Here is a 104,927-nt window from a genome sequence, read left to right on the forward strand (position 1 = left end):
CGTGGCGTCCGATCCCACGCAAAACTCAAACTTGTCACTCATATTTAAGTTATACTTTGGAATATAACTCACAGTCAAAAAGTACACTAAGGTCGCTTTTTACGCGGTATTTTTTTTGCGCGGATTTCGGTTCCTATTCACTCGGATTGCAGAATAAACGCAGGTTTTTTTACGCGGATTCCGGAATTTACGCGGATTTCCAGAATTTACGCGGTTTTTTTTACGCGACATGTATCCCTCGCGTAAAAAGCGACTTTAGTGTATAGAAAAGCTCAAACAGAGAACGTACACAACGAGAACGGACTAAACAAAGGAATATTGAGAGTAAACACGAGCTGTAGAGACGCTACAACGGTCGAAACTTGATGTAGCGACCTCTATAATTCAAATTTGAAACACGATATCGATCAAAGGTAACTTCTGCTAGTTTTGGCCTCGAAATTAACGAAAAATGTGATTTTGGAGCATAAAAGTTGTTCGGTAAATTGATTTAAACGAACTTTGAGTTTAGATCAGTACTTGGGTGATGTAGATTTTAATTCTAGGATAGTTCTAGCATGATTTAAGCCAATAAAAAATAGGTAAATTTTTTTTTGTGGATATTACCCCTTAACGCTGCGCTGGAAGGTGACGAGCAAAAAAAAGTCTCCACTCTGTCTACACGTCTGGTCCAGGACTAGGGGGCCGTGTCAGAAGGCCCGGGGAATTTGCCCCCTCTCAAATCCGGGCCTGGCGTTTTGATTTCATTAACAAACAGCAATCAAAATCCAAAAGCGTACATTTTCCCGTATCGTTCTGAATTATGTTTTCCTGATTGCAATTCAAGGAATCGCCGATTCCGTTGAGTGATTTCAACTATGGACTTCGGTTCATATCATCACAAATCAAATATTTCCCAGGAATAAAAAAGAATGAAAACAGTAGAGCAGATATTCAGTAATTTTTGGTGCTGCAGTGCTGAAATCGGATCCCACGAGAAATGCAAAAAGTAAAAAAACTTGCTACACCGTTTTTGCATAAAAATTAGCCAGTGCCCCCCCCCCCCCCCCCTGGGATACTTTCTTAGTTACGTCTAAATTTTGAAGACTCATCCCATTTTCGTGAAATCATTTCACCATTCAAAATAATCGTGAAATAATTCCACGCGAAATGTCGCTTTTTTCGTTTCCATTCCAGTGATATGACAATAATAATAAACCAGAATTCACGGCAGATGTCACTTTACGACGTTTTTGTCCATAGGTGAGTCCCGTAGTAGAGCTCTATACACTTCACTCTGATATCACCGTGAAGTGACTCCCGTAATAAGCACCTTATACCTCCGATTGAATTGTTCATTTTTGAGGCGTCTGTGTAGAAGACGACAGAACCTTGCCAAATCTTCGGGCCTCCTCGTTTCCAAATATCCCGTTCGACCTCTCGTGTTTCAAAGTTTGGTTTAGTTTCCATCTCATCTTTTTTGAGGACTGCTTGCTAGCCCCTCTGATCTTCTTCAGATACGCTTTTGTGGAGTGGCAATAGTTGCAGAATTGCATCTAAGACTTTCGACGAAGCACTCCATTGCATTACAAATAAGCCTTGCAACCTGCCAAGCTTGTTCTGCGTTAACCTTTCTTTGGTTTTAGGCTACCACACTAGCGAGGCATAGATTATTCTTGGTCTTATTATTGCCTGCTACAACCAATAGATCAAACATGTCTTTAAACCCCATTTCCTGCCTAAGGCTTTGCTACAGGCCCAAATGGTACTTGTAGCTTCACCGATGACATATTCGACATGTGCGTTCCAGCTGAGTTTCTGATCTAAAATCACTCCAAGGTGTTTGGTTTCAGGGGAAAATATAAGTGTAGTTTCACCCAATTTCAGGCTCTCTATGAGTGAAGGAAATATTGTTAGTTTTTTGGTCAGCCCTCCTTGCATGTACCATTTTAAAGTGCAATTCAGAGCTGGTAATAATTTATCCAGTCCCGGGGACTTATAGGGCTCAAAGGAGGTAATGCGCATTTGTGCTAGCGATAGTCGAACCAGTGCATAACGCATTTGTATCCTGAATTTCCTTTTTTGAATAGATCGTGATCCTGAGAAGTGTTTTTCCATCATATCAATGTCAGCAATGCAAGTACCGTAATCCTTCTTAAGCTGTTTGTGTGATCTTTGGACAGGGTTTAATGTACTCTTGCAACGGTAGTGGTGCTTTCAATTTGTTCTTTTTTATTATATTTTGTAAGGGACTCTATAAGCATCCCAATTTGAGGTTAACTTGGCTCTATTGATATTAACTAATAACCATTTCAACTTCGTGAATGGGGCCACCAACCACAAGACCACAAAATCTATGAGTCACCTTGAACCAGCTTAAACTAATACAGACTCATGCTACATGTTGTATATTGCTCAAATGAAAGCACTTCTTAGAATAAGCACAAGAAAACTGTAAATCAATCATTAAACAGTAACTTCCTATGTTGGATTCTCGAGATAAATTTTGTTCATAACCTTAAGGCCCATGACTTTCTGAACAAGTTTTCTGAAGACCGCAGCTTGCGGTGGTTGGATTCACGAGATACATTTAGTTCATGAAAGCGGCTTTATTACAAAACAAACTTTACTCCAAATAAAATCCTTCGACCTCTTGAACAGCTTTGCTGAAGACGGCAACTTTTTACATTGTCGGATTAACGAGATAAATTAGGTTCAAAATACTCGAAACTATATTCACAATTGCCGAATTCCAAGCCGATCTCAAGCCCTTGCCTTTCTCAACAACTTTGCTGAAGTCCACAACTCTTTAGGTTGTCGAAATCACGAGATAGAGTTACACAAATCTGCCCATTTTGGATGATTTTAGGTAAGAAACTGAGTTCTGCAAAACTTAGTAAAACGATTCCAAACTAATGAATTGTACATACGACTTATTCATAAAGAAACAGTAGGATAGATGTTGGAGTTTTTATTTTTTTACAGTCGAGAATTTCCATGGAACGTTAAAAGATTTAAATGATTTTCGACTGTTAATACCTTCATAATGCTTCTTTGATTAGTAATAACAGTACAGTAAATCTTTTTAGTACTGCCGCTCTACGCATAGTTGTCTCTTGTTAATAGGAAACTCCATAGAAACTGGGACAACTCCATAAAGAACGACAGTGTACCTCCCAGACATAGGGTCCTATTCCATAAGACGAGACGAGTCACGATAATTCCCTAACCAATTTTGCTGTAACAGTAGTCGAGTCGAGTGAAGTTCATAACTGAGTTGTCACCAGTCAAGCTCCAGTCGACTTTTCTAACTCATTCAACTCAAGCAGTTACAGTTGCTTGTTGAGCAGTAGAAAAGAATATTTTGGTTTTAATTGTTGTGTAATCATCATTTTTGGAAAAGATTTCGTCGTATAACGGATGCTGCCTGTTTCGGACTTCTTCGTTCGATGCCGCCTTTTTCGCAACATCACGTACCTACTGATAGTGAACTTTTACAATTAATCGATTCGATGATCGTTGATCAAACTCCGGGCATGTTGGACCACGTTTACGGTCACATTATTTTTCCCAAATTTGTGGAATGCAATACGAACATTTTTGACATTTACTAACTTTTCTTTTGCCAATTTTCTCAGTGACGGTCCTCGCACAGTACACCAGTTGTGCACATATTTTCGCGGAGTACCAGTGAACGTAATCGCTTTTTGAAAAGAAACTATGACGAAAGCAGCCATTTCTATGCACAGAAAGTGATTCACGGTTAAAAGGCAGTGTCTTTTCAGTGTGCCCATATTTTCTGATGCAGTCTTTACTAGATAAGCGTGTAAAGTTATTGCTTAACGCTCATGACTAAAGACGATATGAGATTTTGGGGTCCGATGTAATACGTTTATTACTGCAAATAGTTTTAGTTTGAATAAAATAAATTACAGGGCTCTTTGGGATGCTTTACTGTTTTGAAAACGACAAATTATTCAGATAGTTTCTGTCTAGGAACTTTTCTCCATTTGCTGGCAGATGGCGCATATACAGTGGGCTGATTTTGGGATGGGAAATTTGATGAAAACTGTTCTCTGATATTAATTCACTGGTTATAAAAAATCGAAGTAGAAGATACTCGAAAAATTCTAAGCAAATTTGCTCTTCAAGTCCCTAATTTTTTAAAAGGAAAATGTTCACAACGAGTAAAAGAGAGCATTGCTACCGTTTTATGTTTCAGTGTTTCGGTTCAGTTGGGTTTATTTCCGCATTTTTCATTTAGTTTTACAGCAATATGAGTTCAAAACAAAGTACAGAGAATACGGGGGTTGGCTTGCCTTGGCTGGGAACGCCCAAGCTGAGAGTACGGTTAAGTGTTACGGTCTATTGATTGGTTGTTTGTTTTTTTTTCTTCTACTCCCGATTCGATTCGTTTTGGTTGTTAGTTTCGAGTGTTGATACAATGAATTAATAATGGTGGGTGAGACAAGTCAGGGATTGAATTTTATCGTATTTTTTTGCTTAGGAATTAGTGACATCCCATTGTTAGTTTAGTTTCCTACTAGCCGATTCTATTTTTTGTTAATTATCTTTTTTCACAATTTTTGGTTTCATTATCTAAGCATTCTAGCAGCATTTGATGGGTTGTCTAGTGTTATAGTCCACCAATGCGGTAATAATTGATAGCTATATAATACAGATCCGTTTTTGTTTGCTAGCCTGGCGGAATCTAAATGTGTCCATCAAAAAATACTTTCATCACTTTTTGTCCCCCCGTTGCCCTGTCCAGCTGGGGACCTGCGTTGGATGATTCCGGCAAGCATCAGGGGGGAAGAAAATATCATCTCTCGTTTCGTTTCAATTGATCCTCACATTCGATTTTTATTTTCAGTTTTCGTTTTAAGTCCTCTCGTGGCGTGTTCTTTTGTCCAACGTGTAAATAATTTTTTGTATGTTGCTTTTTTTAATGTCTTGCAAGTGTTTCTGCTGTGATGATGATGCGTTATTGTTCATGATGATTTCTTCTTCCTTTTTTAGGAATGATGACAATGATGAACGGAACTAAACCGGCAGTGTTTTTTTTTGTAGTTTTTTACTCGAAATGTGTATGAAAAGCTATTGAATTTCGTTAGGTAAGTATTGTGAAAAACATCGTTGCTCGTGGCAAATTTTTGACTGTCTAGACATCCAAAACGAGTGGTCTTGGTAATTGAATTAGTTTAGTTGTGTGCGGCCAATATTTCTTACAAAAAGCACTTTATATACTAGACGTGATTTGTTTTTTTTTTCTGTTTCAACTATATGGCTGCTAAGTTCCAATTACTTTATTATACAGATACCTATAGGTAGAGTTTCTCTTTTCATAAAAACATGTAACATTAATTTTAGAGTGTACGTGTGACCTTAACTTTAAACTTTTAGTTTGCTTTTTGTTCTTTTGCTGCGACAATCTTTTGCTTATACTCACAAGACACAAGCGAACAGATAAAGAAACCTATACAAGTACACAAACGTGAAAGCTTAGGGTTAGAAACGAGTTTAAATAGGGCAAACGAGAAGATGGGGAAGGAGGCGACCTGTGGTTAAGACAGCCGCTCCAGCCATTTTAAAAGCACTTGTTTGTATCAAAACAATAGGGTTTTTAAAAAATTTTGTTTTTCTAGTTTTTGGTTTCTTCGCAAAATATAACAAAAAAAGCCGTCCACATAATTACGGACAGCACAGTTGTTACATTCTTCCCTCATTCGAAGCATGCCTTTCGCCGTTCCAGTTTTTCGCTCTATCTGTATGTGTGTATAAAAAGCACCCATTGTTTTTTTTTCTTATTACGCCTTTCATTCTGTTTTCTATTTCTAAGCCTACAGCAAGCATTCCTTACTTTCTTATCATCCCATTACTAAATGCATCAGCTTACCCTCCCCAGTACAGTGTTAAGTCAACGTTAGAAGCGAAAGCACGATTAGGTTACAAGTTTATATTTAGTTAAAATATTTGAATTTATACAAAAATTGCATTGATTAGTTGTAACCCAGTGGCAGCGGTGTGCACTTCCAAGACAACAAAAACAAGCGTCCTTGCTGCTGCTGCTAGCGGGTGTAACTTCCCTTCGTTCAGTAAATTTTAACAGGAGGCAAGCAAAATATAATAGATTTATCATTAGATAGAGATTTTAAAGATAATATTTTCACTAAGACCCTGTGTGGTTTTGTCGTGTTCGTTCGATTCTTGGTGTGCAATTCAGAAAAGGATCTGAAGCTTACGGAATTATAAAAATTAACATGAATGGATTATCGAAAACTCATGGGGTAATCGTATAAGAAATGAAAAACAAAATTAAAAAACGAAACTTAGAATTTAATATTATATAAAACACAAAAAAAATAGACAAATGATTTCATAAAGAAATTCTTTATTACAAATAAAAGTAAACATTTAGCTTTCTCTTACTAAACAGTTAAAACTAATACAAGGAAATTTCTATTAAAAGAAAGGATTGAATTACAACATATTCGTTTCATTTTCCTCGTCCTTCTTTCTTGTTCAGCGGTGTTCTTCATTACCGTGACCAGAAAAAAATGTAATTCTGCATTCGAAATGCGTTTCGGAAAATAACTGCAGTACTTTTGCATTATATACAGAATATCTCTCTTTCTCACTCTCTCTCTTTCTGAATATAACTTTTTTCTCTTCAAATGTGATAATAAGTTGTGTGATGCTTATTTATCTTTTTGTTTGATTTTCTCGCGCACAATAGCATAAGTTCTACGCTTACTAGCTCGGAATATTTTTAGTTTTGTGCTCCAAACCAGCTCCCTAGTTATGCCAATCGGTTTGTTCAATAGTTTTATAAACGAGTATAAAACTATCAACAACCCATGAAGAACTTAGCCACTTTTAGATCTGCGAGCGGAGATGAGAGGGGAAAAAACTAGTCGAGAGTGGGGGGTCAAAGTGTGGCTGACGGGTTCTTATTTTCGCGTTTTTTCTTCTTCTGTTTCTTAAGCACTTATAACTAGTACGAAATAAGAGATTCTTGCTTACTGGACGAAATTGACTTATAACTTCGCGTACCGCGTAACTGTTTCGCGTCGTTCATTCCCATCGAATGTTCCGCTAACAGAAAGTTACAAATAATGAACTATCGAAAAAATAAGTCAACTGAAAAAAAAAAACAATGTTGTGTAATGAAAAAAAAAAAACATTGATCTCTCAAATGGGCCGGACTAAGACGAAGAAGGCATTTAACAACTACGACGAAGACGACGACGGTTGATGGTTCTCTCGGTTTCGTTAAATAAAATTAAGCAGATAAAGATTTTTTTTGTCACGTTTCATTTTAGGTCCCACTCTTTGAGGGGATCATTCGCCGCTTTTTTTCTCTCGTACGATCGCGATCTCTATTATAGGTAATAGTAGGTCATAATAATTAAAGCACAATAACGGATAATAAAGTGGAATCCAAGCTCAGCTCTGGATGAGCGCATTCTTCGGAGATAAGAGCTGCTGCTGCTGTTGATAAAATGGAATCAGTTGCAACAATTGCCGCTAGGTGCGCACGGCGCACTAAGCAGAACACTGCACTGCAGCTACCGTAGCTGATGTTGGCTTGACTAAAACTAAGCGACTGAATTTTTCACTGTTTCTAGAAGGTAAACCGAAAATCTAATTGTTATTCAATGCTACCTACGATGCAGTATGAATTGCGCCCTGGACTGGATTTTCTTACTAGTAAATCTGCGTCTGAACACATTCGTTTGAGTTGCCAAGAGTGTCATTTGGATTCTACCCACTTAGAGGTTTCGTAATCGCTAAAAACTGAATGTATTTTCCGTAACGGAAAGAGTTACACGATAGTTCACAAAGTAAAAAAAAAACAAAGGCGCTGGTTGACGTGTGTCCGCTCCATAATCTGGTAGTAGATCATCAGCTTCACCTAGCTCGGCTACCGGTAAACAACAAGCAGTAAAGTCCCGCCGTTGACCAGCGGTGCAATGCGGTATGGTACTTTGCCGCACTTCTTCTTAGACGTACGTAGCCATGTTGGCGTTGGCTCCCTGTAGCGAAGGGTTTTGCGGTGTCGACTGGGCACTGACCGGTGGCTTACCGGGTACGTACTGGCCGATGAAGGAACCATCTTCGGTGAATTGTCCTCCTAAAATGAGTGAGACGGGTTTAGTGATTTGATAAATTGAAGTGAAAGGAAAATGGAAAGTTTGTTCGAAAAGAGGTACGAAGTTTTTCCTCAAAAAACTAGCCACGGTCTAGCCTATGCTCTTGTTTAAAAATTGGGCATACGACATGAAAATTAAAATATATATGAAACCTAGCTTCAAAACTTGATCACTATTTAATAAATGAAAGAAACCGGTATTACTAGTTATTTCGATAAGAATTTTCAATTATGGTGGAACCTTTGGGCTCTATGATTGTTTTGTTTGTTCTCTAGTTCGAATACTATATTTGATTTTTTTTTTAGGTTTTTATTTTAATTGACCTCTCAACATTTTTTTTTTCGTTCTGACCTTTTTTGTTGTTTTCAACGATTGTCAAACAGCTTTATCCAATGATCTTTTTCCAGTTTCATTACTTGGTATTTTTTATTTGTTTTAATTCATTTTCATGAAACGTTCATTTTTATGTTTTTTTTTCAATATTTATTTGCAATTTATTAATGATTTGTCTCTTTTTGTACTTATTCAAAATTTTAATTTTTGGTTAGCTTCGGAGCTGCTTGATTTTTGAATCGGAAGATTTTTTCAAATATATGTGTCTTTCGTTTTTATATGAAAAGATTTTTGAAAAAAATGGACTTTTTTAGATAATTAATTGTTAATTTTTCTTTTTACTTGGGAAAAATTTTTTTTTAGAGCGTATATTCAATTTCCGAAAGACCAAATTATTATCCACAACATTGCCGAAGACGTCACACCGATTAAACAAACTGTTTTAACCGTAAAAATATTTGTAATCATCAATACCTTCCCAAAATAGCATTTTTCAGTAGCCTTTCAAAAATGAGTCGTGTTCCAAAAAATTAATCTAACAGCACAAAATGGCATCTTCTGTCTAAAGAAACGTCTATGCAAAGATTCAGCAAAAACAAAAATGGTCGATTAAATTGGTTGCCCGTTTTTTTGTGAAATTGCTCTAAACTTTAATTATTCTCTGAGTGTTCTTCGCATACTATCATTTTATTTTTTTTTATTATTTTCTTTACTTGTTTATTTTTTAATACATTCCCAATTTTGCCCCGTTTTATATGGTGAACTGTTTTGAGTCACCGAAAAATTGAACTTATTTTTTTTAATTCCCTTAAAAACTTTTTTTCTATATTTTGTAAAGTTTTTGTTCAGTTTTAAAAAATATGCAATTGAATTATTAATAATTTTTCATTATATAGTATTATAATAATAATAATAGTCATGTAAATCTAATAGTTTTAGTTTATAGGATATTTTTATTATTCCGTTAATTTTATGTTGTTTTCTTCAACTTTTTATTATTATTGTTTTGAGAACGATAACTGTCACAAATTTTTTAAATGTGTGTGTGACGCCAAAACAGAAAATGATCCCAAATTGAGCTCAGAATCGCCAAAAACGCCTTCTAAAGGCCAGAAAACGCCAAAAAAGGAAAATAATCCCAAATTGAGCTCAGAATCGTCAAAAACGCCTTCTAAAGGCCAGAAAACGCCGGAAAAGGATATGATCTCATATTGAGCTCAGAATCGCCAAAAACGTCTTCTAAAGGCCAGAAAACGCCGGAAAAGAAAATGATCCCAAATTAAGCTCAGAATCGCCAAAAACGTCTTCTAAATACCAGAAAACGCCAAAACAGAAAATGATCCCAAATTGAGCTCAGAATCGCCAAAAACGTCTTCTAAAGGCCAGAAAACGCCGAAAAAGACAATGATCCCAAATTGAGCTCAGAATCGCCAAAAACGTCTTCTAAATACCAGAAAACGCCAAAGAGAAAATGATCCCAAATTGAGCTCAGAATCGCCAAAAACGCCTTCTAAAGACCAGAAAACGCCAAAACAGAACATGATCCAAAATTGAGCACAGAATCGTCAAAAACGTCTTCTAAAAGCCAGAAAACGCTGAAAAAGAAAATGATCCCAAATTGAGCTCAGAATCGCCAAAAACTCCTTCTAAAGGCCAGAAAACGCCGGAAAAGAAAATGATCCCAAATTGAGCTCAGAATCGCCAAAAACGTCTTCTAAAGGCCAGAAAACGCCAAGAAAATAAAATGATCCCAAATTGAGCTCAGAATCGGCAAAAACGCCTTCTAAAGGCCAGAAAACGCCGAAAAAAGAAATGATCCCAAATTGAGCTCAGAATCGCCAAAAACGCCTTCTAAAGGTCAGAAAACGCCAAAAAAGAAAATCATCCCAAATTGAGCTCAGAATCGCCAAAAACGTCTTCTAAAGGCCAGAAAACGCCAAAAAAACAAATGAACTCAAATTGAGCTCGGAATCGCCAAAAACGCCTTCTAAAGGCCAGAAAACGCCGAAAAAGGAAATGATCCCAAATTGAACTCAGAATCGCCAAAAATGAAAATGATCCCAAATTGAGCTTAGAATCGCCAAAAACGTCTTCTAAAGGCCAGAAAACGCCAAAAAAGAAAATGATCCAAAATTGAGCTCAGAATCGCCAAAATCCCCTTACATTTCTTCAATTTTATTTTCACAATTCCGTGATTTATTCTTGTTTATTGGTTGATCGATTTTCACGAATATTTTTTTCATTTTTTTTTTGTATATTGTTCCACAGTTGACAATGACGAACAACATTGTTATCCAGTTTTTAACTTTAAGTTTTAAACAGTTTTTCAATGCTTTAAATTTTTTCAAATTTAAATTCATAATATGATACCAAATGTTGTCGGATTTAAATCATTGAAAAAAGCAAGAATAAAGTAAATTTCAGCCCCTTATCGGAGACTTTTTTAACATACTTCTTCCGTAAACCATATCTCTAAGTAAAATGTGAAGTTTTTTAAATATTACCTAGCACAATCAGCTAGGTTTTTTCGACTGTCATTATTTTACATATTTTTTCAACTTGTAAGCATTTCCTGAGCTTGTGCTTTCTTTCTGCTTTTTTTAGGTTTTTGGTTTACCCTTGGTTAATAGTTTTATATGGATATTTTAACACTAATTAAAAAAAATTAGAACATAAAAAAAAATTACAAATAACGGTTTATTCAACCCTCAAGATATAAGTAAAACTTCGTACCTATTCCCGCAAAGGTGAAGGGTAAATCAAGTGAAAATAGGGCTTGTAGGAGAATAAAAAATAAAACTCATAAATACCTGAATAAACTTAAAAATAAAGCTGCTTGTCACGTTTCGAAACTGGACGGCTCTCTAAACACTGCTTCTATGTCATCTCACTGCCAGACAGCAAGCTCACATCACGTCAAACTCTTTTTTTTTGTGTTCACCAAAAAATAAATAACAGACACGAAATCGCCACTTGTTGAAAGGAAACCAATGATGAAAACAAATATTCATCTCTTGCTTTAGTTGAATTGTTTTTTGTTTGTTTGATTATCGCTCCTATGAAGTAGATGTAAAAATACTCAAAAAAATTTATCCTAAATACATTTCTGGCTAGTGTTTTGATTCCATTTCAACGATACACTTCATCTAGCAACGGTGCTTTTAAACTTCCCTAACTTATATAATCTGTTTTGTGTTTTTTTCGAGCACGGTATATTCCAACTCTCAAATACCGTTGTTTGATTGTCCAAAAATTAAAAAAAAAAAACCATAACATTCATTCGAGTCCGCATGGCTCTCCTAGCTACGAGAATGTTGCTGTTGTTTGTTTGTTTGTTAGAAACCTATCCGACTAATTCCTATATACTACAACCTACTAAACCAGTGTCGCGAACGCTTGTGAGCTGCTGTCCGCGTTCTTGCCCTTACGGCCGTATTGTCCGATGAAGGAACCATCCTCATTCATACCTTCTACAAAAGCAAACGAGACAAAAAAGAGAACAGAACACAAACGAAAAGAAAAAAAAAAACAATAGAGAAACATAATTTAGAAACAAGCCTGCTGAATAAGGCGCGATAACGTTCACTAATTGCTGGTTGTTAAAATTTTTCCACAAATCCGTCCGTTCTTTTTTTATATCAGCAATCGACGCACGTTACAGCGAAAATAAAGCACTTAAAGCTAGCTTAGAACTAAAAGTGTAACTGAAGTTTAGTCATTCGACAAAAAAGGGGGTGGAAAAGAACAACAAAAGAAGAGCGCTGAAGTTTAATTTTCGTGTGTTTAAACATTAGGAAAAGCAGGAAAAATACGCAAAAAACGGACGCCAAAACACTCTTCAATCATTGCTGCTATTCTAAAGAAAGAGAGATAAACAAAACACAAGAAAAAGGAGCAGTTGGGTTTCGGGGATAAAAGCTGGCTGCGCTGGATAACCAAACATTTGCCTATAAACTAATGTAAATAAAGAAGGAAAACAAATCTCATAACGAGGATTTCACTTGTACAGTTATATACTAGAGACGTATCCTGACACGGAAAAATTCCGTTGGATGACTGTGTGGAAGGAATACGGGATAAGGAGGACGTTGGTTGTTTTGATTGACGAGTTGTTGGACGGGGGTCATTTACCTGTATCACCTTCACCATATTCCGCCATGGAATCAGTATCACTTTCCGGTGCGACTTTTTGCGAGCTCAGTGACTGTCGACCCTGGCTTTTATTGTCCAAGCTGTAATCACGTAAAACACTAAACTCTTTTTTGTATCCTTTGTCCGGACGGAGCCGCTCGTGGCTATTGCTTTCGAGGCCGAAATCAAAATTAAAGATAAAACCAAAAATAAAACGAAACCCCTCGTCGGGTGTTCCCCGTCACCGTTTGCTAATATTTGATTTTTTTTTGTTCTAGTGGCTCGTCCGGATTTAAGTTATAATATTTGTTTAGTATTTGTAAAATAACAGGGGGATGACTTGTTTCGAAAATGAGACGCGACGCGGGAGAATTTGGGCCTTTGTGTAAAAGTCCGACAGGGGGAAAGTAATGTGTTTGTGGAGCGGTGCCTTTTCAACTTCTAGAGAAACATCGAAGGTATGGGGTGGTGATTGTAATTATTTACAGTTGACTAAATGTGTGGGCAAAAACTGGTGATTTGATTTTACTTGATTGAAGAAGGAGGTTGTAAAAACAACTAACGAGAGACACGTATTATTTACACTATGACTTCAACATTGTCGACCCTTTCTTTGATGAGGCACAACATTAACTACTTATAACTTGTTATTATTATTATTATTTGTTACGAATGCGAACCAAATTAATTGCTTGTGTGCTTCAAAAGAATATGTTTGCTTCTCTAGTAAAACGTCTGTCCAACCGAAAGTGATAATATATGCCATAACGGAAGTTTGTTTGCATAATAATCATTACACAATTAAGTAACCCCGCAACCAATAGATAAAGGTTTGTTACTGCCCTCCTGGAAGTTACGTGACTGTTAAAATTGATTCCATGCAATGAAAATATTATTCACCCTTGACAAACACAACATACTAGGGGTTCCGGGAAACTGAAAGATGAGTGCTAATTGTTCATAAATGGTTATGGGCGAATCGAAACCTGACACTTAAAATTTAGATCCAAATTCTAATCCGATCCTGAATTCTGCATCGAGTCTTATTTGATTTCACATAAAATTCAATTCTATATTATAAATCTGCAATTCAGTCCCTCATAATTCAATCCCTACTCTAATCTTAGATTTTAATACAATTTCATAACAAATTTGCACATCTAAACTTGGAGTTGAGTTCTAAACAATTTCATATCAAATTTCGAATAAGTTACAACCGTCACCGCAAAAAAAAAAATTCTTTCGAAATGTCTCCAGCGATTGACCATGAACAATAAACACTACATCACAAAAAAAAACTACGTTCCCAGAGAAAAGAAAGTGCCAGTACACCAGAGAAAGGGTCACCATGTGGAAGGCTTGTTGTCTCAGGTAGGGAGCTCCACAAATACCCGCATATAAATTAGGCCTGCAGTTGAGGGGGGTAATTAGAGATAAGAGAAAGCTTATGAGCGAGAGAGAGAGAGGGAGATGATATAATCTATACATATCTATTATGCAGCGATACAGAGAGACAGGAGATGAACGGTAGAACGATAGACGGGGGAACACACTAAGAGGGTGGCATGGAAAACAATAGCATGGACCGGAATGAATGTAAGTGTGAATATATGTAATGCAAGTTTTTTGGTGTTATCCAATGATATTCGGGTGTTTAAATATGTATGAATCTACCTCTTACCCGACCAGAGCTAGCTGACTGGTCTACGATACCTACGGTATGATAATGGAATTAGCTAAGAAATTTGGACTTCATTAACAGATGGGACACAAAATGAGGTTTGGGACCGAAACAGCCTATATAATTAATGGCTAATAATTGATTATGGTTATGATCATACTCAACGGGACGGGACGTGGGACGGTACACAATCAACAGTCCAATTAAGGCTACAAATGGAACGGAAGTGGTAATTTAGAGCTGGGAGGTGGGTAAGGTAAGGCTCGATTGTTTGGATAGTGGCAAAACCGAAACGAAACTAACCATACTTAGCCTTCGTAGGGAAATGAATGCTGGCGTGCAATATTTACTCGTGCTGACTGTTGAATTGACCTTTACCGGAAAGCTTACCCATTTCCTGTGGCAGTGCTTAGATTTTAACAAGAGAGGGTTATGGCAGTGGCGAGTTAATCTACGCTAACGCAAACGCAAGTGGAAAAAGGGTAGCTCATTTTCACTGCTGATGGTTAAAGGTTTAAATGGGAATTGAAAGGACAGGTGCACTGCAGTTGCTAGAAGGACAAGGTTAGGACAACGCACTCACACTGTCACACGTTTTATACAATCGAACAAAAATGCGGGGTGGGTGTATTATGCTGTATAAAATGTTAGTGAAATGTTACTTAGACTTGAACATCTGAAGGTCGAACTGGAATTAACGTGCAACTCTAGCATGATATTATCAGTTCAACCTTCCTGAAGTTCATTCCAACTTTCAAGCGATTAGTAATAGAAACAGTCAAGGCACTGCTTTTGAACACTTGTACAGGGCGAAAAAGGGAGAGCGGGATAATATTGCGCGCGTTGTTTGTTTTTTATCCAAAGGGGTGAAAAGGTGAGCATGCGGCAACAATTTCGCTACTTACGGCTGGGAGTACTCGGGGAACCCGCCCTCTTCTGTGTAATCGTTCCGTCCGTTCGCAAGTTCCCGGTCGTGCACATCGTATTTACCACCTCGGTTTCGTTTGATAATGCAAATGATTATGAGCAGAAGAATTAGGAAGGCAATCGCAAGCATCATTCCAATGAACCAACCAGCCGTGGCCACATTCTCGTTGGGAACTTTGATAGGCCCCTCTACAAAAAAAAAAAAAAAACAATCAATGGTACACGAAAACCAGAAGAATTTCTTTTTTACCAATTCCGTAAGTGTCAACCTCCTGTGAGAGAGACTCCGTCTGGTATTCGCCGTCGACGGACACCACGCGGAACTCGTAATTGCTGTCCGGATCCAATCCGTGAACAGTGTGGTGATTCTCGTACAGCACGGGTTCCGTCATGAGCCACTGGCTTTCGCCCTTGATTCGGTACTTGATGAAGAAATGCGAACCAGGTTTGCCTTCCAGATTAGGTTGCCAGATGACCTTGATGTCGGCACGGCCATTATCGTTTGGCTGTCGCTCCCACGCGAAGTAAGGCTGATCGGGCGGTATCGCGATTCCACTGGCAGTCTTCTGTTCGATATAGTAGCTAGAAAAAAGTGGACATTTCTCAGTAAAAATTCATACCAAACAAAAAATTCAACTCACTCTTGTCCCTCTCCTGCTTTGGTGGTTCCAACCACGTGCACTCGATACTTTGTGTTCTGTTTCAGTTTGCCCAGTTTTGCTTCCGTCACCCGTGGGTCTTGTATGTGCGGTTCACGTTCCATTCTGGGTCCAAACGAGGTTCCCTTGACCTCTTCGTAGTAGATTTTGTAGCCGGTTAGTTTACCGTTCGGCTGCAGAGGTTTCTTCCATTTCAACAGGAAAGCGGATGACCCTAGTGGTATGGCATCTAACGATTGGATCGTGTTTGGTACACCTTCCGGTGTATCGAAGGAGAGTGTTGTGCTCGAGGGACCATTGAAGCGTCCGTTGTACGCCAGAATGCGGGCGTAGTTCGTGGAATCGGGGACAAAGTCTGTGACTAGAGCTTGCTTCGAGTCGGACGTTACGAGAACCTCACGGAGGTTTTCTTCACCATCGGAATCGGTCCACGTTTGAATTTTGTAACCTTTGAAGTGTCCTCGGACGCTCTCTTCGGTCACTGGATTCCAGCTCAGGATGGCAGATGTGGGAGCAGTTACTTGGATGAGAGTAAAATTGGTTGGTGCTTCGAGCGGTCTATCCTCTCCGGAATAACCAATAACTTCTCGAGCGGCAACGTTTGCTTCGCCGAGTTCGTTAATCGCCAGTACCTTGATTCGATAACGCTGGAACGTTGGCTGATCGCGCACGAATAACTCCGCTTGTCGCCAGTCGAAGATGTCTTCCGTGTTCCAATTGTCTACCCCAGTGTCGAGCTGCCAGTAGACTCGATACTGGAATCTGGGCGCGTTATGTTCGATTTCGGACATCGGAGTCCATTTGATGAGCAGATTGTTGGGTTCTGTACCTTGACCTTCAACGTTGTCTGGGTTTTTATAGGGAACACTAGGTTGGGTTGTGCACACATCGCTATGTCCTGAAGGCAACGATGGTCCTACCTTGTTGATAGCTATCACGCGGAATGTGTAGTTCGCCCATGGACTCATGTCAACGCTGTAGGTGAAATCGGTAGCCGGCACATCTTTAGTAGAGATTTCCCAACTGTCCGGTGCAAATGAGGTGTTGTATTCGATAGTGTAATGCAAAATCGGAGAACGGTTATCACCATTCGGTTTCCACGTGATCGTGGCGACTGCCTGGTGGCAATCGATTCCCATCAGGGAAGGACTATTCGGTCGATCGTATACGGTCAGAGTAGCATTAGCCATTACTTCGTCCAGATCCGTTCGCGCTAAACAAGTGTACACTCCCGTGTCCAGTTCGATGGTTTTGGAAATCGTCAACGAGTAATCATTGGTCATTACAAAACGTGGTTGCGTTTCGAAATCGATAGTAACACCGTCCGTCAACCATTCGATCGTCAAAGCTAGCGAAGAATCAGCTACTGCGTTACATCGGAAGGTAGCTTGAGTACCGGCAACCACCTCGTAGTCCTGTGGTTCATCGATGATCTTCGTGTGTTCCTTCACGATCAGTTCTCCGCTGGCAGACTTGGAGCCAAGTTTGTTCACCGCATTACAGGTATATTCGCCGGCGTCGGAAAACTCCACCCCTTTGATGAACAGATCCCCGGTGTCAAGAATTTGGTAGCGTCCACCAGTTAGCTCACGTCCATTTCGAATCCACTTAACCTGTGGTTTGGGAGCGCCAAACACACGACACGTCATTGTCACATTTCGCCGATCGACGGAGTATTCCAGTTTGGGTGGTTCCGTGATTTCCGGTGCCAGGGCCAGCACGTTCAGATAAACATCCTTGTAGACGTAACCCAGCGAGTTGGTGGCGTTACAACCGTAGTTACCTGGTGGAAAGAGAAGAAGGAAGGAGTTAGTTGTGTATAGAGAATCGATTTGTAACTTCTACTACAAAAAACTGCAGAAAATAAAACAGGAAAAAAGTCCTTATTGAAATAACAAATTATAGGTTCTAAAATAAAAAATGGGGAGGTGTAACAGAAATGAATATTGGAAAGAGATCGAATAACACGAATAAAAAACTAATAAAATAAATAAAGGGTAATGCTGCTGAACATTGGCAATAATAGCAAAAAAAATAATTGGAAAAGAGAACAAAAAACATTGGAAAATATATTGAAATGGAAAAACGAAATGAAATTAACGACAAAAAATAAAGAATTTAAACTAGGAATGTGCGAATACGAGGAAGACTGACTAAGAAACAGAAAATATGCGAAATATGGGCGGAAACACTAATCACTAATCATTTAGAAAAATGCAAACTGAATGTAAATTAAAGAAATTCAAAGCAATAGATAACAATAGAAACGAATATTAGGAAAATTTAGGACAGTGTAAATTAATAAAAACATTAAAACAAGCAATTCGATTTTCCAATGTTAAAAAAATACGAAGGAGGAAAAATTAAAAATGCACATTGGAAAGGAAAAATGAAGAACCACCAGAAGCAGAATTGGGAAATGAAAACCGGGAAAGTCTAGGGACAAGAATGTGAAAAGAAAAGAATGAACAACATGCAAAAAAAACATCGAAATTAATAGATTTAAAAATGTAAGATTTAGAAATATGATAAAACAAGATCTGAAAACCTGAAGTAATCGAAATACTTAGCAAAAAAAAAACAACTTTCTTAACATAAAATGGACAATTGAAAACAGGAATAATTGCTTAAAAAGTATCATAGAAAAGAATAATTATTTGAAAAAAAAATATTAGCGGTAGACAACTATCGAAGAATATTAAGAAAGAACGATAAAAGAATTGGCCGCTCTGTTTCAAAATTGAGCAAACAAAAGGAGTTAGCGAGTCAAAAAAACTGAAAACAGCAAATTATAACGAAAATGAATTGAGAGAAGGCGAAAAGCAGTATCAGTTAACAAGAATAGAAATCCAAATTGAACCAAAAAACAATAGCGTGGAGATTATAATAAAACAAAAATAAGGCTGATAAATTGAACGGTCAGAAGAAAAAAAATTAAAAAAAAATCAACAGAAAGAAACATGAGAGAACATACAGACGAAAACGAACATTGTTGAAGAACTAAGAAAACGTTATTGTAGAAGAGTAGAAAAATAATAAGTAACAAGGTTCAAAGGATTTTTCAATACAAAAAATAGAAAAATATAAGATGACGAGTGAAGAAGAATCAGATATATACTCGGAAAGGAAAAAAAACAACACAAGTGAAATAAAAAAAAAAAATCAATCATACAAAAAATTATCATAAACGAAGAAGAATAAAAAAATAAAAATGGATTGCGAAAAAGGTGAGAAATACTATGCAAAAAAAATTAAAACCAATGGAAACACAAGGAAGAAATACAAACAGTATAAATATCAAATGATGATTCGGCAATTAAATAAGTATAACTCCAAAAAGTGAAAGACACAATGAATACGGAATGGAAAAATAATCACATGAAAACTATTAAAAACAAAAATGAGATAGAGTGATGTAAACATTGAGGGGTAGAGAAAGACTAGTTAACCGGTTTCTGAATTAAAAAAAAATATAATGGAATAAAACGACTGTAAGGAAAAATGAAAGATTTTGAAAGGATGTATTATATGTATTTGAAAATGAAAAAGGAGTAATTGGGAACAGAGCGATGAAAAATAAAAAATATGAACTAAAAAAAAAATAGAAGACATTGAAAATAAAAAACTCACAAAGATACGCTGAAAAAGGGATGTGAATGATAAATAGAAAATGTAAAAAACAGCGTAAAATAAAATTTGGAACTGAGATAAAATGGAAAAGGAGAAGAAAATAAAAAGGAGAAGAAATAAACAAAATCGTGAACAACATATAGACAATGAAAAAGATATAAAACGACTCCGTGTTATGTAGAAAAAGAAACTAGGAAAGGGAAATGGAAAATAAAACCATAAAAATCGCAGAAAATTAGATTTCAAAAGAAAAGTGAAAAAATCGGGACTTTAAAATGAGGAATGCAAACGAAAACCAGACTTGTGAACGCCCACAAGAAACAAGTACACGAAATGAAAATAGACCAAGAAATGAAAAAAAGTTGGGAAAAATATATAGACAGACCTTTGAAAACAATGAAAATGAAAAAGAGAATCAATGAAAAAATCAAGACAGAAAATTAACAAATAAACAAAAAGAAAAATCATATGAGAAATTTCAGAGGATTTAAAATAAAAATTAAAAGTATGAGATAACAAGAGAAAAATACTTAGATATCTACAAACTAAAATAATACGAAAAACTATCACAAAGTGAAAAGAGAACAAACAATGAATCAATCATCAATCAATAAAACAAATGAAAATAAAACACGGAAGAGATACAGAGAATAAACATGACTCGGCAATGAAAAAGAGAAATTATAACATCAAAAAAGTGAAAGAAAAAATGAATGGTACGGAGAAATAATCGAAAGAAATTTATTGAAGACAAATAAGACACAGGGACATGAAAAATTAGCCAATCGATTTCTATATAAAAGGAACATATCTGAAAATAGAGATTGTAAGGGAAAATGAGAAATTTGAAAAAGGATGATAAATTGGAGAATGAGGAAGGAGCACAGGAAAGGAACGAAAACATGCGCATGAACATGAAAAAGCATCAAAGGAAAAACGAACAAATGAAAAAATAAGAAAAATTAATAATAGAAATGGACGATTTAAATTCGTTCAAGTTTGGTAATAGAAAAAAAAAACATTCAGAACAGAGATACAACAAAGAAATAGAAAAATAAAATCACAGAAGAAAACTGGAACTAAAAATGTCTTTTATATTGAAATCAGACATGAAAAACTCAAAGAGGTATACAAAACAAAACTAGATATGTGAGAACACGAGGGCAAAAAAGCAATTTAAATGACAAAATCTTTAAGAGCAGTGAAAAACAAACTTTGAATAATAAATACAGAGAAAAATTCGCGAACAGAAAAACAAACCTCAGAAGGTTGGTGCAAGTAACATAAAATATAGACAAAAGAAAAATGAAAAAATCGGAACATTAAAATGAAAAAATAACAGGAGGGTTGTGTGCAAAGCCACGACCGCAAGGTTGAAGTAGAATACTTTTACAGGAAAGATAACCCGGCTGCTTGCGTGTCAGTCATTTTTCCTAGTAAATAAACGTTGACTAATCAGATCAATCGAATTTTGCGCTTCAACAAGGATTGACCATTTTCAATAATATAGTAAGTTGCTTGTCATGATTGGGGCTTGACAATTTTAAAATTTTGAGATGAAATTTTTTCGGATGTCGTGCTCATGACTGAAGGAAAAGATAATTCAGTACGTTTTGAGATACGGAGATGAAGTAAAATTTATAACTTTTACAAATTTAAAAACGTGAATTAACTTATTAGAAAATATTACCTCTTCAATCAAGTTTTATTTCATCCTGAAAAGGACAATTAGTTGTTCATTTTAATATCGGATAAGATGCCGATCACATCTTTGCGTTATCAATGACAGTGCGAATAAAGTATTCCTTGTGATAAAATAAACAGTGAAAAGCTTACTCAAAACTAGATGGCTCACGTGTTGTCAAAATGAGTTGACTTTTCATTGAATGCATTTACTAGTACCCGCTATCGTACAGAGACTGTATTTCACTAAAATGCCTCACTGCATCAGCTGCTATCGATGCTGATACCCGCTGCAACTGCTACGCTATCCGTAGCCATGCTACAGTTGTGGCCGGTATACGCTGCCATTGGTATCCACTATCCCTACTTCAGCTGCTATCGTTGCTGGAATGCACTGCAACTAGTGCACTATCCTTTGCTACGCTACAGCTGTGGCCTCTTTCCGCCATCGCTGGTATCCATTGCACTGCTAGTGCTGCTGCTAAGGGAGGACGACTGCTGTTGTCGCTGTCTAGAACTATAATGAGTCGCTTCGTCTGAAACAGGCTCTTATATAGCCTAAATAGCATGTTTTAAATGGCAAGGTACATGATTCTGTCGACCGTGCTTGGGAAGCAAGCATATAACGACCAATCAGAGGTCGAATTTTTCGTTTTGACAAGGCTTGACTATTTTCAATAGTACAATAGTGTGAATAATAAAATTACAATTATCTTATTTTGGGAAGAATCTTAGAAGATTTTCCAATCTATTGCTGCAAGAACGAAGGAAATCCATCGAATACTAACCGATTTATTAGCATTTGAAATTGGACATATTTTTCACTTTTTTCGGTTTTAGATTTTCATTTCACATCCCTATGTAGCCGAACTTCCTGAGAGAAGTATTCTACTTCAAAATGCAAATGGGCAACAGACTTATGAAAACCCACAGGAAATAGGTGCGTGAAAGGCAAAAGACCACAACATTTGAAATAATATGACCTACGAGTACATGCCATAAATTTAAAATATGAGATAAAAAACAAAAAAACTTGACGGGAAAAATGAAAGAGGGCGAAAGTTGAAAAAGAAAATCAATAAAAAAAGGGAAAAGGAGATGAAGTACAAGTAAAAACAAATAAAAATCTTTTTCTTGAGGAACTATTTAGTACAGTGAAAAATTAATGTAGACAAAGATAGAGATTAAATAAAAAAATCTTTCAGATATACAATGAAACATAAATAATGAAATCATTAAAGCTAAAAGGAACAAAAAAAGTTGAAAAACATTGCCAAAAAAGCTTACCGAGTGATGATGGCCAACAAAAAAGAAACAAATATCGAAAAATAATTGTACGGAACAAAAAAAAATATTGAACAGAATTAACAACGCAAACCTGAAGGAGCATAAAAACTGCCCGACCGATATAAAGTTAATAAAATGTAATACAATATAAGCAAAATGAGATATGTTGAAGAGATGATAAGAGATATGATAAGAAAACAAATCTTCACTCACCGGTATCAGCCTTCTCCAGCTTGCTAAAGAAGATTCGATTGGTGCTAACCACCCGCCTCGGGTTGTTCGCCGACTGACCGATCGGTTTTCCGTTGTGCACCCAGATGATCTCCGGTTTCGGTTCACCGGTAGCCTCGCACCGGAACTCGGCCGTCTCGTCTTCAGCAGCGTTTACAATCTCCGGCTCAACGGTAAAGTACGGTACGGCTTGCACCCGTAGATGAATCGAGTAGGATTCCGCACTGCCCACACCGTTGGACGATTCGCACTGGTACGTACCTTGGTCATCGTTCGAAACGTGCCGTATCACCAACGATTTGCCGTAATTGCTTTGCTGAATTTTATCGTTCCACTGGATCGGCTTTCCGTCTTTGGTCCAAACCACCTGCGGCAGCGGTGTTCCACCGTAGATACAGAACATTTCAATTTTCTTTCCCCTTAGGGCAACTTCGTTCTTTCGTGATACGTACTGACGTTGCGGTCGATGTTTGTTCTGTGCCGCCGAGATTCCGGTTTGCTTGACCTGCAGCAGTACGCGGTTGCCAATTTTGTACTCATTTCGGAACAGCGAGGAAGCCGCACAAGCGTAGTAAAAATCGTCCGACTGATCCGCGCGGGTTACGTTCGAGAACCACAGATTACCCTCGGGATCCAGCGTCATCCGGGAGTTGTTGATCGAGCTAATTCCGCCGTCCATGTTCTGAATCAGCCAGTACACGTTTGGTCGTGGCCAACCATCTGGAGGTTGGCACTGCATCTTGAAAGGACTACCTTCGTCCACCTCAACCGTCTTTGCCGTTTCGTCCTTGAACGAGTTCAGTTCGGCTTTGCGAACAAACACCGAATTGGAGGTGGCCGTACCGTGTTCGTTTTCCGCAAAGCACTGGTACTGACCGAGATCTTCGTCCCGTGGCGATTTTATTACCAGCGTTCCGCGGCCTGGCTGCTGCGACATTCGGTCGTCGTATGTCTGCCATTCGAATTTCTTGCCGTTTTTGATCCATCGGTATCTGCAAAGAGATTAGGGAAAAGAGAAGCAGCTTTATTAGAGTGTTTGTTCTTATGTTGCAAAAAAAAAAACCATCAAAGTTGGGGAGATTTACTCTGAACGTATGCAAAAATCGTAGGGAAACAGAAGCGAAAAGCTTAGCTGAACAACATCAAACGGTATTTGTCTGCTGTATGCAGCTTCTGCCACCGCCCGGCTGGAACCAAAACCAGCATATTGCAGTCGTTTTCCGCTTGGAGTAATCGAATCAAAGCTCGCACGGGACAGACTTCTGCTTTCTCACTCTCGTTGCTTTTTTTTCTCTCTCAACCTCCATTCGACAAAGACGCTGTTTTGATAGGATACTTGAGACGTTCCTGTTGGACGCTGAAGTGGAATGGAATTGAATTGACGACGAGCAAGTCTTCGGTAGCAATAAATATAGCAAGCCAACGATGCAAAAATGCCCTATTTGGAACACAATGACCAGACTTATGTCGAGGGATGAAATTTGCGACACAGACTTGCAATCGTCGTTATCGGGCAAACTACGTGATAAATACGTCATTATTATCATATGAATAAATAAAACCCTCGCTCTTTCATTTCATGCACCCAGATTTCCCCAAATTGGAGCACAAGCATATCATCATATCATTTCAAACTGTCCACACGATACGAAGGAGGTCGAAGGGGGACTCTCATTTGCATATTCATAGCAAACTGTATCAGCTTCCAGTGACGGGACAGGCGAACGGGTGAAATTAAACAACAACACCGTTTGCAGCAGTTTCGGATACTGGCGCCCTTCCCATCGATTTCGGATTGGGTCAGCAAACCGTGTTCGGTCGAAAAATCTGCTGGGAATAGGGAAATGATGTTAGATCTCATCTTCTGACCGTTGACGCAACGGGATCACCGCCATGGTTCGGTGTGGGGCAGGTAATTTGCATAGCATTAGAAGGAGGAGACGGGACTCGCCACAGCGAACGTCGGAAAATGGGTTTTTGATTGATGAAAAAATTAATTTTTCACCAGGGAGGCCGAGCCACTGACTGGTAGCGAATTACATGGTAGGCTAAGCGTCTCATCAGATAATTTAAATTCATTTGTGTGTTTTCTGCCATATGACAGCTGTCCTTTGGACCTATTGAATTTGAAATTGCTGATGTCCTGAGAGTGGAAGTGAACTACTATTCGATGAAATATCAATATAATTTACATCGGAATTTTGTCGAATGATACATCCGATTTAAATCCTGGACTAAGTTTTAGAAAAAGCACTTTAAGAACTTATGACACGCAACCTGTCATGGCAGGTAGCATATCAGCAAAGTTATATACAAATTAGAGACAGTCGCGTCTAAACGGCATTCAGGTTGGGGAGGAAATGTTTCATTATTACAACACAGGTTAAAATTGCTTATCGCTTAATCATAATTTGAATATCGAAAATACCCATATGTATTGAATTTAGCGGTTTTAAACTGTTTCCCAGAAACTGAAAACCACCATTTTGGATATCAAAATAGCATCCAAGGTTCCAGTCTTCGGCATTACCTTGGTTCCGGAGAGAAACCGCTACGGGAATATTCTGAGAAAATAAACTACGAAACAACAGAAAGACAAATAATCACTGCAAATGAGAAGAACAGCTTAGAGAAGACATAGTTTGAAAAGAAGTAAAAAAGGGAATGGAAAGGTTGAAACTAGGAAAAGTAAATTAGTCAGACAGCTAACAAAGAAAATGGAAAAACGGAGAGCCTCATAGAGAAGAAGCATAAACAAAAACGAGAAAAAGTATTAAAATGAGAGGAGCTGAACAAAAAGGGCAATGAAAACCTCAGTTAGGGTAATGAAGAAAGGTTGGTGATGAAAATACGAAAAATAATAATAAGGAAAAATCAATAAAGCAAATTTGGATAACGAAACACAATTATGGAAAAGGCAAAAATGTAATCCTGGAAATATCAAAAGAAAGCAAAAAAATTTCGCAAACATAATGAAAACCAATATAAAAATATCGCAAATAAAAATAAAGAAAATGGGAAAAATGTACTACGAAACTTCGCTCCTCCTGCCAAATATCGCCACTCATGATTCCCTGGAGAAGTTTATTGGTTTGTCGTCCTTCTAACCAGCTTTATATATAAGAGGGACTTATTTTTTGTTAAGAGGAAGTCACACCAAGGTGTTATAGCATACAGCGTCGGAAAAATTGTTTGTGGAGTCAAACGGATAAAAGATTCAGAAATAGAGAAAAGATGAGCCATAAGAGGAAAAATACGAAAAATAATAGATAAACAATGAAGACGGGAAATAAAAAGGCGACTTGAAAAAAAATGTTCCAAAAAAATATGTCAGGAATGCAAAAGAAACGAGAGGTGCAGTATTTATTTTGAGAAAATAGGACCAAAATATGTCGAAAATTTATGGGATTCAGAAAATAGGAACATAAAGTGAAAAATGTGGGTGAAAATCACATCCGAAGAGAACATGATAAAGAAAAAAAGAAGATAATAAAGAAAAAAAGGAGATAATAAAGAAAATAAAGAAAAAAAAGGAAATAATAAACAAAAAAGAAAATAGGCAGGAAAACATAAAAAAATAAAACACCGCATGAAAAGAATAATATTGGGAGTAATGATTAGGAAATAAACAAAAGTTGAAGAAAAATAAGATAAAACCCGACTACATGTTTTGGGATTTAGACATGGATATTATAAACGAAAGATAAGGGAAATTACAAAAAAAATACTTAGGAAAATAAAAGCGACTGAAAAATGGCAAAAAAAATGATTAATAGAATTGGAATAAACATTGAATGAAGTGGTTAAATATCAAAATTAAAATGAGAAAAATAAGTTGTGAAAGCAAGACGAATAAAAGAAGCAAGATAGAGAAAAGGCAAATCAATAAACAGAATAAACGAGAAGAAACATGAGACATAAGAGATAAAAATTAGGGCCGCTAAATGGAAACGTAAATGAAAAGGAAAATTACAACTGAAAAAAAAATATAAAGGTGAAAAATACGCAGGGCTATGAAAAATGCTCTGAAAAGTGCCAGAAATCAGTGAAAAGGGACAATAAAAGTTTGAAAAAAAAACAATAAATTTGAGATCGGTAACGAAGAATTAAAAAATATTTGGGTAACAAATAATAATCCAATGAAAATACGTAAAAAATGATACTCCAATGCAAATACGAATACAATGAAGGAAAGATAAAGAATATAACATTTAAAAAATACATAGGAGCTATCCACATTCCACCTGGACAGATTTTTAACGATTTTGACCTCCACCTGCCCCTCCGTGGACAACTGCCCATATAAATTCGAGAAAAATTGTATGGACCGTGGACATTACCCAACCCTCCACCCTTCCCCCCCAAAGCTGTCCAGGTGGAATGTGGATGGCCTCTTAAGAAATGAAATCCGCTGAAAAATGGCCAACAGAGGATTTGGAGAATTTATTCATATTTTATGAAGAAAGTGGATGAAAATTACAATTGAAATGATAAGAAAGAAAAATCAATTGTGGAAGCAAAACGAATAAAAGATAGAGAGAAATAGAGAGAAATAGAGAAACAATAAAACAATAAAATGGGGCAAACATGAGAAAACAAGTGAATCAAGAATGCAAATGATAAAAAAGATTATGCGGTGAAACATTTTGTTATAAAAAATAGGACAAAAAAATGACAAAAATTTGTGAGATTCAGAAAATAGGTATATAAGGTAGGGAACATATTCTAAGTAGCTTTAGGAACCGCCTGTGTATTCAGACGAAATACTCGATATGTGTTGGGTGAAATTCAAATAGTAGTATATCAATATGTTCTCTATCGTTTTGTCCGTCAGAATTTGTTTTCAGATTGTAAAACTAAGTTAGCAAACTTTAACAATAATCAATTGAAGTCACCAATCGAGAGACACTATTCCAATCACCCCGAACCTATTTTAAACAGTTTCCATCTGTTTTGCAGGCGTTTTTTTTTTCAGCACCCGAAGTGGCTCCTGAATGGCTGCAATTTAGGTCGATTTGTTTCTAATGTTCTTTGTTCACAGATTTTTTTGTGATTAACGGTATTTCTTATATTCGTAAGACGGCTAGACAATCAAAGTTTTCGTTTCCATCACTAAAATTGTCGATATTCATCGAAATGCAGGAGTTTTAGGCTGTTTTCTTCGACTGATTAAAATAGGCGCTACTGCTCAAGCCGTTCCTTACCCTAATAAAACAAAAAAATGTGGATACAAATCAAAACTGAAAGAAATATAGAGCGGAAGAGTAGCAAAAAATACAAAATGACATCATGAGAAATAAAAGAAATAAAATAAGGCTGGAAAAAAAAAACCAAATTAAAAAGGAAAAATATTGAAAATAATTACATGATAATGAAAAATGACTAAAAATTTATGGGATTCGGAAATTTGGAATTCAAACTGGAAAATGTGAATAAAAATCACAACTGAAAAAAATAATAAAGAGAAAAAAAAAGAAAACAATTAAATGGATGCAATGGCACGTGTCCCCCGCGTAAAAAGCGACTTTAGTGTATTTAAAAAAAAGAAATCAACGGAAACAAGATATAAACCGACCACAATTCCTGGGCATTAAAATTGAAGAAGCTGGGTAAAATTACAAATAAAAGAAAATACGTAAAGTAACGAAACTCGCTGAAAAATCATAAACAACGGGTTTTAGAGAATGGGAATGAACATTTAATAATGTGGATAAAAATCATAATTTAATCACGAAAAATGAGAGAAGAGAAAACAAAATACGTAAAAAAATGTAAAACTCTGACAAGAAATTGAAAGGAGAAAAAGTAAGTGAAAGAATTAATACGAGCTCGAAAAAGAGCATTAGATTGAAAAGGGTAAATTTATGAAGAAAACAAAACTAAATCAATTGAAGAATAAAAACGAAAAAAAAACTAGAAAGGAGCTCAGGAAATGTAGGGAATACCGAATTAACAAAGAATATAATGAAGGGAAAACGTATAATAAAATAATATAACTAATTGAACGAATAATATGAATATTTCATAACAAAATTTAAAAAAAATGAGAAAACAAAAACAAATAAGACTAGATGGAAAAGAACACTATATGGAAAAGAACAAGCTAGCATGTTACCATCCAACATAGCGCAACATACGTGATTTCAACTGTCACGAACAAAAAACGTACATTCGGAAAAATTAACAAACGACAACAAACCATATTTGACAACGAACGACAAACGCTGCAAATTCCAGCACACTTTTTATTCTTTTGGCCACACCGATTTCCGTCTGCAACCGACAAGTAGCATGTCGTTTCAATTGAATTCTAAAGAAGAAAAAAACGGAGGTGGGAGGTTTCTCCATTTATTGTTCAAGTGTCATAGAAAAGCGGCCGTAAAAACTTTCGACAGCAAGGTTCCAACCAATCAGAATTCATTTATTTGTTTGTGGATCAGCAACAACATACAAACATATTTTGTCGAGTTCGAATGCTCTCGGAACCCTTCGTTTTAAATTATTCAGTACGGATACCGTAAGACCCGCAGCCGGAAGCAGTTGCAAAAAAATATAGCTAGGAAATTGGAAGACGAGGAATTAAACATTCAATAGGTTCGTATCCTTTTTACGAATGGTGCGGGTGATAAACCAGCCAATTGACCCATATTTGTCTAAAGTGCCACTCGCGGACCGGAAGGTAAACTGCGGAAGTTTATAGTCTGTTTGAGAGTTGAGCAGCAAGGAATATTTATAACAGCTATTCTTTCAGTATCCTGTAGCAGCTAGAAATTGCGCATAGCGACCGTGACATAGAGTAACTTTTTTCATCGCCATGACATCATGGAACATTCCTCATTATGTTTGCATGAAAAAAAAAAAAAAAAGAACAAGGAAGGTGGCAGGAAGATGATGTCGTCACCGGTATATTACGGACTGCAAGGTTCAAATATAATACTGACGTAATTCAAAAGCGATGCAGGTTTATGGGTCACTCAAGAAATCATCCCACCATCAGCAGCAGCAGCCATATGTTGTATGACATCATTTTGCGCTTGTGTGGTGACATTGACTCAGTTGTATGTAGTTGACTTTGCATTTTCATCGTGTTGATTGAATCATTCTTAAATCGATGGATGACTGAGTTCCTCGTTTGGGGACAGGTGAGCGTTTCATTCGGTATGCGCCTACAGTAGCACCGTAGCCGAAAAAGGAACAATAAGGTAATCTCTTTTTAGGATGATTAATACGTATGCATTACGTGTTTGGCTTTAGAATAAAACAACAGCTATTTTTCTATTCCACAACTGCAGAAATTTTGACAAAGCGGGGATTCTAGCCAAATCTGAGATCATTTAATTTGTCATTTTATACCGCAAATGTTTCAGTATCAAATAACAACGTCGAAGTCGACTGCGTGTCATATTTTACAAGCAACCAATTACACGTTCGCATTACAAGCCCAATTTCGAAACCCAACCCGACCGCGTACTTGTGTCTGTCTTGCCAGGCCAATCAGAAAAATTCCCACATTCCAGCGCTGGAATCGCAAACAAAACAACGGGGTTCGCAGTAGTACTGGCTGTTTTAACCGCACGGTATCGATTTTCCGTTCGGTGCCCATTAGTATTAGTTAACCGAGTTCCCACCGCATAATAATGTAGTCAACCGAAATACGATAAGGGTCGCTGGCCTGCTCACAGCTAGAAAGAGCTTACCGCTATCGCTTTTCTCCCCGGAGAGGGGTTCCAAAAAGGCTTAGCCTCACCAGCCGCCTACAACTGAAGGTAGAAACAAAGCATTTACCGATTTATGGCGCTGACTCTGTTGCTCCATTCGGTGGCACGTGCTATAATCATGACCACAAATAGCTCATAATTGGCCGATAATTGTAATACATCCAATCTTCCACCTTATAATTAGGAAAAGAGATTCAGACAAAGCCTTTCGGCAATTTTCCACTTCCAAGTGAATTTGTTTTGTCACCAAGAAACACGAAGAAAGCTTTCCGCCACTGATGATAATAATGACAATATGTAATTGTCGATGGAAGCGCACATAACACAAAAAACGCCGGGTAAACGTTAGATAATGATGCAGTTGGAATGGCTCCGCGCTTCGCCGACCACCGGCCGGGCGGCGAAAGTCTCCGTCCACCGAAATGCGTGGGCGCAGTAGAAAACACACAATAAATGACAACCGTATTATAAAGCACTAGCGACGGCCTGCAGAGGAAGAGAAAGAAATTACAGAAACAAAAAAAAAAAAAACAATTTGATAATCTCTTTTATCATTTCTTGCACGCGGTGGCGAATGGGAAGCGGCTCAGTTTTTCGCGGTACAATTTACCGAATCAACGTCGTAACAACGACTGAGATGAGTGTAATTTTGCATGGTCTGTTTTCTACGGCTTCCTTGCCTTGTTTCGAGGCTTGTGGAAGCGGCGACGACGGTGAAATAGCGAGGGTGGGGAACCGGGATAAATCTTTTAAGTTAAGCGGATTCAAGATTTATGCAGGGATAAACGGCGGCAGGCTGTTTGGCTTCCGGTGTAGACGGAGTAGTAGGTAGGAGTGAATTTATGGCACGTGACTGCGCAGGGCAGGCAGTAATTTAGCAATATTTTCTTGCTCTTCCTGCAAACTGCGGAATTCTGAATAATTAAAAAGTTTTTAAACCGACCTCTGACGCGTTATTACGAGTGAGATTATTTACACGGTGTGAATTATTCCTAGCAAACCTGCTGGGAACTTCGTTAGGTTCTCCCTCACAGCATTATTATGTTGTCTCTAATTAATTTCAATTTCAACAAATTTTATTGCTATGGAAGTTCTGTTTCCTAAAAAGAATAAATTTTTTTTGAGAGATTGTTAGTTTCCTTTTCTAAACTGAGAGAAGCTGTAGAGTTCTCTGAATATATTTTATTCATTTCAAAAAAATTTCCATTTAAATTAGAAAATTTTTTTCATCCAAAATGCACTCCTCTGCGAGATGACGGATGGGTTCATGCAGGCCCCAAATAGTACGTTGCGGAGGTAGCTGTGGGAGTCGCTGAGGGCGAGAGGGGCAGCATAGATGCTAGTTAAATTTATTTGTGCAGTTCTTACAATGATGTCCTTCCATCGCCGTTCTAATGGTGCTATACCAACCAGCGAACAGGGATCCTCATAGGACGGCAGCATTTCGGGGTTTCTCCATGCCAGGGTGCGGCAAATCCTTCGGACAGAAAGCTTTTGCACACGTTCGTTACGTTGGGCCCAAAACTTCTAACATAGGTCCCACACGGCGCAGGCAGACTCCAGTATCGAACGTAGCAGTGAACAATAGGGGGTTCTCAAGGTACCAGGATCAGGGGGAAAATGTACTGAGCGATGACAGTTTTTTGATGATAGCCGAGAACGTCCCTCTATGACAGTGTTGGTATTGGCAAAATAAAGACAGCCGACAGAAAAAATTTATTGCGACTATAACGTTGCCGTCTAGTTCCCCATACACGAATGTTTTGTTTTCTTTGCTGTTCACGATGTTGACGATAGCATGTATGGTTGCAAAACACATTTGGTATGCGATACACACATCCAGTGCACAGCCGCTCTATTGCCGAGTTTACTTTTCTTCTACTGCCCACAGCCTTTTTTAACAGCCGTCACTCGACATCCCTTATAGGCAAATAAAATAGAGAGGGAAAATGTCTCCGGTGGATTTGGGCTGTTACCGAAACGTGCTGTTTGTGTAGTGCAGACACGAACGTCTGTATATAAACAGCTTCTTCTCTTCAAATAATACCGAATCGACACACGGAGTACACTTTTCGTTTCCTTTTGTGATGCTCTATTGCCAATCCTAAATAACAAAATTGGTTTTATCAAAGTTTCATAGCGCTGTTTTCGGCTGTATTAGGCGCAATAAAACTTCTTCTGGAAGGGAGGGCTCTCATATAAGTAAAACATAAATTTCACTATTAGTTCGTAGGTTAGATACTAGCAGGGGCGACTCGTGACTTTTGAACCTACCTGTTTAATTATAAATTCTGATAATCACAGTTTTGGAAAGAAATCACAGTCATGTCCGCGAAAAAACGTAAATTATTTGTTTTATTACTATTTTAAGCTATGAAGTTGTTTTGTTAGTGTCATACATATATCAAGCAGCTTAAAAAATCAATTTCTCGTGACTTTCAGCTATTTTCTTAGATAACGGAAGAGGGATCAGAAATGACCCTCAATGTGTATACGTGGTTTACTGATAGCCCTTCCACAAAATATCTCATCAATTGATTTCAAAACACATGAAAATTGAGACTTTTTTTACTTTTTCTTCATTCGCCCGTAAGCAGAAAACAGAGGAAAACAAATCGATGACGTAGTTGAAACAACACCGATGAATTTAAAAACAAAATTAATCGAGGATGCCTACAGACTTTAAAAAACGAAAGTTTGTATCTTAATTGCCAGTGGAACTGTCACTTGTGAATAATTGCGAGATTAGGAGATGGTGGACGTGCAATTACCCCTGAAAATACTATATGGCAAATAGCTTGTTTATTTTAATAGATAAAAAATAATTTCTTTTGAAAAAACATGCATTTTGGAAAGCTGCTAACTTTGTAGAAGGTTCGAAAAGTCGGAAAAATGTAGGAAAAAGTTTGAACGAAAATTGGGATTTTTAGTGCTTTTTGAAAGAAAACTTTATATGGTTCGTAATATGTAAGGGGCCATCCACATACCACGTGGACAGCTTTGGGAGGGGGGGGGTGTTGGCTAATGTCCACGGTTCATACATTTTTTTGCAGAATTTATATGGGCAGTTGTCCACTGATGGGGAGGGGGGGGGGTCAAAATCGTTAAAAATCTGTCCACGTGGTAAGTGGATGGACCCTAGGAGATTTGCTGAAGTCACTATGCGTCTATCTCAAACAAATGAAGAAGGAAATTTTTTATCTAACTTTTAGATGAATTGATCACCCATTTTTCTATATCAAAAGGCGGTTCATGCGCCATCGTACCGCAGAAAACAGAATCACCCTTCGCTAGAGACAGATTATGATGAGTGCCTACATTCTGCTTATCGGGATTATATTTTTTGAATCGAAAGCGAGGCTAATGCAGATCTATCCTCATTCTGGCGCCACTTCAAAAACAGGAAAAGTACACAGTCGATCCCGACAGTGATGACTTACGAGGGCACAATAAGCAACGACACTGAAACTTCGGTCGAACTTTTTGCTACCTTCTTCAAATCAGTGTACAATTCACTACTGCCGAGGTTACCACCGCGCTGAAATCTATAGACCCGTCAAAGGGCCCTGGTCCGGACAAACTACCTCCTGCTTTTATTCAGCGATGTGCAGAGGCACTCGCGTTACCGATATGCCGCATTTTCAATTTGTCTTTACTAGCAGGTACTTTCCCTAGCGCATGGAAATTGTCTGCCGTAACGCCCATCCACAAAACCAGCAACGCACACGACGTAAAAAACTACCGACCAATCTCGATTCTCTGTTGTCTTGCAAAAACACTCGAACTGTTGATATACGATAGGATGCCTTCGACACCTTCTGGTGTACCACAAGGCAGCCACCTCGGCCCTTTAATCTTTATTTTGTTTGTGAACGACTTGAGCCACCGCCTTAATTCTCATCACCTCATGTACGCCGACGATTTGAAGGTTGACCGAGTCATCAGCTCATTGGTCGATCGTGCCGCTTTGCAGCAAGACATCGACAATATTGTGTTCTGGTGTAAATTGAATGTCATGAAGATGAACGCGACAAAGTGTAAAATCCACCAGAGCGCGGACGCAGCAGCACTACGAGTACAGAATGAATTGTTTCAACCTAGAACGTGTTACTTCGATACAGGATTTCGGAGTTACCATGAACAGTAAGCTCGGTTTTAACGAGCATATCACAGCGACAACGTGTAAAGCTTTCGCCCTGCTCGGTTTCATCCGCCGAAATGCTCGCGACTTCAGCGACGTGTATGCTCTTAAAACACTCTATTGCTCGATTGTGCGAAGCGTTCTCGAATACGCTGTTCAAATCTGGGCACCCCATCAAGAAGCCCAAATCGTTCGCATGGAAAGGATACAACGCTGTTTTCTTCGCTTCGCTCTACGGCGATTACCTTGGGTTGAGCCTCGAAGATTACCAACGTATGACCAGCAATGCTGATTGATTGGACTGGAACCCTTGGACCAGAGACGCACATTCTTGCAACGCATGTTCGCTTTCGATATACTGAGCAATCGTATTGATTGCCCTGACCTACTACAGCAGGTGAACATCTACGTGCCAGCGCATCGATCACGCTCACGCTCACTGTTCTGGACAACTAGACATCGAAAAGTATTCGGACAAAACCACCTGCAGGAGAAATGTTTCAATTGTCTAAGTAATAGTGATGTGTTTGACTTTAATATAACTAGACAGAGTTTTAAAAATAGTATAAGATATAATAACTAGTTAAGGTCAGTCTGTACAGCTTAAACTGAAGACGAAGTGAAATGAATAAATAAATGAAAAGATGCGTTGTTTAATCGCTTAAAAAATATATGAATATACTTTATAGCTTGAATCACTATTCAATTAATCGAACGAGAACGCCAAAATAAAACACTGTGCAATGGTTGAGTTTTCAATGAAAACTATATCCAGAATGATGTTATTCTACACAGAGCTGTGCGAAAGTACTAAAATATTGAATCTAAATAGAAAATAAGTTCATACTGACATTTTTTTTTGATGAAATGTTATATGATGATAAAATTGGGTGAAAAAGGTGATAAAATCGGGGACTGATAAAATCGGGGGCAGATACAATCGGGTATTGATATAATCGGGTCATTACTGTAGTATATTCTATATTCTGCACTAACATTGAGTTTAAATAATTCAATTATGTTATTTTGTATACATATTTTTCAACCAAAAAAACTTTTTTAGGCTCCCATTTTGGCCATAGCATTTCTAAATTGGCCACTTGGGGCTCCTATTTTCGCCAATTCGCAAAAAGTTGAAGCCACATGAATTTATTTTATGATTTGACTCTACCATCAGCAGAAAATCCTCGTTATTGAACTAACGTTTGCGTTAAAAAAAATGAACAAAAATTGGAGATTTTTCATGGGTTTACCTTTACACGCACTGATGAAAGTACGCAAGCAGCATCAATCATATGAACCCATGAGTCAGTATAAAAAAATTATAGCTCTATCAGTCGAACTCTAACCTCGACGGCGAAAACAGTGAGGCTACTCCGTTCAGTAGTATGCGCATTCAAAGAACGGTATCCCGTCGCGTTGAAAAAGGACATCGTGCGGTAGTTCTTGGGCACCGGATACGCCCGTTCCGGCATCTAGAACATCTTGGCACTATTGGACAACAATTAGAGCATTGAAAGAAAGCCCGGTTGCGGACGGCCGACGACTCTAAGCGACAAGAAGCTTCAAAAGATGCTGGATAGGAAGATCGAGAGAAAAGTGGCTAGATCGCTGCGTACGCTTGTCCAGTAGGTCGGTGCTACCAGCCACACAGTGAAAAAGTACCTGGCGAACATGGACATACATGTCAAGGATCAGCAGTCCCGTTCACTGGTCTCGGAGCCGCAGACGACGCAGCGGCAACTGCTGAATAAGATGGTCAAGTCGATTTTCCCGGCAAATCACGACGTGGCGGTAATGATGGACGACGAGACCTGTCTCACCCTGGATGGCAACGACTGGCACGGTAATTCGTATTTTACTTCCCCCACGAAGGAATTGAGCACCGAGGTGAAGTTTATTTCACACGCCAAGTTCCCCAAGAAGTTGCTGCTGTGGCTGACAATCAACGAGAATGGAATGACAAAGTTGCTCTTCCTTTGCGTCATTCATCAAGAAATACCAAAAGGACGAAAACGCGGTGTATTGGCCGAATCTGGCGTCGGCCCACTAATCGAAGCGATCGTTGGAGGAGATGGAGAGGTTGAATATCGATGTGGTACCCAAGTTGCGTCCTATCGTGGTTTTCTTGCCAAGCCTGAAGCGTAAGATCTATTCCAACTATTTTGTCGCGAAAACTGAGGGGGAATTGATGAATAAAACGACGAAATAATTAAAAACATACCTACACGCATGTTTTCGTCCACCATGGCGCACGCAAGAGCGTAACATTTTTTTGCGAGGAAGCTAACATAATTACCTTCTATGGGAAATTTATCAAACTCAATTATCTGTCTTAGTTATTTTTTACCACCATCCGAAAAAAGTCTATTTTTTAACACATACGTTAACAAAAAGGCCAGTATATCTATTAATCAAACTAAATGATAATATATTAAGCAGTGAAAAGTACTTCGAGTTTGAATATTATTTAAATTGAGTAGGATGTTTAATAACATTGACATCACATCATTGATCTATATTAATTTTTCATTTGTCATTGATCTACATATATTAATAAGCTTCCGCTCTTTGCTTTTTTCCACATAGAAACTTATTTGTATTCATTGCTAACATCAACCTCGGTAACTCGAGTGCCACTTACTAAAGTCACCAGGTTAAGAGTCCGAAGAGTTAGTTTTGGTAAATACAACTGAAGCTACAGTTTTGTAAATAATCTGAACAAATGAAAAACGTTATTTTGGAAAGAGTGAGACAGAATACCATTCTCATCGCATCATATCATTATATCATTAAAATCGTCAAAAATCTGTCCACGTGGAATGTGGAAGGCCCCTATGGCCAATATCAGGATTACAAATCAAGGAATTGCATTGATATACGGCCAAGAAAGGATCAGTGATCGTTTTTGGAAGCTGCTGGTAATTTTGATATTGCAGAAGAAATGGACTAACATAAACAAGATCTATGAAAAATAGCTTGCAAAGACTGTATGGTAAACTGGAAAAAGTATATTTAGTTCCTTTATTAAAAGAAAAATGCGCATATTTATTGGCTACAGTTTGCAATAATTCTGTCGAATAATATCAGCAGTTTCAACAGAAGACTTCGAAATAGGAGTATTTCCAGATAAATTTTTACAATTATCAATTTTATTTAATCTTGGCCAAAACTGGTGCTATGGCCAAAACCGGTACTTGAAACATTTTTCACCTACTAAAACACATTCGCCGTAATCATGAATAGGCCTTGCGTGATTTAAGTACCTGTGGTAAGACCATGTAGCCTCGAAAACATATTTGAATCATATACAAAACAAACATTAAGTCAAAAACATACATAAAGTTTCATTCATATCAACAATGTTAGTTTCAGATTCTAGCGGTTTCAATGACAATTTCGCTTGAAATTATTATATATCGATGCAAGTATTCATGATTGAGAGAAAAAAAAAGATTTGAAATGGGATTTTCTTGCCAAAGTTTCACGGATCAAAAGTTTCTGTTTTTTATTCAACCATCAACACATGAAAACGTAATTTTCTTAGCTTGGATTTAACCACAATTGAGCGAGCATGAACAAACTTTTTTGAGTGCTTTCTCATCCCAAATAGATAACCACAACAATCTGCTAGCAGACTCGATCTCGGAGACAAAACAATTAATACTCTTCAAGGCAGCAAAAACCCGTCGCACGTTAACCGAGACTCATGTTACATCACTCAAGACTAACCCAAATTGTATCACGAGATTTTGACGTGCTAATGGAAAAATGGTGTTGTAAACAAATTAACACATCATCATCATTTTCATTTAGGCAGCCTCTCGGCTCGAGTACGGGACGAGGAGTCCAACATAATCGCATGGTGTTGTACGTTGAAGAGAAAATACACACTAGAGTGCTGTTTTTCCCGGTTGAATCGACTTCCTCCGAGAGCCAAAACAAGTGTAACTTGAGCAAACACAGTGAATCGGTCTGAAAATAGTCTATAGTTGGAGGGGTCTTATTTTTACACTTTCTAATCTAAATATTCCATAAGTCACCGTCATCATCAAGCGTCGATATCGAGCCGGTGGTACTCGGAAAGGAAGCAAGAGAACAGTCCAAATGACTCACAATAAAGTGAATCACTTTATTTCTACACCGACTTTTCTGCTTTCAGCTCGTATTTTAAGCCGCATTAAAGAGGGCACGTTTTGTTTATCGCTCCGCGCGCCCTCTATGACTGACCTGTACACGGTTCTTGGTTGGGGTACTGCAATCGGAGAAACAACACGCCAGTCAAGCGAATGGCAAGTGGCTTCAAATTCGAGAAATGCTATAAACAAGGTAGCAATCCCCATTCCGAATCTATTAAACTTGGGGAGCTACCAAGTTTATCAGAAAAAAGAACACAACTGAAAGTTAAAATGGTTGGTGAAATATGATCGACACGGGCGTTGAAAGACGGCGGTGCTCTTCGAAACCGACAAACGCACATTTTACGGCCGACATCTGATAGGAAGCGTTCCATGAAATTAGAACACATTATAACGACTGCAAACAATGGCGCGCTGAAGTCTCCCCCTACATCGTGGTTAAGCAGAAATTTGACCCCAACTGCCTTCTCTCTCTCTCTCTCTTCTTTGCGCACACTTCTTCTAAATGGCAGCCGGATTGGATTTCCAGAAATTCGGAAATTCTAATCGGGTCATACAAATAAATTGACATTCTAAAGGCAGATTTTCCTCGGTGAACAAATTGACGCGGTCTTCGGTGCTGCCGGGTTGGTTAAGTTTGGCCAAAAACGTCCCCCGAATGAGAAACCATCAAAACTGCCGGCGCGTGTTTGATTGTCCTTTTTGGAAAATTAATTGCTCCTTCTATTTTGGTGCGGTTTTCAACTTTAGTGGTAATCGATCCCTATCGCATTGTTCATAGATCCCTTTCCGGATGTTAACGTCACACAGCAGAAGGCCAGAAAGGAATAGGCAGAATACGGTACTCAGTAAAAATTTGCCTTTCCCTCCGTGTTGTGGTGTACTCGAAAAAATAACCGCCTTTGTTTGTCGTCGTAGAGGATACACAATAACGAATGGAACTGCGGGTGTCGAGCGATGAAATGGTTATCCGTTTGAGGCCATCAAGCGTACCAGGGGTCGCGGAAGTGTGGTGACGCATATGTGGATGACAGGCAAGGTAAACAAACAATCGGAACAATTTCACACAGTTTGCGGTGGATGAAATTTTTCTATGGGAAAATCGGAATTGTTGCCTTACTGCACTGGTATATCCTCCTTTAATTGGGTGTCCGGCGATTTGATAGGCTGGATTTTTCACTAGGATGCGATTCCCTAATTGCATAAACAATTGCAGGCTTATTGCGTAGGGTGAGTTAAGATCCGGAACATTATAACACACATGGAGAGAGGTGTTGATGAAAATAGTGAGAGAGCGTTCAGCAATGGCGAAACAGTCGGAAGATTGAGATGAAGGTTATGAAGATGAAGGTAGATTATTGGCAGAATGATTAAATACGTTTCCAAGAACCAGATAAAGATGAAAATAAATATGATTCAGACTTAATATCGTATTCACTGAAAAATTTATCTAGAGTTGTTCAAACTGCTTGTAAAAACCAGGAAAAAAATAACGCTTTGAAGGAAGTACGCTCTCTAATTATGTTATTTGTTTTACTTCTTTTAGGTCTATGAATGTTCATTTGCGGTTCTGAGCAAAATTTTAGTTTATGTTGTAGTTCCTCGACTCAAGGTGTCAGATAGTAAAAATTTCATAACTCCGTTAGCCGAAAAACCGTTTCAAAACGATACCTCTGCCGCTAGGTCTGGCGACGTTCTTTTAGCTCTTCGGTTTTATTCTCCTTTTCAACCTTCAAAGTCAAAATAACGGTCTTAACAAACGCCTTACAGTTTTCCATTCGATCGAAACACCTTGTTTGCACAAAACCTCCTAATAAAAAACGTAACATTAAACTGCCCTCTCCTATTACGATACAACCTTCACAGGAATTAATTCCGGCTGCCACTGCCCTACTTCTTACTTTGCTAACCTGTAACGTAAATTTCCTCGGTTTAATATTACATCTTGTTCCTAGGATCATCTTCCTTCATTACCTGCACCCGCAGAAGCTCCCCCTCAACCGAACAAAGAAGCAAGAAAAAAACAACATTCCCCCATCTAGAGGACCATAAGCCACCGAACGGTAAAAAGTGCCCACTTCCGTCGTCACCGTTCGTTGAAAGCCGTCGGATGCCGGGAATATACAGACTTTCAAGGCAATCGATCCAACAACAGGACTGCAGTGGCGGTCGCAAGGAGACGCGGCCTCCTCGGTTGGGGCTAAACATAAAAGCCCATAAAAAAGGAGCAGATGACATCACTATTGGTTTCCCGCACCGTGGCTCTCGACGCACAACGACGGACGCAGCGATTTTGTGCACGTTGGAAATCTGGCTTCCTGGATGTGTTCTGTCTTTGGTTCTGCTCGTATAATAATGGTGAACCTGTCGAGTTACACAATCTTTAAATCTCCATGTGAGAAGAAGCTGTCGGTGCGTTTTTTGCTCTGGTAGTTCGGTTATTGGGGGGGAAACGCTTATCGATTTTTCTGCTGCCAGTTTCGTTTCACAATATCGAACAGATCCATCGGAAGCACAGACGATACAGTAATAGAACTGGTTCGCACTCGAGAATTCACGCCTTCCATTAAAGGCATTCCCAAGCAGTGTGATTTATTTTATTGCCACACAACTCATTTGAACTGTGTTTTTCGCGAGTTTAATATGTTTTGTGAATAAAAACAGAAAAGTTAAATCATGAAAGTAATGTTACAAAAAAAAAATCCATTTCAGTGCTTGCCATTCACTCGAACGACTATTTCCTATACCATTAGAATAGATGGCATGTGTTTCCCACTTCGTTGTCTTCCGTTAACATTTTAACCCCACCGAAAGGGTAGTGTTCCGAGCGGCAAAGGTCATGAACCACGGTAAATCGTTTTTGCAGCTTTAGCTACCTTTTCGAACGTCAGAACCAAGCGCATGCACAGGGTACTACTAACTGCACTAACCAAATATGTGCGGTTTCATGTGTCATAAAGCTGCAGCAGCAGCAGAGCGCCACTTCAGTATGCTGTAAAAATCGGAAGAATAGCCATTCAAAGAGAGAACGTTATTTTCCCCGTCACTTGTCGGTCGAGTCCGGAATTGGTTTCCCTCCCCCGACTGTGGGCAACACGAGAAACGATGACGGCATAAACTTAGAAATGTGAAAAAAAAAAAAACATAAGCTGACATGTACCTTCACAGCAGTGCCAGCGACCTTCTTTGCGGAACATTATCGTCCCACATGACGATGCTTGGTAGGCAAACACGCTTGTATTTAAGATATTCTATCCAGACTACAATGTTGCGTGGAATATCAAGTTTCAGCGCCACTAAATAATAATAGTTTTCTATTTAAAAGCAAAGGTAATAAGGCACGTTGATTTAAAATTTGTGCACCTGCGTAAAATTAGTACTGATTTGTAAGGAGAATGCGAGACTAATGGTGTCAGGATTTCACAAATTTGAAAGACAGTGTAAAGGGCACAGTATCTCTCTTTCTCGTTCGAGGACGATATATTCTCTGATTTTCCTGATCGAAAAATGAATTCCCTGATTTTTCCAGGTTTTCGCCACCCTGTAATGAAATAACCTGTAGAAAAGTAAGATAAACAATAATAAAATGCAGTGGCGTAGCCAAGGGGGAAAATTTCATGCTTTTTTTAATCAGCCGAAAAAGTGAAACTTCGACGACTTGAGGCACAAGCTCCGAAATTTCGATTACAAAGGACATGTTAATTTTCTAGACCTTTGAATTGATGAAGAGACTTGTACTACATAAGTTCCCGCGGGGAAAACGATGACCGCTCGGAATAAAGTCTGTACTGCCCCTGTTTACATAGTTGACGTAAGAGCCAAAATTACCAAAATGCACTTTTTCGTTGATTCAGCTTCCTTTCCCTAAGATACATACACTGCAAACGAAAAAAAAAACTATTTTGTTCTGAAACTTTTGAGAAATATTGGAAAAACGTTTTGGCGTAACGGCCAACTGGTTGCATAACTGGCGTCACTCCATACATGGTGTGATTGTCTATGTTAAGTCGTTTTATTCGACTGTCTAACTACTATCTGTTTGTCTAAATAAGTTAACTTGTTTAATTCGACAAATATTCCATGGAAAGGGGAAAAGGGGATTGAATTCTTGTATTGTATATTAATATTTTTACAAAACACTCAGTCTCAGGAAGGTCTAAAGTAACCGTGTCCTTTCCCCCTACTAGTAGATATTTGCATCAGATAAAATAATTAAAACGTGTGTGTATATTACGGTAGGTAAACTTAATCGATTTGCCAGAACGTTTTTATGGTTCTATTTGGGGCCTCAAACAATCCTGACACTACCGGAAGTGGATTGATCGATAGCTTTCTAGGAAGAAACATGCGAAAAAGTTTTCCTATACTGATTTTGACACAAATGTATGTACATGCATATGTCATGCGCCAATAAGAGGCAGGAGTAATCCATATCCGGCAGGTTCAGCATTGTCTGGGGGCCTAAATTTAACAAAAAAAAAGTTTGTCCTGGCTCTGTGCTGTCAAGTTTGCATTTTTCCATATAACGGTTACCCATCTTAGCGTAAATGTAAGTCTTTGGGCATGTGTTTGTGCATGTTTATCTAATTGAAACTGCCGATGGGCAATAACTGACGTTTGACCGAAACACGATTGATAAAACTGATTCAACTGCGAGGCAGAGTAGGAAGTATTTAAGTTTTTACGCCAAGCTATGCGAACAATCTGCGAGAAAAATGCATGTTTATTCGTATAAACTGGCGTAGCGGTTTTTCGGGATCAATTACTACGGGCAAACTCGTATAATCCATGGGGCCTTTATTCAAACATCAATCTTCATAAAATTGACAGACTATTTTGTTGAAATTGTATCTCAATATAATGATTTGGGTTAAAATAACAAAAATGCGTTTTTCTCGCAATGATGGTGTTGGTTGTTACGTCAACTATGTAAACAGGGGCAGTGTAGCCAGAATGATTTTATTCGAAAAAAAATTACTTTAACCTAACCTTCCTAACCGGGGTTCCACGGTGAGAAACTATTCTCTTTTTCGATTTCCACCATATCATTTTCTAGTTTTCCAATTCTTGGCCTTGTTTCTGTAACCTAAAAAGCAAATTTTATCACTACTCTTTTTTTATCGCCTTCTCATTTTACTGCCATGCGGCAGTCATTGTTGCTCCCGTGAAACAAGGTGCCTAGTACCAGAACTTTATTCCGGTGAAGGAATATCGAGAAAATATATTATTTCAGACTACGCAACAGAAGGCTGCTTAGAATGTCTGCCTGAGTGAATGGAGTTTTGTGACTATACCTGGTTCTGGAAAGAAGGCTACTGCACGATGGAGCTGGAATTCTTATGAGGACTTTTCTCTAGAAGACAAAACTTTTGATACCTACCGTTAAACAAAATTCGGAAAGTCGATTTCCATTGGCACCTCACTGTTTATGTCATGCGATTAACAACAATTCTAATGTTGTTCTCGAATTGACCATAGACTGAACTACGCTACGGTTTATTCAAACAGCATGTGCGTTGTACGGTAAGCGGTATCACTATACAAAGCAAGAAAACACTTAATGTTTTACGTTGCTCTCTTCTATTGAGGCACAAGCTCCGTACTCTTCAATATTCTCCCGCACTCATATATCTACTAGAACCCAACCCGTGTTGAGAGTGAGTAATGTGAGCGCGTCAGAACACTGTTTTTTCAATCCCGTTTTCGATTACGATTCGATTATCCGGAATTTTATTTCTGTTTCTAATTTTTATTTTAAAATTTTACCATTTCTATCTCTTTTGGGATATTCATTACCATTTCTGTCCCTTTCGACATGTTTGGGACATGTCCGAGAAAAGAGAAATCAATAAATGGCCAGTTAATTTTTTTTCTTCGCAAAACTTCAGCACTTTTACCCATGGAAATAATTTCTGGCTACGCCACTGCCCCATACAAGTAAAATAATGAAAGAGCATAATTGTTTTAGGTTCGTTGATTGCGAATTTGAGTGATTTTTTTGTGATTCGATTATCCGCAGTGAACTTTTTTTCGATACTCCGGATAATCGAGCCCGACATCATCAGGATGTTTTTATCTAATTGCAACTGGGGTATAATCTGCTCAGGGTTGATATTTGTTGACACTCTTGAGTGTAGGGGTGTGCGAAACCGGCTTTTCTGGTGTCGAAACGAAACGAAACGAAATTAACCCTTAATTTCGGTTTCGCCAAATTAGTCGAAACGAAATCAAGGTGGATTTCGAGTTCTCGAGACGAAACGAAATTGGTCTCTAAATTTCGCGAAATTTCGCGAAATTTCGAAAAATAAAATAAATGTTTCTGAAACATAGCATTACAATGATTTGTAACGTTGGAGCGAAGGCTAACGAAGTACCCTTCAGCAGCTGATCGCAAAGTGCTTACCTGGTCGACGAAGAGTAACGTAGGTATTCAGATATCGATAAACCGACAATGACGAGAAAATCAAAAATTTTGAAACTAAAATCTTGATACATTCATTTACACAGATTATATTGCAGGTAATAGTAACGCGATAGATACAAATGATATAAAGGTCAAACTCGAAATGTCTTTGTAAATAATAATTTAATAAACTTCTGAACATAAGATTATTTAGTCCCTAGATAAGTCATGTCGCTAGTGTGCCCATTGTATTCGAGGCAAATCATGTTGCACAAAAGATCCCAAGCACTAGAGTCGATTTGTCGCGTTTCGACTTGAAAACTGCTTTGAGAATCATGATCTAGTAGACTTACCTCTATTTTGAGCCTTGTTATGGGCAAAAACTGCCAAAAGAAAAAGCAGACTACACTGAATCAAATTGCTTGCACATAAATGTGTTATCATTGCTTGACTTTAGCTTTTAACGATTGTTTATCATTTAAGAACTGATTATCATCCTTTGCTTGCTGGATGAGCACATCGAAAGTGAAACGGTGTGAAACTGAATCGTTAAACAGTTCATGTTTGTATATGAATTCCCTAACCCATTCCCGGCGGAGCCATACGGCATCACCCGCCGGGAACATGGATGATTTTCTTTCACATATGCGCTTGAATTCATGCTGTAAATTATCGACAACTATCACTGAAAATATAAATTATTAGTGAATTATTAGTGCATGGAGTATTTCATATGACTTTTTTAATTTCATCCGTCTGATACTTCTGAATAATAAATTCTCTAATAAGGACTCGACGATTCCGTTCAGTGCAACGACGTTTGACGTTACGTCCCCAAGCAAATCAGCTCTATACATAACCTGTAAAAATCCAGCGACGCCAGCGACATTACTTATCTAGGGACTAAATAATCTTATTTCTGAACTGATTCTTTTGGTTTGAATGCAACTATGTTTGAAATAGTAATCCTTCTTTCATAGCACTTTCATCATTCAAAATCCAAGTTATGTCCTAGAGCTCGAACTGGAAAACATAAGAGATGGTAGGTAGGTTTACAACCATTCCTGTGAGTTTTGGTGTCCCTAGCAAAGATAACTTTTCCAAAGAGTTTTTCCCTATGCAAACGTAAAAGCGACGAATCCGATAAGCAATTCCTCGGCGGCCTTCTGATGCATTTTTGCATTCTCTAAAAGCAGCAAAATTCAGAGGAATGGTTAAAAAGCTGTAAAACCTTTGGAGGGCAACAATTTTGAGCTTTAGGACAACTTTATTTCGCTTTTGTCGACCAGTGTTATTGAATTTTTTTTAACACCGTTTAGTCAGATTAGATTAAGTGACATCTTTATCAATTCGAGGAAAACAAAATTTGAGTTAACTTTTCTGTAAATGTCCCAGTTTCAATATTTTTTGTCATTTTAGATTTGGCTTAAACTTTGCATAAACGTTTCTATAGGATGAGAAGCTAATTAAAATGCTATTTTGGGAGGATTATTGTGATTATAAATATTTTCAGAGTCAAAAGTTTTTTGATCAGTGTGACGTCTCTGGAAAAGTTTTAGATAGTAATTTTATCTTTCCGATAAAAAAACTCATTTCATTTTTTTTAATGTAAAAGAAACATTAAAATTAATATAAAAAAGCTAATTTTCAAAAATCTTTATTTTTATATAAAAATTACAATAAAATTACCGAAGCGATGAAGAAATAAAAAAAAAGTTATTTGATTTCAAAAAAAAAAAAATACAACATGTTTATTTTTGGAAGGACAATATTTTTATCTACAACTTTGCCAAAGGCACTATGCCAATCGAACCAACTGTTTCGATTATAAAAATATTTTAACTACCCACAGAGTGCCCAATTGGAGAATAAATTATTTTTTCAGCTAAATCGGTTTGTTTGTATGGTTGTAGAAAAAAATTTTGTCCCAAAAAAATATGCCCTGTGAGTTTCTGCGACACCAAAAATAATAAAATGCATTTGGGACCATTCCTAAACTAGGTGGTCATATTTTGATCCCTTTTATACCCTCCTACTCCCCCGTGGTCTTTTGTTTTGGATCTTATTCTGCAAATATATGTACAATACATGTTTTTCATACTTTAAATTTTATGTTTTCCATACTTTAAATTTATAAAAAAATGAAGGTTTAAGAAAACTGATTATAAGTTATTTCGCAAATTGTAAATAGAATTTTCAGTAATATCATTTTCTCAAAACCAAAATAACAAATAGATAATGGTTGTTCAATTTTTAATAATATTTCATTGTCTTTAAAAAAAATAATAATTTCCTTACCTGAAAGTAATTTAAAATTAACTATTCTGTTGAGCATATTCGAAATGATTTTTAATTTGTTGTTGAGTATCAAAATAAATAAAATTTGTTTAAGCAGTTTGATCATCTACGATAAATTTTTCGCTTATAGTTATGGTAAATTGTATACACATCTAGGAATCATCTAGAAAAATAATTAGTTGATAATAAGTGAAACCTTACTTTTAGTGATTTTCAGGTATCGGATTTGTAACTTAGTTTTTTTAATAAATAACAAAGTTTTTGAATGTCGAACAAAATATAAACATATTTCTTTCTTCCTTCAGTTTACGAACATCCAGGTCTTATATATTGTTTTTAAGACCAACACGTTGATTTTTTTTACCGGTCGTTGAGAATTGAAATATACTTCCAGAAAAAATGTCATCAATCCCGATGCATTGCAAAATAGAACTATTATTCTAAAGAAGTAAATGCCATATAAGGCAAAGCCTGTTTAAAACAAAAAAAAAAAAAATTCGGATAAATTTGAAATATGTTTCAAAAATTTGATTACAGTTAATTGCTGACAACTCTCAAACTTTCCGTGACACTTTTTAATTATCAAGTCGTGTCAAATAAGCGGGGGCCTAGTGTGGTTGGTAACGTCTCCGCCAACCACGCTCGACGCCTGGGTTCGAATCCCACCGCCGACATAGGTGTCGATGGTTGTGAGGTGGCGTGATCCACTCACAACCAACCCAACTGGTCTAGATTCAATCCTAGCCGACACCGGAAAATTTTCTGAGGCGAAAAATCTCTGGGATCACGCCTTCCATCGCATGAGGAAGTAAAGCCGTTGGCGCCGGTCCGTTAATAAAAACGGGTCGTGAGTTAGGGTCCTGGGTGTGGAGTCGCCTCCCCGGGCGTCGGTGATTGGCCACAACAGTGGCGGAACTAGACCGACGGAAAATAAGCGAGAATAAAAAAAAAAAGTCGTGTCAAATAAAAAATTGCGAAAGCTTCGTCTTGACTTAGTAGCAACAATAAATTATAAGTCAGAAAAAAGACTACGTGGTCTATTCGTTAACCCCCACACCCCCCGCGTGATTTTTCGTGGTCTTTTGAGAACACAACTTTTTCTGCTTAACACATCGATCACTCTGTCTGCACACTATAAGACATGATATCTGGTAAGCCTTGTGATAGCAATGAACTATCTGAAAAAAAAAAACACATTTAAATACACTACGGTGTGCGAAGAGGAGTCCTCTAACACAGAGAAATCCGAAAAAACGCTTGAAATTTTTCACAAGTCGAGTAGCATAGAACATTTGGCCTGTAAGATAGAGCTTCAGAGCTTTAGTTTTGACAGAAATTGCTATGCCCTCCTAAACGAAAGACAAAAAGTGACCTCTTTAACCTTGTGCGCTGCAAATATAACCACATTTTGATGTACGTAAAAGATGCTTAAAATTTATTCCTACAAACAAATTACTAGATACCTTGTAGCGCATTTGAACGGCTTCATATTCCTCGAATATGACTTCAGTGATGACATGAATTTTATGCTCTGCGTGAAAAAAAAAAAATACTTCCCGCATGATGTTACGGTTTTGTCTTTAAAAACAAAAATTACCGGCTGAGAGTTTATTCTTCTATGTCTGACTTAGCATACCAGATATCTGTTGAGACATATTCAATTTAATTTATAGTCGCAATGAGCACAAACCAAAATAATGTAATAATGTGCGTCGGGAATTTGGTCCGAAATTTCGCGAAATTTCGTAACCGTCGAAATTGGAAGTTTAATTTCGCGAAATTTTAGGCGGAATTTAGCGAAATTCAACGAAATTTTTCGGCAATTTCGCGAAACCGAAATTTCGCGAAATTTCGGGAAATCTCGAGTTTTGCGAAATTATACGAAATCATTCGAAATCTCGCACAGCCTTACTTGAGTGAAAGTGAAAAAAAAAAGCATCCATAAACGTTATATTTTTACAATCCTTTCAGAGTTCTCTCTTCCCGCTTTTTGCATGGAAGTGAACTGTCAAAGCACCTCATTTTATTTCATGCGATGGAAGCAAGACAACAAAATCAGTTTATCAGTTAACGAAGATTGTCAAGGCATCGGTCAGTGTCAGTGAAAAAGTGTTTCGGTGAGGTTCATTTTGGTTGAGTGGACTGTTTGTTTTTCTTTTTCGCTTTGAAGTGAAGATCATTTGATTAGATTTGTCGTCAAATTTTATTCCGTAACCGTGAACGATGCGCGCGATCTACTTCATCTGAGTATAACAGCACGTTACTAGGACGAAAATCTAATGTATCTGAATGAGTGCTGCGATCATTGGAAGTGAAAATTGAAAATGATTGGCTGTAATTTTCGAAGAATTTTGCTGGGGAAAATGTCTTTTATCAGCACTGAATCTGCTACAAAAACGCAGATAAAGCGATAACACTGTGCACTAATCCGATTTCAATAAAAAATTCAGTGTGTTCTGCTAAAAATTTATAAAAGATGGTTATTCAACTTTACAGCCATATTTCAAACTCTATTTTCATGTCTACCACCAGCCGACACGAACAGAATTTTGCTGACCTCCAGCCGCACACCTGCAATATGCAACACGTAACAGCGTAATAAACTGTTGCGTGCGTTGTCTTCTTTCAAATGATGCATTTGAAATATAATTAAACTGACAACTTTCAACAGCAGTTATATGAATTTCAATGAAATCTTCTAGCATTTGATCTTCACAGATTTAACAAGATTTTTGTTGATTTCTTGAAATAATCACACGTATGATTCAAGAAACTTTTGTATGGTAACAAAGCATTTAACGCGTTCCTGTATAATTCTGAACTATAATTTCTTGAGAGCAAGTTTGTAGAACTCTGCTGCAATTCGTAGAAAATATTCGATGCTACTTCACAATCTACAATCATTATGTTCTTTTCTAGATTTTGCGATTTTTTAAAACGAAGTCATTGTGGTATTTAAGCTTGGAATATAGGAAATTATATCAATGATATTGGGTCAGAATTCGTGAAACGGATCACTAAAAATCGCGATGTCTAATTTTTTCAAATAAGGCGGCATCCATAAATTACGTAACGCTCATAGTGGGGAGAGGGGGTATCCTTGCGCGTTACGCTTTGTTACACAGGGGAGAGGGGGAGGTGAGTTCAGCGTTACGTAACGAAAAATCCCTGAAAAGACTCTTCAAAAACGAGCATCTTTATCAAGGAAATCCTTCTGCAGCGTTACGTAATTTTAATGGGGGGGTAGGTGTTAGCGTTACGTTTCGTTAAATATGGGGGTGGGGGTCCAAAAATCGGATTTTTGCGTTACGTAATTCACGGATGTCGCCTAAGTATTGAAAACTTCAAGAGTTTCACTCGGGAAGTTGATTTTTCAATTTTTATTGAATTTGAGTAAGTTTTCAAGTTGTTATCGTCATTTGAGATTGAGGTCAAAATTGTTTTAAAATAGACATAGCTTAAAAAATATTGCATCGAATTTGATGAAATTTTCACAACAGATGCATCCTAAGTTGTAGTTTACGAAAATATTTTTTTGGGGAAAAAAAATTTTTTTTTAATAGTAATTATTTTAAACAATATGTTGAAAATCTATGTTCTGGGGCACTGAAAAATCTGAAAAAAAAACCAAGTATTTTTGACGAAATTTCGAAACTTCCCTGAAAATTTCGCGGTGGTGTTATTTTTTTCATCAAAAGATATGGGCTTTAAAAATTGGCGCAGCAACACATTTTCAAACGAGAAGCGAGTGAGCAGTTCTACTATTGACAATCCCAGTTTCAGTTATATGCAAAAAATCTGTAAGGTCTATAAAACTAGTTCGATAGATATGATTTTTATTCGCAAAATAGTCAAAATATGCTTAGTCTGTTACCCCTATGCCCCTAACAACTCGCAAGCCTACCTACACATTTTACTAAAAAAAAATAACGAAAAATGTAGTTAGGGAACATCTGTACAGAACGCATCAGCGGGGTAAGATCGCCCGTGCTATTACTTTTAGTCATTCTGGTGCACTTTTTGGTATGGGAACTGAAGAAAACTGGGTTTAGGAGCATTTCTCGCTTGAAAATGCGTTGCGGCACCAACTTTGAAAGCCCATATCTTTTGATAAAAAAAATAACACCACCGCGAAATTTTCAGCGAAGTTTCGGAATTTCCTCAAAAATACTTGTGATTTTTTCAGATTTTCAGTGCTCCAGAACATAGAATTACTACTAAATAATTACTATTGAAAAATATTTTTTTTCAAAAATTTTTTTTTTCGTGAATTACAACTAAGGATGCATCTGCTGTGAAAATTTCATCAAATTCGATATCAAATATTTTATAAGCTATGTCTATTTAAAAACAATTTTGACCTAAATTTCAAATGACAATAACTACTCGAAAACTTACTCAAATTCAATAAAAATTGAAAAATCAACTTCCCGAATGAAACTCTTGAAGTTTTTAATACTCATTTGAAAAAATTAGACATCGTGATTTTCAGTGATCCGTTTCACGAATTCTGACCCTGTTGCAATGAACTGACAAACATATTTGTTGGTCTAGAATGAAATTTGCATCATTTTTATCTTTATTGTTTCTGCAAGTTCGATTATGTCAAAAATTTATAAGTTGTTCCTATCATAGACAGCTATAAAAAATGGTTTAGGGTCGAAAAAATATAACCACGACTCCAGTGATAACATTCACAATATTCGTGAAAACCACATCGAGGTTTGATTCAATGATTGTATTTGGTTCATCCTCTGGAAAACCATTTTTTAAGTTTAATTTTGAACGATTTATGGTTGACTGGCATAATAAGTTTATATGTAGTAATAGTTAGTTTAACAAAGGTTTCTGCACTGCTAGGTGGAATAACTCAGGTTTTTATCATCTTTTGCAATATCCTTAAAGAACGTGATCATATTATATTTGCCAATATTTATTTGTAAACGATTTGCGTCTTGTGCGTTTTTAGTTATACCTATTTTATTCTATTTTTATTTTATTTTGCTTTTCTCATTCTCAAGCTTGTTTACAGCTTTTTTTGAGTTAATTCGGCTACAATTGCTCCCGTTACTCCGATGTGTTGTTTTTTAACATTTGTTTCTATTTTTAAAATTTTCTCTTTTCTTTCTCTTTTTGTCAATGTTGGAATCTATTGTCTTACCTTTTCCTAGCACTTTTCATATCTAGATTCTGAAACTTTTTATTTTTCACTTGTTGGCGTTTGTGCTTTTCAAATCACACCATTGCACACCAGGAAAAAACGGACCCAAAAATAATAATAGGGAGGAATCCGTAAACCACGATTGAACTCAAGAACGGATCAGCGAATAGGCGTGAAAATTTGAATGTAGGAGTTTTTGGATCTTAAAATAATATTCTGCTGGTTTGGGGCACCTCCCTCCTCTAGAAGACAGGGCTACCATACAAATGAAACACAAATTTCTGCCTAACTCGAGAACTAATCAAGCAAATAGGAATTTCTGTTTCATTTGTATGGGACCCCTCCTTTCCAAAGGAGGGAGGGGTGTCAAACCGCCACAGATATATTTCTTCCTTGGCCTCGAAAACCCCTAAATACAAATTTTCACGCCGATCTGCTGATCAGTTCTTGAGTTAAATCGTGATTTATGAAGCCCAACTTATTTTTATTATTTAGATTACAAGAAAAAAGTGAATTGTGGTAAATTTTACTACTAACAAGACTTGGATCTAAATGAACCATTACTTTTCACATATGATAAGCTCACTTTTAAACAGTGAGCTGGGCAGCGGGGAGAAATATACCATTTCTAGGGCCGGAAACCAAACGGAACCATCTCTATTGAGTCTTCCGCTAATGTATTCTTGGATTTTGTTAATTTTTGCACAACAAAAATCAGCGCCAATCGTAGCTACGACAGAGTAAACCCAAAAGCACGCAAATATAGGGTGAAAAAGGGCGAAATAAACCCTTTCCCGTGCCCTGCTCAGGATGAAATCATCACCAATCGATTTATTGACCAATTTTACATAAGAAATGCTATATTTCAGGTAGCCAGCTCAGCGGCATTAATTTAGTGGGAATTTTTTTTTCCCAGTGTCCGTTTTTTCCCAGTGTGCATTGTTTGTTTGGATTCTGGATGTTATTTTGTGATTAAGTAGTGTGTGATTTTTTCGCATAATTAGCATTTTATGCTGCATTTTTTGTTTTTCTGTCGTATCGACCTTTAGTAGTTTTTACCTTTTTTTTAATTTTTGATTCATTTTTCTATTTTTTGCGTTTATTGCTTGTTTTTTATGTCACTTTTCAACTTGACGATCTACAAGCGATTCAATAGAAATTTGCTCTTGTTACTCCATATTCCTTTTGTACCAGTTGTTCCCACATTCTGCTATTTTTTTTTTCTTTTCGTTGCTGTTGGATTTTCTTTTTCTCGTGACGCATATCGTGCCAACTCGGCTGAGAAGCTGGTAGCACCCTCTCAGGAAAAATAATTTAAAATTTTGTTTATTTACTAAATCAAGAAATTTTGCATATTTTTTGAATATGTATCTGGACCAGGGTTGATATTTGTTGACATTCTTGAGTGAAAGTGAAAAAAAGCATCCATAAACGTTATTTTTCTACAATCCTTTCAAAGTTCTTCCTTCCCGCTTTTTGCATGGAAATGAACTGTCAAAGCACCTCATTTTATTTCATGCGATGGAAGCAAGACAACAAAATCAGTTTATCAGTTGACGAAGATTGTCAAGGCATCGGTCAGTGTAAGTAAAAAAGTGTTTCGGTGAGGTTCTTTTTTTTTTTTTAATACCCTCCACTGACCCCCACACCAAAGAGCTCACACAGGAGCCCCCTGGTAGTGGACACTGACTAATAGCAAAAAGAAAAACAATACGCGGAGAATTTAACTATGAGCAAACAACTAGGTAATATCCCAGTGGAACTAAGTTCTTTTGAAGGGAATCACATACTATAACACAAAAATTTAAGGTGTAGTGATAAACGTTACGGCTACAATGATATTTAAGGACAAACTAAACAAGTTAACAATTAAAGATGCAAGAAAAAAACAGCAGGAGCCAGAAAAACCTACATTTACAAAAAGGTTGGCGCAACAAAAATATATATTCGTTTACATTTCTTATTTAATGTTGCTTCAGTTTGGTTTAAACAGAATGGTATTAGTTACTAGTTTTAGTTCGTAAGGCAGCAAATTGTACTTTAACGGACCATAACACAGGATGCGTGTTGAACTCAAGTTCGTGCTAGCTCTACTTCTCAAGAGTTCAGATGCATTTTTGGTGTTATGACGGTTAATCCTAGCTGTGAAAGTTATGTTGTGATGAAAATTTCGTTTGTGTAATGTATTGTGGACAAAAATAATTGTTTGAGAATCACGTAATCCTAAAATAGGAATTATTCTCTGGTTTAAATTTGTGTAGAGTAATTCAGTTGGGTAAAAGTGAGGCAAATTGAAAATTACTTTTACACACCTGTTCTGAAGTGTTTGAATTTTTTTAAGTTTTGATTTAGCAGCATGACCCCAAACAATAATTAGGTATTGGAGAATAGAATGAATGCACGCATAATAAAAGTTTAATAATGCTTTAATAGGCACAAACCGTCGTACCCTTTTCATAAGGCCACATAGAGTGGAAATTTTACAAGACACTTTTCCAAGATGAGTTCCCCATGAAAGACAGGAATCTTAGTGAAGCTAGAGCTAGTGAAGCCCTAAATGTTTGAGAGAAGACACTTTTTCGATGAACAAATTTCTCACACATGGATCGGGATGTTGAGTAATTTTTTTGCGCAGCGAATGGAATATCATATACTTAGTTTTCGTGAGGTTCAGAGAGAGGTAATTGCCATCAAAATATTCAATTAGAGTGCATAAATCAGATTCCATGTGAGTAACAACCGTTTGAACACAAGAACTGGGATAAAACAATGCTGTATCATCTGCAAAAAGCTTTGATGTTCCATGAAGCTTTAGGTTTCCGAAGTCGTTGATAAAAACTAAGAATAATAAAGGACCGATATTGCTTCCTTGAGGTACTCCTATATCAATCGGGCGTAAACTACTACGCACACCTTCAATTATTACAAATTGTTGTCGATTTGATAAGTAACTTTTGATTAAGTCGTTGGCAACTCCTCTTACCCCATAGCGATCAAGCTTCCTAAGCAGTATACCATGGCTTAGAGTATCAAAAGCTTTCTTGAGATCGATGAATAAGCCACCCACGATTTTCCTTCGATCAACTTCACAGATCAATTCATCAACAAGTTCGGTAATAGCAGTCGATGTACCACAGCCTTCCCGGAAGCCGTACTGAAATTTGTACATAACATCATTAGCCGACAAAAAAATCACAAGACGGCAGGTTGAAAGTTTTTTCTATAATTTTATTTAGGGCCGATAATGTCGAAATTGGTCGATAGTTGGAAGGATCACATCTATCATCAGATTAAAAACAGGTGAGACTTTAGCAATTTTTTATACATTCGGATAATTTCCGGTTGCTATTATTTTATTAAATAGTCTTGCAATAATCTCGGAAAACCGGCTAACGTGTCTTTTCAACAAATCAACGAGAATATTATCATGCCCTTTACTCTTCTTACTATCAAGTCTGCTTATTAGAATACAGACTTCACCAACACTAGCGGTTCTCAAAAATATAAAATTTCTAACGCATTTAACAGATTTTAGATAGTCAAAGTTATTATTCGGAATTTTGCTGGCCAAATTATTCCCTATAGTGGAGAAATAGGGATTGAACGCTTCGACAACTTCATGATTTGTGTCTAGGTTCCTGCCATCAATTTTCAGCTTGAATTGTTCATAAGATTTAGAACGACCAAAGATTTCATTGAGCTTTTGCCATACATTAGAAGGACTTGAGCTTTAAATTATATTTTCATAAAATTGTTTTTGCAACGTTTTTTAAGCGATTGAACTTTACTTGAGACATGCTTGAGCATTTCCTTTGCATGAGTATCATTAGGAGAGCGTTTAACGTTTTCGAGATAATTATTTTCAACTTGTATTAATCTCCAAAGCCCATAGGTCATCCAGGGACAAAGCTCGCTCTTAAATTTAACTGTCTTAGTGAAAGATCTAGTACAATCCGCTATCAAGTTGTTATATGTTGTAATAATTGTTTCTTAAGAAGTATCAATATCATCAGTGACTTCAAAACCATTTAGGAACACTGTGAATTGATCATGGAGTCTTAAGTGATCAACAATATTTATTTTCAGTTCTTGTTGCCCTTTCTTGTCGCCCAGAGCAAGGGACGAGACTATAGAAATGTGGTCACTAATATCGCTGAAGATAGTATTATTCTTAAAGTTAGCAGCAAAATCGATCGGACAGATGAAATGGTCTAATATATTTGATGTTACTGGACAAGTTGGGAACGTATTAGTACATATATGGCCATAGCAATGTAACAAGTTTTTGTATCTGGTAACCACGTTATTATTTTGTAGGTTCATTGGAACATTCACATCGCCAACTATGAAACAAGGTTTAGAAGGAGTAGCAGCAGATAACCATCCCTCTTAAATATTTTGGAAATCATTATAATCAAACGAGAAAGGACGGTAAATGCCTATGATGTTATAGAAACGACCACTGAATTTAATTTCTAAGCGGATATGGTGCAAACCATTCATTGTTTTTATATCAATCAATTTGTTCTCTAAAGATGTTTTTACAAACACAGCCAAACCTCCTGAAGAATTGTCTCAACAAGAAAGGTATGCGTGATAACCTGGAATATTGAAAATCCAGCTATTCTCCAACTTTAACCAAGTTTCTCCAACAACTATAACATCAATATTCATCTTACATTCTTTTAAAAAGTATACAATTTCATCAAATTTTTCGAAATCATTAACTCCTCTTACATTCCATTAATTAATTTTCAACGTGGTTGCTCCTACCGCATCGAAGTTTGTATTAAAATCGTGCAAGTTATCGTGATATTTATTCAAAATAGTAACTGGTACAGAATCCATTTTTAATTCATGTAAATTCCCAAGATAACTGTATAAAGCGATAATCGGTAAGAATAGTTTTATTGTGTATTCTTTCTACGTTTGGGTGAAGGAGAATTGGCAGAAGCAGTCGAAAGTTCCAATGTATGTACAGGATTCATGTAATGAATCATCACACGACTTAGATCCTCTCTATTTTTTACAAATTCGGGCTTGCTATTTTCATCTTTTTTAATCAACACGACGCCACCCCTACCGGCCCAGACAAATTTGATATTGAGTAGTACCTCAGAATCACGAAGCTCTTTTAGTAATTCCATCGATATTAACACCTTTATCCCGCATGGTAATATTCGTTGCCTTTCCGTTAATAACGAATTTCGAGTCAATTGAAATTGAGAGAAGTTTTCACTTTGTGACCTGTTTAAACGCTCTACTGCAGTTTTTAAGTTTCCATTTTCTAGTTTAAGGTCTTTGAAATCAACAACAATTTCATCAAATTTAGCGGATAAAAATTCTTGAGATTTTTCAATAGTGGTGGTAATCAACTTGCCGTCATTAGAAATCGATTGTAGTTCCTTCGTGACCGAGGCTGAAATGGTTGCTTTCATTTCCTCAGCGAAAGAAGACAACATAGTTTTATTGCTATTCTGCATCATAACAATTCTTTGATATATCGCGGAGCAATCAGGTGTGCAAAAGTAATCTACTTCTTTCTTACGACGAATGCCATTTCCCACTATTTTTTTACATTTGAAGTGAATACTCGAGAAGCAGTACAAGCACGTCAAGACTTTAGCACTATCAGACTCTTTAGTATTACAAGCAACACAAAAATATTCATCATCCATACTGAGTGAAAAAAAAAACTAAAAGCAAGCTGAAACAGGAATCTAAACAAAACAGTTGTATTATATGCAACACAGTCACACAGGAAAAGAGAAAAAAGACACGACCAAGATGATTCGGATGATCCTTCCAAATAGAGAGTCGGGACGCCCTGTAAGTGTGTAATGTGTTTAATAATAATTTCCATAACACATTTACTGGTTTTACACCCGTACTAGTGAACCAGTATCAGGTACCTACCGGTTGAGATCATAATAAAGATAATATTGTGAAATCACTTTTTTCCATCCACTAAAAACCAAATAACCACCCGGCACTGTGCTGATCCTAATGGAACGTTATTCGTTCTCGAATTACCCTCATTTCGAGCGAGAACCGTTGAAAGTGTATGGCAAACAACAACCGCCTGCCGTGTCCGTCCGTCCGTTGGAATGGCAGGCAAGGTCGGGCCGCCACCCGTGGTTATTGATGACCGCCGGAGGGTAAACAATCGATCGGAGTGAAACCGTCGTCGTTAAGAACTGGCTGGCAGAGAAAGTAGACCGGCTGATGGCAAAATTCTGACGGGGGAAGTTTTTTTCCTCTGTGTGTGCACAATTTGATACTTCTACGAATTTTAGCAAAACGCTTACCAGCTAGTCAAGAAGAAGTATTAACAATAGAAACTTTCACTACTTTGAAGCTGATAGATAGCAGCCAGCCGCGGTCGAGCGTGGTTCCTTCGCCAGCAGACTACAATGGGAATTGTTTTGTACCCTTCGCTAATGGCATGACTAGTACCATCGTAAATATTTAGCCTCATGCCTGGTTGTAGCACGAGAGCCCACAACCGAAGTGAATTGTTAATCCTGTTGAATTAATTCGACTCGCTGAGCATAATTCATCTAAGTACTAGGGGAGGAGTCGTCGTAGCCCATATGGCCACAGCCAACCGTCGGCCCATTCCACGCATGCAATTTAATTTTGAACCCTCACTCGGACTTAGACGGGGAAAGCGTGACGACGTTTCATAATGTGTCAAAACTAAATTCGAAATTGCTGTAAACGGAAATACTGCAACTATTGATTTATGATGCTATGTGACCGATAAAGCACTAAATACGACTGCAGACGTCATTAATTCATCATTTTCATTGCCTGAATTTCCCTGTGCTCCGTTTGCGAGAACCAGCTGGCTTCCATCGTTGTATTTTTATTATTATTTTCTCTCCTGTCTATATCGTCATTCTACTTTATCGAGCCCAATCCGGAAGCAATTTGTTGCCGTTCACAACCGGCCGGCCGACCGTCGGTTCGAAATTCGTTGCAGACATGGCGTGGAATGTTAATATTCGCTGGGCATCGGTCCTACCTGGCTGCAATCAGGTGTGCAACTGTGCAGCGCTCGCAGGGATGCTAACTCCGAAACAGTCTGAGCAGTGTAAATTTTGTTGAAATGAACAACCCTAGCAGAATAAAGTACCGATACCCAAAAAAAGTTACCCTCGTTCACTGGCTGTTGAAAAACGTCAACACCTGGCACAAGTCCGCTCGGGTCCGGATTGCAAGTGTCATAAACACCAATCAACACAGCCATTGTTCTTCTTTTCGCATGAAATATCGGTAGAGTAGGTTGTTTTTGTTGTGTCGCATGTCCCGACCATAATTTCATTGATAAAAATCACTACACCCTAATGCGGTTTACCAACTGCCGCAGTAAGAGGTTCTCAGGGCCATTCTACACCCAACAAATAGAAAAATAATTTATGAGTTTCCCGCCTCAGTAGCAAATTTAATCCACAGACAGCGCAGTAATCATTAAAGTGCACATTACCATCTGCTAATGAAATCCGGATCAGGTAAACCGCCGGAAACGATTGGAGAGCAGCAGACAGCCGCCGGTTATGACACGACTCTTCCGACGGAGCCGGCCATCCGTAAACAGGAGAACAATGGAAAATAGTTTTTCCTCCGTAACTTTCATCCTTCGGTGGCCGACAAGTGGGCGCTCTCGAAATACGTAAAAGGGTTCCATCCGGGAGCGATGCAATGATGAAAATTACAGCATCATGCAACCAGGCAACCACGAATCGGAACGAGGCTGGCCGGCGAGGCTACCATCAGACAGGCAGACAGACAGTTCGTCTGTGATGATGCTTTCCAGTTAACTGGCTCGACTGGCAGACAAGTTTTTGCAGCATCACTCCAGTCAGTTTGCAGATCGATTCACCCGGTGAAGCCAAATGGAAATGAAACAGTTTTTTTTTTCAATTATTTCAGAATTGCTTACGCTCGAACAACGTCGTCTGGCTCTATATCCGAAATGAATGCAAAATCCTGCTGAAAGCTGAGATTTTCCTTTTATTCTATGTCATTTTTATTTGATTGCGCAAATTGGTTACATATTGTACAACATTAGAATTCTGAATATAACAACGTCGTAATGCACAATTCTACGTAATTTAATCTGCGCATCAACAGACCCCTCCTTCATCGCTCCCCCGCTTGAATCAAATCGACACATTGTTAACCGCATTATGAACAATTCATAACCTTCAATAACAAGCCCCAGATTTTGGTGTGTCGCACTTCATTCTCAGAGCAAGATATATCACACGTGGGGAAGAGGGGGTGGGGTTACCACCGCGCGTAAAACCGGAACCACACTGCTGGTGCGCCGTCGTTGGTAGTACAATATTAATTAAATTAAATTTCGATCAGTTTTCTGCGACACGCTGAGGCGGCATAATGCGTGCAAAAACCGTGCCGCAACCTTCCTCCGAGAAAGCCACTGGGATCAATAAAACGAAAATTAAATTTGCCTACACGCCCTTCAAAACCCGAAAAGTCGGTCGGATCGGAAACGGATACACGCCGAGGCAGAGGCAGCAGCGAAAGAACTATTAAGCTGGCAAAGGATCATATTTAATTAGAGTGCAGAGTGAAGCCTGTGTCGCGAGGGGGTCTTTGAACTTAAGCACCGAAAATTTCGCGTCCCTGCTCGGTAAATGCAAAATTCTGCAGCCATGGAATAGACCCAGCTTTTGGGTGTGCCCCAACCCAGGGAAGGGATTTTGTGCAAAGTTACCTCGGTGTCGGTTCGCCTTCCGCTTCGCATTCCACGATGAAGGGCTTGTCGTTTTCGCCCGGCTGAGCCACCTGGAACAGCATCTCGTCCGTCGGTGGCTGCTTGATGATCCGGGGTGGGGAATGAACTGTAAGGAGAGAGAGAAAAAAAACAGACGTTAGTAGAAGTAATTAATTCATTACGGCAAAAGAGCAGCGCTCTGTCGGAAGGAAGCCTTGCTCCAGAGAGAATAACAACCGGGCACCGGTTGACGAATTACGAAAGGATCAATTCGCCAGACAGCAAGGCTTTGGCCTATGCTCGTGGTTTCATATTAACAGACTTGAATAATTACCATCCAGCCGCTAATGAGCATCTGAAGTGGAATTAATGGATTTTTGTTGTGAAAATATGAATTTACTTGCCAAATGAGGCCAGAAACTTTTGTTATAAGGGGCCATCCACATACCACGTGGACAGATTTTAAACGATTTTGACCCCTCCCCCCCGTGGACAATTGCTCATATAAATTTTAAAATTTTTGTATGGACCGTGGACATTACACATACCACCCCCCCCCCCCCCCCCAAAGCTGTCCACGTGGTATGTGGATGGCCCCTAATGGTTTTTGATTAGAATTCAGAATAGTTTGTATATTCTCATTTTAGCCTAAGACTCGTTTACGGAGATCGATTGACTCGTTATTGGTATACGTTTTTGTGGAAAACATGTTTAATTCAAATATTTATAATATCTTCAACCAAATGAAAAAAAATTTGAACAAACTTTCGACAATTTTATTGAGGTTTCTGGCTTCAAATCTGGCTTGATATTTAGGGGGCGTCACGAAAATTATCCAATTTGAAACGATTATAACTCAGTCAGTTTTGAATTAATTTTCTCCATTCTAGTCGTAATCGATTGGAAAATTAGGAAAGCGTCCACCAGAATGCGGAAAATCATGATTTTATGATGCTAACTCTTATGCTCAAAATGTAGAGTCTGGAACATAACATTTATTTCCCTGATAGTTTTTAGCAACTCTGAAATCCCACCAAAAAAGCATTCGATCGAATATGAAACCTAGCAGTAGATGCCCCATTTTAGCATCTTATACTGAAAAAAAAAAATCCGTTTGAAACAGAATCGCGTCTTAGTTAAAAAAATTTCTCTTATTGTTTTACAGTTTTCCCTGATATTCCTTGATCAAAAAATTAATTTCTTTGCGTTCCATGATTTTCCAGGTTTTCGCCACTCTGTTTCAGATAAAAAAAAAAGAACCCCTTAATGGTTTTGTCTCTAATTAAAATTTAAAATTTTACTTAATATATTCATCGAGCAGAATTCAATTTCACCCATCCTTTTTTTTAAGGTAAACAGGTGCTGTGTTCCAGCATCCTCAAACACTTCATGCGAATTCAAAAGCCCTCCTTTTCTGAGTTACTTTATTTTTTAAGAGGAGGATTTGTTAGAAGCTTAAGTATTTATGATAAATATTAGTAAATAATGAGTATGTGTGTCCAATCACAAATGGTGACTTCTCAACACTGTTAGAAATTTGTAATTTTAATTGTTACGATTTGTTTGCTTTCGCAATTAGGACTTATCATTCGTAGGGATTTAAACCTACTTGTCAGAAAAGGGGAAGTAAATTTATAACTAACTTAATTGCTAACTTATTGGCTATAAAGAGAGCTTATCGTAGCAATTGAGGATTGCAACGATTTTTGTCGAAAATTGTTAATAATTTTATTTGACATAGCTTCTAATGGTTCAACACCAGTAAGTCTATGTAATTCGAGTGTACCAAACCAAGGAGGACGCTTCAAAATCATTTTCAGAATTTTATTCTGAATCCTTTGGAGCGTTTTCTTCCTTGTTGAACAGCAACTTGACCAGATCGGTACAGCATAAAGCATTGCTGGTCTAAAAATTTGTTTGTAAATCAAAAGTTTCTTCTTCAAACAAAGTTTAGAATATCTGTTAATGAGAGGATATAAATATCTCGTATATTTGATGCACTTGGCTTGTATACTCTCAATGTGCTCTTTGAAAATTAGTTTTTTATCGTAAATTAGTCCCAAGTACTTAACCTTGTCAAACCAACTTAAAATAACCCCATTCATCTTGACAACGTGATTATTGTTGGGCTTGAGGAAAGAAGCCCTAGGCTTATGCGGAAAAATTATCATTTGAGTTTTAGAAGCATTGGGAGAGATTTTCCACTTTTGATTTCTGAGTGACTAATTATATAGTCAAGGCGGATATAGTCAAGCGGATAAAACACGGCAGGCTTCAGTGGGCTGGGCATGTAGCGAGAATGCCGGATGAGCGTCAAGCGAAGGCTATATTTAGCAGGAATCTCGATAGAGGTCGACGACTTCGAAGTAGACCCCGCACTCGTTGGATGTGTGCTGTCGACGAGGATGCACGCGAAATAGGTGTTAGGGGCGATTGGAGGATAGCAGCCCAAGACCGCGGGACATGGCGACGTATGCTGGATTCGGCATTGGATCGATGATCGGTCTGTCGCCTTTAAAGTAAAGTAAGTAATTATTTGAAAACCTTGGTTGGTTGGTTGGTTAACCTGTTGCAAAAAAAAAAAAAAAAACACGCTGACGACGTAACGTGCGATCAGGTCTCATACACAATCTCCTCAACTTTTTATCACGATTTCACAGTTGTCTGTCAAGTCTTTACAAGCATTAGAATTTCACAAAATTAGGATATTCAAAATCAGGCTTGAAATTGTTGAAAAATGGCCCAAGCAAAAATAAATTGCCACTAGAGAAAATCGCGTTTCCCAATCCAAAAACATCATAAAAAATGAACCCTAAATCAAAATAAGTTAGATTACCTACCAATGATTACTTGACATTTTGTTCGCGGTTTTTGGCGATTTTACCTTTTTTTTTTCTTCATATATAGTTTATTTGACACGGCACAAATACAATTCAATGTTTAACGGCGCCAATTATATCTGGTAGCTTACTTTCTAAAGTATCTTAATAACTAAAAGCAAATTTTTTATCCTCGCTGCCGACTACGAGCTGAAACTAAATCTAACTTAAAGCTAGAATATTTTGCATTAAAAGCACAGGTTTGCTGTTTGATGGTTTTCATTGCCATAGGTAAGCAGCATATTAAACTTGTTCCGCTGCTGGGCCAAGATATTACGGACTGGCATATTGGGTTGTTTCCATCGGGCCTTGAGAGTATCGTGCGGGTCTGATTGCTGTTTCCGGATCCGGGGTCTTAACGTGTTCTTGTCGTTTGGTTGGATGTAGGCGGAAGGGGATAGGACTAAACTGGGGCGTGGATGGATTTCAGGAAAACGTATATAAGGGACATGTAGGATAGGTCACGGCTCGCCAAGACATCACGAACAGGAACAGCCGGCTGCCTACCTTCGGCCTGCAGGGAAGCTTTTAATCTAGACCTGGCGTCACGGTGTACAGGGCATGACCAAACAACGTGCTCTATGTCGTGATAACCTTCACCACAGGCACAGATACCACTCTCCCCGAGCCCAACACGACGGAGATGCGCGTCAAATCTATAGTGATTGGACATAAGCCGGGACATCACGCAAATGAAATCCCGACCTACATCCAACCCCTTGAACCACAGGTTCGTCGATACCTTGGGGATTATGGAATGTAACCACCTTCCCAGTTCCCCCTTGGTCCAAGAATTTTGCCAACTGATGATCGTATTCTGACGTACAAATGCGAAAAATTCATTAAAGGTAATTGGTCTTTCATAAATATCACCGTTTGTTGCGCCCACCTTAGCCAAAGAGTCCGCTTTCTCATTACCTGGTATCGAGCAGTGAGAAGGGACCCACGCTTAGGTAATCTGAGTAGATTTTTCGGATAAAGCACTCAGATGTTCCCGTATTTTCCCCAGGAAATACGGAGAGTGCTTAACATCTTTCATCGATCGGAGAGCCTCAATGGAACTGAGACTGTCCGTAAAGATGAAATAATGGTCCGTGGGCATTTTTTCGATAATCCCTAGGGTGTACTGAACTGCAGCTAATTCTGCGACGTAAACAGAAGCAGGATAATCGAGCTTATGGGAGACGGTTAAATTGTTATTGAAGATACCGAAGCCAGTGGACCCATCAAGAAGTGATCCGTCAGTGTAGTACATATTGTCGCAGTTGATGTTTCGATATTTATTGGAAAAAAATTTAGGGATCTGCTGCACGCGTAAATGATCCGGGATTCCACGAGTTTCTTCTATCATGGATGTATCGAAAAACACAGTAGAATCAGAAGTATTTGATAAGTCGACATGATTTGGAATATTCGAAGAAGGGTTAATATTTTGGGACATGTGATTGAAATACAATGTCATATAACGGGTTTGAGAATTAAGTTCGATTAACCTTTCAAAATTTTCAATCACGGAACGGTTCAAGACCTCACATTTGATTAGAATACGAGAAGACAGGCTCCAGAAGCGGTTTTTCAATGGGAGTACTCCAGCTAAGATCTCCAAACTCATCGTATGGGTCGATTGCATGCAACCCAAGGCGATACGCAAACAACGCTATTGTATTCGCTCCAGTTTGATCAAGTGTGTGTTTGCTGCGGAGCGGAAGCAGAAACACCCGTACTCAATAACAGACAGTATCGTTGTTTGGTAAAGCCTTATAAGGTCTCCTGGGTGGGCTTCCCACCATTGTCCGGTTATTGTACGAAGAAAATTCACTCGTTGTTGACATTTTTTTATCAGATACCTCACGTGACAACCCCAGGTGCCTTTAGAGTCGAACCAGACACCAAGATATTTGTGTACCAAAACCTGAGAAATCGTTTTACCCATAATTTGTGTTTGAAGCTGAGCAAGTTCATGCTTCCTAGAAAAAACTACTATCTCAGTCTTCTCCGGAGAGAATTCGATACCTAGCTGTAAAGCCCAAGCAGACAAATTGTCCAAGGTATCTTGCAATGGTCCTTGCAAATCGGCAGCTTTGGCTCCTGTAACAGAGATTACACTGTCGTCTGCAAGTTGTCTTATCGTGCATGAATTTGCCAGACATTCGTCGATGTCATTTACATAAAAGTTGTAAAAAAGGGGGCTTAAACATGAGCCCTGGGGAAGACCCATGTAGCTAATGCGAAAAGTTGCCAAATCGCCGTGCGTAAAATGTGCTTTTCGGACAACAAATTGTGCAAAAAATTGTTCAAAATTGGAGAAAATCCTTGTCGGTGAAGTTTACCCGAAAGAATTTCAATAGAAACGGAATCAAAAGCCTCCTTAATGTCCAAGAACGCAGACGCCATTTGTTCTTTGCGAGCATACGCCAGCTGAATATCTGTTGAAAGCAACGCAAGACAATCATTCGTCCCTTTGGCACGGCGGAAGCCAATTTGAGTATCTGATAGTAGACCATTTGATTCGACCCAATGGTCTAAACGACGGAGTATCATTTTTTCCATCAATTTCCGGATACAGGATAGCATTGCAATCGGCCTATAAGAGTTGTGATCAGAAGCTGGTTTCCCTGGTTTTTGGATGGCGATCACCTTCACTTGCCTCCAATCCTGCGGTACAATGTTTTGCTCCAGGAACTTATTGAACAAGTTCAACAAGCGCCTCTTGGCATTGCCGGGTAGATTCTTCAACAAGTTGAATTTGATTCTATCTAACCCAGGCGCGTTATTGTTACAGGACAGGAGGGCAACTGAAAATTCTGCCATCGTAAGAGGTGATTCTATCGCGTCGTGGCCCGGAGACGTATCGCGAACAAAGTTTTGCGCAGGAACAGAGTCCGGAAATACTTTCCTGGCAAAATCAAATATCCACCGACTTGAAGTCTCCTCGCTTTCGTTGACCGTTACGCGATTCCGCATTCTTCGGGCTGTGTTCCAAAGTGTGCTCATCGATGTCTCCCTCGACGTCTCGTTCACGAACCGACGCCAATATCCGCGTTTCTTTGCTTTAGCCAAACTTTTAAGTTTGGTATCAAGCTCCGAATACCGTAAATAGTCGCCAGGTATACCTCCCTTCTGGAAGGCCAAAAACGCGTCGGATCTTTGCGTGTAGACATCGGAGCACTCTTGGTCCCACCACGGAGTGGGAGGCCGTTCTTTGATCGTTACGCCGGAATATTTCTTCGTTTGGGCTTGCAACGCGGCGTCGAGAATCAAGCCCGCGAGGAGGTTGTATTCTTCAAGTGGTGGATGATGTTGAATCGACTCGACCGCTTTTGAAATCATTTCCTCGTATAACTTCCAATCGACATTCCGTGTGAGGTCATACGGAATGTCAATTGGTCGCATGCGAGTTGACCCGTTTGTAATTGAAATAAGAATAGGCAGATGGTCGCTACCGTGAGGATCGAGGATTACCTTCCATGTGCAATCCAACCGTAGCGACGTCGAACATAAGGATAGATCCAAAGCGCTTGGGCGCGCTGGAGGTTTCGGGATACGTGTCATTTCACCGTTTTTTAAAATAGTCATGTCGAAGTCATCGATCGAGACGTGGCTAGGGAGTGCAGATCCGGCAAACGTAACGCGAAACGAGTCTGACGGAGTGTAAACTTTTTTACCGCCGACGAGAGACATGGACCGCAATTGCTTACAATCCAAAATCTTCGCCTGTGTTTCGGTATTTTTGAAGCAACCGGTTGCGCTTCTTAGGATACACTCGACAGACAGACTCGAATCGGTTATGACACCGTCGATCTCCACGTCTCGTGCGGGTATGTAAACGCGATACTCGCGTGTGAAGAGCTCAGAGCAAGCGATAGCATTGGCCTGTGCCAAGATCACTGACCACGACACGGAGCTTGTTAGGTTGGACCTTGGAAATTTCGGACACGGCCTTGTACCCCTTCGTCAGGTCTTTAGAAATTTGCAGTATGTTTAATCGCTTTGAATTCACTCCTGCCTTTGGACGAAAATAAACTGTATAGCTGCCCTGTTGAGATCCGTCCGGGTAAAGCCTGGGGCGAGGGGGGACTGGAGAATGAACAGGGGAGGGGGTAACAGAAGGGTCAGGGTCAGGGGGGTTCGGGGATGGTGGCACGGGAGGCGAGGGATCTATATCCATCGCGCTAAATGTAGCGCACTAGCGCACTAGCGCCGACAAGAACACGTACCTATTTACTTCTTCCTTCCAGCAGTGGTTGTCCGATCGTTCGAAGCTGCACCCAAAGCAGCCAGCAGCACCAGTACAGCAGCACCAATACAGCCATCAGCAGTGAGCCGGGTGTGAGATCACTCAGCACAGCGACACGACTCGACTGTCAACTGATGGCCTTGAATTAGAAAGATCTATTCACTGTGCACAGATCAAAACTGCAGCTGGTATTTCGCACCAATACAGCCAAAGTTGCGAGCCGGGTACAGAACGTAGCGACACAACTCACAATCTAGTTGGCCTTTAGCGCGAATAATACACTCTTTTGTTTGGCTATTCGTACACGCGGACCGGATTGTAATAGAACGACCACTTTGCACGTCCGTTTCTGTCGAGTGTTCGACGCGGAATGATTTTACCTTTTTTGTAGTGTTTTGATGTTTTTCCTTCATTCTCTTCTTATTCCTCTATGAGCATACCACTGCAACCATTAAGTTCAATCTATTTCTATTTTTCTATTTGTACTCACGACTTTATATCGTGTTTTGCAGTTTGGATTTTTTGATTTTTGAAAGTTTGATTTTATGCAGATTCGTCGATTTTTTGATGATTTGTTGAAGAGATTTGTTTTTGATGATTTGTTGAAGACTTGCTGACAACTTTTCAACAGCCATATGAAGATGAGTCGGCTATTTTGATCGGATTACCGAACAACTTTCTACCATGGATTTTAAACCCGTTTCAACATAATTATGATTTTTCGTCAATTTTATGATAACGTTTTAGTTATTTAGCGACTTTTACACAATTTTGACGTTTGAATAATTTTGTGATAAGTTTTTTATAGAAGACTAGAATATTTAAACTAGATTATTAGAAATGGTTTAACCAAAATAAATTTCAGAATTGTTGAAATCTCGGATTTGATTGATACAGAAGCACTTTTTGTGAACAGAAAAAAAACATTTAAAAAACTGCACCCTCACTGTTAAAAGCTTGCCTTTAAACTTCTTGATGATCTGTTAACATTTATTTCGATAACACTGGTCGACGAGAGCGAAAAAACCAAATAGTTGCCTAAGAAAGATTATAGCTTTTTAACCCTTCCTGTGAAATTTGATGCCTCTAGTCAGTGTAGAAATGCGTTAACTAACAATGATGTGTTGCATAATAATGGCTCGCCTGGTTCGTGGCTTCAACGTTATGTTGACGAGAAAAACCATTTTCTAGAATCGCAATTTTATTACCTACAACTTTGCTGAAGACACCATTTCAATCAAACAAGCCATTTTTCCGATATAGAATTTTTTATCCATTAGTCACCATTTCATCGCTTCTCGGCCTAAAGGCTAAGATCAAAGTGTAGTATCTGTTCTTATCAGCTTAACATCTGATAGATCCCCCATAGGGAGACAACAAATGTTAAACTGATTTTTGGAAAAGGGCGGAACGGTTAGGGGCTTGCTCCACTTCCGCCACGGGTTGGCCCGGTATTGCAGTCACCATTTCGGATAGGCCCTTTTCGAACAGCAGTCGCGAGTCTACATGAAGAACTGATATCATAAAATGACTTCTTTATCAAGAAGGAACAACTGTGAAAAGTTTCAGCAAAATCGGAAATGGTCGATCAGGATCGATGTTCGAAGTAGCATGGAATGACTCAAATAGGAGTGTAAAAGGAAGGATGAAAGTATAAATACATATACAGAAGGTCGAGTTCCGAATCGGCACGTAGCACCGAGGCTTTGCTTTGCTAAACATCACATTACAGCGCATTTGAACGGACCAGTTTCAATTTAATAAAAAACATATCACCTCAATCTAGAGGCAAATCGCTGAAAGCTAAAAGCAAAAAAAAAGCAAAAAAAAATCACCTCGCTACACGATGCTTCATACCCATGTTGTAAGTAGCTCCGCCTTTTTTTTTCAAATTACACTAAGGTCGCTTTTTAAGTGGGTTTCTTTTTACGCGGCTTTTTTAAGCGAATTCCGGAATTTACGTGGATTCCGGAATTTACGCGTTTTTTTACGCGCATTCCGGAATTTACGCGTTTTTTTACGCGGATTTCGGAATTTACGCGGATTTCGGTTTACCTTCACTCGGAATGCAGAATTAACGCTGTTTTTTTACGCGAATTCCGGAATTTACGCGGTTTTTTTACAGGGACTCCGGAATTTACGCGGACTCCGGAATTTACGCGGTTTTTTTTACGCGGCACGTATCCCCCGCGTAAAAAGCGACTTTAGTGTATTTCATTCTCTCAGTTTCACGAGACACAATAACATTTTATTCCATTTTTTTGTAAGATTCAGACCACTGACACAACTCAAACAAGTAGGTTCGAGAGTAACCCTTTTTATTTCCAGCAAACTTTAAAGTTTAAGGCTTCTTATTCCTATGGAACAGATTTGGGTCTATTGAGCACATATTTCAGCCTAGTAAAACCCTTTACTACTTTTATCAGGAAATTTTGATTTGAATAGCAATGGTATACAGTGATCACCCGATTATATCACCCCCTTGATGATGTTTGGGGTGATAAAATAGGGAAAGTGATAAAATCGTGAAATTTTTTTTTATTAATGTTTTGTTATGAAAGATGGTAAACCAGTAATTTAATACGTAAAATCAGCGATTTAAATTACTATAAGAAATCTAATCATATGAAAAAGCAGCTCTATCTGTCTGTCTGTTTCTCTGATCCTTATAGACGTAGACACTACTGTACCAATCGGTGTGAAAATTTGTATGTAGGGGTTTTTGAGGCCGGAAAAGATTATAAGAGTAGCGCGAGATCCCATACAGATATAACAAAAACTTCTGCGTAACTTGAAAACTAATTAAGCAAATGGAACCAAATTTCACATGGTGAGGTTTTTAGGAGTGAGAAATATGTCAATGGTTATTTGACACCCCTGCCTCCTCTGGAAGGGAGGGCTCTCATATAAGTGAAACATGAATTTCACCACTAGTTCGTGGGTTAGATACTAGTGTTTGCATAAAGCTATGAAGTTGTGCTGTTAGTGTCACACATATCTCAAGTAGCTTAAAAAATCAATTTCTCGTGATTTTCAGATATTTTCTAAGATAACGGAAGAGAGATCAGAAATGACTCCCAATGTGTATTAGGGGGACAATAAATAAATGTTAGCTCCCATGCACTTTTCGTGTTCCGTATGGGTCCTAAAACAACTGTGTAACTTTTCAGATCGATCGGTGAAACGCCCGATTTGCGCCCGATTTTTGAATTTTCCATACGATTTTATATGGGAAAATCCACTTTTTTAATACTTATTCTCTAGAAATGTCAAGTTGGCTCTTAAAAAAATATCAATTCATGATATTTGCAGGAAATTTTTCTGGGAAAAACTCTTCTGAAGACCGTAAGGCGCTACGTTGTAGAAACAGCTATTCACCCCGAACTGATTGAATGTCTGACGGACGGCTCACCATTGAAATTTTCCAGCAACACTGCTACAGCATGCTGCTATTGCAAACTTGCTTAGGTATGAGAAATAATTTCGCGTGGATTAATTTTCAAAGTGTGATTTTTGCTCATAGTATCTTCGGGGAAGCTTCCACGATAAATATAAGGGGCCATCCACATACCAAGTGGACAGATTGTAAACGATTTTGACCCCCCCTCCCCCTCCGTGAACAACTGCCAATATAAATGGACATTACCAAACACCCCACCCCCCCCCACCCAAAGCTGTCCACGTGGTATGTGGATGGCCCCAGCGAAATTATTTCTCATCACATGGTTGTATTGCTAGTAAAATTTGTCAGATATTCAATCAGTCTGGGGTGAATATCTTTTTTCACAAGCAAGGTAGCGCCTTGCGGTCTTCCGAAGAGTTTTTCCCAGGAAAATTTCCTATAAATATCACGTATTAATATATTTTTAGAAGCCAACTGGAAATCTCTACAGAAAAAAGTTTTGAAAAAGTGGTTTTTCCCATATAAAATCGTATGGAAGCTTTAAAAATCGGGCGCAAATCGGGCGTTTCACCGATCGATTTGAAAAGTTACACAGTTGTTATAGGACCCATAAGGAACACGAAAAGTGCATGGGAGCGAAAAAATAACATCATCGCTTTTTTCCATATAACCGTGTCCCAGTCTGATGTGTATACGTGGTTTACTGATAGCCCTCTCACAAAATATCTCTTCAATACATTTCAAAACACATGAAAATTGAGACTTTTTTTACGCAAGCAGAAAACAGAAGCAAACAAATCGATGACGTAGTTGAAACAACACCGATGAATTTAAAAACAATAATTAATCGAGGATGCTGTCTACAGACTTTGAATGACGAAAGTTTGAATCTTAATTGCAAGTGGAACTGCCACTTGTGGATAATTGCGAGATTTGAAGAAAGTAGAAGTGCAATTACCCCTGAAAATGTTATGATATGACAAAAAGCTTGTTTAATTGAATAAATAAAACATAATATTTTTCTGCAAAATGCGTTTTTGGAAGGCTGATAAATTTGTAGAAGGTTAAAAAATTCGGAAAATGTGAATAAAGTAAGAACGAGAAGTGAGATGTTTGTGCTTTTTGAAATAAAACTTCATACGGATCGTAATATGTAAGAGATTTGCTCAAGACACTATCGCCCATCTCAATCAAATGAAGAAGGAAATTTTCTATTTAACTTTTAGATGAGTTGATCACCCATTTTTCTATATCGAAAGATGCGTTGTTTGATAGCTTAAAAAATATATGAACATACTTTATGGCTTGAATCACTATTCAATTAATCGAACGAAAACGCCAAAATAAAACACTGTGCAATGGTTGAGGTTTCGATGAAAACTCTATCCAGAGTGATGTTCTTCTACACAGAGCTGTGCAAATGTACTAAAATATTTAATCTAAATAGAAAATCAGTTCATACTGACATTTTTTTCGATGAAATGTTATATGATGATAAAATCTGGCGAAAAAGGTGATAAAATCGGGGGCCGATAAAATCTGGAGCAGATAACATCGGGTACTGATATAATCGGGTGTTTACTGTATCTGCTTACAGCCCTGGATTTTTTGGGAATTTTATTTAACGGATTTTGACAGTATTTGACATTGTTTGCTACCAACAGTAAAAAAACAGAATTTTTAGTTGTGCCGGCTTCGAACGAAACCGACGGAATGTTGTAAGTGGCAACACCTTTTTTTCAAGTTATATCATTCTCTTAGCTTCACAAGGAGCAGAGACATTTCGTTTTGTATTAAGAATATTGGCAACTAGCGAAACCAGACTTTTGCAGCACTCTCAACCACGCAATAATACAATACGTTACAAGGTGTTGCTTTCTGAATTGCGGCTTTTCGTAGCGGGTGAAAGCAGACAGTAGGAGTGCAGCACTTGCGTGTTGCATTTTGCGGCTTGGGGGGAAGAAATTTTCGTTTCATGTTGTCTGGTGGCGAACATGAGAATGGTAACGAATGAAGTTCGAAATGCTGCTATGAAGTCGAAATCATTAAGACGTTGAAATATTTTCAATGAAGTTTGATGAATTTTCTAAATTTTGCATTTTGACCACAACATGCTAATTTATACCTTTTCATTTCTTTAAAAATCTTTTTTGCAGTTTTCTTGAACTCCTCGGCAAACTTTTGAAGTTTGTTGAGAGTTAATGGTGCAGAACTTTGTGGCCGCAAGCTACAGAGTCCGCTCATGATTTATTAGAAAGTCCGACTTTTAATGTCTTTCTGCTGGCATCTTCTAAAGGGCCATCCACATACCACGTGGACAGATTTTTAACGATTTTGACCCCCCCCCTCCATCCCCCTCCGTGGACAACTGCCCATATAAATTCTAAAAGAAATGTATGGACCGTGGACATTAGCCGACCCCCCCCCCCCCAATTTAGGTAGCTCTTCAATAATAAAATCTTTTTATTGTTTTGACAGTTTTTTTTTGGCAGTTTTTACACTTTTTATGAATTTTCCGATTTGGGGTTTCGAATATTTGACAATTTTCAGTGGTTACTTGAAAACTCGCTAGTGATTTTCAATCGGTTTTCGAAGGTTTTCTAGGTTTTATGAAAAATCTACCTTTCGAACAATCATAATCTTTTAGACAGTTTTATTACAACTATTTTAGAACATTTTGCCTAAAGTTCAAAATTTCAAAAATATTTTTTTAACTTTCGCCTTTTTGGCGGCACGGCTTGAAAAAAATCTGTAAATTTTTGATAGCTGACTGTATAGACTATTACACTTCTTGACTATTTTCAAGGTTAGTGGTTTGTTGTAACTTTCTTACAGCTTTAAAATTACAACTTTCATACAACTTCAAAATTGTGAATTATACAGCACTGAACGAAGGCGCAGCCTATTGCTTTCAAATAGTAGCTAAACTTAAAGAGTTAGATGCTTGGTGTCAAAGAACAACTTGTAGAGTAGACTTCAATGTTTAATTTAGTTAACAACAAAACCCAAAGTGAATAACTCTGCAGAAGTTAAAATTTGGCCATATACCAAAGGATTTTAGGTGAGCTCCCTAACACCTTGTATCAATAAGATTGATGCTGAAAATACTATAAAGGTTTGATTTTTTGTAGATGTACAATTGTATAACGATAGAAAGAATTCTATGCTTGTTGTAAATTCGTACGGTTTAGTCATACGGTTTAGCCTGAAATAAATATTGTGAGTTCCATAAGGTTAGCAATAAAAGTCTTAAGAATTAGACTGAAGAGAATTAGCTTGTTCTGATTTCGAATATGTCAGGCTTTTCAAAGTATTTTCCAGCAATTCTGAGCACAAATTTAAGCGTATGTTTTAGCAATTCTAAGATTAATTGAGGATTAATTTTATTTTTGGTCTCAGTCACAATTTGGGAGCGCTTTTTCGGCAATTTTATTATGAACGTTTTTCAGCATACTTGAGCTTTATCGTTTTCTTTCTTGCGCCTCATTCAAATTCGTTATATTTTCACTCAGCGATTTATCACATTTTTCGTAAAGATGAAGTTGATGAACTTTGTAAGGTCAACGAAAATAATACTGTTTTTCAATTCATTGGTATACATTGATTTAGAACATCATACACATCCCTCATGAGAAATAACTGGATATTTATGTAAAAAATCATACCAATTTTTTTATGGTTAGGTACTTTTGAACAAAAATAGTATTATTTTATCTATTGTTCAAACAGTTTTTTGAGCATGTGCAGTTTAGCTTCTGATATCATCCCATGAAACGTCCTCATGCATCTTTTGAATAATGAATTATGGAATGGAACATAATTTTGCACAAGTAAAATAATAGCGACAGCGTTTTCACCGCCAGGAGAGTTGTCTACCTTCCGATTCGACTCGGAAATCTGCACTTGGAAGAAAATCCGTTCTACTTACTGAGACTCTGCACGGCCAGCACATTAAGGGCGATCAGCACCAGCAGTGTCACTGCCGGGCCACCGCCGCGGCCACTGATTGTCCACATGCCGCACTATTCCGCGCGCCCGGAAGATTGCACACAAATAAAACTACACTCTCTATTCCGACAATATCACTACCAACACTGCCACTGGCTCTCTGCGGTCGCAGGATCCGGCGACTCACAGGCGCGATGTCGGGTTTGGTCGTGCGCTGCAAATAGACAGAGAGAAGGAAACAATGAATGAATGAATGAATGAATAAGAGTGAATGATGGGTATAAAAATAAATTGGCATTGTGTTTGGATAATGGTGCAAGAATCAAGGCTCGCGAGAAGAGTGATAACAGCAATGAACTTGATTCGGTGTTTTATTTTTTATTATTTTTTGCAAGCAGGTTCGAACCAAGTAATGTGCTATGGAAATGTTGTCTTGTTATTCAAATCTTCTAAACTGGTTCGGCCGGACGATTGGTGACGGTGATCGGGCGGACAGGCTGGTCGGCGAATGAGATTGGATTCGTCCGGATGTCTTCGGTGCATGCAGTTTAAATCTGTCGGCTAACAGCAGACGACAGTCTGAACATAGCGTCATCGGGTCGCAAATGTTGACCAACGGAAGAATGAGATCACAGCGTTGTATATTTATTTGCATTTGCGCATTTCTGTTCGTTATTTAAAATTATTGAACACAAACATATGCACAACACATACACAGAAAGCTCGGTAATCTGTTTCCTTTGGGATAACCTCAAAATAGTTTGATGTTTGCCGGTCATAAAAGTTGGCATTTTTTATTGTTTATTTAGAAATAGATTAAAACGAAATCCGAAAAACTACACAAACGAATGTTTTTATTACTTTATATTACCCTGTAATAAAGCTGTTTTCGAAACTTTATCTGATGTAAGACAAAACGTAATCAACTTTCAAAAATTTCGCAAACAAACTCCACGAAAAAGAAATGAGTGAGGATTTAACGTAAACAACCTAGCATCTCGTTCAGCATCCATTAAACGCCCGAAAGCGGAGTGCCCCGGTGTTCTTGGGCTCTATTTCAATCCAATTTAGCGCTGTAAACTGTGAGCCAACATTACTTCTGCTTACTTTCACATTTCTGCATCTTTCCCCCCGCGCTGATTCCCCTTGCCAGTATAGGAACAACTTCACCAAACGAGCGCAGCAATGAATAATTCACTTACTCTTCTCCGACACAGTTTCGTCATTTCCTTTTGGTGGAACCTTTCGTTCCCGTGTTCCGGTTTAGAACTCTGAACAACCCACTCGGAGAGGTGGGGGGTTTGTTTAGCAGATTTAATGAATATTCCATTACCCGGAAGATTTGAGGGGTGAAAGGAAATCCAACGCAGCAACGCTACCGCCGACGGCGGCGGGTTTTTGGATTCTCCTTATTTCGCTTCCCGTTAGACGTCATTGGCGGTCGTTGCACAGACGACGCGGCGCTAAAACGCTTTTTCCGATACACCCCAGAATGGAACCAGCGTCTAGTCGTTCGTTCCGTGCTGTTTCCGTTTCGCCACACACTTCCGTGGCCCGACGTCGATGGAGCCAATACTGAATTGTGTTCTGCGTTTCGACCGAATTGTGCCTGCCGGGTATGCGGCAGTAACGAGAGAGAAAAAAAAAGACAGAGAACGGAATAAAAAGGCTACCACTGAAGTGAGTCATAATCCCGACAATGACGGTGTGGGCCTCCCACTCTAAGGTGTTCCTTGACGACGATGAAGAGGGTTGATCTATACCGTCCCAGAGGAGCTGCCGAGCCAGGAGGTGTGACGCCGAATGTCAATCAAATTTTCCCAACTCTCAACCGACGGCTACAGGGTAAAACTGCTGGTTCATCAATTTGGCTGCTGCCTTATTTTTTCTTCTGTTGTTGCAAATGCCGGTGAGTTCGGGTTCCGAGCGCATCGGGATGGGGTTGAGTAATTGGTTGCTGCGTCGTTTACTTGCAGGACATAGTACTAGTACTTGACAAATCGAGCGTCGGATTTGTTTAGAGATATGGGGTTAGATGAGGGTGTTATTAAATTGACAAATTTCGATTATGTGTGGTACGTGCTGGGATCAAAAACTGCGCTGAGTTCGGGTTATATCGGGAATATGAGAAATGGAAGGATTTGAGTTACCCCAGTAAATTTAATCACTATGACTTGTATTTTTTTCCTTTTGCTTGAGCAATTCGATTGATTGACTTTGTAACAATCGGAAAACATTTTTCCTCATACAAATATTTCAATTTCATAACTTGATGCATGCATGATTTTTCAATACCTAATCAATGGTTTAAAAAACTTTTTTTTTTGCTCGAGTTTTCGATCTCAACTGTGTAAGATATTAAATAAAGTGTAAAGTTTCTGATTTTAGATTTTCAATTTTCGATGTTCGGGTTTTTAATTCTAATCGATGATTCCAACTTCGCTGTTAGTTTTCATTTTTTTATATTGATTACAATTTTTTTTTGTTTTAAATAAACCTTGGGTCCAGTTTCAGTTTAGTCCAGTGACATCTAGTGACATGAGCTGTCATTATGAATTATATATATGTATCATAAAAATCAATTTTGCTGCGAATTTAATTATTCTAATTTCTTTCGTTAAACAACCTTCGAAGGTTACATCTAGTGCAGCAATTCCACAGAAACTGTAAGCTGCTGAAGATGCTCTCTGCCTGCACACGTCTCATTGAACCTTCAATTTAACCCCATTTAGCGTGCGTTACTAGTGACGAGTGACGATATTCACGTTCTAAATTCGCTTTCCGACTGTTGTGTAGTACAAGGCGGCAGTGGTCACATGGCAGGCAGAGAGAGAGAGAGAGTCAGAGTCAGAGTTGTGCGAGGGCGTGTGCAGCTGATCAGTCTATGAAAAACGATTGTCCATCTTCAGACGTCTGTCTACCCTTTAGAGCCGTAAACCGTCCGTTGGCCTAACTGGACGCTCGACCGGAGAACATAAATCTTCGTTACTAACTACACATGAATGTGGGAGTGTAGCAATGTGTGTGTGATACTACGTACCATCTTTTCGAAGCAGATTAACGCATTACACTCTGACCTATGGGGAAGGATTAGTGGGGATTTCAACCATAATGAGATAATTGTTTCTATAGTCGAGAACCTGTCGGAAACGTACAGCAATTGTATTTATAAAGGAATTATTTAGCATAAAAGACCGCAACTTTGGTCGTTGCACTGAACGGTTTCAATTGGGGCTAAATTAGCATAATCGAGGCGACACAGTTGCAGTTCCGTTTTGTCGATGCAACGAAGCCCACGATGGGAAGAAAACTTCATTTCCTGGCATGCAAATTACTTTCAACAGTCGGCAATACTTCCAAGAAGTTAGGTAACCCAGACCAACATTGATTGACACAAACTACCGCTCGAAAAGACGGCGGTATGGTTACTTGAACACACATACACACTGTGTATCACACAGGCGCGCCAACAACAACACCGCCACTGGAATGAATCAACCAGCCGGCCGACGCCCATTAACTAGCAGTTTGCCGTTAATGAATATATGGTTTTAGCTTCATTTTTTCTATTGGAATTCCTCATGTTGAATGATTACTGGTGGTGCTGTACGGTGGTGAATTTTTGTCACATCATTGCTGGGGTCGATTTTTTCACGTCTGGCCGGCCAGAATCGGCAAACAGACGATTCGTTGATCCGAATTGTTTCATGTTAGTCGTTCGTAGACGGCCCCAATATTTATTTTTCGAATCGTTCTAGTTCTTTAAGTGAACTTTGCTGTTCGAAAAGCGAGCGCCCTTTCGACTAGGACGTGACTGCTGCCGGGGTTTCTAGTTTGTTGATTGAAAACCAAAATTAAATGCAAATGAAAACGCTCAGTTATTCAGTTGAACTAGACTTTTGAGTTAGGCAGTATGGCGGAATAATTTAGGAGCAGAATTTATCTTCATGCCTATTATCTTAATGTCAAAACATTATCATAAGGAGGGAGACACAAATGTGCTTTCAAATTTATTCGCTCTTTTTCGCCAAAAAAGGGGAGCAACATATGGAATATAACAAGGATGGATAGCGCGATCTATTTGAATTGCAAAATATAGTTGCCCATATAAATAACTCAATCGTTCAGAATCTTTAGAGACAAAATAAATTTAGCAGTGCAACAAAAGAAACGCACTTAACATTATCTTCTGATGGATCAGTCCATTTCCAACGGTTATCAAATATCATCTGACAGCTCATATATTATTACTAACAAATTTGTAATTTTGAATAATTACTACTACAACAGTTGACATTTGAAAGTGCACTAGGATTCGATGTTTGAAAAGTTCTCTCAGTTCAAGCTGTTCCAATTTTTGTTTTTAATTGAAGATAAACTGAAATAAAACTGAATCGAAATGGAATCCTAACCTAAACTGCAATGAAACTTCACGAAAGCTGAGGTGAAACTCAATTAAAAGTGTACTAACATTGAACAGCTAAGCTAAATAGAATTGAAAACAAATTAAAAATAACACTGAAACTTGATAATAAACTGCCTTAATTGAACTGAACTGAATCTGAAATTAGGCTGAAATATGCTGAGTAGTGAGTTGTTTAGTATCTGAAGAAAAAATAAGCTTTAACCGTACATGAAATTGACCCAAAACTAACTAAATTTTACCTGGAATTTTAAACTAAACTGCCTCTTACTGAAACTGAACTTAATCCTTACTGAAGCTAAACTGTAGCTTGAATAAAAATAGATTGCAACTCGCCTGAATCTGAGCTGAAACAAAACTTAAACTTCATTAAACTCGATCTTAAATTATACTCAAATTTTACAAAAAAATAAACAAGCTGAACCTAAATTGAAATTGTGTTGAAATTGAAATACAATAGATCTAAAGCTTTTTTTTTGTTAGGGAATTAGAATTACGTTGTCCATTAATGTGAACTTTTGTAATCTAAAGCTTAAATTGAAACTAAAGCTGAATTACAACTGAACTTAATTCAATTGAAACTGAGCTACAACTTAATTGAACTAGAGAAGACTCTGAAAATTGTACTGAAACTTGATTGAAATTGTAATGAAACTTTATAAAAACTGAGTTCAAGTAAGCCTGAACAATAGATCAACTGAAATAGAAGTGAAACTAAACTGAAACTGAGTTAACACTAAACTAAAACTGAAACAAAAAATAAAATCTAAAATTAAAATTAAACTGAAATTAACTTTAACTTTAATCAACTTTATAAAAACTGACCTGAACTGAACTGACACGAAGTTCAAGTAAGCCTGAACAATAAATCAACTGAAATAGAAGTGACACTAAACAGAAACTGAAACAGAGAATAAAACCTGAAACGGAAATCCAACTGAAATTAAGGTGTTTGAATAAACCGAACTGTTTATATATTTTACTGCAGTGAAATAGAATTGAAGAGCTAAAACTGGCTAGTGCTAAATCTGAACAAAAAATTAATTTTAAACTGTGTCAAAACTAATCAAAACTGACTTAAAACTGAACTAAAACTGACCAGAAGATTGTCCAATACTAAGCTGAACTAAATCTGAACTACAATTTTGAAGCAAACTGTTCATCTAAAATGAAACTAAAATAAGAAGTCAGGAAATTCGAACAAATCTGAATTAAATTCGATTAGAAAAATCTATTATGAGAGTAATTGAAAATTTGCACGAAACAAGCTAGAATTAAACTCAAACTCAACAACAACAGATCTAAAACCCAATTGAAACTGAAAGCTAAATTTCACCTTGGCTTAAACTAATTTGAAGCCTAATTTCATCTGAGCTGAAACTAAATTGAAGCTGAGCAGAAAGTGTACAGAAACTGATGTACAACTGAATTGAAATTGAATCGAAGCTGAACAGTAATTGAACAAAAGCTTGCCCTTGCCGACATGGTGAAAAATTTTGAAAAAAACTATCAAAGAATGCCAACCTATTTTTGGTGACGCTTTGAAAAATCTTCGTGTTTCGAACCCTTCTCTTCCTAGAATAAAGGGTCTCCCTAAAGTACATAAACCTGGTGATGAAATGAGAGAAATCGTTTCTGTGGTGGGGGCACCAACAGAAAAATTGACAAAATGGTTAGTCAAGGAATTTCAATCAATGCCGAACAAGTTTCCTAGTCGATTTTGTTGAGAATTTAAAATCATCGGGGGGCATCAACACTGACGAGATAATGGTTTCTTTTGTTGTCACAGCACTTTTTCCGAGTGTTCCAGTGAAAGAAGCTATAAATCTTTTGGAAGATTGGCTTCTCTCCCAACAATGTGACAACCCTTGGAAAACTAAAGTACGCAGTTACTTGAAGTTAACTCGACTTTGCATGGAAGACAATTATTTTTCATTTCGTGGGAAATTTTACAAACAAACAAAAGGAGCACCGATGGGGAATCCTCTTTCACCTTTCTTATGTGAGCTTTTTATGGCACATTTCGAAAATAAACTAAATGAAAAAGACTGCTTACCAGATGGTTGGTGGAGGTATGTTGATGATATTTTTTGTATTTTACAACAGGGGGACTTGGAAAGTTTTTTGGGAATTTTGAATGGTATTCATAAAAATATCCAGTTCACTTTGGAAATTGAACAAAACAACAGGCTTCCATTTTTAGATGTAGTCGTTGTTAAAAACTCCAACCACTTTGAATTCGAAATCTTTAGGAAACCCACACATACTAAGCGGGTAATACCTAACACTTCTAACCGCTCCTCCCAGCATAAAATGGTTTCTTTCACCATATGATCCACCGTATGGAATCTTTGCCTTTCAGTAATGAAGGTAAGAAAAACGAAATGGAATATATTTTTGATATTGGTGAGCAGAATGGATATAATAGAAGAACCATACAAGCCATTTATGATAAAAAGAAACGAATCCAACATAGGAAATCTCACACAACACTCATTCCGCTAACAGAAGATCGGAAAAGAGTAGTGGTTGAATATGACGTCAATTTTACACGTCAACTTCGTAAAAAATTTAGAAAATTTGATATCGATATTATCTACAGTAGTAGATATAATCAAATTAAAACAAAGTTGGGGTCTACTAAAGACACTATTGACAAATTACATAGGGCGGGTGTTTATAAAGTTGCATGTCCACATTGTGATAAGGTTTACATTGGCCAAACTAAAAGAAATTTAGACATCCGGTTTAAGGAACATACTTCAGAACTTGTAAAGGCTAAAAAAGACTCAGAAAAAGGAATAACTCACCATTTCAGATCCAAAATAGCCGTACATATATATTCCATGAAGATCACGCTATGACTACCGACAACATTAGTCTAGTTCGATCAGTAACATCCCCTTGGAAATTAGATGTCGCAGAAAGTTTAGAGATTTTCAAACAAAACCCTCCTCAACAGAGATCAGGATAATCATTTCTCTTGGCTTTTTAAATTTCTACCGAAAACTCCCCGACAAGGCATGGATCACCAGGCCGCATATTTATCTACCTAACTCAAGTTGTTTACGTTCTCTGAGTTAAATTTTGCCCCATTCGTTTACCTACTTAGGTATAAAATTCTTGGGGTTTCGCTATTTTCTCCACAGTCCAAATATGCACTGACGACGACACTATATAAGTGTTGAAATACGTATATGCAAGTGAAAAGTGATAGAATTAAATAGTGAAAGTGAATAAAAAGTGTAAAGTGTAGTGAAGGTTTTCTATCAAGACGCTCGAACAGAAGTGAATAAATTTGAACAAAAGCTGTTGAATTCCACCGAAACTGGGGAGAAATTTTATTGGAACTGTAATGAAACTATAAAGAAACGGATATAAAGTTTAAGTGCTCCTGAACGGTAACTGAACTAAAATGGAAGTAAAACCAAACTAAGAAAAAAAACAGTGAAACTGAACTAAAAAACTACAATTGAGCTAAAATTGAAATATTCAACAGCACCGAAATGAAATTGAAATTTATCAAATACCAAATTGAAGTTGGTTTGAAAATAAATTGTAACTGAACTGAACTGAATCGCAGCATCAACTGCAACTGAACTGAATCCAAGAAACTAGTATCTCCAGAGAAACCTCCAAGATAAATTTGAGCGATATCATTTCTCATCACATGGTTGAGTTTGCAACAGCAGCATGCTGCAGCAATGTTGCTAGTAAAATTCAATGGTGAGCCGTTCGTCAGATATTCAATCAGTCTGGGGTGAATATCTTTTTTCACAAGCAAGGTCGCGCCTTGCGGTCTTCAGAAGAGTTTTTCCCAGGAAATTTCCTATAAATATCATGTATTGATATATTTTCAGGAGCCAACTGGACATCTCTATAGTAAAAGTGGTTTTTCCCATATAAAACCGTATGGAAGCTTTAAAAATCGGGCGCAAATGGGGCGTTTCACCAATCGATCTAAAAAGTTACACAGTCGTTATAGGACCCATAAGCAACACAAAGAGTGCATGGGAGCGAAAAAATAACACCATCGCTTTTTCCCCATATAACCGTGTCCCAGTTTAATGACCACTCGCTTGTCAAAACGGACTCTGTAACCTTGAGGCTACGGGGGCTTCCTGAATTATAGCCAACCCGAAACTGCACAGAAACGGAGCTGGACTGAATTGAAGTTAAATCGAAACGAACCTGAAACTGAACCAAAATTGAATATAAACTGTATAAAAGCTGAAAAACTTCTATTTTGTATCGATAAGGTGTCATTGCGTCGTGTGTGTATTTGGGCCTTAAGAAGCTAAAATAATCTGTTGATTTGTGAAAAAGGCTTGTGAATTTCAGGATTTAAAATGATTGTGTTGAAAAGAGGGTTTAACATCAATTTTCGAATAGTTGCTTTTTCTTGTTTTCCCGGAAATATTTCTTAAACTTTCCCGTTGTTTTATTAAAAAAAAAAAATAACGAGAAGCAGTGTTGTAAAACTATGAAAACTATTTCACCTGTATTGCAGCAAGCTTTTACAGTACATTATGCCAGTGCACAGTGGTCCAGGAATGCTATCTAGCGGAACAAAATTATTAACTCTGGATCGTGTTGGTTTTTTGGAGATAGTGTTTTCGGCAACGTTCATGAGAATAATCAAGGAATATTTTTGTATGAAAATATTTGTCTTAACGTGTACTAAACTAGTACTAATTTTGTTGTTGATTTTTTCAATTTAGAAGGATGGTTTCTTCTACTAAGTTGTTTATTGGCAAACAATATAAAAGTCTTCCAAAGTGATAACTATTCAAGCACAGTATATGAGATATTGATTTTTGGACAAAATGGATAAAAAACTAAATTTCGTTTTACTTTATTTTTCTAAGTGTACTAGCAAACTTTACGAATTTTTAGTTATGAAACTTTCAAACTTTGAATTTTGCCGCAGAAATAGGATGGCTATGGGCTGTAGTTTTTGAGATATTTAAAAAAAAAGAAAATTTTGGATTTTTTTTTCAATGTTATATCTCAAAATGCGCAACCAGAAACTCTCAGGGCTGAAAAAATATTAGACTAGATGTAAGTAGACAAAATTTCAGCCCGAAACTTTAACTCTGTGAGAAATTTTGTAGAATTCTACAAAATTAAAAACAAATGGTGTTTTGTTTCCAATATCAATATCGAAATGTGTTAAGAGATGTTGAAGATAAATAAATAAAAACTCTTTTGGTCTAGAAATATGCATTTGTAGCACACTAAACAATCTTGATGTGATCACAGTTGGCATGGGTTCAAAATTGTACCTTGCATTCATGGTTACGTCTTGACTGTGACGCAAAGTTAATTTGTCAAAATTCTTTTGTTTGTAAGTACACTTTTGTCAAAATTGTTTTGTTCGTAAGTACACTTAGAAAAAAAAAATGAAAATAAAAGTTATTTTGTCCATTTTGTCAAAAAAAAAACAATATCTCATACACTGTGGCTTCTTGAATAGTTGTGACTTCGAAAGAGTTTCATATTATTGACCAATAAACAAATTTGTAAAAAAAACATCTTTCTAAATCGAAAAAATCAAGAAAAAAGATTTAGTACAAGTTTAGTACACCTTTAGTCTAAATATTTTCATACAAAAATGTTCCTTGATTATTCTCGTGAACATTGCCAAAAACACTATCTCAAAAAACCAACACGATCCGAGGTTATTAATTTTGTTCCGCTGGATTGTATTTCTGGATCACTGATGCACAATTTTCCCTCATTTTATCACCAAATCGTTCGCAATCTTCGCCTTTTTGCGCTTTCTTGCTTTCTTTTTCATGCTATTAAGATCCACTTTTATATAACTGGTAACACGACTAGTCGATTCTGTCAAGTGACGCTTAGTTGGGGAAAAGGCGTGGTCGGAAGAAGATCGTCGTAAGTAAATTGATTTGCAACGTATTATTAACAGGTTGAAAATATTTCATCCAATTTGAACATAGAAAGAGGAAGCTTTTATTGACGAAAAATAAAAGAATTTCATAACTAAAAGTAGTGAACGTTGAACAACTAAAATAAAGTTTTTTTTTTTGCTTAAACCCTATTGCTCTTCATCGAAACAGCTATAAAGCAATAGAGCTTCTCGGTCGGACATATCAATAAAGACATCAGCAAATACTAACCAGCTAACGAAGCTAAACACACAACAACGGAGCTTTTGACATAGAAAAAGTTACATCTGAAACGTTTTATCAGTCATTATTACTTTACGGACAGCTATTTTGTCGCCCATAAAAAAGATTCCATTGCAACAATATTCCTTGCGCTGAACAGTGTGCGATAGAAGAAAACGGAACGGAGATGCCATCTGTCAAGTATCGGATCAACGCACATCCGAAACTGCCCCCATAAATCTTTAGGTCTTACACGTGATGTTCGCGATTCAGTTACAACGTCACGATTGATCACTGAAGAATGTGTCTTGGTGGTTCCTTGGGTCGAAAATAAACCATGACACTGTTTGTTTCTCAAAATAAGCCAAATGACATCATCGCTTCGGTGATCTGTACGATCTAATTCATCACAGTTCGATGCGGGCCTGACTGCTATACCGGAAAAGATATGTAATTTGTTAAAAAAAACATATTTCAACCCAGATGCTGCGTGCACCTTTTGGAGGACAGTAGAGAAAAAAAAAACCAAGCTCTGGTGAAGATCAAGCTCCGCTGTCAAAACAACGACGCGCGGTTAGAAAAATAAATTCGAACTTGAGCTTCGTACACGACGGTGACAGAACCAAAACAAGAACCAAGCTTCGGGTGACGCGACCAACCAAATCGCAACTCTGGTGGTGATGTGTGCGTGCGTGCGACTTGGTTGTACGCGGCGTTGAATATTTATGATTTTTATTTATAGGCCAGAAAAATTTCTTCCGTCGATGATGCTCACCGCGCGTACCGCACAAATACTGGTCAAGGCCAAAATGGACGGTGTACTTTACAGATGCGGTCCATCTTCTCTCGTTCGATCGAAGAATATTCCGTGTCCGTATCTAGAGCAGGTTCGCTTCGAAATGATGCAACCCAGTTTGTTTGATTACAAGGTATGAACCGCCCTGCAGTGCCGGAATGACGGGATACAGTGTTATTTTACGAAATCATAGAACGTGACCGATCTTTGAATGGAAAAAGCTGCTCTTACGTATAAGACCCCCCTTTATGGGGGATAACCATCTGAAGGAACGAATGACAACTTTTTCTTACCGGGCATAAATAAATTGTGCGGATGATTGTGGGGTGGCTTTGCTACAAGAAGGACGGACAAGAAACACTTTGTGTTTAATTTATGTCTACGGTAAGAGACCTCGGGAAGAGTGGCTTTCAGTACGTACCGACCAAATAAGCAGAATTGCAGGGGAAGAGTTTCGTGAGTGCACCTCGAGGAGTGATTCTAACCTGCTTCAGCATTACTCATCACCGCAGTGTATGCATTTGGTGTTGCGCCACTGCGGTCGACCTGTGTGTGAAAACATCGTACAGAATACTGTTGTTTATGATTGTTGTTTCATTCGTTCCAGTGTACTTGAAGGAAATTCCAACGGTCACAAGCTCCGGTGTTGGATTGCTGCAATCGTTTGCGAATAATGCTTACTCAAACAACTGTTAGTCACAAGTGAATTTAAAAGCATAACTGTTCGTGATTCACTTGAAAGCAACTTTATCATCGCACCGACATCATCCAGTGAACACACAAGAGAAAAATCGATCTGACACTGAACGTAACAATCCAGATCGATTGAATCAGTCAATCATTCTCTCAACGATTTTTTTATTATTAATAACCCCTATACTGATACCCGAGAGGTAGTGTTTGGATATTTGCCATACCCATATGCACCGTTCGTTCGTTCATTTTTTCACTGTTAGTAAATTGCGGCACGGTTGAGTATGTTTACCACCATCATCGCCGAGGGGTTCGAGTAGTCAAACACGACAAACAGCCGAGCCGAGGTTTCATGTGTCATTTGCCCGGAATGTGGTTCGTTAATAATTCATTTAATGGCATCGTTTTCTCTCTCGAGTCGTAAGCCCTGCCTACCCGCAAGAGCCTAGAAATGGTTGACCGGCTTGTACAATGTCAGCTAGCACCAGTTTTTTTTTCTTTCTTTCAGACGCTGCCTCATGCAGTAAGCATAAATAAAGCAATCTAGATTTATGTTCCGTTGGGTACAAATTAGTGCGCGTTGAGCGATCGATGTTACGAGGCATCTTTTTCTAGGTGATAATTTTTAGGAGACGAAACAACACTTGCAATTGTTGGTGGTTCGTCAACCACCAGCGAACGGAGAGAATTGAACCATTAGCAAGTCATGTGAAGTAAACGAGTTTCTAATGCGTTTGTCATCTTCGCCCGAAAGAAGTAGACACATTAACCCTACGTTATTGCGTCCATGCTTAGGCTTCTTTCAATTTATCTTGCCATACTGTGGAGCTTGCAGTCAGTGCTTTTACACTCAGCATATGAATTAAGGTTCCTCGTTTGTTATGTTTTACCTTCTGTTTCTTCTATAATGTAAGAAAAATAATTTCTTCAGATTAGAATTAGGACAAGATGTTCCAATAACAGTGATGAAAGCATCTACCATCACAGTGAAACAATAAGTTGAGCAAAAGTTGACTGAGTACTTCTTTGAGATTGTTTTGCAATATTTGTTGATCATTACTGACTTAGAATGGTGTTTTAGGGCAACATTCCCCAACTAACACATATAGAATCTTGAGTGAGGATTCTCAGGATACCTATAACTCGGTGACGAAATCGTGAAGGGAATCGTTTCTGCGTTACGGACCTGGAAACCCTTTTAACCCCAATGCAGGAATCTTTAGATTTCATTTTGATAAATCTTCCGGATATGCATACACGTATTTGGTAACAATCCAATTTGTACTGGAAATAGGATATATGTTTTATGAAAAATGTCAACTATTGTGGTTCAACACATTGGAATTTTAAAATTTCATTGTAAAACTTTGATGTTGTTTTGTATAATGTTGTTAATAACTTTATGTAGGTGATAAAGCGTCCTGGTTGAAACAAACCAAATTAAGATCAAGTTTTGACTCAGTTGCGGTCCCCTTAGACATTTTTTACGCGCTGATTTATTTGTGGGAAGCAGCGCCTGACATCCGACAACTTTTGTATGCAAAGCAACAGTATTTACTGGTTGGCAAAAACTAACCCGCATTTACGTTACTGAGAAGAAGTACTGTTTTGATTCAAACTTCATAAAAATGAAATTATTAGAGGTAGTGTAATAAAAAGTATGACTATTGTACATCTTTTCCTTTCGTGGAATGTCCTTTACCCAGTGGCTGTGTAGGGCCACTTCCAAGGAATCAGCAGATTTTGAAAAATAGTGTCAACCAGTGTTTAGACGATTTGCCTATCTATCTCCTAGCGATTACGTTGAAGTATTCGAAAATCGAGCTCTGAATTCTCGTTATTTCAATATACAAAACATGTTTAAATGCACTTAATTGCAATGAAAATTAAATAACCAACATGCTAAACCTTAAATATCGATGAGAAAATTCATTTTTTCGTTGATTTTTCAGTACAAGAAGTTACATCATAGCTTAAGTGTTCGAGATTTGATTCAGTACGGTATATCTAATTGAGGAAATGTCTGATAGTTATATTAACCGAACACCCCTGTAATATCAATTAAAAACAAATTTTACAAATGAAAATTTCTTATTGAGAAAGATTCCTGTAGATTCAGTTATATTTTATGCAGAAACACCAAAAATTAGCGAAATAAACTGAACTCTACGACTGTACATGGAGTGTGCGTCCATGTAGCATCAAGCCGGAATTGTTTCAACTTCTTAGAATGCGCACGAAACTTCTTTGAACATGCGAACCGAATCATAAATTTCAACGATTAATATTCGACGTAACTGACGTCCCGGCTCCTAAGATTTCTCACATTGGAATCGTGGGCGTCCTTGATAAGGATTCCTGAAGGATGTATCCTCTAGACTGGCCTGTCCATGGGAACAGGATTCTTGAATGAGAATTCGTTGGATTTGAAAGCTTCGAAATTCAAGGATTCTCAGAGTTCTTAGAAACGCCCGGAAGAACACATTAGTTATGCATAGATTCTCTGGGCTTCTCACATTTTTTCCTGGTTCTTCCGGTTTTCCCAGCACTGTCCACCCTGATACTCCTGTAACTTAACTCAACTATCAAGGAATCTTTGAAAAAAATGAGCCCTTAAGGGTACACTGTTTTTTGCCAGATTGGTTCTAGTAAAATTCTTTCTTTTTATTCTAATTCAGATTTAAAACTATATACAACACGACAATGAAGAGGTGCTCTGCAGCAGCTATATATTCCAGCCAATGAAATAATTCCTCTTATGGGTTACCAGTTATTTCATAGAAGAGTCGAAAGAGAATTATTACTGAAATTTACCGCTTTAGTCCATCAAATTTATTGACCCCACTCGAGTAAATTCCGTAACCTATTGCAAGAAATACAATGACATAAGACAGGCAGTCGTAATTCTACTTTAACCTCGCGGTTGTGTATAATACATAACGCATTCAACTTTTCTTGACAAGTTTCTTATCTTTGATTGAAGAAGAGGTTACTAAATCGAAAATAATTGTATTTTTATTGCTATTTATTATCACATCCAAGCAGCGAGGGTGAAATGTTTGGAAAAATTTTACTCTCGAATTTCAGTTAGTACTAGTACTCAAAAAATTCGTCTTATAGAAAAAACCTCATGCAAAATTTCAGCTCAAACGGATTTTGGGCTGTGGAGCCTCAAAGCGGTCAGAGTTTTACTTTTTTTTTTATTCTCGCCAATCACCGACGCCCAGGGAGGCGACTCCACACCCAGGACCCTAACACACGACCCGTTTATTAACGGACCGGCGCCAACGGCTTTACTTCCTCATGCGATGGAAGGCGTGATCCCCGAGATTTTTTGCCTCAGAAAATCTCCCGGTGTCGGCTAGGATTGAATCTAGACCAGTTGGGTTGGTTGTGAGTGGATCACGCCACCTCACAACCATCGACACCTATGTCGGCGGTGGGATTCGAACCCAAGCGTCGAGCGTGGTTGGCGGAGACGTTACCAACCACACTAGGCCTGATGAAAAAAAACGCACAGAAATTGTCGAAATCGAATTGTTCAAAACCAAGTGACGTAGAAATAAAAAAAACGTTGAAATCTGGTGTTGTCTCTAGAAAATTAAAAAAAAAGTGTTTGGGAAAATCTTCTAATTTCAAAACTTTCAGACTTTAGGAGTCGATTCTTCATATTTTTTTGGAGACTTTCAGAGTCATTTGGTATAAAAAAATTCGCTATCGAAAACTTCATACTTTTTAACCGTCAAAAAAATGAGACTTCGACGACTTTGAGGTGCGACTTCCGGAAGTTCGATTACAAAGTACATGTAAATCTTCAAGATCTTCGTCAGACACTTGTAATGCTCCTCGTTCGTTCGAAGAAAATAACGCCTAAGATTGATTTTGAAGAACAAATTCTACCTAAGCCCAATCTTCTCAAATCCCGGAGAAACGATTTTCTTTTCCGATTTGTCTCGCTGTCATTCTCTAAATTTTAAATTTATGGGTACCTAATCCTCTTTTTGCTACATGATAATCGTTGATTTAGGTTACTCTCTCTCTCTCTCTCTCTCTCTTTCTTCAATATTCTCAAAATGTATGACCCCCACCCCCCATATTGTGTTCTGGATTGAATTTCCGTCCGAATTTTTCAAACTGTTTGGATTTTAACCGAATTTCTCACTTTGAAACTGATTCTCCAATATGATTGAATTTGAGTATGTTTTCATGTTGTTATTGACATTTGAGGTTTCAGATATATTCTATTTAATAGGCGTTTCTCAAAAATTATTGCATCCAATTTTCACATCATGAATCAATTTTTCTGCACGTTTTGTTATTCCGACTGCTTCCCGGTCATCTGTCTGTTTTTTGCCGCGTTTTGTGAATTTCAAAATCATGCAAACAATGTACTTACAAATTGGACTTTCTCTGGCCTTTTAGGAAGCATTTTTCAGCGGTTTTGAGCTTAATTTGGGATTATTATTTGTTTTATTTTTTTTCTGTACTCACAAACACAAACTACTGAACAAATTTCGAGCTTTTTTACGTTGATTACAAGAACATGATCGTTATCTTTTATTACTGGAATCGGTTTCGAAAGTTAAGGATTTTTAACAGTTTCAAAAGGGTTTTTGAATTATTCTCAATTTTTCGATACAGTAAGTCGGTTTTTAGTCTCCTCTGTAAATTTTGATAAACAGTTTTTAAAAGCAGGAAACGAGAGCATTATTATTGATGCCTGCAAACATTTTTCAAAAGAATAAGAAGCTGAAAATTTCCGTCGTTTATTTCTGAATGAAATTTCACTTGTGGAATTGTGCATTCTGACTCAATATTAGTGCTATTCTCAAAGTGAGTCTTTTCCAATTAACCAAACACTATTTTTAAGATGTTACCGACAGAATAGACACTGACACTGGCTAGTGTCATTCCTACAATCCGCGAATCAAGGTCACAGGAATGACTATCGCATAACGGTTCGCGACATATGTTTCCATTCACAGCTTAGCTCTGTTCGGGTGTGGACTCGCGTGCATACATCCACATCCATCTCACGGGATGAGATTTCTCGTAAATTAACTGCGCCAATTAGAGGTGCTAACGCATAATATGTCATCCAAAGCAAGATGCCTTCTGCTGTGAGTAGAACTCGACCAGTTGTGGTGAAGAGCGCCTCACACATAAGCCGATTACGTCTATTAATAAATTGAACCACGAACCGGTCGGTTTAGCACCGGGTGGTGGTGGTGGTGACCTGGAGTCCTCGGTTGTAGCAGATGCTATGGCGTGTTGTAGTTTCGGAACGCAATCGCATGTGTCATGTGCGATATTTTCTCCTCCATTTCCTCTCGCCCTAATATATCTCATTACAAATCAGTGCGAGCTGAAACCGAAATCAACAACTAATCACCTTTCGCTTCCGCTTTGAGTAAACTCAGTCAAGCTGAAATAACACACGGTATGAGTAACCAATTTGGGATCCTGAATAAACAACAGTTGTTCATGTAACCCCGGCGCATTATGCTCTCACCTTACCGATTCCGAATTCGGGTATTTCGTTACGCGACGACCCGAGCCCTGAGTTGGAAGAAATTGGATTTCAATCACGAACCCCTCGTTCCGTTATGGGAGAAATTGTCAGCGTTCCTCCTCCTAGGTGACATGACAGTCGCTGAGCTTCCGCTGAAACATGTTTCTTTGCTTGCTGTTTTTCTTGTTTCTCTACAATCGTGCGATGCCCATCGGAATGGAATAAACTCGGCTGGCCAGAGGCCATGAGCCATGAGGGAAGCGATGAAAGGGATAGGTGTGGCGTGGCGGGTGCCAAATTATAGCCCGTGTGCAAAACAGAGTGAAAATCTCACCGGCTTAGATCTCTCCGGTCTGGTGGATGGAACGTGACTATGGTGCGATCCGAGGGCCAAAACCGCTGCAACGGGCGCTGGGTTTGGTTGCCTAACACCGTGTTACGGGTGTTTCTTCCGAGTGCCCCTGCCTGGTTGGCCGGTGACCCGCGGCAAATTTGACACGAACCAATTTGCAATGGAAAATTTTCTCGCCATGCTGCAGAACTGCTACGGCTTGATGAGGGAAGTTGCTAATGCAATAATCGCATCCGATTTGGGTGAGGAAGATTAAGTCACAGATAAAAAGTATTTTTATCATCACTGTTGGGTTTGAAAAGGTTGAGTTTTTTTAGACCATAAAGAAGCGATAAGTATAGTGAAATGCATCAACATTGTAGGTTTATATCTAGCGTTTGCGCTTCGAGATGTTATTGTTTATACTTTAATGGCGAAATACCATCCAAGATAACTTATTTTTCGGAACTCTGATGAGTTGGTTTGTTTTCAGCCTTCTCTAATACAGCTGAAAATTATTATATTGAAACTCATCATAAATTTTAAATACACTTGCAAAAATAATAAATATTTCTAGCAGGTTTGGGTTAAAAGATTCCAGCATTTTGAGACTGCCAGTTTACTCGGTGAACCCCGAATAAAGGACTCTACTACACAGTAGGACTAGTTTTAAATAAGTTTTCTTTTATTTTTTCTTCAATTCAAACACCGTCTTTTGTTTCAAAAATTATTGTAATATTTGTTCAGCGTCGAGTCTGTCTGCATTTGGTCTTAGCCTTTTTTGAATTTTAGGTTTCGTTGTTATATATTGAAAGCAAGTATTCATCAATAACCCCGTTTCATCTTTCGAGTCATTTTGTTCCCATTTCACGAACAAAAAAAAATAAACAAAAGGTGTAAAACTACGTCCGCAACGATGACGTAGAACTACATGAAGCTGTTTGTTACATTACTTGGATAGTTGCATTCGAGAGTTATCGTAAGTGATAGGTTCGACAAACCTTATCTTAGTAGGGTGACATACTGTGTAAAGTGTAATGAAAATATGCCCTCTCAAAATGCATATTATGTTTCTACCACTGAACGGATTTCAAACGCCAATAACTTGATCGAAAGATATTATGCCCCAAATTTGTGGCATAATAGTTGACTCCCGGCTGGTCTCGAGGTACGATGCTGGCCTAACAAGCCACTCGTCGTATGATCGAGTCTTGGCTCGGGAGAGACTGTCAGTGTCAGTAGGATTAACAGTTGGCTGCGAAGTCTGTGTATAATAAAACAATAGGTCCGAGGTTCCGATACGGCGGAAAATAGCACGAAGGCTTTGCTCAGTTGACACATCTTTTCAATGGTAAATTAATGAGAAGAGTAAAATCACCAGCCCGCTTCTATAGCTGAGAACAGGTATAGTCGCACGTGCCATTGTTACTTTCACTAAATAGATCTTAATCAATATATGAAGTTTTCCTCAAACTTTTGGTGGAAACCAGCAAAAACATGAACTAAAAATCAATTTAAATTCAATTTATTTTAGATTTATGTTGCAAGTGGCCCGCCTCTTTTTCAAGTTATGTCATTTTCTCAGTTTCGCAAGATTGAAAGAGATTTTATTCCGTGTGCAATACGTATTGCATTTCATTTCGTGTAAACAAACAGTGAAACTGGACCGATGGAGCTCTCAGCCATGCGACAAATTAAACGTTATATCGTATTGCGGTTCGGAATCTTATTCATCTTGTGTCGGATGAAAGCGAATAGCAGGAGGTGTCGTATCCAGGGTTGCCACATTTATATCTATATTTTTCTTTATAAATATCTGTATATCTGTATCTCGGGCCAAAAAATCTGTATTAAAAATCTGTATCGAGCAAACTCAGAATGTTGGATGGAAAAATTTTTACTTGCAGAACATATTTAAACAAATTCATTCTTCTCTGCGTGATGCTCATACAGGTTTTTGTTAAATTTATTTTTTTGAGTTTTCGTTAATTCAATATTAGTATCTCCTCCTTGGTCTGCAACGTAGCTTTCAGCTTTTAAAATTGAGATCATTAGCTTAGAGGGCATGCAATTTCTGGTTTCAACTATATATTAAAAGTATGCGTTCTAAACAAACAGAAGAGTGTGGATTCATTTGATCTGTAATTGGAATTACCATCCCACCTAATGGTGTTCAACAGCTCAAACCAAGTTAAGTCATTTGTTTCAATCTTCCGATCAAAAAGTTTTTTTCAAGTGTGCGAAATTTGTTAGACAGCTCTTGTCAGTCAGTTACTGTTACGAATTTGGGGAATTGTCGTATCAAATCGTTTAAATTTTCCAAATTTCACGAACAATTTAAGATTACTTAAAGCTGCCATTCTAACAACAGGATCGGTGAAATCGCACCTATTTGTAATTTGTTTTACGAACTCTGAATAGAAATCCTGACAAATATTTCGAAACGTTCATTTTCGCGCTGCGTTCAAGTCACATTCCACTTCTTCTTCATCGATACCTACATAATCCTCATGATGTTTTTTTACAAAACTTTGAAAATCGTATAATCGAATTCTACCTTTGAAATTTATTTCAGTTCGTCGGTATAACAAAAAAAATCTGTATTTTTGGCAATATTCTGCAATTCTGTAATACAGATTTTGTATTGCTTTTTCAGTTCAAAAATCTGTATCCTCAACCGAACAACAGTTTATTACGCTGTTGCGTGTTGCATATTGTACCTGAGCGGCTGGGGGACAAAATTCGATTCGTTTCGGATGGAAGCAGATACGAGAATTGTCGCACTCTCAGTCACGCAACGCTGTATATTTTTAATTTGATATATGTTAGAGCCTATGTTTGAGTCGGATCTACATAGACTTGGAAACTCGGCATGAAAAATTGTTTTTGGGGCCGGGGAAGGTGATTAGGACAGTTCGAGACCCTTCCCTCTTCTGGAAGGGAGGTGGATGATTTGTATCTTTGTGCACTGTTTTTGATGCAGAAAAAAAATCTAGAAACCCCTTCTGCAAATAGCAAGATGGCAACCTTCCTAAATTCATTTTGCCGTTCAACATTAAATTAGCATTCTTTCTCTTTTACCAGCTCGTGAAATGTATAATAAGGAAAAAAACTAGTAAGGCAGTAGAAACCACACGCAAAAGTTCGAGCCAAAGCCACAAACTCGCCCAAATGTTGCTCTGATTTCGAAAGCAGATGGGACAGTTTGTTTGCAAATCTTTCATCAAAACATTCACGAACATGTAAAACGATGCTATGACTGGTATACATGCAATTTTGGGAATTGTAAGGCAGCTGAGCAATTCCACAAAAAAACGGACAACCATTTTGATAGACCATTTTTAATTTGGCTGCAACTTTGCATAGTTGTTTTTATGAACAAAAGATGTCATTTTGTACCATTGGTTTTTTTTCTGAGGAATCGCGGGAAATAATCCCAAAACTTGATGTCCCGGATGAACATGAATCAAACGACGGGACTTTTTTCTGCGCCGAGTGTCTATTATGAAAAAAAAAAAAACAACTTTGGTATCCAAACAATTGTTTTCGATAATAACGTTGTCGAACTCAATTTCTATTCTTAACAACGGCTTTTACCCGTAACACACAATTTCATTAAGCAGACAGTATGTGAAGTAGGGAAAGCGAAAAATAAGCGCACTGGAAATATGATAGATTTGGAAAAATATACCGCATCCCGACGGGACTTGAACCCGCAATCTCCCTGTCTTCGGCATGGTGTTGACCAATTAAACTGCGGGGGACGGTGGTACTATTCCACAATCTATATCGTATCACATTCCACTGCCGACTTATTCTATTTCTCATCCCTAACCAAGGCCGGATTTAGCCCTCTTTTCTAAAAACATTCAGAGGTAACCTTCTGGAAGGTGACGAGCAAAAAAAAAAAAGGGCGCCGAAAGACTAGGGGTCCCCTTGAATCGGGAGGCCCGGGGCATTTGCCCCCTTTGCCCCCCCCCCCTCAAATCCGGGCCTGTCCCTAACTACACACACTGCTGTGCAAGCGTTATTTATAGACAGAAAGAAATGTCTCATCACACACAGAAGAGTCAGCTGATGCTGATAACCCGGTCAAACAATTATAACAAACGGGTAACACAAATATATCTGAACTTGATAGAAATAACAAAGCCTGTCATATTCTTGATATACCAGAATGATAAGAAGTACAGAATTACATCAAATTCTGTTATCATACACTTGAATGTTCAAGTGTCTTTTTTTAAGTATATTTATAACAAAATTTGTTATTCAATCAATAAAATATTTTACATTCTAACTAATTTTGATCTTTTTCTGCCAAAAACCTTACAAAACTTGCTATAATTTCTAATAATCAGTAAGTAATTTTGATAGGAATTTTGATATTTTAACTGTAAACGAGACCAAGTTTAGAACACAAGTTGATACAAAAAGTGCGTAACAAAATATTAAGATTTGTTGTAATCCTGATAGTTTTGACTGATCGGGAACTCTTATAGACCTGTGTGGTCGAGACCAAAGTCAGTCTGGGTCGTGCTCGCAACAACACAACGGAAGGGGCTCCGTAGGGGCTAAATTTTTCGAACTGAATTTCTATTTTTAACAACGGCTTTTACCCGTAACAGACAAGTTCATTAAGCAGACAGTATGTGAAGTAGGGAAAGCGGAAAATAAGCGAACTTGAAAAAACACCATGCCGGAGACACGGAGATTGCGGGTTCAAGTCCCGTCGGGATGCGGTATATTTTCCAAATCTGTATCATATTTCCAGTTCGCTTATTTTTCGCTTTCCCTACTTCACATATTGTCTGCTTAATGAACTTGAATAACTTTGTCCTTCCAAAAAAAAAAAAAAAAAAAAAAAAAATACACAGTAAAAACAAATTTTATTTGATTTTTATTTCTCCAATTATCGTTAAATATTACTGGTTAGCTTACAGTGTGAAGTTTTTGTAGAATCAGATTCTTGAAAACTAAGTATTTTGAGATAAAGTATCGGCTCTATTATCGTCAGGTTTGTCCAATTATCGTGCAGGGAACTAATCCTTTGCACGGAGATGCTCTGCATTATGAAGAACCATCATGCAAGAAATTAAGGCTGTAGGACATCATTTACCCTCTGACGAAAATAGTTAAAACCTGACGAGCCGATTCCCTATTTATAATTATACCTTTTTTTTTAAAGAAATTCTTGCTATCGAACAATGTATATTTTTTCTGTAAAAACAAAATTACTGTCTAGAAATATGCTGAAGACGTTATATCAATCAAAGTAAACGTTCTGGTTTTTTTCTGGAAAATTTTAACTTTTTTGTTTTTCAGGGTGGCCAATGGATTTCCAATTTCATATTTCCGGCTTTTTCTCGGTTTTGATTTCATCGTTATTATTTTATTTTAAAACTGGAAAAGGACCAAATTAGTTCGGCCTATCTATTTGCTGCTGATGACTTTTCGACTTCTTATAGCTGAGGAATGCAACTCGACCCATCACACGAGCCATCTTAACGGGGTCTTACACCAGTCATCAAGGGCACACTTGGGCCTGAAGAGCCCGGAAAGTGTTGCATGTAACGTGTCAAACGGACCTTTAAAAACTAATCACTGGTTCAACTAAACTGTTTAACTAAAGCGATTTGATATTTGTGCTTTTCTGCTCTTTCTGGTTAGAGTTTTCGGTATTTTGTAGAGTAGGTTTTTGCTTCTACCTTCAGAATAGTGTTTCACTATTGCTAAATTCAATTCAGAATCATTTTGGCTGTATCTGAGCTTCGGAACGACAATTCTTTGAAATCATTTTCTGTCATTTCAAGCTTCGAGAAATCTTGGAAAATAACTTTCTCAGCAGACTGGAACTCAGCAATATTTAGTTAAATTTGTATTTTTTCCGAATCTGATTTCAGTGGCCTCTCACCAATTACAAGTTGAATTTAAAATTGATTTGAATTAAAAAACAAAAAAAGTAAATATTTTTACTTCAAAATATTTACTTTTTTGTTTTCCGATAACTTTTTGAGTCATTTCTATCTGAACAGAGGAAGCATTCTAGTAAAATATTTTTCAACTTTTTTATAATAATACAAGCACATTTTTATTCCTCGAAAAAGGATAGTTTTTCGCCTCTCATGGATCTGCAATGATGACCGTTTCTGATAATTTTAAATTTATTTAAGAAACATTTTTGCACTTTATAGCCTAATTATTGGCCATTTGCTGAAATCAGGGGCGACTCGTGGCTTTGAAACCTACCTGTTCAATATCAAATTCAGAAAATTACCGTTCGAGGAGGTAAAGACAATAATGTCCGCGAAGTAACGCAATTTATTCTCCTTGTTGCTGTTGTAAAATAAAAGTTGAAACATCCAGCTTTCAATGAGTATTTACAATATTTTATACAAATTTGGTCTGACGCCTCCATGTGCAATGCACAGGTTGCACCCATGGACGAGTCGCCCCTGGCTGGAATTCAAACGCTGTTATAGGCTCAATTTTGAAATTTTTTTCACATTGATGTTGTTAATCTCTTGCAGGCTTTAACCCTTTCCCGCTCATGGTGAAGAACCACCAAGAATTATAATCATCATATCTTGACAAAAAATAGTTTGTTGTGCTTTCGATTGTTCCATAAACTTTTATATGCTGCCTCAGAGCATCACTGGGCATTTTCTTTAAAATACTACAGTTGACAGTAATTTTAGTTAGTCTACAAAGCGTTCAGCTTGAATTTTCTCGTGAAGCTATAAATTTTTATGATAAACCTTGTGAGCGGGAGAGGGTTAATACCATTTTTTCCTACTTTGACACAATTTTTGCTTTTCCGATCTCAATAGAAACTTGATTCGTGTTTTCTGACCTCGATTTCCGGGGTTCAGAACTAGTTAAATGTTGTTGGGGTTTTAGAAGGATAGTACTGTCTATTTTAATGATTCATGGCCTCGAGACTGTTTGAGGATCTTTTTAGGCTTACTTTGAGATTGCCTTGATAATATTGTGGACTAAATCAATACCATTATAAGAAATACTTATAGCGAATATTTTTCGCTATGGCCCTTACAATTTCTATGTTTCTATTTACAAAAATGTCTTTTTTGATTTTGAAGGAGTATTCAAAAAGTGAAAGATATAACTTTAAGACAGGCTCTGCATTTTCAAGCCTTCAGAATATTGTCACATATATTTTTAATTACATTTAAAATCATTTTTGCTGCTTCTGGTCTTTGAAAACCAATTCTTTGAAATCATTTTTTGACATTTCTGGCCTTAAAAATTTTTTTTGGGCGAATTTCAGCTTAAGTTACGATCTTTTTTCTCTTACTTTTCACAATAAGTAATAACTACAGATGATATCATAATATCATATAGCTTGTTATATAACAAAATAAGTGTTTATAAAGACATGCCTTAAACCTGCCGGTTGAAAGCTTCGGCAACGAAATTCCCCCGTCAGAGCATAGTTTCGCAGCACTTTCTTCGCCGGCAACGACGATTAACTTTTATACATCCAATTATTCCGTGCTCCCTCCTTGGTTTCCTGTTTGTCTTCTAGTATGTTACAGTATGCTGCACAGTCAGTCGAACAGTCACCGTCCTGGCCAGAACCCCAGCTAGTGGAAAGGTACACCTAACCTAACATTGAAACTAACAACAACACCGAAGTACGGTTACGGTTCAGAGCCTCCGGCGGCCCATCTGTTGGTGGTGCACGCGGTGGTCAACCGGAACGGAACGGTGCGCTACAACCGTCGTCGTCACAAACGCGTTGCTGTTGAATGTCAAACCAACCCGAAGACAGTTTTCATTAATACCTTTTCTGTGCAACCTACTTTCAGAACATAGTTGGAAAAATTTCAACCGCAAATGTTTTCTCCTACCTGTTCTGACCTGAGTTGAATCGTGGAACGAAAAAGTTTCGAATCAACCGATGAGAACTGGTGCCACCAGAAGCAGCAGTGCAGCAGAAGAAGGAGGGTTCAGTGAAACTGGCTTAATTGCTTCCGCTGGAGAGAAATGCCACGCGTCTTCGGGAACCTACCTGAGTTTGACTTTTGGTCCACATATTTACGACCACCACAGGATTAAAGCCTGTCCATATAGGGCTCAAGCATAAGACGTAACCAGAGGGGCCAATGAACTTTGACTGATTATTGCTTCCGGCAGCAGTAGCTCCCCCGTCCACAGGGATCCACAATTCATGCTGATAGCAGAAGATGTCCCAGTTGACGGGGGAGAATAAAATTGCGTTTTTATTTGGCGAAGATATCGACAAGAAACAATGAGGGTTTGGGTATCTGCTGAACTCTTGATTAAGGCAAGGGTCGAACAATAATTTTTCCAAATGCGGGCGAAAGAAAAATCGACGACGTACTTGGACCTGGTCAATCAATGAATTTTCTTTCCCTCTTGCTTTTTTGGTGATGATTCTTTTGTTAATGTAGACATAGATTCGCTCCCTTTAGTCCGACTCGATTCGTCACAGAAGTGCAGTAAATTTTTGGTAGTCTTTTCTTGGTGGTGATGTAATTCTGATTCATTGTCGAAGATAGAATTTTGATTCTGGAGAGCGTTTTGGCATTTTTGTGCTTACTATGCACAAAATAGAAGCATACCTACTTAGCTCCTACTTTTGAATTCAAGCAATCTATATAGAAGACCTCAATATTATGCAAAAGTAATGTTCTAGAATTTAGGTAACGAGCTGAGAAAGGCTGTGCAATTCGCGGCCGTGTCGCAATGAAGCTCAATCTAGAAGAAACGACTTTTAAATTCGTTCAATTTTGGTTGATAAGCAAGCAATCAGTAGCCGCTCTGTTATGCCAAAGCTGGTTACAAGTATCATACACGTAAATAAACCTTACGGCTGATTAGAATCCAACGTCGTTCTCGTATTTTGGTAACAGACAAAGTTTTGTCAATTTATAGCTCGGAATTTCACTAATACGCGAAATTAATTTTGTCACGCAAGAAAAACACGGTGAATGTTTAGATCTCCGATCGGGTATAGGTAACCTTTCCATTCGACAGTAGGCGTTGGCAGTTTTGGCCAGCCGTCAGTCCGGTGGTGCGTGTTTACCGACAATGAATGATACCTTCCCCAACCAACAAACCAACGACTACCCTGCCTCTCCTCAGGCGGTCGTCGGTCCACGAATAAGTGCAGATTCAACTGAGCGCTACGCCCTTTTCTGTATTGAGTAATTTGAAGCTCCAAACACGCATCGCCTTCCAGTAAGCGGTGGTTTGTCACTTTCCTTTTTTGAATTCCCATCCCTCCCCCCTTCTCTTAGGGGTCGCCTTTGTCTCAGTTAACTATGGAGGAAAATCGATTTCCCTCGTTGTTTTTTCCCGCTTTGTTTGTGTTAGGAAAAATGAAAGTTAATAAAATTTTCCAACTTACTTCTTCTTAACTGAACGCCGAGCCAGATTATCCAAGCAACTTCGAAATTGTCTCCTCGAATTCCACTATTTTTTCTTAAACTCGAACTTGGATTCACTTTTTTTCAATCACTGCTGCTTTTACAATTTTCTACTGCAACCTGCAAACACACAACTTAATAAAAACATGCTTCTTTCTACCACCAGCTGCAAAACAAAAATCCGGACGGGTGTGGAAATGATGTCATCGCACATAAATATATCTAACACTGAGAATTAACGAAAACCAACAAGCGGCAATCGTTAAACTGACCGCAAAAAATAAATCATAAACGGTTAACGAACACTAGACAATTCCAATTTGACCCCGCAGGCGAAGAAAATACACCATCCGTGAGTTTGTTTTCCACCCCCAAGGAAAAACCTTGGGTAGAAGCAAAAAAAAATTAAAAACACTCGCGTCAGTGCGATCAATTCCCGATTTGGGTCACACAATCGTAATGAAAAACTGTAGCACTAGAAAAAAAAAACTCAGGTCCAAACTCGATCCAACTCAGTGACGGTTTTCCGAAATAACGGGTCTTTAGCTGGCTCGGGTCTCTGCTGCCATGCCAAATTCCGCCGTCGATTCTTCCTTCCCTTTCACCGAACAAACACCTATTTTGCCCGTACACACACACTCTCTGAATCGGCCTGACTCTGTAAAGGTAGAGTTTGGGTGCGGCGCTTCCGACCGAGCGAGCGGATCAACTGGAAGCCCCCAGAAAACCAGTTCCAGCGTTCGTTTTTCACACCCGTCTGGGGTCGTATGCACAGTCCCTTTTCCAGTTGAGCAATTGTCCAATCCGCCGGAGGGATACAATCCCTGGATCAGTGGCAAAAACCGAAAAGCAAGAAACTAACCGAGTGCAGAATAATCTACGCCACGACACGGACACCAGCAGCGCTACTCAGCATATGTACGAACTGCCATACTTTTCACTAGCGAATGAAATGAAATGAATGAATGCGCTAGCAAAGGCGAGACTCCGAGTACGCACGCAACGAAACGACGTTTGTACACTGACACAAACGGAGCAAACGCACGGTGGTTCATTGGCTAACACACATACTCTGAAAAAAGACTTGTTTTGTACTCCGTACTAAAAACTACAGCAATTTTCTGCACAGATGCCAGATCTACGTATTCTGTAGATTTAAATCTTCAACTAATTTTTAAAATTGACTTTGTACTATCTCTCTCTAGAATGCAAATAGTTCTTTCTTTCCACTATAATGTAAAAAAACTACTGCGTGAGCGATCAAGCAAAAGCAGCCGTAATTCTCACATGCCAACGGATCCGTATATTCGTAGATCTACGAAAATTTTCACAGATCTGGCATCTCTTATATTATGTCGGATTTACGGTAAATGTTGTGCAAAGTTTTGAAGTATGTGTGTGGGTGCGTGCGCAATGAACCTTTGTTTTTCGATGTTTCATGAATCGTGAACTGTTGCTTGAAATCAATTTTGGTGGGAATTATTTTCTCGAACAGCTGCAAAGTAAAGCCACATTGTCGCTATTAAAAAATTCGAACGGTATTGTACAGAATGGTTTCATTTCCGGGAAAACAAAATAGGAATTATATTTTTTGCGGATTACGGCCCCAAACTGAAAAGCTAGTCATGCAAATGATTAACACTGGAAAGATAATCTTATTCTGGAGTTAAATTGATGCATTAATTTTAAATCATTTGAAATGTAAATTTTTGTTTAAAATATAATAATGGATTGTTACGGTATTAACACATTGATACATAACAAATACTAGAACTTAGTTTTTTGAAATGCGAGAATGAATTCGCACTACACTGGGGTCGCTTTTTACGCGGGTGGTTTTTATGCGTTTTTTTGAACGGGA

General features: G+C 38.0%; 1 protein-coding gene and 1 non-coding gene across 8 annotated transcripts; one reads left to right on the plus strand and one right to left on the minus strand.

The window, feature by feature from the left end:
* Nucleotides 1–4,188: 4,188 nt before the first annotated feature.
* LOC129718131 (neuroglian) lies at nucleotides 4,189–104,063 on the minus strand. 7 transcript variants are annotated; one of them, XM_055668573.1, is made up of 10 exons: nucleotides 103,929–104,063; nucleotides 103,048–103,186; nucleotides 75,745–75,978; nucleotides 61,298–61,424; nucleotides 22,677–23,686; nucleotides 15,846–17,646; nucleotides 15,455–15,786; nucleotides 15,183–15,393; nucleotides 12,597–12,715; nucleotides 4,189–8,113 (listed from the first exon to the last, which is right to left on the minus strand). In XM_055668573.1, exons 3-10 carry the CDS (start codon nucleotides 75,830–75,832, stop codon nucleotides 7,983–7,985), a joined length of 3,819 nt encoding a protein of 1,272 aa, XP_055524548.1. In that variant the 5' UTR covers nucleotides 75,833–75,978; nucleotides 103,048–103,186; nucleotides 103,929–104,063; the 3' UTR covers nucleotides 4,189–7,982. The 7 variants fall into 7 exon arrangements, with proteins under 7 accessions (XP_055524548.1, XP_055524564.1, XP_055524539.1 ...); XM_055668589.1 differs by having other exon boundaries at nucleotides 12,597–12,697; nucleotides 103,048–103,232; nucleotides 103,929–104,038; XM_055668564.1 differs by having other exon boundaries at nucleotides 103,048–103,232; nucleotides 103,929–104,038.
* LOC129719222 (U2 spliceosomal RNA) lies at nucleotides 69,704–69,900 on the plus strand. Its single transcript, XR_008727153.1, has one exon. It is a non-coding gene; the product is annotated as a U2 spliceosomal RNA (small nuclear RNA).
* Nucleotides 104,064–104,927: the final 864 nt, after the last annotated feature.

This window comes from Wyeomyia smithii, chromosome 1, assembly GCF_029784165.1.
Source record: "Wyeomyia smithii strain HCP4-BCI-WySm-NY-G18 chromosome 1, ASM2978416v1, whole genome shotgun sequence".
Lineage (NCBI taxonomy): Eukaryota > Metazoa > Arthropoda > Insecta > Diptera > Culicidae > Wyeomyia > Wyeomyia smithii.

What these genes read in the sequence shown, in the direction of transcription:
- LOC129718131 (XM_055668573.1), bottom strand. Translation starts at nt 75,832, where the DNA reads ATGTGGACAATCAGTGGCCGCGGCGGTGGCCCGGCAGTGACACTGCTG. An exon ending in GAAGGCGAACCGACACCGAG is followed by an intron (nt 23,687 to 61,297) that starts GTAACTTTGCAC and finishes ATCTCTTTGCAG; the next exon opens with ATACCGATGGATCAAAAACG. An exon ending in GGTTGACACTTACGGAATTG is followed by an intron (nt 15,394 to 15,454) that starts GTAAAAAAGAAA and finishes TTTTTTTTGTAG; the next exon opens with AGGGGCCTATCAAAGTTCCC.